Raw genomic sequence first — 144,179 nt, forward strand, 5'->3', positions numbered from 1 at the left:
GTGAGCTGTGAAGGGGAACTTAAAACTTGCAAAAAATGCAGAAGGCCCCAGAGTCTCATACAGGTCCAGTTTTGCAAACCCACAGTTATCTCAAAGTCAAATCCAGACCTGACAGGAAATGTGAATATAATTCATGTGATCCGACCCGCACCCATGATTAAACACGTATTACATATGTCTTTCAGCTGTTAACGTGTTTCCTCAGCAACAATAGCCTAAGCTTATAAAAGGGTATACATTTTGGCAACTTGTTTGAGCTCCAAAACCACTGACAGCGTTATTCTAATAGTCTCTGATGCTACCAAATTCCTCCCAGACGTCCAACCTGGTCATCGATGATGTTTTTTCCAGAATTTTCTGTCCTCCACTAGCTTTTGTCTTTATGTTATCCATTTTAACTATTAGCTTGCATACATCACTGTCAGATCAGACAGCGACATACCATTATTTTGTTGGATGTGGGGTCAACGGTTGTGTCATAGGATTTCAGAATAAAGTCCTAATGGGTGATTAGGCTTGATATTATTGAACTGTGTGTATAACATTGTCCTCACCCGATACCCGCCTGCAATTACTACATTTTTACCTGTGCCTGTACCCATGAATTTACATAATTATATTTTTTACACGTTACACAACTTTTTTGCAGTTTACAATGTTGGTACTTGACCTGGTGCAGGTTTCCAAAAAAGACCTATAGCCCGTGCTTGTTTTGCCGTTCTGGGCTGCAGAAATAAGGCAGTGAAACAGGACCTCTGCCCTTTATAAATATGAAGAGTTAGAAGGTAATGAAAACACAACTATTCTTGTTTCCAAGTGATTATATACCAAGGAAAACATGCTTATAAATATTGTATTCCATTTGTGCTATATTCTGCCAATCAAAACCCCTTTCGTCTTCAGCACTGGACCTTTAAGATCAGGTTTATTATTTCTGACATATAGGTGACATTGTCTGGTTCAGCTCTTTTGGCACATTAGAAGTCACAAGCCATAACATACTCTGAAAACTTTTCACAAATGCAGAGCTAACTTCGAAAAAATTACAGCTTTTTTTCTTTAGGCTGCTTTGTAATGCTCTAATTAGGAACCTCAGGCTACGGTGGTACTTTTATAGGCATAATTAGTTTTGAAACCTCAAAGAAGTCTTACTTTCTATCAGCCCAAATCCTTCCATGCATTCTATTTTATTCTATTTCCATACCAGCTTTTCTTAAAATATGTCCTAGCTACATGACACTCTGCAAAAATCTGAGGAAACATGAAGATGTAATTTTTTTTTTTTTCAATTCATTTGATAAATATAAGCTCTGTGTATATCAACACATGTACATTACTTATTAAAAAACGTACTTTGCAACCAAAAGCCACAGCTTAAAAAAAGGCATGTGGCACACAGATGTCCACGGAGCTCCTTATTAAAAAATTAAAGCCACACGGTAATGCACAGTGTGATGTTATATAAGCTGTCTTCAGCTCCTCAGTGCTGGTGATATTGTGACCTTGTGTGCTTAGTTCTCAAGTGTACACTGTATACTGTATTTCTGAAGCACATGGGCATCTTTACAACATCGGCTCAAAAGATTCGTAGTGTGTCTGAACCTGTGACTCATTACTCCTTTGAAATGCATTATTTTTCATTTTGTGGCTTCCTCCACATTCTTCACCTTCCTTTTAGCCTGAATCCCACTTGGAAAGTAAGAAATTAGGGCAGCAGCTCCCAGCAGAATTTTGGAATAAAACAAGGTTTCTGGAATAGTGCGTGTGCGCCGTGAGTGACGGGCGTGTTTGCAGTCGATGGTCTGCTGGTAATTGCATTTCAGTCGGTAATCATTGATTGTTTAAAAATGATTATGAACATGCTATTGTCTTCCCGTCTGTGAAACATATCCCACTGCAGCGGTAATATGATCACCAGAGGAACTGCAGACAGAGCAGATCATACACACTTGTGTTAATACTGTCAAACAACATTACTTTCCAGAAATGTCAACATCACCTTTTTAAAGCAGAACTCAAACACTTGTTTGACTCTGAGGATCCCTCTCAGACTAAGCCCTCTGTTATAGTCCCAAACAGATGTCAACAGGGACGGCTGCGGACCCTGCTGAGCACCTGTTAGTTCTCTTTATAATCGTTTCTGGAGTGCGCTTGGAGGATGCGCTCCACACATACGCAGTAGATCGGTGTGTGTAACAGCCGCATGGAAATCTCACAATAAATGGGCAGGTACATGGAGAACCCACACGCACACTCTCTGATGACGAAATGTGTGTCACCCAGACCCCAGTGGACCCAGAAAGCATAACACCATCTTAAATACAAAGCCTGAGATGGGCACAGATCTGAGGCTGGGTTTCACCAACAATGATTCATTTTTAAATCATGATTTAACTTCAAATTGTGTTGCACCAAACTTTTGAACCTGTTTGGAAATAGAAAATATTAAATTTAAATCTCTCTTTAAATCCCAGTTTAGTTTTTACTCTAAACCTGGATTAAATTGAGAAACTTCAAACTCCATTTTAAAACTTTTTAGCCTGCTAGCAAGTAATGTAGCATTTTGTTAACTTTTCGGCTAGCTAGCAAAAAAACATGAAGTTTATTTTTTTTTTAGAGTTTCAGCTAGGTAGCTCTTTTTTTTATCTAGATGGCAAACAGTGTAGTGTTTTGTTAATAAATACAAAGCAGCCAGAAGTTAATATTTACTCAAATTTATTTTTCCGTATTTATTTTATATTGGATAAGCCAGCAATTCCATATTAATTCAACACTATGTAATTTTGCTTTAAATCACTGAACTTTAATTTGCTTAACTGGGATTAGTTTTTAGTTGTGCAACAGAGAGCTCTGCTTAATTTTACATCTAGATGTAGTGATTTTAAATCTAGTTTAGCCTCTGATTAGAGCTAATCTTAGACCATATTATTCTTTGTTGTTGCAACCTAATCAGCTCCATAAGCTACACTTGCTATAAAAAAAAGACCATCTGAGGGAAATGATTCACTATCAAAGGTTACTCAGTGGCCAACAGGCAAGTGAGGAGAGGTACCACACAGACGAACTACACCACAACAGAAGGCAACAGTCTGATCCCACCACCTAAGCCAGCAGGTGGAGCTCAACAGGCTGCCAACAATGGGTTAGCAGCAGTTGAGTCATGAGAGCTGCGACCTTCTCAATGGGCCAATCAGATGGCAAGACTGTCGTCTGAAGCCATGACATCACTGTCCCAACACATAACTGTGAACATATCTGATATGTCCTCCCGTGGGACTTTTTGTTCATTCACTGTGATAATGTATGTTTCTTTTCACCTCTGTAAGAAAGTCACAGCGAATGACTGCTATTCAGGATAATCATTAGTGTTACTAGCCTGTTGACTTTCCTCTCCACCCCTTGGGTATTGCAGAGGAAGAGTGACGCCTACATTGCACCACACTCATTTCTAATCATATAGGTACAAGGTCTTGCTCGGGAAGGGAGAGCCTGCACAGATGACATCATGCGGCTCCATGGACAGCTGTCAAGATGAGTCAGGTGAATGTGGGCAGACTGAAAGTCGCTGTGTTCCTTATGTCAGGGAACAAAATCCTCCTGCAGTGAGGGACCTTCCAATTTAGTCAACGTCAAAGAATGAGTAACTGCTTTGACAGGAAGCTGCGATGTACAGTAACTTCCACGTCTGCAAAACAATAGATGATAACACAAGAGTGAGAGGAACTCACCTGTGGCTGCAATCATGAGTGTTTCTCTTATCAGCGTGGAGCAGTGCCAGGACTGCCATTTGATAAGACCTTTTGTGTTTCCTGAATAGAAATGTAAAACTAACATCACTGAGCGGAACGCTAAAAAAAGATTCATTTAATAACATAAATTCAATAACACTGAACATTATGATTACAAATGCAAAAACCCAACATATTCACCATCCTTTTTATTTCTTGATCCACACGCTACACATTTGCATGTGTTCAATTATACATTCAGTGTGTGACAAACATGTGCACCACCTCATAATGAGAAGGAATTATTTATAGCATGCTGTGCTCTTATCATTTGTCGGGCCCAACAGGTACAAAAAGATTGAAGGTCAAGGACTCCCCAAACTTGTCCTCCCCAGCAAGCTGTTACTTGGGACAAACATTCATCATTCAAGCGCACAATTGCACCACATCCGATCCCTCTGCACCACAGACTATTAAGTGGATAAACAAATCTCTGCCACACTGTGTTAAGTGGAAGTCCTCCTATTCTTGACTGAAATTAATAGCACGCAAAAGATAGCTCGCTGATACATCGCCGTTTGTGGGAATCTAATATGCCTATTTAATGCATGACCCTTCAGTTTTAGCATGGTCAAAACTCTGTAGAGAAAACAATTACTTTGCAGTTTATTAATGCACAAAAAAAAAAAATCAAAATGTCTTTTCAGACGATGATTATATTCTGAGGCCTTCATTAAGAGCTTCGTGAGTACATTTGTAAGCCCATTCTCTTCAGGACTGTAATTCATGCTGCACTGGTGGAGCTTCTTAATTAACACCTACTCCAGCCAACAAATAGAAGTGTGTTAGTTGTACTTGCCTGCAGAACAAAACACCATTGTTGTTTGTGATGTTCTCTGCAGCCACCTCCTTGAATTGCAGATGACTGTTTCTTTTTTTTTTCTTTTGTTTTTCCAGAATTTTTCTCTCTATATATAATTGGAATTATGATCTGTTTGCACTGCTTTGTCTTATTTGATTATGTTTTTTTTTTCTTTTGTAAATATATGAATCTTCAGCCAGTGAAGTTTACGGAACACACACACACACACACACACACACACACACGCACATACACAAACACACACCAATGGAAAGGTGCAAAAAAGATGCAAGCTGTAAAAAAAGTAATTACCAACTGTCAGACTCTTTCAAGTTACTTTACACAAGCATGAGACAAAATCTGTTTGCATGAAACACTCTTAGAAATAAAAGTGTTCTTCCTGAAGGGCTGAGGTTCTACATAGACCCAGCTGCTTCTGAAGAACCCTTTTTGAAGACAGAGTTCATCAAAGGTTCTTTGTAAGAATAAGGGTTCCATTTAGAATTCAGAAGTAAAAGTTGAAGGATTGTTGAAATCTTTGAATAAAGTTTTGTAGAGGTTTTGTACCATAATGTAAAAGGGCTCTTGGTAGAACCCCCTGAGTGGGTTCTAGATTAAACCCTTGGAATATAAAAGAGATTTTGGCAGAACCTCCTGGGTGGGTTCTCGGCAGAGCACTCTGGGTCCTTTCTGGATAAAATCCTTGGAATATTAAAGGGTTTTCAGCAGAACCCCATGAGTGAGTCCTACATGAAATCCTTGGAATATGAAAAGGTTCTTGGTAGAATCCCCCATGCGGGTTCTACATGAAATCTTTGGAGTATAAAGAGGTTCTTAGTAGAACACCCTGGGTGGGTTCTTGTTAGCGCTCTTTGAAGGTGGAAAAGTTTCGGACAGAAACATCAGAGAGCATTGTGGGTGGAACCATTGCACCATAGAAGGGTTCTCCTTTGGTGGGTTCTGGGTGAAACCTTTCACAGAACCCTTTATGTTGGGTTGTAGGTAGAATTCTTCGAAAGGGTTTCATGTGGAACTGCTATAAAAGGTTCTATCAGCAACCAGAAAGGGTTCACAGTGTATCCATTGTGTGTGTGTGTGTGTGTGTGTGTGTGTGTGTGTGTGTGTGCGTGTGCGTGTGAGGTGGAAAAGTGAGGCGGGACGGGTGGCACCTGGCCTCTTTAGATAATCTATTTATGGCTTTCACACTTCATTAGGCAGAAACTAAAAATACTTGGCTCTTGAATATGTTTATCAAATGTCTCAATGTTATCAGTCACAGCTGCAACAAACCATAAAACTCTGACTGCTGCATACTGATCACAGCTTATATGGTTTTGTCTTGACCTTGAAATTGTAAAATTTGTGACATCTGCAAGCCGTCTCTTGCTATCTGAATGAAAGTATTATCTGAAATGTCAGTCCTGCTGTTGTGGGATGTTTATTACGTATTAATAAAATATGAGAAACCAGAGCTACAAGCTGCTCATTGAGCGTGTGCACCTGATGCTGACTGTCTTTCTCTGCAGGTTTGCTGCTGAAGGTGTTTATCCAACGTTTGAACCCAGTGACTTAAAATCAAAACTTTTAATCTTAGCTGACGATAGCCACGGGATGAATGCAAAAGTATATCATTTTTGAGACAGTTTGAAACCAAGCTGCTCTAAATATTATTAAGAAAAGGAGAGAAAAGAACAAAAGTAAAGTAACTGTGGGAACAGAATGTGTCATATGGTAGTAAATTGTTTTAAAATCTGGACCACTGAGACAATGTCTGACACTCCAGTTAAAAAAGACTCTGTCTTGCACACTGAGAGCTCAAACTTTAAACAGACCAACTACAAAATAAAATAACTTCTAAAATGTTGTATATACACTTAACAAAATATGACACATTCTGCCAAATATCTGTAAGTAATAGACGGGATTATAGATAGATTTTCCCCAAGTCGATAGATGTTGCCTAAATCATTTTTTACCGTGGTAAACAAAAATTTTGCATATTAGGCTGGCATACAACCAAGGATAGAATAATGATGATGATTTTTATTAATTATGGTTCTGAGTTTCAACATGGTACAGCTGGACATTATTAGAAAACTGAAGAGAAGCTACAAAGGCACAATTAAACCCCCAACAACAGTAAGGAATTAAAATCCCTAACCCTGGAATGATTTACAAAGTGGCAATCTGGTGCTTTGTATGTTGCCTTGTTACCTGAGGTGAGATTTGGATCAAACACCAACGTTTTTTGGCAGTTTCCTCTGTAGTGACAGACACCAAGTGAGCTACTCCTATCAGGATTAAATGAGCTGTTCACTTCAAAGGGACAGTTCACCTGATATCAAAAAAATACTTTCTGTCATCCGGCCTGCGGTGCTATTTATCAGTATAGATTATTTTAGTTTATCAGCAATAGAGATGTCTGTCTTCTCTTGAATATAATGGAACTAGATGGCGCTCGGCTTGTGGCGAAACAAAAGGTCAAAAAATAAATTTGAAAAACTCTACAGCGATGTTTCTTTCCAGAAGTTATGACCCAGTTACTCAAGATAATCTACAGACCTTGTTGCGAGCTGATGTATGAACTATTTTCTCTCTACTGAATTACACCTGCCACCTGCAGAGAGAAGCAGGCATCTCCTCATGGCCAAGAGGCTTGCGTCGACCAAATCATTAGTTGGTGAGAGGAGTCTCAGTCGACCATGTTTCCATTTACTCATTAGTGAGGGATTGTTGCAGCATGGACCTTTTCTCTTGTAACACTACAGTCAAAGGTGCTGTGCTGCTAACACTAGTTAGCTCAGTTAGCAGTCCTATTAGACTGAGACACAGCCTCCGAGACCAACAGAGGCCAGTTTGATGACTAGGAATGCAGTAACAGAGTGACTTAAAGTTACAGCAGCTCTGATCAGGACTCTTACTCCCAGGATGATGAAGACACGTTGAGTTCAAGTGAGGTCAGGAGGCGTGAAGCGGTTGATGAGCGAGTTAGTGAGTTCATTACACATCACCCATTGTGTTGATAAATCTGTGAGTTTTCATATTTGATATTTATTTTAGACTTGTGTGAGAGTTGTGTGTGATGACTAGTCAACTACAGTAATGGCTTTAAATAACAATATGAGTTGACTAGTAAAATATTTAGTCGGGGGCAGCCATACACACAACAAAGACTGTGAATTATTTTTAGTAACCTGGCCATGATTTCTGGAGAGCAACATTGCTGTCAAGAATTTCGAATGTTTTTGTTTCTTTTTTTTTTGTTTCTTGAGGACAACAAGCCCAGTGACATCTATATCCACTATATTTGAAAGAAGGCAGAAAACTCAACAGCTGATATCTTGTATTGTATTATACCTGATATGTGATATTATGCAGCTCACACCAAAACAAAGGATAAAGACAGGATTTCTAGGGACCCACTTTTTAAGAATGACAAACCATCGTGATCCACTTCACAAGAGGCTTTATCAATAACTTCTTGGAAGAATCCATGCATAAATTAACGTTCCTGACCATTTTTACTGCCATTTCCGCATCACCTTATATTATCGTGGCACTTTATTGAAAACATATACACATGTTAAAACTTAAGAAATTAGATATAAATTCATTTAGGCTGAGTTAACAGCTCATCTCATATTTCTGGTTTCTCTTATCAGGAAAACAATATAGGACATTTTAGCCTACTTCATAAATGAAACAAAATAAGTGTATTTAGGCAAAAATTAGCTGCCTCTTGTTGTTTCCTCTCATCAGTAAAACAATATACACGTTTTAAAAATCTTTATAAAAGGTGTACTGCAGATATAAATCTTAAATTTCCCAACCCAGGGTTTGGGAATGACTGGGATAACTTGATGTCCTTTTGGAATAATCATTTCATGTTTAGCCATCAAAAATTTTAACCATCCAGTCCCACATGCCTGTGTCACTCCAGGATTTGTCATTTCATGTTTCTGCCTCTCTTCCTCAGACTAACTGAAATACAAAAAGAAGTAAAACTGGTATAAAGCCGGTATCCCACAGCTTGGCCTGGCTGTTTATGGAAGCAATAATTAATCCATATATGGACACGTACAGTGAGCGCCACGCCCCAAACACCTCCTCTTTTTACGGGCTTGCTGTGTCCTGTGGTCGCCCTGCCCCGCTGCCAGGAAGTTCAGGAACTCGGTCACCGCCCCAGCCCCCCTCCGCCTCATCATCCATTGTTGGGCAATAGTCTGCGACATCGAAACAATCTTGACCGAAACTTTTCAGGTAACCAACTGCTGGAAATATTTTGAAACTCAATTTACTTTCTCGCAGCTACGTTTTCTCGAGAGGACATACTTTACGGGCTCGCCAGTAGGGAGGACAGCTAAACAGACTCGGTAAGAGGAGGAAAACTTTTCAGGGAAGGAACTCCGTAATTCCCATTCCTCCATTTTGAACTTTTAAACTCCAGTTTTTCTAGTGGTTTGTTTTCGGTAAGTTCACAACGTTACGTTAATATTATAGTCAAGACAAATACTTAAGATGGTATTACACAGAATAGTTAACGTGACAGCCTGTTAACGCGACAGTTAAAAGTTTTTCGCAGTATTTACGCAGGCTAACGGAGCTAACGTTGATGTTTGTTGTGTCCGTTAGCATTAGCGTTAGCAAGGTGCCGAGTTTGGCACACTGTACGTTAGCAGGTAACATACCGTCCGTTGAGCTAAGTTGGCTCAAACGTTTAAGGGTGACTTGCTAAGAAGAAAATGCCTGTTAACTTTCTGAATATCGTTTTTAAAGCCTTCATAGTATCACAACGTCAGTTACTATTACTTCAGCTGGGTAAAACCAACGTTCATTTTCGTATCTTTAAAGTTAGGTAGCTAAACAACAGGTGCAGTGTAAGCTACTTAACGCTGATATTAGCATTTGTGGTTAAGCAGGTGTTAGTCCCACCCTGCCGACCCTTCACTAGTTACTAATTAGTATTAAGTATGTTGTTATTCTATTCTGGATGTTTCTTGCTTGGATAGGGAACTTAAGTTTGTTTTTTGTTTTTTTTTTTTGAAAAAGAAAAAGACAGTCTTACTTGCGTCTCCCAGGTTTTAATGGTTTAGTTTGCAACGAGTTTTTAGGGGTCAATTGTTTCACTCAAATCACTCGCAGGTACCCCCTGTGGTATCCAGCATTTTAGATTTGGTTTTGGTTTCTTTTAACCAGATTTATCTGTCCCAGACTTCTGCTGCCACACCCATACTGGCGGAATTCACAGCCGCTGCCTCAGGTAGCGTCACTCGGACTAACCCACAGACCAGGTTTAAATGCAACTTAAACAGAAGTGGGTTCAATAGAAATTACCCACGCTGAGGTCTGAGGATCACCACAAGTAACTTTAGTTTCTGTAAAAAGCTTTTCCTGCTGAGCTCTTCAGACATAGCTTTTGGATGCATTGCACACATTAGCACCAACAACCAGTCAAATGCTGGTAAAATATGAAAGCATTTGGTGGATTTCAGCCACAAAACAATGATTTGCTGTTGAGTGGCCGGTAGATGTTCACATAAAAACAGTAACTTCCCACCCTGATTGCACATCACAGACAGTTTCATTAATCTGTACTTAATCAGGGTGGCCCCCAAATGTTTCAGTAGCAGAGATCTGAAAACCTCAGTAAATGAAACCCAAACTATCTGCATGGTGAGATACCTCTAAGAAATATAGCTTTTGGTGATTTGTGTGAAGTGACCTTTTGATATTATAGTGGATGAGAAATCTTGCAGTGGTTGTTAAGTAATTGTAGATTAAAGCGTCTGTGAGCAGTAAGGAAGTGCCTTAAGATTTTAGCCCATGATAAAATGAGTTACGACTGTGCCAGATAGTCTGCATCCATCTATACCGGCTTGCTTTTTTGATTAAAAGTTAAAAGGGGCCATAGATCATAAGTATGCCCCATCCAAATGTAAACATTAGTCAGGATTTCTGAGGGCAAAATTGAAAGCACACCCACCCAACGAATAACAGTTCAATATAATATTAAGAAGTCATCACTCAAGTGTTCTTCTGGTGTTTTTAATATTTTAGCCTCTTTGTTGACAATGTAGGGTAATAGCCATCTTCACTATTGTTCTCATAACACAGCTGACCAACTTTTCAGTTGAAGCCCCTCAGCCCTTGGGGCTTGCTGATTATCCCTGCCCCTCCATGTTAGATAGTTAATCAATGGAGCTGCAGTCACTGCTTGAAAAGAGAAATCGAAATTGGGCCACAGCGTTACTGTGCTCTGCCTTTGTCATTCTGTTAGGGATGGAGCATTACTGGTTCAAACAAGGACCTTAATATTGTGACTGTCATACAGACTAACAGACTGACTATTTTGAAAATCATATAGGAAGCTTTAATTAGTTGGTGAACTTGTATTTTCTTTACTTACTCACTGCATCTTGTAGGATGATTGTTGTTTTTTTCTTGGCAAAGCAAAATGCTGTCGCAATATACAGTCGCTATCATATTTTAGAACAACAGATTATGTTTTATCTTTGCATATGATGAATGAAACAGATGTAGGCCTGGTCTTCAGTGTCATCCATTTTTCCTTGATTTTTCTCAATTTTTACCCCCAGAATTCCAGACACTATGACGTCAACCATCAACACAGCTAACATCAACTTTAAATGGGACCCAAAGAGTCTAGAGATCCGTACTTTGGCAGTGGAGAGGCTGCTGGAGCCCTTGGTCACCCAGGTAATGTAAACAAAGTGTGCATTTTTATTAACGGTAACAGGATAGGGTCAGAATGCTTATAGCTGGAATGTGAACAGGATCTTGTTACAAGAAATGCTCAAGCATTAGGTCTGGAACTAAGCATTATTTTCAGTATTGATTAATCTGAAGACTAATAATTTAATTGTCTATAAAATGTTCAAAATTGTGAAAAATGCTTATCACAGTTTCTTCGTACAATCCCCAAATCCAAAGAATCATAAGTTACAATCATAAATGACAAAGAAAAGCAGCTAATTCGACCGTTTAAGATGCTGAAACCAACAAATGTTTGACATTTTAGCTTAAAAAATGAAATAATTAATCTGTTATCAGATAGTTGGCAGTTATTTTTTTTTTTTGATTGACTGATGCATTAATGCATTAATTAATTGTCATTGCAGCTCTATTGAAAATACAGTTATTTCAGTTTGATGCTAAAGCAGAGTCAGTATTAATAGTATGAAAAGGAGCCTCTTACCAGCACTTACAAGAACAATACGAAGTGGCATATTATGTATGCCAATATAATTCCACTGTAGTCATCACATTACTATAGAAACCTGCCCTCACCCTTTTGTTTGAGTGGGGTCAAGTCTTTGATAAGCCCCCGTCAGGAACAGGAGCATATGGTCAGCTTGATTTACTTGTGATATCTTGATTAGGCTAGTGCTGCAATGGGCCCTTCCTGGATCTTTTTGTCAGTCTGTAAGATGTACCAAGTGGCATTTTATGTCAGATATATTAAATGAGATTTTTTTTTTTGAACATCTATTCAGGATTTTCATTCTGTCAATACATTCGACCAGTAGGTGGGTGTTAGTCCTGTGAAGAAAAAAACCTACTGGAAAGCTAAAACAGTAGTGCCACAGGTTTCATGTGTGAAAAGTTGGCATACCTGTAGTATGCCAAATACATCTAAGGTCCTGAAACTGCTATCTCTGTTCAGTGATTTTGTATCCCTGCCACAGGTCACCACTTTGGTAAACTCCAGCAACAAAGGCCCATCTAACAAAAAGAAAGGACGCTCCAAGAAGGCTCATGTTTTGGCCGCATCGGTGGAGACTGCTACCCAGAACTTCCTGGAGAAAGGAGAAAAGATTGCAAAGGAAAGTCAGTTCCTTAAGGATGAGCTGACTGCTGCTGTGGAAGATGTCCGCAAGCAAGGTATATTGAAAATACATATTGCAACACTGTGTGGTTTCTAGCTTGTACAGAGTGCTTCTTAAGATAGGAAGGATGATAAATAAATCATAAGCTATGTACATATCATCTGCCCCAGTGGAAGACCTTGAAATAAGAATATGTTTTGAGTCTGATAGATTTCCTTTTGCTATGGGGTTTTCAGGGAACCCATTAATAGAGACTTTTCATTTTAGTATGCAGACAGTCCACGCTCATATCAAGCTATACACCGCCTCTCTATCTGCCAGGACATGTTGGTCCAAAAAGAAAAATATAGCACAAATTAGTGCTGGGCACTAATTCAGTATTATAATATGCTATTTAAGTTATAATGATATATACGTGTAATTGTTTTTTACAAATGTGTTGTTTCATTAAGAAGTCCAAAGGATTGATTGCAAAATAAGATGAATAATGGTTTTTATTTTACATGTTTGAAGAGTTTTTTCTATTGTAATGTAATGGTAATCTATTGATTGGCTGGTATAATTTCAAACATTCACTAGCCATTTGGCCAGCAGACAGAAATGTTAATTTTAAACCCTGAGTACAGTTAACAACAAAGTTTGTGATTTGCATCTACAATACAAACACATTCACTCTAATATGTCTAACCCTGCCTTACATCCCTCAGCACTGCAATATAATTCCACTATAGTCGCCACATTATTATAGGAACCTGCCCTCATCATTTTGTTTGAGTGGGGTCAAGTCTTTGATGAGCCCCCTTCAGGAGCAGGAGCATATGGTCAGCTTGATTTACTAGTGATATCTTGTTCATGCTTGCGCTGAAATGGACCCTTACTGGATATTTTTGTCAGCCTGGAAGACACATTAGTTTGCATCAGCAGCTAAAGTTGTCTATATTGATGATGACAAATTCAAAAGTGAATCATCACACACCAGGGGGCTTGTCTTGTCTGTGTAGATTATTAAGCAACTGTGGCAGTGGTGTGGATGTGTCTGACATTCTGTGTAAAAGGTTATCTGCTGGTTTGCTTCGTGGAGTACCTGTTCATTGTGTGACAGAAGTGACACAGGTGTTACCACTAGCGTATCACCAGCCAATTTAATTGCCATTTGTCTTACGATAGCAGATTCTATCATTTAACGGCCACACTTTCAAGTCTCATTTAGTCCTTTTTGCGCTGGATAGCTGACTGTTTTTTGACACACTAGCAGACCATTGAGTCCGGGGAGCTATGACTTGAGGGTGGCTGTTATCACCTTGTGAGGCGACATCTGTGTCATGGTGTCTTTTCTCCCCAGATGCCCAGCGAGTTAGATGTCCCCTGCTCAAGCTCTGCTCTGAGTAGTTGGGAGGTAAATGACATGTCGCTAGATAGCCTGTGCAGTGCTCAGTGCCCTGGAATGTTACTGTAGTTGCGGTAAGCTGTCACTGGACTGGAATTCAGTGACTGTTGTTAGCTGGTGCCTAGGCCTGGCTGTCAGCTATGCCATGCTGCTCAGTGGAGCGTGCCTAGACTGATAATACGGCTATTGAGTAGGGTAACACCCCCCCCACACACACACACACACCCCACCCCCTGGATTCAGAAAGCATTTTCCACCCAGCTGTGGCTTACCAGCTGTTTTAAAAGGGGAGAAAAAATTGTGACATGATCATTAACGATGACTGCATACAATGCATGTTGAAGTGGCAAGTGGACAAAGTCTTTTTTTTTTTCTCCAATCATTTGAAATTTAGTGGCTGTTCATTTGCCAGATAACTCTCTTCCATGAGTATTTTAAGTGATATTTTATTTGCCATAGGCTTTACTAAAATCATTAGACATTTTCCTACCTTTTCAAAAGACTTTTTCTCTACCCTGCCATCTCTGTTTGATCTTGTTCTCGATCTCTCTGTCTTGCCCTTCCTTTTCTGTCTGAGTCTTTGTTGTCCTGCTGTTTCGGGGTCATATTGTGTGATATACATTTTAATCATTTCATCATGCACTTGGTGGGCCGCAGGTGAGCGTTAGATGGATGGAAGTTTATTAAAGGAGCACTGATCACTATCTGCCCCCTGAAAATGGCCTTATTGATTTTGTTCACAGGGGGGGATAACAGCCTGAAGGTGTGGACTGTGTTTGAGATCTGTGTTGTCGATCATTTGCACAAACTGCTTTAGCTCTCTGTTGGGGTAAAATGGTCTGTGTGAGACTTCTGTTCTACAGGTTTGATAGTGTAACTTTTTTCATTCTCATTCTGTCTTTCTTTTGAAGACGCTGCTTTATTGCATTTGATAATTGACCATCAGGAAATACAGTTTCTTTGCTTGAGCAGTGATTGAACAAATGGCTGATTTATTGATGAACAAAACAGTAACAGTAACAGTCAGAAAACGGAAAAGCAAAGACAACAGTCAGTGATGTAATTTATCAATAAAAGACCAAACAGTGTATGAATCTCAGTGTTTTAAACCACAGTCTCTTCTGCCTCACATTCCTTTGTATAGCTGTGGTTTTCATTTTGTCTGTCCAGTGGACTAGATTGGCTTCATTGTAACTGAATGAAGCCGTTTACAGTGACCCCATTACAAAGCATCTTTTTAAGCTTCAGGTCTGTTGTCTTTGAACTTAAGCTGGTAACTTCATTGATTTTTACACTGGGCTATGAACACTGTCAAAACTTGTAAGCGCTTCCTGCACAGCAGTTTTGTGGCTGATCAGAGCTACTGTAGACATGGGCAGAGAACTGCTGTATAGTTGTGTAGAGGTGTTTCAAGGGTGGCCTATAACAACCAGTGACATAGGCTGAAGGAGAGACATTCCATTCACCAAAAATAGCATATCAGTCTTTGCTTATCTTGTTTTTTTTTTGCATCATCATTTTATTTCAAGCGTTCAGTTCAACCCCAGAAAATGGTGCAATAATGGGGGGAAACTGGGAAAGTAGAGGAATACTGGGGTTTTTTTTGAAAAATTGTAGAGTACTGGGGTTTACTGGGAAAATAGTGAAATATTGAGGGGTGTTGGGTAAACGGTGGAATACTGGGAGGTACTGGGAAAATAGTTCACTTAGTTACGTGTGCAGATAAGTAGATGGTGGTAAGAAAAAAAATCTTTGCTTGCGGTAGCTGTGGCCAGAGGTTTTTGGGTTGGGGGGAAACGGCAACAACGATTTAGGAAGTGAGGAACATTTGATGTAACTAGAACATCTGCATGTAACGGAATCATTAAGTACTCATATCTAGGGATGCATGGGTTTAGTTGACTATACGAGTAAATGTCCCCACCCTCACCAGTCGGCACCACTATTATAAATCTATTTATCAATATTTCATTCATGCACGATGCGAGTTATCTGTTGCCCCTAAGATTTTTTGCAGCCACCCACCACTAGTCGGGGCTGCGGCACTGTGAGACGGCAGCCCCTCTCGCCCAGAGTCAGACAGATGACAGCTCGTAAAACCAGCGCAGTTTAGCTGCCAGTTTAGCTTTGGTGTTAGACTAGTTGACTAATATAAATTAAATTTTGTGTTCAATTGACAGGGAAATTAGTCACCAGGAACATCCCTACTCATATCAGTACTTCAGCAAATACGAAAATGTAAATACTCGTACTTGGCTGAAAAAAGTGACATCAATCATCTTTAGAGAACAGCATGTTTCTTATTGGAAACTAGAATCTTACATGTCAATAGAGTGATGTAGGTGGGACAGTAATAATGGTATAGAAAGTTTACAGGTATGAACTTGCACTGTGGTATGAATTTTGACTAAACTGTACTGACTGGTAGAGTTATGTTGCTTGACAAAGTTGTCCCAAGATTCGTTGTCATCAGCCTGCACCAGCTAATCGTCTGGAAAATGCGAGAGCCCATGCTGCTCTGTTTGGAAACAAATAAATGGCTGCTGAATTTGCTCTGTGTGTGTGTGTGTGTATACATAGATGTGTGTGTTTGTGGAGGACTTCAGCCCCAACATAGAGAGTAATGGAGAGGCTGCAGCGTGATAATAAATTAAAACAAAAATTAACGATAAAAGAACAGAAAACATTGAAACTTTGCCAAATTTTAAGATTTGTAGCAAACTAAGCCCCATAGAGACTCCACACAGACAGCTTCATTTTAGCTTGTTTGTAACAATTTGCCAAAGAGCTGGTAAAAAGACAGATGTAACTGCCATTTTATAGACATGTTTTGAGTTTAAATTGTCAGACAATGCCAGAAAACTGCCAATCTGCAAATTATGTTAGACAACAGTGGTTACAAGGGGTGAGAATACTTTTTATATTTTTTTCTATTTATTATTCCAGTTTTGTACATTAAATGTTCTTAAAATACCTCTACTATGTGAAATATGACCTAGTAATACAGTTAGAGTAACGCTATCGTTGCAGTTGTCATAGCAGTGATTTGCCACCTCAGGTATAATTATATTGAATATTTAAGAAAAACGAAAACCGTGATACTCGCATGTTACCGTCAGTGCTTCAAACTGTACCCCAATATAGGTTTTAGGCTGTAGGGCCCAGCAATATAATAGTAATAACAAAAAATACGCTTAAAACCTTTAATTTAATTCCTTCAATTTCCTCACTACATATGAGTTTGGACAGACATGAATGTTAAGTGCAACTCGACTGGTTGGTGTAGGCATTCAAACTTGAGGCGGGAATTCTAGGTCCTGTATGTGTCAATGACGTTAGATAGCTAATCACCAGCATCATTAGATCTTGGTACAAGCATGCTGCGTGTCTAATGCCTCACTGGTGCTGATGAGATTTACTCCTTGGCTATCGAAATTGCGTACCGAATGACAAGGCATTTTTCACTACTCGACTGGATTGAAGCAGTTTAGTCTATGCCATAGAAGTATCAAAGTTTGGCCCTACAGCAAGGGGAGATTTTTATACAGTGGCATCTATGGGGAATTAGAATGGCACCATGATACAGTATAAAAATGAATGAAAATGACTTTCCGCGAGAATGTTATAAAATGTCTATGAAAATGCAATTTTACTCTACAACTACTATGCGTGACCAAAGTCCAAGAGTTAATTGTTTTCCCAACATTGTGATGTCCCCCGAGTTTCAAAAGCTTGTCATCCATAGATAATCCGTGTTAATGTGTCTCTCTGTGGTTGGTAGCTGTGCTTGCACACTAAACCTCTGATTGTTGTAGTAAGTGGCAGCACAGTTTCAGCAAGTAATTGTTGAAGTGCGAAGATATTGAACTGAAAGCATGAGCGGGCATGTATGATGTGGGCAGTAGCAAAGGTTGGGGGATGTGTGTACTAGCACAACAAGCCGGGTTTCTCACAGATAGTCAGTTTACTTACCCCAAGGAGGGGGGTCTGTTGATGGCTTGTTATCGATGTAACCAAGACAGGCATGGATGCAAGTCATGTCAGCATTGTGCAGGCAGCATCAATCCAAGGCAGTGGATGGATTTGAACATCAACAAACAGAAGCTCTAGGTGAGGTAAATTTCATCTGCTCGAGTTGAAAATGTTTCAACTAGAGTGGAAATATGCAGTCTTTCTGAGTAGCATGACTCAATGAATGCAAATAGACAGGGACAGAGATGGTCTGGAGGAAAATAAGAGAAATTGGAGTTTCTGATAAATACGGAAAAAATCGTTCTGACTGAGCTTGTCACACACACAAACTCCTTTTCTTCTCACAGAGAACATAATTTGGGCAACTCATCCATTTGACTGTTTGTGGCCAGAACACACAGAAATCATCTCAGTGGTCAAAGCCAAGAAGTCACTTAACTTTGTGTCTAAATACAGCTTGCTCGTTATCTTGGAGTGAGAGCACACTGATGCTTTGACTTCAAACAAAAAAAGCACCACTCTGACACTCAGCTGTGACTCTGCCCCACTCACATAGCTAGTTTATAAGATTTAGTTGATATTGTGGTCCATTTTTCTGTCTTGCCTTTTCCTTTCATGAAATGTCATGCCACAACATTTTGTTACATCCCTACTTAGAACCTATTGTTGTCTTTGAAAGCATCCATAATTGTCCAAAGTGCTTACCCTGTTTAGTTTCTTGGTGGCTGGAATCAATCCCAGCACACATTGGGTAAAAGGGGAAGTACACCCTCTATCATAGCACGTCTTTGTAAGCAGCGTTGCCAAACGAATAGAGCTGAGCCTGCTCGCTATATACTGTCATAGAAAAACTATTTAACAAGATGGTAACAACTGATGAGCAAGAACAGCTGCTAAATTAGTTGTAATTCTTCCAGAGCTCATGCCCTTCCTGTAAGAAAATTTTTCATGTTGCTGCTTGTTACCCATTTTAGCTTCAGTCTACAGAGCTGCACCATCATAGAAAAGTGGATGAGATAAGTTCTGGTCTTTTTGTTAGCTTTGGAGCCTTTGAATTTGGCTTCGCCGCCACTGAAGTAAACTATTTACGGATTTACTGTCTTGTTCATAATGTGAGCCTACAAAGTCCATTTGTGTGCCCAGTCAACTGTGCAGACCCATCCAATGTAGGACAAAGCATGGTGCTGGACAAACCAGACAGTGAGCCCTTTGTCGTGGCTTTGACCTCTTTTTTTTTTTAGAGGGCTGTGTGTGCATGTCCGTGTCCAAGCAGACATTATTACTGGACATTGTAGAGGTGTGTGTGTCTTTTGTTACTCGGTGCGACACGTGCTGACCCTGAGCAGGCAGGGAAAATGCGTCAGACTGATTCGTCTACCCGACGCTCCTCTTTGTCTCAAATGAAGACTTCTGATGCAATTAACTTGTAGCACGGAACAGACTGTGACTACTCTCAGACATCTGCTGTCGGTTCCTGTAGACCGCTGCTACTACTGTAGTCCAGTACTACTAGAACTAGAACTACTACTTATAAAAATACAGGTTTTATACATGGATTTAGTCAGATTTAAGGGATAAGAGGAAAGCAATTTGTTGCATTGAAAAACAGTGTTTGAATTTTATTTTGCAATACATTGATATATAGCATAGATATTTCTATATCACAAAATATTGGTAAGGCATTAGCTGAGGTAATTAAAATGCTAACAGATTGATAGTAGTATATTTCTTCTTTATGGTTGCAAAAGACGGGACAATGCTGTTCACAGACAACCAGGTATTAAGTGTACATTCTAGCATCATGAAAGCTAGGTCATAGTGGTTCATAACTGTTAGTGGTTTCGAACAGTTGCAGGTTAAAAAGTCTGTTTTAAACCATTTTCACTCAGAGTTTCAGTTTAAACTTTGGAGTAACGGCAGTTGTTTTGTTTTGTCACTCATTCTCAGGGGAGTCGATGCGGCAGGCTTCTGGAGAATTTGCAGAAGACCCCTGCTCATCTGTGAAGAGGGGCAATATGGTTCGTGCTGCCAGAGCCCTCCTGTCTGCAGTCACACATCTGTTGGTGCTGGCAGACATGTCTGATGTCTACAAACTTTTACTGCAACTTAAACTGGTGAGATGGTTACATTATTCTGTGCATTATACATTACAAGCTTAATTGGAAATTAAATTATTCCACTCAATAAAAAAGCCTTACTGTATCTGCTCTATCATCAATGGTGTTGCCAACTGAGTACTTATTTTGAACTCTGAAATTGCCTGGCAGTTTATTTGCATATGCTACAACTTGAAAGTACCGATTACCAATACTACAAGTTGATACTATTGATTACCACATTAAGTATTAATTTGATGAAAGCATTTTCATGGGTTGCAGTTATCCAATTCACCCAGTCGTGCAAGTTTACATGATTTGTCAAAAAATATCCAGAAGGATCTGTGGTAATGTATTGAGTGTATTAAAGTGTTTGTTTAGGGCAGAGTAAGGGGATTGGTGTCAGGAACTCCTTTAAAACGATCCTAACTTAAAATGTACATTTTTCCCTGCTAAATTCACACTTACATGTATCAAAACAAAAAGATGAGTCCTTGGTGGTTCTATCTAATTTCATTCCAAATTGATATAATTTCAGCCAAGTAGAACTTTTAATTTCTTGAAACTTAAGATGACAGGCTACAGTTAATTAAAATCATGTCTTACTTGATTAGCTTGATTTGATTGCAGTTTTGGAAATTGCTCTTTGAGATCTCTCTGGGTTTAAATTTGCTAAAAAATAATGTACTGTCGTACTTTGTATTGTCTCACTGTTTCCATCTACCTGGCTTAGGTGGAGGACAATCTGGTGAAAGTGCGTAATGCAGGGACAGAGCAGGACCTTGGGATCCAATATAAGGCCTTGAAACCAGAGGTGGACAAACTGAACATCATGGCTGCCAAGAGACAGCAGGTAATGTACATTAAAAGAGAACCGTGGTCAGATCACATGAGGATCACAGGACTGAGGTGGATTTAATTGGTTTGAGAAGTTATCGAGTGCCTGAATGAGTGCTAGAGGTCTTGTTGCTCATAACCAATTATGCTCTCCAACCCACATAGCAAACTTAAAGTATAGCAATAGGAAACGAAAGAAGAAGAGTGCCTCATGCTTTAGCTGGACGATTAGATGCAGTAAGCATGAACAATCTTCTTATTACCAAATGCATTGAAGTGGGCTGGGAATACAAGAGAAGAGTGTAAAGGCTTGACTCTAAATGTGACAAAAACCCATTTCCTTGTGATGAGAAATGGCACATAGTTTTTTTTCCACTATGGTATAAGTGGTAGTCAACAGTGAAGTGCATTCCATGATGCATTTCCCTAATGAAACAACTTCATAAGGCTCTTGGTGCAGATCCAGGAGATACACACACCTGCTAATTACTGGAAATGAAGAAAGCTTATTGAATGCTGTTTTTTTTTTTTTTTTTTTTTTTTGGTGATTATATGCCTTTTCCTTTCCTCCTTATTTGTTACAATCTCCATCAAACTAATTACATAGGAGGTAGTATATGTTTTGATGTTTTACAGGTTTCCTTCATCTAGCCTGAGGTATACATCTTGTATGTTTTTCCTGAAATAGCGAATCACAGCTAAAATCAATGGTTGAGTGAAATCCACTAACATCATGGGCTTGGGTTATAAAGTTTCTAATATTTTGACTTTTCTCTATACTGTTCACACTGTCTAAACCATTAGAAACAAATATTAAAGCTACCACAAGGAGTTTTCAACTGGTTATCAAACAGTCTCATTACTGATGCCTCTATATGATCTACCATCAACAAGAAGATCGGCTATGTCTGTATAGCATTTTTTAATGTATGCTACCGGGTTGGATTCTCCTTGTAATCAGTGTTTTCTTGTAATCCTTTTACAAGAAAACAGGAAATCCTTTTCCTTGTAATCTTGTGTTTTCCTAAGCAAAGTTACAGTGAGAAGTCTCTAAAGTTAAAAAGGAGCATGAGGAGAGTTTTCTTCTGATAATTTGATTTTTGAGGTTATATTTTGTGGTTATGATGCCTGAAACAGCGCTACTTTTGTAAACAGGTGACTCAAAAATCAACAAAATATGAAAGTTACTGTAATAGGTGTAAATGTGTTAAGAAAAGTTTTGATTTAACCACATGGTATGTGGTTTTCAACTTTCCCTGCTGATGAACTACACCGGACATAGAATGTCTTAAATATATTAGGTCTAAAGATATAATCTTTACTGGAAAAATGTTTGAAAGATGCCATTGCATCACGGTCAAAAAGCTGAAGCAGTGATGAGTACCAGCTTCATGCTTCAGAAACACTTAAATAACATCTCTAAATCAACCCAAGACTAGCCGTGCTTGTTCCACATATTTCTCCCTTTTTAAATGGGAAACTTGCCAAAATGATCACTGATGATTTTGTGAAGAAATTACTTTTACTTGTAATTGCACTTTTTTATGGATAGCAAAATGTGTTTAACCAAAGTGAAAGCAGGAAGTAATGGGGCTTAAAGGCTGTTTTTTTTTTCTCAGAGCATGTCTCAAGCAATAGTGGGTAAAAGCCCTGGGAGCGTTCCATTTGGAGAGGAGGCTTTCGTTTTGTGTATGCAAGCTATTTTTTTTATGCCATAAATCTATGCCAGCGATCACTATCTCCTCTCCTCCCTCCTATGAAGATGTAATTGCAATATAATGCTGAGGTCTGAATAGCAACGCATTAAATTGCAAAGGCATATTATAATGGCCTGATTATGACTGTGTTGTGTTACCGCAGGGGACAGAAATAAATCTGGGTCATCCAGAACAAACTCTGTCACACTTAGTGTCTCCATAAGGGTATGACAGGCCCATTTTGAATCTAAAGTACATTACCACCCAGCCCCCCTGTAAGTATTCCATCTCCCAGTTTAACTCTTTATTTTTTTCAACCTTTTCTACGTTCCTTTTCATCCTCTTTCGCTAGGAGCTAAAGGACGTCCACCACAAGGACCAAATGGCTGCTGCTCGCGGGGTGCTACAGAGGAACATCCCCATGCTGTACACAGCGTCCCGTGCCTGCCTGCAGCACCCTGACGTGGCAGCCTACAAGGCTAACCGTGACCTGATCTACAAGCAGCTGCAGCATGCAGTCTCTGGCATCTCCAACGCTGCCCAGGCCACTGCCACTGAAGACTCAGCACTCAGCCAGCCAGCAGGGGGTGGAGAGCTCGCCTACGCCCTCAACAATTTTGATGTAAGTCAAACGAGTGGTTTACACATCGCAGTCCATTTGCCTTTTCTCATGTGTCCAGTCAGACATCCAGGTATCTTCCATGTTAATAAAAAATATAATTTTCCTATAAGAGAGCGGCTCAGTTCCAAAGGTATGATGCAACATATTTATTAACAGAGGCAGATGAGGCCGTGTTCAGAAAGGTTACAGTTAGGTTAGATTTTTAGTTTAAGGAACAAACCCAACTGAATCATTAAATGACCAAAGCCCTTGAAGGGCTTGGGTTCGAGGTGGAATTAGGACAAGATATGTGGACAAATTGGGACATGGCTTAGGGGAATATTTGAATATGTTCTTGAGTCACTACTACGTTGTTCCTTTATTTGCTTCTTTGTCAAATGAAGGAGTTTAACAGAACTGTAGCTTTCAGAAAGAGACATACATTAGGCTGTACTTGTAAATGCATTTCAATAAATAACGTGGGATGACATAAATAAATGTTAACCTCTGCTGGTAGCTCCTGGGTGTTGCTCCACTGTTGCTAGGTTGGTTGGTTCTAAAGAAGTATATTTTAGAGTTATGGTTATTAGAAAACCTTGGCTGAAATAATACCTTTTTTTTTATCTTTGAAGAAGAAATAATAATATGCAGGTACAGTCTTGATGTTGTAAATTGTTTAGTGCGGGAGAAACTGTAATCTAGCCATTTTTTTAATACAGTTTTTATTCCTCATTCTTTGGCTCTGGAAATCTCATTGTTCATATTGCTGGTACTGAGTTTCACTTCTTTCAAGTTCAACCTCAAACTGAATTTTTCAGACTTAAGTAAATAAAAGATTGCTTACATTAATTAAAAATATGAGACTAAAAAGGTACATGAAATGTGACATACTAGTCATCATAATATTGACAGGAAACAACATCGAGATAACAGCTGGATAAAACATTGAGCTCATCATCTTAATGCTGCCTGTGGTGATAAATGCAAAGATGATTAACCTGATTTTTTTATTTATTTTTTTCATGCCACTGACTTTCGTCAGAGTTGCAAAACCCCCTTTAATTTACAGATTTGTATATATTCAGACAGCTTCTCGAGATATCTAACAGATCCACAGTCACAAATTAAATCTTGTTCAGTGAGCTCTATAGATGTACAGGTTTCTATTGTATCCTCTCTTTCAATAGATGCATGACTCATCTTGTGTTGATCTGTTATTTAGTCATTTAACAAGTAGCAGTGTGTAACATGATGTGTTGCTTCTGCAGTGACATTGTTTACCCATGTGATTGATGCAATCTGCATGCTCATGCTTTACATGCCCATGGCCATATGACACAGTTTAATTACTCATGGCCTTTTGCAGGCATCTTAAGGGTGGTTATTGCAAACCAAAGTTTCTCTGTTGGAGCATAGGATGTGAGTGTTGGTGTAATATAGAGACGGTAATGATTATGGAATTATATGGGTGCCAATTCGATGTAATGCGATTCTGCAATTATTGCGATTCAGCTATCAGTTTGTTTCCACAGATCTGATGAAATGGCATGTGAAGTATATTTTTTTTGGACATTGACAACATGACTTCTGTGATAAGATCTTTGTGACTGTCACTTCCCAGCTAATGCTGCTCCTGCGGTTAGCATATAAGGAATCCTAAAATGTACTGGACAATTTAAAGTAAACTAATAAAAGTTAGAACATGTAATAGTAGTCAGAGTGTGATGCATTGACATCACCAAACACATGGTGCCTTTGCTGATGATAGTCTGACAGGCCTGTACTACAGCTAAATTCAAGTTTTGCTTGTTTCTGGCCTTTTTGTGAAGCACATGCTCACTTGGATTGGAGTCAGGTTGACTTGGCCAGTCAAGAACATTGAGCTGTTTGGCCTGAGGAAGCTCCTTGTTGCTTTGTCTGACTGCACTGTGGAGGTTTGTCAGGGTTATTTTTCAGTACCAGTGACTGATGACTTAAGGATTACTGCTGCAGGTGCTCTGTTCACCTGACCTGCTACTGTATTATTGTATACCTACTACTCAGTTTGTACAGTTAATTTACCTACAGGATTATGAAAAAAATAATATTTTATATCTTACATTTATTTACACTGGAAGTTTGTAGAGATACATCCTCTTTCAAGAGAGACCTGTCCAAAATCGAAGATGAGTATTGCATAGTTATGTGTTTTGGTCACATGGCAATATGCTTGGCCTTGTTTCTGTTTGCAGGAATGCTTAGCCCCACCTTTAGATGATCCATTTGAGTCAGTAGCTCTTAGCAAGACGAATGAAAAATTTACTTAAGCTGAGCTTTCTAAGTAGCAAATGTGGTACTAGGGCATTACTCTTCATCAAGTAAGCATTGCTTTGCAAAGTAGTCTCACAACCATGTGCATAAACCATGCAGTTTTTGCTTTGAACAAATTTGTATTTAGGGTGATGGTAACCTGGCAGCTAGAGAAGAGAAACTTTGTTCAACTGACACAGTTAGCTCCACTCACTAGATTTTTGTTTCAAGTGTTAAAACAGATCTGTAACTTCATGTGTCCAGGAATTGAGTGAAGGCTGGCTGCTCGGGGGGTGACTGGTGAACAGTCATTGAAATCTATGATTAATTGTTAGAAAGATGGCATCCCCAATGATTAATCTGCATAAAATAAGTGTCTAGATCTGTTGCATCAATGATTATTTTACAGGTAGCCATGCAGAAAGTCACTCCCCCCAAAAAACTGGTATGCAGGCCTTTTCCAGACTTAACTCCTCTCTGATGCCTAAATTCAAGTGCAAGGCAAAATTAGCAAATGAGTCAACCCCCCAATTCTCTCTCCCCCTCTTTCTCTCTGTCTGTGTCTCTCTCTCTCCGTTTCCTCCTCCATGTCTCTCTCGTGTGCCTGTTGCCATGGTGATATGACACGCAAGCAGAGGAGGTCAGATGAGACGGAATGGAGGGGGCTGGAGGTGGCTGTGATAGAGGGCGGGCTGCCTAATAAACCACAATCTAACAGCTGAATTGTTGAATATTTTGTAGCAGTAAGGCATCTGAGGAAGCGCAGAGTTCGTTTGTTATTAGGGAAGTTGGCTTTCTTTGTTTTGCCGTCACAAGCGTCATGGTGATACCTTAACCCTCTGCAGAGCCTCACCAGCATGTCAACTAGTTGCCTCTCTCAGCAGGCTTGCCCCTGTGAAATCAGACATTTAAGTTGTCTCTCTCATCCTGCAGGTATAAAAGACAGGAGAGTGGGTTACTATAGTGCTTCTGTGACTCAAATAAAAGGTAGTGAAATCAAATCCTTTCACAAAAGGGATTATATATTTATATATAATTACATATTTATAGGCTCATCTGTTGTCTGAAATGGATCTTGTAGTCTCCATTGCAGACAGGGTACTACGGTTCTCTCTCTCTCTTTTTTGCCTTACTGTTGTTTCATTCATCCGGGCGTCAGAAGAACTTTTCTGTTGCTGTGTTTGTATGATTCAGATGATTTGTTAAAATTTTGTGACTTGCTTTCTCTAGTCAGGGCAAGGCGAAAGTGCCTTTTTGAAACTGTATTTCTCTTCAGTAAGTCAAAAAACTATCAGCCCTGCAGAGGACCAGGCCTAGTCTTTAAAGAGGACACAGAAAAAATGTCTCCCATGGTGCTAACACTTTGGATAAGCCATTTTCTCTTTCTGTGTGTGACAGGTGAGAACAGGACAGATGTGAGCCCAATTTAAAAAAGCCAGTTCTTTACAAAAGCCAATCAAATAATTTGTCAGTATCGTATGTACACTATGCAATGCCTGGCATTAAATGAGAGTAATCTGGGAATCCTCAAGAGAACAGAACTTTAATCTTCATCGTTTTCTGACCTGGTTAGAACTTTTGGTTGGATGACATGTTATTATGATTTGTTTTTAATTGTTTAATTGTCCACTTTTTCCAATATTGTGGTGTAGTAAAGAAAAAATATATTATTAATTATTATTCCTCAACACGTTCTCAGACATGTTTAAATTTGAGTGTTTGTCTTTTTGAAAAATCTATTGTCTTAAGTTTTCTTTGTCTTAACTACTTTTGATCATTAAATGACAGACATTCAACTCTTACCTTTAAATCTTGTTTATTTCTTCATTACCCGTACTAAACGGATGACATCAATTTTTCATGTGCTCAGTTTGGGGCAATTTCATTGAATTGAGGACAAAAGTGACCGTACCTTAATTCCCTGGTCACCAGATCATTAATTAGTCAAGGAACAGCACATTGCTCATGTTCAGATCCTTTTAATTTTGTACAAGATAGGGCCACTATGAGACTGTAATACGAACTGTAGTCCAAGTGATGCGATAGACAAAAAAAAGATAGCTTAGCACAGTCTTCCCTTCAGGTTTTCCAGTCGTTCTGTCAGTCTGTCAAATCAGCCCTTCCTTTGCCTGCTGGATTTCTCTCTTTGGGCTCAGAGGAAGAGATCAGTGTAACATGATGACTTCTAACATTTTTTTTCCCTGTGTAATTCCCCTATGACCTTTTCCTTATAGAAACAAATCATCGTGGACCCCCTGGCGTTTAGTGAGGAGCGCTTCCGTCCCTCCCTGGAGGAACGCCTTGAGAGCATTATCAGTGGTGCTGCCCTCATGGCTGACTCTTCTTGCACGCGTGACGACCGCAGGGAGCGCATTGTGGCTGAATGCAATTCTGTGCGCCAGGCTCTTCAAGACCTTCTATCTGAGTATATGGGCAATGTAAGTGTCTTACCTTTCCATTTCTTTCTTGTTGCCACCACATCACCTCCCAGTCTATACCCACGGCACAATGGCTCTCTTCATTTATTTTTTATTTGCATTTTGTCTTTATTGAATAGCTGGACAGCAAAATTCTAAAAGTCAAAACACATACAAAAATCTAAAAATTCTAGCCTGTTTTTTTTAGTTAATTTACTTCTATGGCAATAAGCTCCCTGACTGAGATAAAGTTGCTTTACAAATACTGTCATGGCTCTTCAATCATAATATATAGATTTGTCAACTACTTAATTACCTTGCTTTATGTTATGAAGAAAAATATTAGTCACCCAATATTTACTTATGTGCTGAACAGTTACACTTAACACTTTTACTTAAACTGTGTTTAGAAGACAAATGAAAGTCCCTCTCTCCAGGCCAATGTCTTGATAATAGCACCATCCTACCCATTCCATGATTAATCTATGGAAATTAACGCCACCACTGTGCCTAGAAGTAAATTGAATATACAGGGCTGCAATCAGCAGTGTCTGTTGTTAATCAGGTCTTAGTAGTTAACATATAAATTGACTTGGTGAAATTGAACTTTTGTCATTGTTGAACAATGCTTGCACTTCTGTCTATTTCTCAGATTATGTGCTGCCCCCACCAAGCTCCACCTATTGAATGCTTTAGTCTATAGATTGTTGGTGAGGGCTGTAACTGGGGTTAGGCTCTGCAAATTCCCCACAAAAAGAAAAGGGGTTTGTACACAGAAGAACACAGAAGAAGGTCTCAGCCCATGGTCCCAAATTCCCCAGGGGAATCTGTAAGGGAAACGGAAGCCCCAGGCCCATGTCTTAATTGCCTCTGTGACTGGTAGGCTATGTGACGTGTTCTTTTTTTAACTGAATTTAGCAGTTTGGTGGTTTTGATATAGACTGGACTGGCTTTATATAGTCAATTAAGGACTGTCTGAAACTACATGGATAGCTGGATACTGCATTTTCAATGGCAAGTCAGTGGCTCTATTTACACTCGTCAAGTGTCTCTTATCTGGATAAAATCCAGATAAGATTTAAGGCACTTTAAGTTTTATTTATGCTTAAGCGCATACATATGTGTCTCTGTTGGGCAGATCACAAAGGTGATTACAATCCGACTTTGTTTTCCCGGGGTTACATGCAGATCAGGGTTGGCCCTCCTCCAATCCAGAAGGAGGTGGTAATGCACTTGAAGCTGTTTGGTTACTGCCAAAGTGCACTTGACGCTGTTTGGTAACTGCCAAACATGCAGGGGAAAGAAGAACTTCTGCACTTAGGCATTTTAGTTGCAACAATAACGGTTTAGCCTGCGGCCAACTGTCCATAACCTAACACAAACACATGAAGGAACTGTATTTATGAACTTAGAGCAACACTAAAGTTTAATTTTCACAGTTGTAGTTCACGTTGCTCTCACACCCACATGGATCATTCAGTGGTTGAATTGGTCATTGATCAGACAAACACTACAGCAGCTTGGTGCGCCTTGTATTTGATTGTGTATGGGGAAGTCAGTGGTGAGTGTTCCTCTAATAAAAGAGAGAACTATGGCTAATTTCAGTGCAATTGTAGTGTAGCTTTAACTTTCATTATCACAAGGGCAGAGGAGACAGACCATGGATGTATTGATAAAATCAGACAGTAAGTGGCTATTTCCACAGTCTGCTTACTGGCATGTTACACTGTGGGGGATAAAAGATGACACGAGCATCTTTGAGAGATGGACACATTTACACATTTTCAACATCTGGCTAGAATGTGTCCCATTACCTCAGATTTCAATCTGTCTTGAATGTTTTTTGGATACATATACACTTAGACTTTTTGAGACCAGCTAGCTGTCCAGTCTGCACTAGACAAATGAAGTGACTAAGTGTAAATGTGGTCTGATTCTGGGAAGCGCAGTCTATTACTTTTTGTTAACAAATGATAAGCCAGTATGTCATTGAAATCAGCATCACTTTCCTTCAATGTGCGTAGTAATTTGGCAAAAATCCAATAACATAAAATGCTTTCTTTTGAACATAATAAGTTGAACTTGGCTGCAGTCCTACCTGTCAGGGGTTTAATTTTCTAAGCATTCAGCCAATGAAAGTCTCTGTCTGACAGTAAATATCATAGGTATCATAGTTTTCCCTTGTGTACTACTCTAATAAACACAAAAAAGTATATATACTCTGGTGGCACAATAAATTATGGAAGACGTCAAAGTAAAGTAAGATATAGCTATTTTACACACTTTACCTATGTTACTTGTTACATAAACACTTAAAAAAGCTAATTATATCTGGTTGTTTTAGGAAGTACATTGTTGGCTTCACTTGTGTAAATTGTATAACAGAAAAATATTTGATCCAAAATTCACAAATGATGCTGTGTCTCAATCCATCCCACACTCTTAAATCCTTTTAGATTCCATCTAGATTTGTTATCAGCTGTTGCTGGCTGTGAAGGCAGTGCATAAGTGAAGTCTTTTCATTCTAATGATAGATCTACAAAGTCAATGTTTACTGTTTAATCAAAGGATCAGTGAGGTATCTGGATGTATTCTCATATCTTTTCAAAAATACATTCAGTTTTGCTTAACAACATAGATTCAGCAACTGAAAATCTTCTGTTTTGTTGTCACTGTGTCACTGTTTAATAGGGAACTCGCATACACTTTTCACGCCCCCCCAAAAGTAGCAACAGAAAGCACTGGGTTTTTTTCTGTATGTTCAGTATTAGGCCTTTTGTTTCCCTATAGCACAGCTGCCCTGTATTCTTTGTAAAAAAATAATATTTTATTCACGAGATGAATTCATCTTTAATTTAATCTTTTTGACATCCAGGGGCAGTGATAGGGCAGTGCATCATTTTTTATTTTCAATATTTAAATAATGACTTTTTGGACTGTGTCTGTCACTAGAACTTCCCAAAGAGATCATTGCAGTAGAGTACATCTTGTTTGTGACAAGTACTTCTGTTAAGGGAGGAACAATGAAACTGAAAAACATTTTTCCATTCTGTCCGTCAACTACTTTAATTTTCCTTAACACCGTGTTCCCCGTCAGATTTTTCTTTTCTCTGTTTGAAAACAGCTCTGTTTAACCACCCACCGAATATCCTCCGTGTAACAGCAGAATTTCAGTGTGAGCCAGTCATCCAGAGAAATTTCATTGCTGTGGTAATGCATTGTTTATTACCATCTATGAGTTTGAACCTTATCTGTTGTCTGCTGTTCTTGTTGGATTTAAGAGGTAAAATCATAAACTGCACAGCTTGCCCATTTCATTTGTGAGGTGTTACAGTGGTCCTGTGGTTGTAATGGATGTGTGGTCAGGCAGGGTGTGAGAGTGGTACAGATTCTCTTACCTACAAACACAGCAGTAGTTCTAGCAGAGCACACATCTCGTAACAATGCAGATGCAGCAAATTGATTTCCAATTTGTCCAAGTATCTGCTATAGGCGTAAAAGGTGGCTGCTTATTTTAGCATCCATGACTAACTAGCTTCCTACCTATAAAAATGACCTTCCTAAGCCAAGGCAACCTAACATTAAAATAAATACATTATTTTGTGGATCTTTAGGTTACATTATAAATATGCCAATGTAGGACTGACACATTCTGCCGCATGCTGGGCCAGGAATTTTGCACTGGCCCAAGCCTGCCTGGTTAATAAGTGAGCAAATGAGTGTTCTATCTGCACCCAAAAGCAATCTGTGTCTTCTTGGCCCTTGGCCTAATATAATTCTGCATGCAATGTCACTGAAATCATTTAAGTAGTTTTTGAGAGGAAAAACACAACCTCTTTGGCAGAAACGATAACTGCATATGAGGGTGGTGCTTGATACTTCAGGCAGTTGCAGTAACTTTGCAGTTTGGAGAAAGTGGTTTTGTTTCAGTATGGCTAAGTAGTGCTTTGTAGTAGTACAGCAGTTTGGCTCAGTTCTTTAGTCCTTGGAGGCAAGTATTTGATACTAAAAGGAGACATTCATGGCTAAATCCTTGGGTTTTGTTTTTACGCCAAATGTAAAATGTGTATCCTTTCCCTCAGTGATGTCTTGTGATTGGAATTCGTGGGATGCATTTGGCACGAGAAAAAGAATAATGTAGTTATACAGACTTTTGAATGTCTGTCTTCAATACTATGTTCTAAAAACGGTTGTGGAGACTTATCACATAAACCAGCTTGGGACTACAGTTTGTGAGCCATTTAGGAGGTGGGGGATATAACATTGGTAACCCGATAATTGTCAGAAAGTCAGAGTTGACGAAAATGTTTGATTTGTTTGCAGCTTAGTTACAGATCCCTTTTTGCGTTTTAAATTGTTTTCACTGGATATTGACAAAATAAAAAGCAGTCAGAAGTCATCTACATTTACATGTCATTTTCTCTTAGTACTGTCCTGTCCACGTCCAGACAGCAGCATGGACAGGACAGCTATGATTTGCTCTCATTGCTCATCCAGAAGGCTGCCAGTTTATTTTAAGGTTCAGGCCATTCATGCGGCATTTCTGTTTAGCTTCAAAACAAGTTTTCTCCTTCACTGGACTCCTCCATGCCACTCATGTAGCCCTGTATGACTTGAGAACTTAGGTTTCCAGAGGAAAACATCTCATCACTGCATCCAATGATGACTGGACATGACAGGGATTTGGCTACTCATTTGGCCAGATGAAGAAAATCAATGTGAAGCATAATATGTCATTGTCCTTCTTGTGCATTTAATGGCCTAGATAGCCTCTGAGCACTGTGGCTGACATGCAGTTAGTGTAGTAAGATAGCTGGTGCCTTTAGTCTGGTGCCTTAAACCAGTGGTAGACAGTGTGACAGGTACCCTGACTGTGTCCGTGATTAAGCTTGACAGACTAAACAAACCTCACATTGGCTTGATGAAGATATGTGTGCTGTCATTCTAAGGCAGAGCTGTAGAGGTGTGATGAAATATGTAATTCATGCATGAAAGTGAATACCCTCCTTGAGCAGACCAAACAATACAGGCCCATACTTACCACTGATTTTTGCTGTGGAATACTGGCTACTGTATGTGGCTTGATAGCCATGATTTTGCCCGCATATTATTCTGATTGTAGATGGGGCACTGCAAGTCATTTCACAGTATGTTGCCATTATAGCATATGGGTTTACACTCACAGCTGAGGCTGTTGGATGGACTCCTAACTCATTCTCTTTCTCTCTCCCATCCCTTCTGCTTCTTCATTCCCTCTAGCTACAAGTTGTGTTTATCCTCCTTCTCAGTTTTTCCTCCTCTCCTTCAGTCAAATTCTGTTGAACATTCTTACCTCACCATCGTTTTAGTAATAAATGTTAAGATTTAAATTTAACAAAAAAAAGTATATATATATGTACACACACACACACACACACACACACACACACACACATATATATATATATAATGTGTGTGTGTATATAAAATTTGTGCCATAGCAGAATCAAGGCTGTATCAAGACCATGATCAAAACAGATAAGACCACAGTTCTAAACTGAGAAAGAAATGCACAAAGGAGTTGAGAACAAAAGATGTCTTTTCCTTGTCATTCATGTCAACAAAATGCTTTCATTAATTCATTCTACTGACATATGTGTAGGTTTGTTTTATTTGCCCTACCACAAATGCCACAACTCTTACACCAGCAAACAAGTGATCTGTCAGGGAATAAGCAGATCTTAAGGCATGTATTGCATTGATTTTTGAAAGTGTACGTTTTGGTATGCTCTAAAATAAATGTTATATTATAAACCAAGGATGGAATAATAAAAGCAATTACAATAGTGGCTAAAAAGCTCAATTTCAGTCTAATAGACAGTGGAACAGTGTTCCGTTTTGTTTCAGAGATAAGATGTTGTGCTTTTTTATTTAACAACTTTTTTAAACATTACCTTTATTTTTATTTTTTTTATTTATGCATTCTTTTAAGCTCTAATTTTGGACCTCCCAAGCTGTATGTTAATGCATTTCCCAGCAGCAAATTTACTGCACAGTACGTTTGTGTCAGCATAGTCGTAACAGCTGTGGTGGAATGTATTAGTTAATTTAAAAAACAATAAATGCCTTTTATATATACTGCTTACAAAAGCAGGTGTTAAGAGTTTGCAATTTATGTCCATGCAAGTTAGGGTTAACAGCACCACTGCATGAACAGTAAATACATTTTTGGAAAACGTGTGCAGTTTATTGGAGTAATTTTCATGAGAGCAGCTGAAACTTTCATACAGCACATGCATTGGAAAAGCAGCAGTACCCTTGAGTTAAACTATTATCAGGGAAAGGAAGGCTGACTTTGATCTGGGAAACAGAATTGTGGCAGATTTCTAAATATACAGAATACATTATGTTGTAGGATTACTGGGACATGGACAAGTGTTTTCTCTCTGCTCCTGTAGTAGAAAGTGTGTACAGTGCAAGACTAGAGCTTGTCTTCTCAGCCAGTGAAGGGTAAAGGCGGGTGGGGGCATGTTGTCTCAACACCGCCACATAGTGTGACCTCAATTATTCCATATTGTCATGACAGTTTGGCATGGCACGTGTTGAGTGTAACTGTTTCTGTCACTTTTTATTAATAATGCATCCTTAGGTCCCAGCATCTGTCAGGGTTTTGTTTCACATAAGAGAGTGATGCTAGGTTGCTTTGCCATATTAAGCTAGTGACATTTAAATTCCTTCAACTTGAAGTGATACATTATCATTTGGACCAGGATTAAAAGGACATGCCTGGCCATTGCAGTGGGACCCCTGCCTCCTTCACTTTCTTCTGTGTATCTCAGTATAGTGTTCCAACTCTGTGCTTTTCTTACACTTTCTCCTTGCTGAATCCTCTTTTCTATTTTCTCCTTCTTTGCAATGCTTCTCTTCCCGTTTGTGTCCCTTTCTCTCTCGACAGCTCAGTCTTTCCTTGACTCGCTGTCTTTTTGCCTTGGGCATCTACAGTGAGTGGCAGAATTTTGCTTTATCCCCATTCCTCTGTGCTTGCATAGTTGTTTCATTTTAAACACTTTTTAGGTGGATCTTGAGCTATCTACTCTGCCTACCAGATCCTATTATTATCTAGGTGTAACCTAACAGAGAAAATGGTCATTAGTTTCACATTAAAAAACAACCCCCAAACAAATTAGCTCTAATGGGAATACCAGTGGGCATTTTACATGACGTTTTGCTCATACTGGTGCAAGTTTATAAAATGTCAAATATGATGTCATATCCAGAAGGTGAGAATGTTGTGTATGTCCAAGGCTAAGGAACTAAATGACAATAGAATGGGGCAAAGTGCTTTTTTCCCCCCCATTATCTTGGAAAAAAAGGAAGATGGTTCAAATGGACTAGGCTAGTGTGACAGCAGTTCAATTTATCTAGTTGTAATGTTATCTAAATGCATAATTAAAACAAATTACTCTCCATACAATGTAACAGGGAAAAGATTTAGTGATCCCAAGGCTTTTCGTATATTTACAACCACCATAAAACACTTGTCTGTCAGTAACAGCCTGTCAGGCAACGTTTCTGAGACCTGGCCCTTGATCTTCTGCTGGAGAGTTCTAGCCTTTTCGATTGGTTTTGCTGACAGGTAGATGAGATGTACCTTTTTTCCACAACGATTAAGCGATACCGATAAAGGTAAAGAATGCTGTGGCCTCACGAATGGACTTTAGTGATGCATGGACTGAGTTCCAGCTCAACCCCTTTTGTAGAGTTGCATTTGTGAATAACCCTAACCCATGGGAGAGATGCTTGCTGTTTTTACAAGCCACGCTGCAGCTTTTGATATTAGAAGATTTAATTGGCAAATATGGCAACCTTTGTCTCTACAAGTTTATACATATGTATTTCTTAAGATTAATATTTAATTGCTTGCCTGTCTGATCTCTTCTCCTTTTGTTGCACAGTCTAAGGCACAATGTATTGTTACCAAGAAAATCTGCTATACTGATTTAAGTATGCAATTTCTTTTCCACCCTGAAAAACTCTCTGTTGTAGCCCTTGGGATTACTTAATTCCTCCAAATATCCCTTTTTAGTGCATGCATGGCAAATGTGATGCTGCTCAAATTTATCTTGCATTCTTTTTTTGAGTTTTGTTGCTTCAAACATGAGGGAAAAGTAGCTAAGAAATCCAGGTTGAAAGAAAACCCTTTAATTATTATTGATATTTTTAGGCTGTTCTTTTCCAGCTTTTCTACAAGAGTTCAGGAACGTATCTTAGCTGTAGTTTACAATATTTTGTGAAGTAAACTCTTTATCTGGTGTCCTGTGAATCGTTTGAGTTACACAAAACTTTTTTATTCCTCTCTGTGTGTGTGTCAAAATAAAGCCCCAGACTTCAAATCTCTCTACCTGTCATCCTTGAATTTCATACTTGTGCATGTTTTTTTTGAGTTTCAGTCTATCCTATGCCCAGCACTCAGCTGAGCAGCATGCATTTTCATCTCTTCTTGTTTAGGCTGCTTCCCAATTACGGGTCGCCACAGCGGATCATCTGTACTCAGCAGATCATCTGTGTCTGTTGGCAAACTGGTCCCCACCCAATCCGGCATGGGAATCTGGTTTTTATGATCCCCATATTTGATTTGGCGTAGGCTTTTTACACCAGATGCCCTTCCTGACGTAACCCTCCCCATTTATCCTGGCTTGGGACTGGCAATTACGATTGCACTGGCTTTTGCGTCCCCAGTGGCTGGGGTGCTACCAGACTTCAGTGTCTTGCCCAGAGACACTTTGGCATGAGGATTGAACTGCCAACCCTATCATCAGTTGACGACCTGCTCTGCCTCCGGAGCCATGGCTGCCCCTGAGCATATATTTTGATCTATTTGTACCACATTTTTTTCATTGATGCCATAGAGCCTGATGACACAAGGGTGTATAAAATTTTCACACAATCTTCTGCATTTATTTGTTTTTTGGCACGCAAATAATTGCAGACTTTTTATCATAACAGTGGCTCTACAGGAAAAGTCTTAAGAATGCATTTTATTTTTATTTTAATTTTACAACTATATAAGACATGGTAGACCATAATCTTATCTGGTTTTATGTTAGCTATTTAGTGTTCTGTAAAAATCATTCTGATATAAAGCTGATTTAAAGCCAATTGGAGGAGCCCTAGCACAATAGCCCAAGATTACTGAAAATGCAGAAAACATATACTTTATAGTTAACACTTGTAAATTTTGTAATTTGTGACGTAAAGTGGTATGGTTTACTTACCGGTAGTCATATTGGTGCATTGACATTATTTCAGGCTATCGAACCAGTGGTTGAAAATAATAAATAAACAAGCTGATAACATATCAGACAGGAATGAACAGCAAGTAATGGAGTCAATTCAAAATTATAGAACATTACTCTTAAAATTTTAACCATCCAATAAAAAACACTGTCCTCAAATCTAAAATTTTATGCCCTCAACATGAGTCTGTTTTTCCCCTGCAGTCTACTAGCATACAGTACCACATTTGCTATGTGTGACTAGGGTACACATGTCACACAGAGGGTTTTTAGAGCTTTTTTTGATGGGGATGGTGAGAGTAAAGCTAAACCGTTGTGGACCAGAAAATAAAAACAAAGAGCTGGATGCTATAAAGCTCTGTAGAGCTGAGGGAGACTGCAAAATCAGGTGATAATTGTGTTTACTGGTTCATATACAAGTAGTCATGTGATTTATTGTTAATGTAGAAATATTAATTATGGTCACTTTAAATAAAGAGATAAGGTGCGCTTTTTGTTGCATCAACAGGTGTGTTATCTTACATTAATTTAATCATGTCATGCACATGTTGCACAGGTTTATATGCTGAATGCTGTCCTCTAACCAGTGGTTCCAACATTGGCTAAATACACCTGAAAAATAGCAGATTTCACTTCTGTTTTTCTTGTCATTTTTAACAGACAATCACATGGGCTCCAAGGTCAGATAGTCTGAATATAAGTGAACTGAGCTGTGGTGAATGTGTCTCAGTGGGAGGCATACTACATCTATGCATGTTTTAACATATGCATAAACAAATGCGTAGATACTCAACTGTCTTTTAGACATGGTACTGACCCTGGCAAAAACAAATTACTGTTCACATCTCTGATATTAAATTACAAAGGAGAATGGGGATCACTTTACTTTGCTGTCTTATTAAGAAAATGGCTTCCTTGAAATAGACATATTTGTGTGTGTTCAACATATTATACTCAACATGTTTAATATGTATTTGTTATAGCATTTAACAGTATCCATCCATCATAACCATTATCTTCACCTGTTATCCTGTTCAGGGCCTGGGGGACTGGAGCCTATCCAAGCACACATTCAGAGAGATGCAGTGTACACCATGGATAGGTCACCACTTTATCACAGGGCTAACATACACACAGACAAACACTTTTGCGCTCACGTTCACACCTGCGGGCAGTAGTTTCCAGTTCACTTGACCTGCATGCCTTGGAAATATGGTTGAGCTGAAGCACCTGGGGGGGGGGGGCCCAACAGACAAGGGGAGGACATTCAGTCTCCACACAGACGAGTCCCAGCCTGGACAAACAAATGACCTCCTAGCAGTCAGAAAACATTGCTAACCACTAGTGTTTGAAATCAGGCAGTTTGGAGAGGTATTTAGGGTAACACATTAATATTTGTATCGATAAATCAGGATTTTAATGCTTGTTTTTTTTTCTTTTGGAGAGAGGAAAGAGACATTGTGCTGGTGGCACCAAAAAGGGTGAGAGATGGACCTCTTCTGTGGAATTTTATTCAGCCTCAAAACCAGCACACATAAAAACCAGGTGAATGCACGTGATACGAGTGCACAAAAAAGCATCCTCACAAAGGAGCATTTCTGCTCCGTGTGCACACATGTGCAAGCTCAGCCGTCTACATACATTGTGGTTGATGTCTCCCCTCCTGTCCTTGTCTGTCATTAGATTCATAATTACAATAAAAGTAAAGTATACAAGTCAATAAGTTTGAGGACAGTATGATAACTGTTGTTACTCCAAAGCTTCTAAAATGTATGGGTAAATCTCACTGAAGCTGCATTGCCCCAAAAAGTATTTGGGACAGCCTTAATTTGTTGTCATCCCTATATAGTGTGCAGAAAACAGGGTTTATCTAGACTTGAAGTGAACTGTCAGAGCTATTGCTTAAAGCAAGAAATGATTTGTATTCAACTATGTAACACATTTTGAACCATTCTCTTATAACTTGAGAGAGAATTGCTTTCTGGTTAGGAGGCAGCAGTGGAGGACTTGCCATCTGGAGTGCCTGGTTTGTTCTTATTTGGCCGCTTTCTTTCTGAGCCAGTGCATTACAAAGAGGGAATCAAAAAATCGAATAAATCTAAATAAATTTGGGGTCTTTGGCTCTGACAGCTGACCTGAGTGAGTGAGCCGTTGGCTGATTCTGTCAGTCATGGATGCCTTCAGTGTGGACGCATTGCCTTTGGAGGTAGTAGTAGGTATAAGCAATACTTTTCTACAAGTTGCTCATGAGTTTTAGCTTTCAAATGTTTGTTGGCATAATATCTGCTTGCTTGCAATTTGTAGCATTAATCTTAAAAGTTGTGTCAATATGCTGCTTAAAAGACTGTGAGGTTTGCAAGTGTGACTTCTGTTGGTCCCCCACATGCATCAACACCTTTTGTATTGTTTTTTAATATAATCACAGTTGTATTTGTTATTAAATAGTTTTGTGTCCCGGTCTGTTGCTGACTGTGGTCCTGTCCTTGATATGAGGAAAGGTGAATTTAAAGAATGTAATGAAGATATAGATGACCCAAATGCTCTTTTTTTTCTGGGTACGATGCAAAGAAAAAGATCAGCAGGAAAGTTAAGTCTTGTCCACAGACACTAGAAGGACTTTTGACTTGCTCATCTCATTGTTGTTTTCACTTGGATCCCCAGTGATATGGTTGAGGAATGGCTCTAAATGTGATGTGCAATAAATATATTAGCAAGGTATTTGCTGATGAGAGTCTAGATCAATATGTCCTCCCCAGTAAGCGTTTTCTAGATTTATTGGAGGCCTCATAATGAATACCTGAAGTACACATGGGCTTGGAGTCCTTGAACCTGCAGACTAGTGAAGCCGAGCAGTCAGACTCATCAATTTAGTGCCTCCCCCACCTGGGTACACTCTGCAGGTTAATTACTGAGGCTTGCTTTCTGTCAGCCTCATCAAAAAAGAGCAGGTAAAATTGAAATGGCTCTTAAAGTCGGACAGGAATGTCAGCCTTTATTCTCCACAATGTTTACATCTTTTGAAACTCAGAACTTCTACAGCACAGTAAGTTGTCTTCAGATAAAGTACATATTGTGTTACTGAAACTGGGTGTCTGGAGCCTTAAATTAAAACAGTTTTCTTTTTCTTTAGCGCATTAAGCTTGGATTTAAGATTTGACATAGTTCTTTTGTTTTGGTCCCATATTCGATAAGTCCTAACATATTAAGTATCTGTCTCTGATATAATTCCTACATTACTGCATACATCTGCACATTATACAGCAAAATTAGTTAAGCCAGTCCAAATGGAAAAAACATATTCGACATAAGAATGGCTCTGCAATAACAACATAGCCTGGTTCACAATTTTTGAAGATTTCCTCCTCAGTTTTGTATCTTATATAGGGGTTGGGTGGGATGAAGTATTGCAGCATGATATTTCTTAATACAACATTGTGAGCTCCCAGGTACCAATTGTTATTGGTTTGCTATAAAAGTGGTGCAGTGTTTGTATACAGTACTACCAACACTGGGGGTAGCTTCAGGTACTGCAGCATCCTCTTCATCATCCATACTCCCATTTCTAAAAGTTCTTCCCTGGATTGTACATACTTCACTTCTAACTTCTGCATATAGCTTTGATTGTGGAACAGTTACTCTGATAGTCTCTGTTGTGCATTTGTTATGACTTCTTAAAAAATAAGTCATAACAAAAAACAGAAATAAAACTTCAAAAGATTTTCTTTGGTTAAATTGGGGGTTCACAGTAGTACATCAATTTGAAAGGTAATTTTAGTTCACTAATACTTGAAGATTGTTCACTGAGTATCATTAGACAGACTCATGGAAAAGAACTCAAACTGCTCTTGGTATCCATTAGATGTCATGTTGAGGAACTATTCATTTTAAAAATGTCTCCTTGCAAAAAATATGCTTGAAGTGTTACTTTGGCTTACCAGATAACAGCTTTGTGTGTCCATCACTGGCATATGAAGAGAAAATTCTGATCTTACATTGGAACAGACAGTTCAGATAATGGGTAAGATAAAATTCACACTGTGGTCAGGAATACATCCACACATATACCACAAAATATTAGGCCTCTACGACATTCCTGGTGGATATCATGCAGCTTCAGTTTGTAAAACTGCTACATTATAAAATCCTTAGACTTGTCTTTATTTACTTACATACAGTCTGCTGAGTTTTAAAACCCAAAGTTGCATCTGTGCAGGTAGTTTCAGCCATGTCCACTTTGCAAAACCTCAGAAAGATTTTTTAAAAAGCTAGCTTTATACACTATCTGACACCCAACGGGCAATGGCTATGTCATTTGTTGCTCTGGGTCATTTTTGGTATAACTGTGTTGCTGAGATTATTTGCTAATCTGAATTGTAACCGCACTAGCACTTGCCTGATGTAGTTAGAATTTGTTAATGTTTAAGTCTGTTAATTGACTAAAAAGTAAAAGTAAAATTGACCATTGTATCCCAGTGTAATGGTTCATTTAAGATTCTACAACCCTTGTCCCAGATTTTATACAAGGGGGAAATGCAGATTTCTTTATCATTGTTAATTTTGCCTTGATTGTTGTGTAAAAAAAAGACAGTGTTCTGACACTGCAGTGCACCAGAAACAATTGTACTGTAATATAGCACGAACTGATAACATTCAGCAAACACTCTGATGACTAATAATGAGCACCAAATTTGTTATCCAGAATGTTATCTGAAGGTTGACGTGTCAGTGGCATTACTCAGAATATTGTTTTTTCATTGCATGACAAACTCTTGAAGTAGTGCTGAAATGGAGAATCAGTTGATGTCAGTTAATGGTTATTCAGTATAGTCCTTTATCTAGCAAAAAAAATAAAAAAAATAGTTGTGCCCATCTTCTCAAATGTGAGGATTTAATGCTTTTCTCTTTTTCAAATATCATTATTAATTGAAAGCCTTTTGAGTTTTGGACTGTTGCTTGTGATTGGCATCTATAACTAATTTTATGACATGCAGTAGACTAAACAATTAATCAGTCAATTGAAACGAATAATTCAGAGAGAAATTGGTAATTAAAACTATTAACAGTTGCAGCCTTCTATTGAAGCTTCTTAGACTTTCTGCAAAATGCTTGACAGTAAAGCACAGATTTTTTTTGCATTATTCTGTATAAATGCCCACATTGAGAGCTGAAAAAAGCAATGCATCACATTGTGAACCCCAGAGACACGAGTTTTGCATAACAAAGTAATTAGAATCTTTATCTCATTAACTTGTAAACTGGATTATCTAATCATTATGTTGACATGCATTGATGGAAGGGAATTGGAATTGAATTAATCCCTCAACCTTTAGTGCTTAAACTCTGCCTTGCAAAAATTATATGTTATAACTGACACGTACTTGAGAGTTTTCTAAATATACTGATGCATATCAGCTTCATGAAGGGTAGGGTTTGATTTGACTATTTTATAAACTAAAGATTTGCACATTAAACCAAAATGTAATGAAAGACCAAACCACGTTGTGACCATCCATCAGTTAGCAAACACTGTAAATTATAACCATTTTATTTAAAAAATATATGTTTTGAGGGGAAAATGTTTTTTTTTTTCAGTTTGGCACATCTTATCCACTATACAGATATGAAATTGTACATATTACAATACAAAAGGAGAATGGGAAGAGAAAAGCATTCATTTTGCACAAAGAGGTTGGGTAAGAGAGAGGGGATTGGTTCACTTGTTTTTTCTTTTTTTTATTTTTAGGCAGGGTGGGGACCAGGGCTAGAGGATGACAAGAGGAAACAAAAACAGTTTACAAAGAGCCAGAGTGCAAAGGGATGCATATTTCTACAAATTCTGTGGATTTTCAGTCACTTAGTACAACTGTAGTCTTAAACAGTGAAATGTCAAATGATTGACAGAACTCAATAGGAATTCCACATACATCCCCATTCTTGGTGTTATCAAAAATGAGGTCTCTCCATAATGTTTGCTGAATGACATTAAGAAATATTCAACTCAATTTTGACTTTTGATCATGCAAGACAGATTAGAAGGGCAATAGTAAAGCAGTGCGAAGCTGGAAGAAAACAAAATTGGAAACAAAGTGGAGGTGCTTGGCTTCGGAAATTGGTATGATCAGTGTATGCAATGATTTTCATTGAATTAAAATGTGAAGTGTAACAATTTTTGGTTTACACAAACACTTTCTGAGAAGTTGTTGTAGACATCCTATGAGCATGTGCAGAGAGACATTGACACAAGCATTCATTTAGAAGTTTGAAGCCAAATTTTGACAGGCTCAATAGAGAGACAAAGCCACAAATGGTCCCTGCTGGCCACCTCTAGGGGGCACCAGCCAACGAACTGCATTCTAATTGCTCTAAACCAGACATCTCGCTTCAAGGTGCTGTAATGACAGGAGCATCTTGCCATCTTAATTGCTGATTTCATTAAACATAGCCTCAAGTTGAACTGTCGAGAAAATGCCATATTCTGATTTCCAGTGCTAAGAATCCAAGAAAATGACACATTCTGATTTCCAGTGTTACGGAATTTACTTAAATTATTCGCTGGTCCAACATCGAATAGCTCGTCAGTTGACATGCAGTGAAATAGTTGCTGCTTTGAGGTCAGTGTGCATTTCAAACCCAAGGTGCTGTCAGTCAGTATTTTTCTTTCCACTCTCTACCACCTCTACTTGACCAGAAAGATTGGTTAGTTTTAATAAACTAAGACATTATCCCATAGTTGCCCCTCTCCATCGTCCCATCAATTCCTCTCAATCCCTCTCTTTCACCCTGCCCCCACCACCAAACTGAACACAAAGAAGTGCGGAGCTGCGGCAGCAGCTTTAGTCTGATGCTAATGCACATCCTCTCCCTGCTGCATACAAATGGGTCCTGACCCAGCCTTGCTGTTTGCTTATCACTGGATCTCCATTTGCTTTCAGGGTATTGACCGCAGTTTAACTTGACACTTGCGACTGCTAACCAAGGGGCTGTTATAATATTCATTATGCACTGTAACCCCATTTTTAAGACTTTAAATGACAACTCTGTATCCATGACAAGAGCAATGTCTTAAAGTAAAATGTTCAATGATGTTTTTGTGTGATGCGGAGGATGATTCGACTAGAACTATTTTTGAGTGGCTGAACAAGCTAAATGTTGCTGGATCACTGGTGTGGGTGACAGAATATTAGATTCTTTTTGCCTTGCCTTAATTGGTTCAATCTTGAGCCTGTCAGTCCTGATTAGTGTGTAAGCAGTAAAGAGCCTGGGCTACTGGGAAAGGTTTTATTTTCAGAATGAAATGCTCTCCTGTCTGGCATTTGCGCTGTTCATTACCCTTTTACTTGCTACCCTCACACCTCACGCTAGCTCGTCTGTTTATTGATTCTGGTATATAAAAGCAAATCAGCAAACTGTACTTACTAGGTTAAGCTGTTTGAAATATTATGGTCACAGTGTGAATGGCATTTGGGAGCTAGAGAATCCATGTACAGGTCATTGTACATTTAAAGGTCTAATAATTTTGTTGTTGATGTCCAAGGTGAGAAAGACATCAATGTGTTTTTGCAAAGCAGTGCAGTATATTGAGATTAACCACAGATGAACAATGCGTAGTGTTTCCCACAGGTTGAGAATTTATTTGTGGCGGTTGGCCCTTGTGGGTGGGAGCTCAACATCCAACAACTTGAGAGTCAGCTGCAAAGCAGCATTCCATTTATGAGCTAAGGTCTGATTAAAGAGGTTGTTTTTTCCAATTTATATAAATGAACATAAATTAACCATTACAGCAGTCAGTACACACTCTTAGTTGTATTTCCTCAGAGAGGAAATTTTGGAAGAAATCCAAATTTTCAAAAACAAAAAAATATTCCCTTTTTGCTAAGTACAGCTGTTTTTTGGGGTGGGCCGCCCAAATAAATTCCATTAATAGAAAACACTGACAGCTTTTGGATCTGATGGAAGATTATAGACTTTACTAATTGACTAATGTCTGATTTGGTAAAAAATAATACCATTAGTGTATACTGAATAGAATTTTAGGGTTTTTCTCTCCTTAAGAGATGATTTATTTTTATTTGTAACATAACAGTGATGACATGTATTTTTCAGTTATAATTCAGAATTGGAATTTGGTCTCAGTGGCCTTTATTGTGTCATAGTTCTCCCAAAAGAATGAAACTATAAAAGAAAAAACATTCTGATAATTGATCCAATTAATATGCCCCAGTGATTGAGTGATTGGTTTACACTGCCTGTGGTGCATTTAGAAACATGATTTCAAATATTTACTTTTTAAAAGAAATAAGACATAAATCACATTTCTCCACTTAATGTATTCCGTTAGCAGAGGGCCATTTGGCTAAGTATTTTTCTCTGTGCTGCAGAATATAGAGACAATGTGGAGACAAATCTCACAGTTTACAATTTTCTTGTTTAAAATGATTGCCCCTGCCTGATATGAACAACCTTGCATTCATAGAAAAATAAATTTGTGACTATCTCTACATCATCCCTAAACGGTCATGTCCAACCTCTGTCATTGTAGCATTCATCATTTCTCACATATTCTCAAATCTCACTTGTAGAAATTATGCTTTTTACATAAACTGGAAAAAAAAAATCAAAAAAGCAAACCCTGTATCATCTGAAATGGTCAAATGGCAAACCATATGCTCTAGGAATAAATAAGAGTTCATACTTCACACTCTTTGTAAGGCAGTTGCTGACACTTGCACTGCCCATAGCCATTGATGATCACGAGTGCCCCCTCTTCATGGCTGGGCTCATACTCATTATAGGGTACCTGTGTAGCTAGATCTGCCATAGGCTGCCGCTGCTGGGTCCTCATCTGTCTGCGGTTCTGAATAGCCGAACAGTGGCGTATCCGGCGCAGGGTGGGAGGGCAGCACTTCCGTGAGATATACACAACGAAAATGATGAAAAAGAATGAAAATAGAAGGGCCATAGTTCCCATGATAACCCTATGAGTCATAACAGTGTTGTCCATTGCCGTGAAGTCATCTGTTACAGCTGCCTCTTCCAATGTAGCGGTGGTTGCTTGAGCAGTGCGTGGTGTTTGTGTTGTGGTTGTTGTGGTAGTGACTGTGGTAAAGCTCCCAAAATCCTCTGCATAGTCCTGTGTGGGGGTCGGCTGCATAATTCCAAACAAGGAGCTTGTGATCTCTGCAGCTACAGTAGCGTCTGTGGTTGTACTAATGGTCTGAACAACCGGCGCTGAAAAATTCTGGCAAAGCTGGAATCCATAAACAGCATCAAGTATCTCCTCACCTTGGGCATATTCAGGACTATGGCAGAGAATGGAATGTTCCCACCTTCCCTTAAAGGTGCTTAGCCAAGTGGCCAGAGAGCAAATCCTTTTGGTACATTCCCAAAGGTTGCTGGACAGCCCCACAGTACCCAGAGACTGCCACATATCCATGACTTGGGGGTCCAGACTGCTTAGTTTGTTGTTATCCAGCAGCAAAATCTTTAAATTTGGCAGCGTTTGAAACACGTCAGGTGTCAGCACACGAATTTCATTTCCTGTGAGGTCCAGCTTCTCTAAAGTGGTCCAGGTCCACTCCATGCCACAGGTTAGGTTGCTGATCTTATTCCATTGCAGATAGAGAAACTGGAGGGCAACAAGGCGAGGGAAATGGGCCAAGTTGATCTTGGTCAGCTGATTGTGCTCCAAGTGGAGCTCTTTAAGCTTAATGAGCCCAGCAAATCCATTCCGGGCCAGACTCCGGAGGCGGTTGCTGCTTAGGCCCAGATATTCCAGGCTGCGGCAGTCCCAGAATGCCCGAACAGGTGTGGTGCGAAGTAAATTGGAGCGGAGGTGGAGTATCTGGAGCTTCCTCAGTCCGTGAAACAGCTCTGGTTCCAATGCGGTCATCTGATTGAAGGACAGGTCCAGTATCTGGAGGTTGATGAGGTGGATGAAGGTTGTGTTGGGCAACTTGGTGATACGATTGGAACTCAGATTGAGGTCCTTCAGCTTGTAGAGCCCTTGGAAGGCATCCTCTTGTACCGTGGTAATCTGGTTGTGGTCTAGATGTAGCCAGGTAAGCTGGCCGAAGCCATAGAATTGATCAGGGCTGAGCTCGGTGATGCTGTTGTGGCGTAGTGACAACCCCAGGGCCCCCTTGTCCACGCCATCTGGGGGTGCCTGAAGCCCCTGGGTGTCGCAGTAGAACTGCAGGTCCTCACAGCGGCATTTTTGAGGGCAAGTTGTGCACGATGCAGGAGGCAGCAGGCACACTAGGAGCATGCTGATCACACACAGACACAGAGCCGCTGGTGCAGGTCCCACCAATGGCCACCTTGAATGGAAACCTGGGTGGGTTCAAAGATAAGAAAATGAACTGTGGGGCGGGAAAGCTTATCTCTGCAGAGCACTTATTACTAATTCATGGTGACGATTGTGCTTTTTGTATGTGCTGCCCTTCTCTCTCATGCATACCCAGTTTACATATTTTACATAGACAACTTTCAGTGTATGTAAACATGATTTCTTTGAGCTACGGTTACTGGAGGATGTCCTTTACGTAGGCATCTAATGACCAGTTACATACATGAGCTGGACTTATTTAGTGCTCTGTAATTAGGCTTGAATTCACATTTTTGCTGGTAACTGTCATTATTTATAAATTATTGCTGTATGTTTTTTTTTTTAATTTTCAGTAGCTCAAATATACTGTTGTCTTTATTTTTTTAACTGATTGAGTTTTTCTTAAGTCTTTTGCGTCACTCAAAAGGTCTACCATGCAATACAGATGGTCTTTAAAATGTCTATAATCCCGATGCGTGTGTCGCGTAGTGAAGAAGGAAAAATGAAGGACAATTGCAGTAAATAGTCTCGGCTGAAGAGCTTTTAGTCTTCAGCCTCCCTCGCTCTTACTTGTATTCCCTATTCATGCCCAGACCTACCATATAAAAGGGACTAACTTACCCATTCTTTTGTGCACATCGGAGGCTGCATTCAACTGTCCTTTTCCGCAGACTCTTGGAGCAACCAGATGGAAGAAAAATCCAAAGGGAAAAAACCCTTTTGAGTAAGCACAAAAGGAATCAGCCTCTTTGGATATAAAGCAATTCTGAGCCCACCCAATTGAAACAAAATAAGAAATTCCATGTCACAAGATGATGTTTATTCCTGTTATTTTGCTTAGTGTCCTTTAAAATCCAAGCTCAAAGAAAGGTTTGAAGCTTTTCCTTCATCCCACGAATCCTTGAAATAAATATTTATATATTTTTTTTTAAGTTGATCAGTTGCATCCAGAGCGACTCCGGTGAACAGACCCCCCCTCCTCTCCTTTTTTTCTTTTTCTTTTTTTTACCCTTTTGTTTCCCTTCCACCGCAATGATGTCAGCTCAGATGGTTAATTGAAGATCAAGCGTTCCCCTTTCATGGCTGTGGTCTTCCAACCCTAACTTGTTGATGGCAGCCAGAGATCCTGCTTCCGACGCCGGCTCAGTCTCAGCATAGCCTCTGCAGAGCTGTGAGCGGAGCCCTCGTCTGCTAGCTGAGACGCAGGGAGAGAGAAAAAAGCAGAGCAGGGAGTCAGGGATGTTATTCTGTGCTTTTTGTTGCAGCCACTCACTGCTACAGAGTGGTGGCAGCCTGGCGTCGATCATCACTACTGTTTCTCTCTCTCTTTTCCTCTCCCACACTCACAAACACCCTCTCACTCTCTTGCTCAGTCACTTGCTCTCTGCCTCATACACACTGCTTGTGCACCTCAGTCTTCCTCCACCTCCCTCTTGCACCCCCCCCTTTTCCCTCCCACTGGCTCGTCACCATCAGAATATTGATATCTTGAACGTGTTGCGGCAGCTTGCTGTTGAAATTAACCACAGCTGTAAATCTCAGCCTCGCCTTGCCGACGTTCTGCATGCGCTATATATGAATGTATACTGGAGACATAAACAAAATACCATAACAAAACAAAATATAGTTGGTAACATGTGGCTCTAGACAACATAAACATCAGCAGGGGTGAGCCAAGGTGTGCTGCATTGCCATATCTGTACAGGAGAAAGTATGCTGTAGCAATGCTAACATAGGTTGTCTGGCTTATATTCATAATTTACATATCCTGAGTGCAGTGCTTTAATTTTTGAGCACTGGCATGTGATGTATGGCCAGCTGCTCTGAAGTTAAATTAGGCTCACTTTGAACATGTAATTTAAAAGGCCGAGTACTTGCTTGATGGTGTGAACCACAAGGTGATATCAAAGTAACTAAAATGCTGTTTTTGGTGTTGGGGGGGGGGGGGGGGGGGGTTGAGCAAATGGATTTCATTTGTGGTTTTGTTGGAAGAAGAATAGGAGGGCGATATTTCAGCACCATTTAGAGTGCTAAACAGAATGTGATGTCTGTAGTTCAGAGCATGAAAATGCTGATTTTTCCTTAATTATTTAACGTGGGTGAAGATGGATGTGAGGGTAATAGCAATGAACTAGATCTGAAACAGCCAAAACAAAGTACTAGAGATGTGTGAAGCACAGATACTCTTGCCTTTAACTCTGGCATTCTACCCCCTGCCAACCTTTTATTTCACTCAAGGTTCTTTTACTTAAATATGACCTCAGCTTGCTGGAGCCCACAGCGCTCCTCCACTGCTTTATACTGATGTATTACTTTGATCACCTTGCTGTGATGCTATTTGATATGGATTTTTAACTCTTATTGCACCTTGTTATAAGCAAGAAATTGTGCTTAATAAAAACGAAGAATTTAATCTACATTGTGTGCTTTAGCAGTAGATGATGGTGTTAGAGTGACAGAAAAAAATCAATTCTTTTTATCGTTGAGATTTGAATTTGTTCAGAGCTTGAAATTTTATTGCGCAGCTCTCAACTCTTAAGACAAAACATGCATCTGGCTGAGTCTTTCCAGGTCACTTGACCAGCATACTGCTGTCATTCTCCAAATTTATTGTGGTAGACTACATCTCCCGCTGGGACTCTTCTGCAGAATGTGAGAGTGGAAAACATGGGGAAAAAAACGCTTAAATCTCAGAGGGCACGGTGGATATTCCCCATATTTGATGTGTGTCAGCTTTCCATATGGAATTCAAGATGTTTAAAGAAGCATTTTTAAAAGAAAAAAATGACATTGTAAATGGACGTCCAATGAAGTGAACTTGCTGAAATGTAAAAATAAAAAAAAAATCATAGAACTCTTGAGATCATTTGACACTTGGAGCATACTTTATTTCCATTGAATTTTTCCATAATCCAGCAGACTAGTGGTTTTGTAGAAAAGGGATGTTCCTAAATCTGTCCTAAAGGAGATGGATAGAGACTCACTTGAGTATCATAAAAGATGCCGCAGAGAAACTGCCTCCATAATAAGCACCTGAAGAAGTGCTTTAGAACCCTCTGGTGTGGAAATGAAATATAGGCTAGGCGTGAATGAAATAGGATTGAGAGAGTAGGGGCAGAGCAGACTAAAGCCCTACCACAGCACTGCATCCAACCGGCACAAAATCACAGGGGATTAGTGCCGTTGGAGCTCCCCGGCCCCTAACTATGTACACAACCCCCCAATGGGCAAAGGGCAGTGGGGGATGGGGCAGGTCAATGCCACCACCATCCATGGTGTTATGTCGCAGTTGATTTGAGCATTATAAGGGGAATGAACAGCCCAGAGTCCAACTGGTTCTTTGCCTTTCCTCTGTTGCCCTTTCCTGTTCATTTAATTTTGTTCTAATTTTATTATTCTCCAGTATCTGTCCTGCTATCTGTCTGCCTATCGCTCACTCTCTCTGTCTCTCCCTCTCCATCCTTCCTGAAAGTTTTAGATTTTCCACATTTTCGCTTGAGCAGTTTACAGAATGTGACTGAACATCTCCCCGCTCTCAGTGGGGACCGGTGGTTAGGGCTTTGACTACTGTGTAGCGCGTAGCTGTGTGACTACTGCCAGTGGTGTTGCAATATTAGGCTACATAATTTACACGGTTAGTCATGTGTAGTAAGTTGTAACCTTTTAATCAACACACATTCATGCTGAAGATGGGAAAAGGTGCACCTGTGGGGAAAAGATTATTTGCAGCGTTACTTTACAATATTAGTGCTCAGTGTTGTCAGAGCAGTTCTGTCTCTTTTTTTTTTTTTACTGCTTTTAAGTACAAATACACCATAGTAGTAGACTATAGAAACATGGTTTTCCACACATATTCCAAAATACAGCCAAATGAGGAGTTTCAAGACATCAGATTTCCAAAAAAAACCAATAGTTTTTGTCCACACTAATGTGGATACATTTGAATACTTTCTTTTTCCTCTTAGTTGTTCATTTCTATTCTCAAATGACTTCAAAGCTGCCATTTTCCACCCCAGAAATGGAGATCTGTGAAAATACCCGTCTCAGGGCGTAGTGTTGATGGGGAGAGCAGAGTCTTTTGAAATTGCTGACATGACTGTCAGCATGTCAACCTTTCCCAAACATGTTCACGGTGCTTTTTCTTTGGAACAGTGTTCGGAAACCAAATCTTTCACACAAGCCAATCCTTTCTTTGTCGAGAACAGTGTTTCCTGGGTTTCTACAATTAGAAGCCTTGACTGATGTTGGTCTATTAAGCCCAAAAAGACAATGTATGTGGTATTGAGCTATACAAATATCCTACAGTACAAAATGGATTAAGAATGAATTCTTTTTAAATCAAGTTTTATTTGTGCTTTATCCTCATCTGTTGTTAAAGATTTAAAATCTGCAATTGCCATGTCCAGTTCATTTGTTTATTTGACAGCTCAGTGGCTCTGCATTAAGAAACTAAAGCCTGCATCTCATGTTGTCTTTAGTGGTTTACTTTAACATATTGTACTGTGTTCAGTGCAATATCCATGAAGAGAACAGTAGAGGTGGGAACACAAAATTTGTAAAGCCTCTCTTTGAATAAAATATTATATTTAAATGCAGTTTGCAATGGCAGCACTTAAAGAGGGTGTGGTGCCCATGAATTCTAGCACTGATATAGATGCAAATCAGCTATTTTTTTTAACCCAAAGCAGCTGTTCCTTTTGTTGATGCATGCTTTCAGTGTGCGTATATTATTAATTGAAACTGTTGGCCACTGTTTGTTTGTGTGCTCCGTGATTCACTCGCAGTGCTATGAGAGTTAGGAAATGATTCCAGTGTTTTAACAGAGGGCAATGGGGCGCTTTTGACAGCTGGTCTATCCAGAGCTCAATGGTTTACAATAAATAAAAGGATCAGAAATGGATCAGGCTGGGTATCTGTAGAGCACCAGCTGCACTAAAATCTGAAGATCACTTTTACTGTCACTGGAATTATTACATAGAAATGAATGAATGAATGACTGTCTGGTCATTTATATGACGCATCCTTCTTGGGATCATCTGACACAATAATGAACCAACCAAACATTCTGATTCTGTGTACCCACCAGCATCTAACAGCATAATATATTGGCCTCATGCAGAAAGTTTTTGAAAAGTTAAAAAATTCTAGTTTTATTGCAGTTGCTTTCAAAATAACACAAAACTGGTCATGAATTGCAGCTCTTTCTCAAATGCTGTAATTTCAGACAGCAAACACAACAGAACTCATATCCTGGAGGGACTAGTTAATGACGATAAATCATAATTTTTAGGTTGTCCAAGTTTCCTATTAGTCTAACAAAAAAAAAAAAAAAAAAACAGCTGAAGAAAAATAGGCAAGAAAGCTGAACCAAAAAAGGAAACAAGTGAGAGATACACATGACTTGAAACTAAGAACATTCCTCTAAGCTGTAAATTCTGAAGCTAGAAGATTGATTTGAATTTAGCCTAATCCATAGGCTCATGACATGGCATGTTTTATGAGCATCCACAGCGGATATACTGGAAACATACTTGTCACTGCACCATACACTAATTCATCTCCCATGTTCATGTTGCAGGCTGGGAGAAAGGACAGGAGCGATGCTCTGAACACAGCCATCGACAGGATGACCAAGAAGACCAGAGACCTGCGCAGACAGGTATGTTTTTGTCAATTGTGTCTTCCCACATAATGTCTAAGGTTTTAATATAAAGAATTTGTTTAGTAATTTTTCCCCCCTAAAAATAGTTTATCTGTACTTTGGCTAGCTGTCCTCTGAGGAAGTTGTCGTTTGTCTAGAGTACGGAGGGGACAGGTCAACAAACATTACTGAAGATGTCGGTGCATAAACACAAGATTATATATTATTTTAACACTGCCTTTGCTTTTTTTTTCATTTCTTACTTCACAGCTGCGTAAAGCTGTAATGGACCATGTCTCCGACTCTTTCCTGGAGACCAATGTTCCCCTCCTGGTCCTGATCGAGGCTGCCAAGAATGGCAACGAGAAAGAAGTCAAGGAATATGCACAGGTGTTCCGTGAGCACGCCAACAAGCTGATCGAGGTAATGTAGATTTTCAAGGCTTTCACACTCAAACTGATGTGACCCAAATATAGAACATTTGTGTTTTTGTTTTTTTTCCCCTTTTCATCCCATCGGTTATGGACATTTTAGCTTAGCTCATAGTAAACATCAGTCTTCATCAAGTTTCTCTGTTCAATATCTGTGCTTCTGTTTTCAGAGATTCCCTTGTGATACAACTTTAGGATTACAGTGCCCCAGAAAACAGCAATCTGGGATCTTTTTTTCCCTAATGAAAACAAGGCTGTAAACATTGAAATTATTTTCTGTGGTTGCTGTCTTTGTCTCTCACTCTGTGTGCGTGTGTCTCTCTCACATGCACACACACATACACTTTCTAACAGCATTTTTAAAACTGAGGGCGATGCTGATTCTAATCTGATAGTGTGATGCTATAGAGAGCAGACAAACAGAACGTTGCTGCGTGTGGTTATAGCAACAGATCAAATTTTTAAGCAGAACCAAAGGAGTGAAACAACCACAACTCAAGGATAAGTGCTATCTCTGGGAAAATGTTGTCCTTGCCACAACAGATTGAAGTACTACTTCTCATTGGCCAAATCCACATGTGTGCTACAGTGATACTTACAAAGATAAATATCTTAAAAGGAGCCTAGTGCATCCTGCTTTTTACCCCTCTCTGCAGCTGGTGTCATGCCTTAACAGAGGAGCATGTTTTGGGAAGGATTTGTTTGTCTCCTGTGTTGTATACATGAATACAGATGCAAGAGGCTAGTGCTGGACTTGGGTGGATGGGCAACGAGCTAAAAGAAACATCAGCTGTCCTCATTAGTGGACTTTCCTGCTATTTCTTAAATGCCTGTGTCAGAGCATCATATTCTGACATTTGAAAGTGACTTCTCCCCATGGGCAGATGACCGTGAGTGTAGCTGGATCGGTTGGTCCAGTGAAAGCAGGGCAGCACAATCAGTCACTGGGGAAACTGCTGAAGCATCAGAGGGAAAAGGGGACCATGCTGAGGAATAGACCCTTAAGTAGCCCCTGGAGGCCTTAGTGTCAGAAGTGGCATTAGAGCATGACATTGGTGTAATGCTAAAGTATGACATCTGCTCATAACATTTAGATGGGATACACAAAGAAAACACAGGTTTGATTAGAAATTACCCGTATCACAGATGAATGTCATTAAAAAGTACTTATTTAGTGATACACAGTTGGATGTAATGGAGTTCCTTTCATAATGAATTTGAAGGCATTTCCATTGAAATAGGCAGTGTTGTTCTGGTGTCCAGCTAAGCTTAGTAGACTTAAGTGATTTCAGCTGCACAAGTGACAGGTAGAACAAACTGTCCTCCATAAACCAATTAAATATCAATAATGAAACCAAAGAAAAAATGTACGGCAAGAAAAACTAGCATTCACTCATAGTTACTGGGTGATAGTCAGAGTTTTTGACTGTCATATCTTTGAGGAAAAATGTTTTATCCAATCTTAGTCCAATCTTGGAGTTTGTAAAGTGGAACTAAATTGCTAGCTCAGTCTACTCTTACTGAAATATTCATCAGCAAAAATAGATTTTGTCACATTAATAAGCAATGGTAGTAACAGATCTGAATAGCGCGAGTGCTGACTTATGTCATTAGAACTGGTAAAAGTTGAATAGTGCTATTTAAATATAAAAACTACATTTTGGCAGACGTTGATGATAAAAAACCCCCCCAAAAAAACGATATTTCAGACAGTGTGTGTGTTGTTGTGCTCAATTTAAAATAGTCAAATTAGGATAACAGAACACAGAGGACGCACAAGGTTTACATAGATAATAAAGAACCTCCCCACATAATATAATAGTTGTGTTTTAAGCCCTGGGCAAACTCGGTCAAAATCTGCCTAGTAGCTCACTGTAGTTGTAACTACTGGGTTGTAAATAATGAAACTTGTAGTTATAGCTTTAAATACAAATTTCATGTCTGGGAACACACATTGTACAGTACACCATGTAATGCGGGTAGTTTAGAACCCTGCAGCAATCTGTAGTAGTTTTTAATTTGAATGTGTGTGCCCCTTTCACTAAAGCACAATCACATAATTTTGTGTTGCAGTAAGAGACCCCTAATATATATATGAAATTCATAAACACATTGTAATGACATTTGAAGGTAATGATAATGCACACACATGAAAGGACTTGAATGTAGACAGCTGACTTGGTGTTAAAGGTGTTTTCAGATGCTAAGTGATTTCTGGAGGCAGCATGATTGCATGCAAAAGCGATGTAGAGGCAGGAGGAGATGCAGCCAGGCATTCATTCTTGCTCCAGTACATTTAGGCCAAGATGCGTCTGTGTGAGTTAACAGTAGTGATGATTTTATCAATAAATTGACAAATGCATGTTTGTATTTTCAAGTAAAGTCAGTTCTCTTTTAGGGTTTTAAAATGCTCCTATCTGATAAAGTAGTATTAATTACTCATTTGTATTTCTTTGTTTGTCATGAAATATTCAGAAGTTGCATGCCATAATTCCTTTATTCTGGCAAAGAATTGCAACCTTTTTAGCAGCAACCAGTGTTTCATTTTATCATATCAGATTAGCTCTTGGCTTTTTTAGCGCAAGTATTGTGTAATTGTTCAGGCAAAACATTACTGTAGAGCAAGCCAACATCAGTGCAGCCAACTGAGCAAAGTAAGTCACAGTAGTACTCTAAGCTTTCACCTCTGAGTGAAAATGGTTGACATTTCTCTGCAAATGCATCGTGCAAAATGGGTATTAAACGGTGCTGTAAGTTACTCTGGAAAAGAGCCTCTTCCAACACAATAGATGTGAGTGAATGGAGTGTCCAAAGTGAGGAGTAACAAAATGTTTGGTTCCTTATCACATAAGGAATGAATATGTTGTAAATGTAATATGCCCCCTATTCAGAAGTCAAGAACAGCAAAGTGCCACCAATCTCAGGCTGTTTGTATGACATCATGAGTTGTGCAAGTGTAGGCTGCCTTAAGGCAAATGGTGCATTAGTTCACACACATTTGTTTGAAAGCAACATTATTACTGACCTACATTCATTTGTAGGCCCTTTTAAGCAGCCCCCTCTACCCTTGTTTGTCACAACATGATTCATTTGAAAGCTACTCTTTATATGATTAAATAAGCAAAATTAGAGTGTTTACTTTATGGGTTTCATTTACTTGAAGTGTCAAATCCCCTGGAGTTATCAAATGGCAGCATACTGTTATTATGTGATTACAAAATTCACCTAATGTTTAAATGAATTAAGTCAAGGTTATGACCTGACAACAGAGATTGCCACCATTGAAGCCCTTTTCTCTTGGGAGTGGGGCTGGAATATCCCACAACACATTCACATCTATCCACTATGCAACAACACCAATTCTAAAAAAAAAAGTATATAAATATACACATTTTAAATTTGCATTCTGTTTATAAATTATTTAATTTTACACTGTGTCCTAACTTAAAGGAACAGTTAACCACATAACCATGGTTTTGGTGTGAGTTAGCGGGTTTTGGAGATATTGAGATGTCTTACTGCTCTTGAATATTATGGAACCAGATGGCACTTCACTTGTGGTGCTCAGAATGCTAAAAAAAAAAATACATTTGAAAAACTCAACAGCAATTTTTCTTTCCAGAAACCATGACTCAAGATAATTCACAGGCTTTGTTGTGAGCAGTTTAATGTAGGCACTACTTCCTCTCTAGTAGAAAGACAGGGGTTCCATTAGATTTTACTGCAGAAAGAAAGTCATTCCAGTAGAATCTTCTGGTGAAAGAAAAAGAGTTCCTCTATGACACTTGCTGACAGGATGACACTACGGGTAAGAGGAAAAATGTATATTTTTGACTTGGGGGTACATTGTGTTAAAAAGTAGTCATATCTGTATGGAAACAATGCCCAAGTGGCAATAAACGTTCATATATTACTGATATTTGGTGCAAATCCAAGACATTCTATGGCAGCCATATTGGTGTGAAATAGTAGGGTAACCACAGGTTACCAATGATACTAATTAATGTCCTGTTCCATTTAGTTTAGCAGAGCCTTTCCAGTGATCCTTAATTATTATTGGTAACACCTATGTTTACCTTACTGTTTCATGTAAAAAAAGGCTGCTGTGGAAAGGTTCTATGGTTTAGCTGTTTTTCCTGTCTTACTAGGCTTTTTTAAGCAGTGAAACTCTGAAGAGCAGGGGGAGAAAGAGACTGTGCCTAGTGTTGTTGCCTCAAGGCCATGTTCTTAAAGGTTCCAGGGTGCTCAGGACGATGTAGAGATTTTAATAGGGGAAGAATGTAGCCATGCAGCTCATGCCACAAAAATTGCCTATTCATCCTAATGAGAAGATTGACAGCTAAGGAATGGGGGGAAGAGGGAAATTGATTCAATATGACATGCATCAGGCTTTGAGGCGCTCATCCAGGCAACGGGATGGTAGTGACATTAGATAGGGGATTAGTTCACATTATTTAGATAAGTTGATGTTTGTTTTGAGTGCACATTCTGTTTTCATTATGAGCTTTGGAGTGAAAAGCAGCTATCAGTGATCGAAATTTGCAACATGACAAGTCAAGATGCAGAGATGCCTCCATTGAAGTGTGAACAGTGTTCCAGTGGGTTAGTGCAATCAGTGGTGGAAATTGTCAGAATTTACTGGAAGATTTTTTATTTTTTAGTATTATCACACTGTGCTAAAAGCTTTTTTCATGAATTTAACACAGAAAAATACCCAAATATGATAAGATGTTTGTACATTTCTTTATTTAATTTTATGATGAATAATAATGTTCAAGTCCAATGCTTTCCTCGCATTAACAAAATCTTTGAAGAGATTTTTCTTTTTAAAAATAAGACAGGAAATTAGGATAATGTGAATGCTTGTCAGTTTTTAAGCATGGCCTCCCTTTTATCAAGTTTCCAACCTTGTTTTTATTAAGAGAGCTCCTAAAAAAAGAAATACAGCGACAGATTTTTACCTGATTTTATTTAATACATTGATGACATTGCATATTTAGCTTCCAAAACACATTCTCCTCTATCCCCCTCCTCTCCTCCTGTCCTCTCTCCTCTCCTGGCAGCCAAGGGGAAATATTTACGATCTGGTATCTGCCCTTGTTTGGCTATATTTCCTTGAGCTTTCAGGTCTGCATTTTCTTAGCATTTAAATGTCGGTTCATTAAGATGGATACATATTATTTTGTGTGATATTTGTGATGCAGAGGGATTCATTGAACATGCTGCCCTTGCATACTGTTGGAATAATGAAACGGTGGGTTCTGATCACAACAAGCTTGGCTTGTCATCTCATCAATTTAAGTCTACATAATATCCATTACATTATACATAGACTCACACACAGCATTTCTACCAAGTGTGTGTGCACTGAGTGTTAGTTAAGGAAATAGGAGGTGGTAAAAATGGTACACAGTGTTAAAGGCATAAGGATAAAGTTTATAGGATTGTCCTTCATACGTGTGTCTGCCTAGGTAGCATAATTGAATTACCGGTCCATGCTCATTTTAAGTGATTTGACATGTTCATTGTCATTGAATGAAATGCATATATGTTGGATGAGTCTGGATTTATGTGACTTAGTAGCCTGATGAAGCTGATGTTGTGCAAGAATCAAAACTGTGCATTTTTAGTATATGTTTGCGCAGACTTGGTTAACTCTGACTCCCCTGGCACTTTAAATAGTATGGTACAGCATGGCAAGTGGAACAGCGTTAGTTGACTTGAGGGTAGAATTTCCTTGTTTGGCTTTCCCCCCACAGTCACTTTATGCTGAAATGGCTGTTTTCCCAGTGGTATCATGGTGAGAGTGAGAGAAAGCTTATGTGAAAGATCATGAAAGTAAAAACACAGGTCTCTCCATAAAGTGCCAGTTTTTCTTCATGTACCGGCACACTCACCCCTCCTCTCGGGTTACTGAATGTTCTCCCCGTGGTCCCTGCATGTGTTTGCATAGTGATGTAGAATGTGTTTATATCAATGTTTCAGAGCTTCAGCAGCGCAGTGGAATAAGTGCTTCTCATCAGCAAAATTGCTCAGGAATTTTAAGGTGGGGGTGGGTATCTTCATGTAGAATTGAGACTGAGGAGGAGAGGATCTTTCACACTCTCATTCACTCTGCTCCTCCTGCAATCGTTGATGCATTCCACCACCCGTGCTTTAATGGATTTTTTTTTCTTTTTTCGTTTTTACAACCTGAGTCTTATTTTCATAGATTTGCTCCACATTTTTATGCTTACAGCATTTTATCTACCATCTTAGATCCCAGCACCTAGTAGAGTTCATTGGGGCAAACATGAGCAATCTAATCACACAGGTTGAAATTAAGCCTGTTTTTTTTTTTTTTTTTTTTTTAAAGAGATAGTTCAGATTATTTAATCTGGGGTTGTATGAGGATAGTCAGGGTATTAAGTACAGTAGATGGAGGTCAGCACAGCCCCCAGAGAGAGGCACCAGCACGGAAACTAAGCAATGTGCTGCTGTAAACAGGGTCGGCAGGGTCAGCTTCTCTTAACCTCTCTTCAAATAATCCAAACTATCCCTACAATTGTCTTATTCTGATGAGGATATAATTAAAAATACTAAAATGAACACCCAAGCTGTCCATTATTAACATTCATTTGATTTTCAAATACAGCTTTCTCCTTTGCATTCATCCATTCTGATGAATTCTGCTTGTAGTGTTTGAATGCAGTGTATGATGCTCAGTTTAAAATATTATAATAAATCTGTTTTTTTTAATAACCATGTGATTGTCTCACTGCTTATGGTGCTGCATGACCCAGATCTCAGCTGTTAAATTAGTGACCAAAATATAACAAATTGATGGCTGAAACTACAAAAATAAGACCCAGGTTCTTCACAAAACCCTTTGTCCTTGCCTTTGCTATAGAGCAATCATGAGTCTGTTTTTGCCTTTTTAATTGATTATGTTTCCGCACATTTTTCTGTCCATCGGATAATCCCACTTTGGCACACTTCCTCATATTCCAGGCGTTCTGTTTCTGCATTGTTGCCAGCACATCCCAACTAACAAATGGGAATCTTCAAAGTCTCTGACCTATATTTTTGTGAATATGAGTAGATGCATAATGTTGCTCTGGAAGCTGCAAGAATATTTAGAAATAATTGTGAGGGAGCTTGATTTGTTGGTCAATACCAGAAAATATACTCACAAACCATAAATGTTGGCAGCCTAGAGCAAGACCTGCTTAGCTCAGCACTCCAGTTCTCACTCGTTTCTGAAAGTGTCAGGAATATTTGCCTCCCTGATTCCTGTAGGGTAATGGCAATCTGGCAGCTTTGTGATATGTTCACTGAGAATAACCACATCCTCGAGTTGCCAGTTACAACTTACATTTGCATTTACTATTTTTTTGGGAAACAACTACAAAACTTTTATTTTATCTATTCACAGCTTAGCTTTTGTTTGCCCTCCTACTTCTCATTTTTTCCCTTCTGTGCCACCATATTGTATCGTTTTAGCAGCTTTATAAATTAATCCTCAGTACTGGGTTTGTATTCCACAGGGATTGCATGTATTACAGTGCTGCTCTATTTCTGATACCATAATGAACTTATCCAAGTTTAATTATGTATCTATGTATTGCTCTTTCTTTGTTTCTCTCAAAATAAAACTGTGTCACAGTCCCTGTCTCTTGCTAAAAATGAGATGTGTGTTTCTTGTTTAGGTGGCCAACCTAGCATGCTCCATCTCCAACAATGAAGAGGGAGTGAAGCTGGTCCGCATGGCAGCATCTCAACTGGAAAGTCTTTGCCCCCAGGTACCTGGCTGTTTTGCCCGCAACTTCCACAGAGCTCACTGATTGTGCACCTCTTTGAGAGGCTGCCACATTGTCTTTTAATACTAGCACTAGGAGTTGCCACTGTAAAAATGCTTAGTTCACACACACACAGTAGCTTCAGTAATTACACACTATAATTAATATTGCAGCTCTGATGTTTCAAGTTTTGATTTCAACTGTTCAGGCCTATTTACATGCAGGTATTTTATGATCAGATGAGGACAATATTCCATTTGTTTGCAGTCACCATGTACACACTGAAAAATGTTTATCAAATTAGTGTCAAGAGTCCAGAATATAATGCAAATTGTACAAATTACAGTCTTGGTTTTCTTGTCAATCTTCTGAATTAGCATGATATGGATACACTGCAGTCTAATTTCCTTCAGTGTTAAGTTTATCCACATTTGTGCTGGAAAGGTGGTGGAGTGAACTGGACACAGCACTGTGTGTGGGTGTTGTCTTTCTTCCCACAGTCTATTCATTTTAACAACAAAGAAATTAAATAAAATACTGAAGGTAGTTTCAAGCATGCCACACAGAAACTGACACAGCTATGGGTTATGACAAGGGGGGAAACCAACAAAATAATAGCTAGCTGGAGTTGCCAGTGCAGTGACAAGGACATGAGCCCCCACTGGTTTCTCACCTGCAAAACACTGTTTTTCGTTGTTTGTTGGAATATACAGCCATGCCAAAGGTAATGCTTCCTGGAATTGAATTCCAGGATACTGCTGCTGGCAAAGTAGAAATTTGCCCCTGTGCAGCCTGTGTGTACCCCCACCTCTGATATTGAAATGTTCTGTACACCAAAGAAGAATCAAATAATCTCTGAAAAGCTGACAGGGAATATCTCTCTATAAGCCATCTATTTTAACAAAAATGTATAAAAGCAAACAAACTGTGCTTGAAGCAGGTAGGGGTGCTCTATTTACATGGAGCAACACATTTTGCTTAACAGTAAATCAAACATATAAATGGAAATGGAAAATAGAAAAACCAAAAAGTACAGTTAAAAGATGGCAACTATTTTCTAAATGCTGACATTTACAGTTACAATGTTTTGTCTGCATGTGAGTGCATTGATTCACCTCTTTCACTTCTGCTGGATCCTGTGAAAACCATTGTGGCTGTAATTGCACATCCCCCACCCCTATTTCCAAAAATCCCTCCCATCCATACAAGATCCTGCTGCTCCAGATTTAGCAGTTTATATACATAATTTTTCACATCAAAACTGCAAATGGTTTGTCCACCATTGAGCCCATCTTTTCATCCTTTACCCTGCTAACTACCAGTCCCTCCTCTATACCTCTGAGCCTTGCCAGCTCTCTCCACTTTGCTGCCACTGCTCCTTTTAATCTCATCTAATGACTCCTATTCGCCCTGAGCTTTGATATCCACAGATGTTTCTTTCCCAAAAACAAGCAGCTATTAGTTTTATTTCATTCAATCCTTCAAAACACGCCGTGTCTATAATCACTCCCAGCAATGAATTGCCTGCATGCTGCAGTCCCAACACTGGGGTGGGAGAGTGGGGGGCTTCGCACAATCAACCTATGCTAATGTTGTGGCTGAGGGCTATGCTATAATGGAGCTTTAATGGCTGTAATTGGGTGATTACAGGTGATTAATGCAGCGTTGGCCCTTGCTGCCAAGCCCAACAGTAAGGTGGCCCAGGACAATATGGATTTGTTCAAGGAGCAGTGGGAGAAGCAGGTCCGCGTCCTCACTGATGCTGTTGATGACATAACATCCATTGACGACTTCCTCTGTGTGTCTGGTGAGTGTTCCTCATCTGCATTTCATAGCCATCCAGGGAGGAAATAAATTATTTATATTGTTGCAATGATCATTAATGATGTGTGTGTGTGTGTGTGTGTATTTTTTTTTAATGTGACAACAGACAGTGCACTGCCGATTAGCAGGCTGCACTTTTGGTCAGTAGTAAGACAGATTTGCACAAAGTACTTAAGGCCATTCTTAAGAGGAGGTACAACAGCTGTAAAGGATCTGTGGTATTAGTCTTTTGTGATGAGAGCCATACATATCAAGGCTGACTGGGCTCCACAGAGGAAACTACTGAAGCATCAGCAGCACTACGTCTGAAATTGACATCCTGTCACGTGTGTTAAAGCGCACAAATGGTTTGTCAGGCATACCCTTAAAGAGTTCTCGTTAAGCATTAAGCAGAGTGACTTCTCTCACCTCCAGCCAAGGACAGACTGTAATTTACACTGTGGACATTTGCATTTTACAGGCTCCCCATTAATAAGCAGTCTGAGAATTTGTCTTCAGCGCTCCCCATCCTATTCTCGAGCTTCCCAGTGGCCCTCTTAATTTGGGGACTATGCAAACACGAAATGAAGGCTGGGAATTTCCTAACTATGTGTGTTTTCTCATTATTACTCATATAATGTTCCATCTTTGATTAAAGCATGTCTTGAATGAAAAGAAAACTGAAAATACTGTTTTAATTTAAATATCTAGACTAACCTTTTTGCATCCAGACAGGCTGATGGCATATTTGAAGCTAAATGTTTGAGTTATACAAAGTATACACTACTAACTGCATCATTGTTTTATGTCTCCAGAGAACCACATCCTGGAGGATGTGAATAAGTGTGTCATCGCTCTGCAGGAGAAAGATGTTGATGGTTTGGATCGCACTGCCGGGGCCATTCGAGGCCGTGCCGCCAGAGTCGTCCATGTGGTGACTTCGGAAATGGACAATTATGAACCTGGAGTCTACACAGAGAAGGTCCTGGAGGCCACCAAGCTCCTCACTGACACAGGTAAACATGGAAAACATGATTCTGTAATGTGGAGAAGAATACTTATGTTAATTTCTGCCAACAGACTGCATTCATTTAAATGAGATTCAATAATTTGACAGTTGGTGGGAATCTGATACAATCCATCAGCCAAAACTATCATTTAAATGCTTTACTGAACTTTTGAGTGGAGTTATTTTAAGCTCAAGGAAGAAAAAAACATAGCCAGTTGCAATTTTTGTATTTATTAGAATTTCATTTTTGATGTTTGAATGGTGCTGACCAATCAAAAATGTTGCAAAAGGTTCTGTGTGTGAAAAGTTTAAATAAAATGAAGCAGCAGTATTGCATAACTGAGTCATGTTGTGGGCTATATATTCCTTCCTGTAGGGAAGTAGAATATTTGTTTCAGTTTTGAGTATGTTTTTAGATGGCTGTGGTTAAACAAAGTGCATCAGTACAAATGTATTATTAACAGCTTATTTGAGAGAGAAAAATCAGTGTCAGCAGATACTGATAGTGATATCGTATCAGATGTGAAAAAGTGGTTTAGTCATCCCTATTTTTTACTGCTCATTATGAATTTAGAATGTATTAGATTATCTGAACCCATCAATCTTAGTATGCCTATGGTACTGTGTCCATTTCGTGCCTGATAACAATGTTTTGTGTTGTATCCACAGCCACACTCAGATCTGTCTACTTGGTTTTTATCTCAGAATTCTGCTCTTGAAGAGCTTTTGAATGTCTTTACTGTGGATGCTGTTTCAAGTTTGAATGTCATTGGCATTTAAAAAAGCAAAACGTTTTTTCTAGACACCCAGAATCGGCTTGGAAAATGCAATTGTCTGTTTCTAGCCATTCCCATATTTATTATGAAATCAGCATTGTGGGATCCAACCACCTCCAACTCAGCTGACACCATTAATCTGCACAGCAGGCACTGTTCAGTTGTCAGATAGCCCTGAATATTTTAACCTAAGTTATAGAAGTTGTGTTTTTTTCCATACACTCTGCTATATCATTATCAGGCGGTATGTGTGAGCAGTGTTAGCTTCCATCACTAGCAAGTTAACAAGATGGCAGAACGATTTGTCGGTTGTCAGATTTAGAAACGGCTTGGCCCTCTCGAGGGTGGGCCTATTAAAAGTCAGGAAATGCATGCTGTGGTTCAAGCAGGATTTCTGCTGTAGCTCAGAGAGGTGGTGAGCTCTGGAGACGTGGGCTGTCATGAGAATATTTTGTCAGATTTTCTCGTGTCCTCTCGCCAGTAAACTGATGGGCTTCAGGTTAAAACGGAGTTGCTCATTAATAATAGAATATCTGCTCTGTCATCTGTATAGACTAGCATTAGTGCATTAAATGGGACAAGGGTTTTTTTCATAGGTGTGTTGAGCCAACTTTCAGAGATTTGTAGATTGTTAAAAGAATTTGAATTTCATCAGTCAGTATGGCATTTCATAGAGTTGAATACTGTCTGACTGAAAGTTCCTTTCATTTGTCATTAATCTAAAGATAAAAAAAAATGGTAATTGTATGTAAATGAGTATGTATTGTGCATTTATTAAGAGTTGGAGTTGCAAAAGGCTAATTACATTGACAAACCCAAATCATGACCATATTTCACAACACAGTTCAATAATAAAAAGAGCAGTTTTTGTCCTAATTAGAGGTTGAGTGATTGCTAAATGGTAAATGCAGTGAAAAAAATCACGTCTCTACATCAGCATCTATTTGAAAACTGTTATGCATGCTAATGTTCGCTGTATATTGTGATGGGTCTGGTACTGTAGTCGGATTGTGCCACTGAGACAAAAGATGTGATGTGACGTGTGGTTGCAGCGCTAGAGTTCATTAGCTGTGCATTAGACATGAATGACAATGCATTGTTGCAGCTTTTTGTCTTTTTAATGTGAAATGATTTGAAAGGCTCATCAGTAATAGGTGGAGGGAAGTGATTGCTGTGACTGTAACAGTCACAATACTACCAGATTTTCCATTTTCCTTTTGAACATAATTTTCATACAGAAGCCTGCAGGTTATAAATGGTCTCTAAGCACAAAACCAAATCTTATGTTTTTTACTCTCTCTCTCTCTTCTTGCTCCTGCTGCTCTCTGCCTCCACATCTGCTTCCCTGACATCCATGCCTCTCCAACGAAGGCCTAGCAGAATCCTAAATACTGAATTTGAAATATTATTAATGCAGATGTGCTGGAGAGCCCTCTGGAGCTGTTATTAAATCGTCAGTGGGGCACAATACATGCCCGCTGGGACAGCTTTGTGAGACCTTCTATTGGAAAACTCTGTTATGCCAAATCTGGAATCTACTCCCTTCAGCATTTTGTTCCCTATTTCTCATGAAACCATAGAAGACAGTTCAGTACGCAAATAGACCAACAGTGCAAAATTCCATCTGTCCAAGTTAAATGTGATGACTGCACTTTTTAATTAATCATTCAGAGGCGACTATCTTCACTGGCACAGAACAGAATTAGGCCTTACTGGTATTTTTGAGGGAGTCATTTATAATAATCTCAAAGATGATTTCTTCAGTACACTGACTGTATTGATGCTTTATGTCAAGTAGCTTTTATAACATGCAGTCATAGGAGGGATGTCATATGTGCAAAATAGTAAGGCATACTGCTCTGGTAAAATCTCACCTTTGTGCTAATGCTTTCACAAACCCATTGGCTCTGTGTTGGTTTTGTGTTGGAGGTGTTTGGACTATTGGTTTTAGCAACATTTAATTCTGTCGATGTACATTCTTTTTAAAGTATTCATGTGGTATAACACCTTCCATCCCTCACTGGTGTGTATTTGTTGTCTGTTCTTTTACGCTGTGCTTACTTTTATGTACCTTCCTTCTCTTTGTGTTTTGTGGAGTGAATCTTTTTCAAAATTGTTTTTCTCTCTCTTTTCCTTTTCCCTTCTTCCTCCCACCTTTTTCAGTTATGCCACGGTTCACAGAGCAAGTGGAGTCTGCAGTAGAGGCCTTGAGTGCAAACCCCTCGCAACCTGTGGATGAGAACGAGTTCATTGACGCGTCCCGTCTGGTATATGATGGCATTCGTGACATTCGCAAGGCTGTCCTCATGATCAGAGTAAGTTTGCGCTGTTTTTTTTTTTTTTCTTTTACTGTGGCTTGTAGTGCTCTGTACCCATTTAGATGGTTTTGTTGTGAGTTGCAGAGTTTTAGAGATGTCTGTCTTCTTGCCAATATAATGGGATTAAATGGCACTCAGCTTGTGTTGTTAAAAACTTAAAAAGTTTTTTGAAAAATTTAACACTTGTGTCCTCTTCCAGAAAGAGCAGTTTTATGTAGGAACTACTTTCTTTCTACTAGAAAAACAAGTAAATCTGCTGCTGGAAGAAAGAAGTCATGGTAGATTTTACCATAGAAAGAAAATAATCCATAGACCTTCGTGTGAGCAGTCTCATGTAGGACCTATCTTACATAACTGAGTAATTTCCGCGATTTCTGGAAAGACACTGCTGTTGAATTTTTCGGACGTATTTTTTGGTGGTTTCAGCCTCACAAGCCAACTGCTATATAGTCCCATTATATTCCCATTAGATAAGGCAGGCATCTCTACAGCCAATATCTTCAAAACGCTGCAACTCACAGTAAAACTATCTTGATGAATAAATAGCACTACAGGTCAGAGTAAAAATATTTGTAATGTTGGGGTGAACTGTCCCTTTAAAGGTTAACAGATTCTCCTCCCGGTTAGACTTGGACAGTGCGTGTGTGAGATATGTTTGCTACCTGTTCTGCCCTAGAAAATGGACAGAGCTGAACCTGTCAGGAGCAAATAAATGTTGCTTCACTTCAACATATTTTCCCATGCAAAGAAAGTTTTGCCTTTGGCCATATTAAGAAGCTGTAGATCATTGAAAACCACACAAGCCCTATGTAAAGGTTAAAATTAATTTACCATGGGCAGCATTAATTTGATGAATTTAATTTAAAACATTTCAGCAGACATAATCTAATCTACAACATTGTGGAGTCCTTGATTATTGTAGTGTAATGTAATTGTATATATATGGCCTTTGGTTTGTGCACCAGATGCTGTTTTTAATGATATGTGAGAATCTGTATATGCGTGAGGCCCTAGAAGCCAGTGATTAACTTGTCTCATGCAAGAGCAGACCTAATTGACCAGACTTGCAATCTAGCAGCCTTGGTTGTCTGTGGGTTAATGGCCTTTGCTTGAGTAGAACTATAACTGAGACAGATGGTAGTTGGGTACCTAATTGACTGACAATGTGCAGACAAGAAAACCCACCCCAGCTGTAAGAAGGTTTTATAGAATAACTTGTTTAACTACTTAATAATGCCAAATGTATTGTTTTGTGTATATTAAGAGAAAGGAGTGGATTTGTTCAAACTTCTTCTCATGTGTAACAGTACCTAATTATGTATTTTACACATTGAGTTGCAATGTGCTGGTTGGTTGTATTATGCCATCTTCCATTATTTTCAACACTTTAGTCCTTTGAATTGAAATCATTATTCTTGACAGCACATTTTGTGTTGACAGTGGTGCTCCAAAAACTGTGCCTGGGCTCCCATGAATAATGCTGCTCAGACATAGACAAAAAACAAACGAGAGGGGCACCATTATGCAGTATTTGCATTATAATAAGCAATTGATTTAAGATGGAGGTTTTAATTAGCATTCTTTGGTTGGACGGTGAGCCAGAGAACTACATTCAATTTCCATCTGCCCCAGCTCCACTCTTGTTATCCAGATTGATTAAGCTGTTAACATTGGGCCTGTGGGGCAGGCTGAACACTACCTGGTGGGTGGATGTGTGTAGGTGCGCACGTGTGTTAGAAATAACAGAGGATTTATGAAAAATCTCACTTGCTTATAATTAATCCGTCAGATTCATTCTGCCACTCTTAACTGTGAGCAGGAGATAGTGGCGAGACTCCACTCGAACGACACCCATTATCTTATGAGAGAATTATGTTGCTCCCCATGGGTTTGCCGAGATTTCTTGATCAGGTGTGTGAGGTAGTCATCACAGGTTTTCAGCTGCTTAGCAGGGAAGTTATGGAATTTCTAATAGCACCTATACAGCAGTCTCATCCAGCCTGCTCTTTAATTGCTGTTGTTTGTAATGAGATTAGACAAGTGTATCAAAAACATTAATTTCTATCTCGAGGAACCCTCTGCTTGGCTGAACTGTCCCTCAGTGGCACAGTTTACATGTGAAACCAGACATGTTCAGCTGAGTCCAAAGAAATATGAGACGACTGCTCTAGAGGGCATGTCCACACACACGCGCCTACATGCGTTCACTCTCCAGCCATCTCTCTGTAAACGCTCACACGCACGCGTCGCACAGTGGCCGACTCTTAAATCAGAACAGACAAGTGTGTGGTTGGGGCTACTTAAGATAGACAAGTCTTTAACCTCTGTAAGTGGTGCACAGGCAGCCTATGTTGGATGTCCCTTGGATATTTGACAGGCGAACAGAACCCTCTGCCCACCTGCAGTGACATCAGAGAATATGCCTCCCAGACATCAAACTGTCTCGAAGTCAGGGAGCTGCTGACAGGGAGATACAGGGGGCAGCTGTCGTTACCTTATGATTTGTGCAGTGCGCCATGGCCCAAGGTGATTTTGCTGGCTCTGTCCTTAAAAAAAAAAATAATAAAATAAAAATCTGCGGCTCACAGAGGCTTTGAGCAGAATGTTACGAAAAGAATAGCAAATTTACTGTGGGACTGCCCTGTCCGTATCTACAGCAGCAGACAAAAATGGGAGATAAGACTAAGGCCTATTTACTATACTGTAATTTCAGCACTCTCCTTGCCTTCTCTTAACTATCGCACTTTAGATACCATCTGGTCATATGTTCCACATAGAGTGATAACAAGCGGAACTGAATATTTCAGCTTCCAGACACACAGTGGAGATGCTGGACATTATAAAATTAAATATTGATTAACGTATTTTGCCACAGCATGAAATGTGGTATTAAAATTTAATTTACAGTGACAACCGTAATACCTTGACAAAACCTTTTTTTTAATTTAACTGCAGGCTATTGTTGTCACATCTCTACAGTAGTGTCCCGTTGGGTGCTCATCATGAGCTATCATTTCTGAGCCTCCCACATTCACAGGTTATCTGTTGCACAGGCCACAGCAGGTGATATCTCTGCCCCACTGAACAGCATTGTCTGGGCTGAAAGAGATGCCTATGAGTCACTACAGCTTTGTATCTGAAACCATACCCCTATTCCCTTGAGAACAAGAGCATCTCTACATTCCATAAAGCAGCGTAAGGTTGTTCAGAGACCTTCAGCTATTTTTAGATGTGAGGGCTCCAAATCCATTACAGAAGGGAGGTATTGAGACAGCTGGATAAGCACAAGTAGCGGCACAGGCGTGATAATGCACCTCTATCTGTCCACATCATCTTCCCTGTGCCCGTATCACTGCCAAATACATTTTCCTGTCAGTCAGTATTGTATTTTGCCTTAAGCATGACCTGTTGAGATAGAAATTCTTTTGAATATTAATATTTATAGAAGAATACTTGTAGCTTGTTTTGCATTCAGAACTCGGGAAGAGGTGAAGGATCAGAGATGAAGTAACAACACTCAAAAAGAACACAACTCATGCCTCACCCGCCTTTCTCCAGATAGCAGCGACAGATGGGACTGAAGCGTTTTGCTCCCAATATGTTTCATACCAGCTTGTACCTTCATTTTCCCTCTCAAAATGCACAGGCAGCACATTACACTTGATTTACAAATTCATTTAGAGTTCACAGTTTCTTGTACCAAGCTATGGGGAAGAAGACATTTATCTGATGCTGCCCTTGCTGGCAGCGCCAAGGCATTTCTCACAGATAGTAAGCAGGTTGGTTATTTAATAGTGCTCAGAAGGCTGTAGTATGCCAATATTATTTTATGTTCTCCACTTACAACTAACTGCTTTTCTCACCCTTTTCTCCTTTTTCCTCTTGTTTTTTCTCCCTATCCTATTTGTCTATTTCAATCTCTCCTCCTTTGCCCTCCACTCCCCCCCTTTTCCCTCTCTGTTGTCCTATTAGACTCCAGAGGAGTTGGACGACTCTGATTTTGAGACGGAAGACTTTGATGTTCGCAGCAGGACCAGCGTGCAGACAGAGGATGACCAGCTTATTGCCGGCCAAAGCGCACGGGTAAGTTCTCCATGGCTTCTCATAATATTCATTCACTCATTCCTGAGTCTGATCTCCTGCCAGTAAAATCTTCAGTTGTCAGATGGGATCATTAATACTTTTTTGAGAAATGAGAGATATATGCAAAGGAAGAACACACACAGTATTATTAATATTTTCCATTAAGGAGATTTCATTCATTAGTGGCCCACAGAATAGAGTTTTACCCAAAGATGGCTGAATATCGACTTGACAAACTTGTGTAGCATGCTTCAGTTATTGAGTTGAATATTATCATCCAACTGGAGTAAATTCCTGTGACATGTTTGTCAGTACATTAGAGATAAAACAATCAAATATAATTTTGAATACTATATAATCAAAAGAGCCATTTGATAACTTAATCACAAGGCTGTTGTTTTAGAAATTAGGAGTTCACTTTGTTTTCTATGAATTTGTAACAGTACAGATTTATTTCACATTATGCTCATGTTAATGTAACTATTGTTCTTTCAAACACTCCACCCCCAGACTGGCTGTTAATTGGTTACGCACAGTTGGCTTGACGCCACCATAACAAGTGTGACCCAAGTATTTGTGAGATGTTTGTACTCTTGTTTTATGAGTACAAACAGTTTTTCAACTGTATCTTATTTGTTGTTACCCACAACTCACAAACACTAAGAAAGACTGATGGCAGAAGTTTACGTCACTCTATTTCTATAACAGACTGTTGATCTTTCCATGGTGTCTTCTTTCAGTCCAATTCATACTTTGACAGGCTTCACTAAGAGGCTGAATGCGATGAATTAATAGTCCAGATCAATTATCTACCACACCATCTATCTTTCCCCCAAATATCATGTCCTAGTCTGAACCAGTCAGTTTTTGTTGGTGGTTGATGCGTTGAGTGTTCAGATTAGACTTTTCAAGCTCTCTATAGGCTTCCTGAAAAGGCTCTCAGCACATAATATGTCTGCTATCATTTGCCCTCTTCATAGAAGAGGTGAAATAAAGTGTGACTCCGAACTCACAAGAGCTTGGATTGCTCCTCTGTCTGTCCTTTTGTCTTGAGTGCTATACATTAGTCAATTTGAAAAGCCAGCATTATGGGCAAAAGTATGTGTCACTAGAAACTGAGTTTGAATCACATTAATCAAAATTCTTATCAACTTGAATAATTGTATTGAAAATCTGAATCGAATTTCATACTTCTGTAATTGAATTTATTAGTTTGGAACTGAAATCCTGCAAACTTGAAACTGAATGTAATATTATGAAATTGAATTAATTTGCACAGAAACTGTATTTGATCCTCACTGAAAATTCAATTTTTAATGTAATTATTCTAGTTGAGCTATTCAGATTCAAATATAAATTATTAAAATTCAGTTTCTAGTGACACATATTTCTGCCCATACCGTACTGCAGTTCTGTCTGTGTTGGTATCTGCCCCCTTACCAAACAGCTTTTGCCCATTTCAAACTCAAATTTAATTGTAACTTCAGAGGCCAACTGCATGAATAATAAATAAATAATATGGAGTCATAAATTAATATCATAAATCCCTAATGGCAGAGTGATCCGTCAGTACATTTCTGTGCTGTTTGTTTTGTTCACCTCAGATTATGTGACTGTTTTGTTAGGCTGGTGCTTCTCATCGTTGCACTGCTCTGAACAGCTCTGTTAAATCTTTGGTGACTCTAGAGACAAAGTCCTATTTACCAGTAATGGAATGAACGCTCTTGCGATGATATTCGATTTCCTGCTCTTAAGTGTCTGCCCACTTCGGCTTCACAAGCTCATTCATTGAATGTCTGATTGCCTGTTTGGAAGCTGCCCTTTAACCGTCTCAACCCAAGAGAATAGATAGAAATGGTGCTAAACACATTTGCACATGATATTAAGTACCGCTAAACAAATGCCCTTATATTGATCTTCTTCGATGGCCAGAGGCAGAGAGTTCAGTAAATGTATATTTTCCCACAAGATGTCACATAATATTACTTGGTAGCTGTGAACCCATTGTTGAACCCAGCTTTTGCAGTAAAAAAAAAAAAAAAAATTATAGTCCCCACTTAACCTGAGCCAATCAGTGAAATGTCCATCCCAGACACTGATGACATAGCAATTGATGTAGCCATTTTCAGACTTAGGACTTCACTCCTGCATGCCTATTAGTCATTTTGATGACTAAAATTCAGCACTAGAGTGAAAAAACAAGTGACTGTCCTAATAAAGATACTCTCAGTGGCCACTTTATTAAATTATAAAATCAAATGGAATACAATATAACAGCTCAGCCATAAATTCTGCTTTTACAAAGATAATAATGTTCAGAATTTAATTGTAGTTCAGTGTTTTTTAACTGGACTGCATTACATCGAGAGGTGTTTTACCCACACCATTTCAAATTATGAGGGAGGAAAAATATTACCTTGCGAGGCAGCTGGATTGCAAGATCATGCGAGAATCCATTTTGCTAGGCTCCGAGCTATCTGTTTGTGTCTGCACCTGAAGTGGTACAAGCCAGTCGGCGTCCTCGGAGGGACTACTGGCAGGTTTTCGGTGCGCTGGTAGTGAGCAGCATCCATTGAAACGTCTTGTCTCAAACAAACAATGGCAGCTCCTGAAGAGGTTGGTGTAGATACTGTGATAGCATCAGTTATATCAGAACTGGAGGGTATTTTTTCATTCAACGAAGAACAAAAAACAACACTGGCTTTTCTCAATGGAAAAGATGTTTTCGCTCTCCTTCCAGCTGGCTTTGGTTTGGTGAGTTCCGTGTCAGATGTGATAGATGGTTCATCCAATCACCTGCCAGGGATTTTCATGAAAGTGCCTGGCCTTTTCCAAACAGTTTCTGTGGACGGCTTCCCATATGGTTCTCTGTAACAAACCATCTGGTGTGTCAGGTTAGGAAGAATATTAGAAACAGATTTCAGTATAATGCAGTCCAGTACAAGAACAGCGCTAACTATAACCTTAGTAACAAATGAGTGCTTTTCAAAGTTTTAACAAAAAATGAAACATTTGTGGCTTGTTTGTTTGATACCAATTGTGTGTGTTTGCTTTCAGTGATGTAAATCTGAACATTCTTGCCAGACGTTTGTCCTGTTTTTCTGCTTTATGTAGTGGGTCATACCAAGAAGATAGTATTTAAAGGGATAGTTCAACAAAAATTTAAATTCAGTCATTATCTACTCATCCTAATGCCGATTCAAGGTCAGGTTTAGTTTTTTTTAGTCCACAAAACTCTGGAGTTTCACAGGAAAACCATCACTGCAGATTCTCCCAAACTGCTGCTTGCCTGGCATAATACAAGTATCCTAAAGTCCTGACATACCGTTCACTTGTGCATGCACACTGTCACACCACACACACCCAGTTTAGACAGTGTGCATGTGAGTGTGGCTCCAAGCAAAAGATCTACAGTGAAGACTTAAGCTAACAGCATGGTGTAAATGACGTCTTTCAAGTCGACTTGGCATGTCGGCTCTTTAGACTTGGATTACTCCAGACCAGCAGTATAAAAGCTTTATTATTGTTGTTGTTGTTTGTTCTTTGGTTGTTGTTTTACATTTGAAAACTGGTCACCATTCACTTACATTGTTTGGAAGATTCTGCAGCACTGTTTTCCTGTGAAAATCCAGCAGTGTTTTGTGGACTAAAACACTAAATCTGACCTTCAATCACCATGAGGGAGTAGATACTGACTGAATTTTCAGTTTTTGGTGAACTACTCCTTTAACTGGGAACGTCAAAATGATCTGAACTTGATTATGTATTACGTCCGAAAATGTTTTAAATAGTGGCCATGGGTATAATATATGAGAAAGATTTGCATTCTAGCCCTCACAGTTCCTCCAGCACTTTGACATAATCTTATTATCATGTTTAGCCTGTTGAATTGGTTTTATAAAGTAATGGAGAGAAGAATCCTCCAAGCACATGCTTGCCAAAAAATTGAATTTATTGTTTTATGAGTATTGATAATCATTTCCTTCCGTTCTTCCTTTGATATATCCATTTCTGATTCCTCCTTCCTCTTTTCTCTTGCCCCTGTTTCGTCTTAACTACATTGTACTCAGTTAGATTAGATTCTGTTTCGAGCATGTAAAGATAAATGCATGAAATATACATGAAAAAGAATATTAACAATAAATAATTAATGTCTGATTGCATTAGATGGTATTTGTGTACGTAATGAAGTGAGACAGTGAAGTGAGTATAGCTATCACATCACAGAACTGTATGAAAGAAGTTAAAGTAGGAATGCTGTAGTGTAGTGCACCATAACACCATAGTAGTTCTCTGCTTTGATCTCGAGCACCATGCTATTGCCTGGCAATCCATCCGTGCATCCATGGAAACCATAGGGGATGATGTAAAACAAAATACCCTGGAGACAGAAATGGCCTGCGTGACAGTGTGTTGAGGTCTAGCGTGCTAACCCTCTACGCTTTCCATAAATCCTCCTTTAGGCTATCATGGCCCAGTTGCCCCAGGAGCAGAAGGCGAAGATTGCAGAACAGGTGGCTAGCTTCCAGGAAGAGAAGAGCAAACTGGATGCGGAGGTATCCAAGTGGGATGACAGCGGCAATGACATCATTGTGTTGGCCAAGCAGATGTGCATGATCATGATGGAGATGACAGACTTCACCAGGTGAGTTTGGACTAACAGCTTGGCTCACAGCCGGGGCAATTTTTCTTCCCCAGCAAATGATGGCCCGTTTTGTAATTGTATATATTCTTCTGGCCTCAGAAGACACCTGAATGAATGGTTTGTAGCGTGGCTGCCCATTTTTAGTCAGTAGCCTGTGTATTTGTCTTTGAGTCTTTGTAGCTCTGTCTTCATTCCCATGCCGATGTGTATATGTCATCTTACAGTCCTCACATTAATATTCCAATAGTCATGCCATTCAACGAAATGCCCCAAGACAGAATGCATGTTTAAGTTAAGCCAAATACAATCACCCAATAAGCCTGCATTTGTTACCCAACATTTGCCCGTATCTGCACAATACTATGCACACAGTTTAACACTACTGTTCATGCATCAATGCTCTTCATTTTCCCTAAGCAGCACTGTAGGTGGGATTTTCTTCTTGATTATTTTTCCATCCTCCCTTAATCTTAATATGCACAACCATAAGCAGTATGTCAAATCTCTCCCTCTCTCTGGTACATGAATAAAGATGGGTGTGCACTGTAAATCTTAAATGGACAGTCTCACTCAGCAGAGCTGCTACAGGGTGGCCATATTCACCCTGTCAAGAAAATAAAGATGGTTGAGATATGGTTAGGAGTGAAAATTCTGTAGTAGAAAATAATAGAAAAGAATAGTATGAATCATCTCTCATGGCTTCAAAACATCCGTCTACTAAAAACAAGAAGTGTGAAAGTTTCTGTGGTTACAAACAGGGTGTTTTCTGAAAACTTAAAAACTTGGTTCATACTTAATGCATCAATAAGTATTGATTTCTGCAGAAAAGCTTGTTGTTGTTTGGCACATCTTACCAGTCTAACCGACAACTTTAGAGAGATGAAAAATGCATTTAATTTTAATCAACATCACACAGGCTTCATAACATCAGTGATCCAAATCTAACAAAGATTTTAAAACAGAGGATTGTTACCTATTTGCCACTCCCAAATCAACTGATACCCTTCCCCAGACAACATTAATGTAATGATTTCTGAAATTGTAAAATGTTTGTTTTTTTCCTAAGTAGTGTTCATAAACCCTTAAAACACAACAGAACAGACATACCTAGGATATACATTTTTTCAATTTAAATTTTTTTTTGAATGTGCAAGTACTGTGTTGATAGATAAGTATAATAAACCTTGAACTCTGGTGCTTAAACTAATGCACAGCGCTTCGAATCTACCAAGGTCTCACAGACCCTTTGACATGCATCTCTCTGTACTGTATGCTTGAATACCACAACACTTCAAGCCATCATAGTTGTATTCACCATAGTTAGACATCCCACCACCCCATGCAACAAAATTCTAATGTTTTTGTTTCCTCTGGCGGCCGTTTGCCAAGGGATGGGACACTGACAAACAAGGAATTTAGGGACTTTGAAGGAACTTTATTTTGAAAAAAATACAATTATGAAGATTGTGTTTTGTAAAGGAGTCCAGAAATGTGACAGAAGCTACTGTAGCCTCACTGACGGATCATCTGAGGATCACTCCCTGCTGTATTTTGTGTGTATGATAGTGTGAATGCATGCGTCTACATGACATCGGAATTTATGGCTATTTGTGGTAATATTGACACTTTGTGATTATTGTTGGACAGCATTTCCATCTCTGCATGATCGTCTAGCTCACACGGTGTGAGTGCGTTTGTGTGTTGGTGTGTGTGGAGGATGTGAGGAGACATTTTGAGTGGCTGACTCTATTTGCGCCTGACTGTATTTGTATGACTGTGCCTTTTTAAATTTTCAAGTGAATTACTCAGAGGACATTTTGTGCCTAACTCTGAGTCACATCCGTAATGACTATGAAATGCTGCCTCTCTATCTTCATGTTCTGAATGGGTCAAAGATCCCAACTCCTTGGCCAGAGAAGTACAATACTGGAGGCTGTAGCAGAGTTCAAAATACTAACACAGCCAGTGATCTGAGTGAGGCTGCATAGAACCCTGCAATTTACTGTTTGCTTCGCATTCATCCAAAGAAGCGGGAAAAAAATAATTGCTGTCTTTTGCATGTCATCCACTGTACACACATGTAAATGGAATGCAAATGATGCTGCTTCCATCTCAGGCTGCCACCCATGTTTCTTTATTAGATGGCGTCACTGGTGTGTATATATTTTAAGAGGTTATTGATTGCAGTAACATCTTTATATCAACATGCAGGCTGTCTCTCTCAGTTTTACAATATACAGCAGACCCAAGGAAAAAAATGAAATCTCTCCCATAAGTAAAACAGCCCAGTGGGGCTTTTAAAATACTGCGTTTACTGGAAAACATTTTCTGCATTTACACCATTACAGGCTTACAATCACTGGCTGGGAATTACTTAACTAAATGTTTTCATTTTGTATAATTCCAATGTAGTTTAAAAATCAGTTTCTGTGGATGCCTCCAATCAGAAACAACAAAACTAAACGGGCAGAGAAAAGCAATCGGACAAAAACCAAATATGAGCTCCGTTGTGAATAGGTTTTTGGGAAATGCTGCATAGATTCTCAACATTTTGAGTGTTGATGTGCCAGTATCAGACTCTCAAGCACTGAATAGTAGATGTGAATGTTTGATTAGATTTTTCTTGTTTATACCGAGTTATCATAAGCGTATACGCCTGACGAGGCATTTTATCATCAGTAGCTGGATTTTAACCCTTAAGTAAAGCAAACCTCTCATCCCCTGCATATTTCATTTAGAATTTAATAACAAATCACCACATTAAATTGTCTTGAAAAACAAGACGTTTTCAATTTGGAATGCCGTTCCATAGTTGCATTTTACCAACGGCTCAGGTGATGTATGACTAATCTGTGCCTGTCACTTAGCAACTGCAACCATGTGACCTCCTGAGCTTATGTGCTTTGTTCACACAGTTCTTCATATATCATGTGTAATATCAAATAGCCCAGCATCTGGATTTGCATCATTGCAATTTTAGAAGAATTAACTTTATTTGTTTTAAATGTTTGCATCATTTGTTAAATGTATATAAATATAGAATCCTGAAGGAGGCACATTTTTAGCTCAGGTTTTTAGTATTGTTGTGTAGTATCCATCCTGGGTTGTCTAGGTAGACAGCTGTTTCTGCTAGTTTGGAGCCAGTTTTGCATTCAGAGTATATTGGCTCAAGCTTTAATGTCTTTGACCTTAGTGATGGTCAGTATGGCCAGAATTCAGTGTTGATAAGTACAATATATTTTCTATGCTCTGTCATTGCCTTCAGAAACAGAGGTCATAAAAGAAAGCCATGGGAATGGATTTTGTGTCTGTGTTGTTAATATTGCAGTGACTCAGAGTTTGTTAATTTAAGAGCTAATACCACAAGTTAGTGTTGTGACTTGTCTTGTTCTGCACTCTGAGACTTTGCCTTGTATCCGCCTGTGTGTGTGTGTGTGTGTGTGTGTGTGTGTGTGTGTGTGTGTGTGTGTGTGTGTGTCTGTGTCTGTCTGATAGAACACACATGGGTGATTGTCAGGCTGAATATATATCTTCACATTATGCCTTGACTCTCGCATGCGGCAGTAGCACATGGAAGGTCAGTAGCTGGCTAATTCAGCCCGCACCCAAATTATTGCCCCCTCAACCTTGAGCTGGCACAAAGCCCTGCCAAGGTTAATGCTGTCTGAAGTAATTGTCGTGGACCTCTCTCCTGACAAATCTGCAGAGAGTGAGAGAGATTCTTGTTGACTCCTGCATCGCTTATGGCTGTATGGCAGCTCTCATGAATAAGGCATGTGTGGCAACATGCAACATATTTGGGAGCCACCTATCTCAGAGCATTCTTACAGCCACCTGGAGGCCTGCAGCTGTCACCAGACCCGAAGTCTTCAGTCCCTTCTCCATGTACATGAAAATCCTACAAGGGTGTCCTCTTGTCAGGAGGTCTCTTGTCTGTCTCTGTGGCCCCTTTGTGCTTTTCAGTATCATTGGTCACCTAGGCAGAGCTGGAGATGGTGAGGAAATGTAGTAGCTAGCCATTTATTTATTACAAGTTTGTATTTAATACCAATACCAAGCTTAGTATCTTAGTACCAAAAATACTTAAGATTGAAACAATACTGGTTGAAAACTTCATACCTAACAGCTCAGAAACAGACAGTACACAAGGGTTAACCCTGCACATACAGTACACGGGCACTGTTATGTTCAATAAATTTACACTGGGGGTCAGTGTGCCTTTTTTAAAACTGGTCTTTCTGACATGATAGAGCCACTGTAGTTTAGAAGCAACATGTTTCTGTTGTTAGTATTTCTATGCTCTTGAGCTATTGACCGTTTTAAAATAACTTGTGTGTAATACTGTCTTGCAGGTGATGCAGTATTAAGCACAAGTTGAAATATATTTGACTTGAGTGAAAAGATTGAGTATATTGCAGGGCTTTGCAGAGTGTTGTGTGGAGGGGACCAGGCAGAGTGGAGGTACAGAGCTGACACTCGCCAACAGACAACTGCTGAGCGCCAGTGAGTTCTGGGGAGAATGTTAGGGGCAGAGGAATAAACACCCTGACTCACATCATATTCTGTTCTGATCCACTGTACTTTACTTCCAGAATGTATAGAGAGGAGAGGGGAAAAAGAGACTGGAGGAAAATAACAGTAAGAACTGGAGTCTCTTGACTACGGAGCTTAGTCAGTGGCTGAACTGAACACAAACACACACCCTCGAGGGTGAGACGAAACTTTGCTTCACACAGTTCTGTGTCAACACACCAATTCTGACCCACAACAAAAAAGTATCAGTACCTACATTTCAGTAGACTATGCAGCACTATTTCTTAGGGCTAAAGCAAGGCATATTTTTCAGAAGGAAACTGGTGGTTGGGGAGAAATCAGTGTTTGCTGTATTTATGCATTATGATGGAATGTTTTTTATTGGGGCAAACTACATTATACTAGCAACGCTCTAATAAAAACACTCCATGCAAGCTTTTTTTCTCCCCACAGAACGCATCACAGTGCCTCCAGCGCCGTCTCCAGGGGTTGACATGTCCCCGGAGAGCTGCCAGTCTGTGCTCTGACGCGTGCCCCCCTCCCCCGCACTAGGACCCCGGCTTGCTTTACAGCAGAGCAGCAGAGGGAGAGCAAAAGAGGGGAAGGGTTGGAGATGGGAGCAGAGGGAAGAGGAAGCGAGAGAACAGAACACAAAATTCCATCTGTTCTGGGTTGGATAGCTCATTTTTTAGCCTGGAGAGAGCAGCTTTGAATCCAATTTGTGCCTCTTGCCAACTGTGTCCCAGAGTCCCTTGTGGGGGCAGGAAAAAAAAGGCAAATGGCTGACAAGCTTACAGTGGGTCAGGTCAGGGCTGGACTGTCCCATGTTGGGATGGGCTTCATTTGGCTCAAGAAGGGTCAAGAATGGATGTTTAGGACATTAGGATGATGACCAGAGCCTTTTTAAATTGGCTTGTTCTCTCATCCCTCTACTTTCTCCTTTTGTCTTTGGCTCCCCTTGTTTGTCCCACACCTGTGTGAAAATGACCACAAATTAAGAGCTTGTGCGTGCGTGTGTTGTGTGTTCGTGTGTGCGTTGTGTTTTTGAGGGCAGCCAATGTTTCTCTTCTTAGAAACACACAACCAGTCCGATTTGCTTCTCGGTCTTCTAATAAACCCCTGTAAAGCTGCTTAAATAAAAGGAGCCGGTTTGAACTGAGAATTTCTGTGGTGCCAGACAGCCATATGGCAAGGGTGACCGCTGTAACACGATGGCCTCTTGAATTTAGGATTTCTTCAGAATTAACAAGATAGTTTTTAAAGGAGAAATATACAATATATTTACTGTACTAAATCTGAAAATGATCATGATAGACCATGATTAGAGATTAAGGGAATATGCCAAGTTGAATCTGTCATAGGAATGTTGTTGCAGGTATGTGTTCCTTTGAAATATCCATTCTGCTGTAGAACAGCTATTTTTGTTTTGCCGCGTGTGATTCCACGCACAAATGTCTAACAAGTAAGTTAGTGTCTGTTTATGAGTCATAAGAAATCATCTATAGTCTTTTAGGAGTAGATGGAAATAACTGTTAAATTGAACAATATGTTAATGGAGTCTGGGACTGAAACTTAAACTCCAGAGTGTGTATTTTCAGAGCAGTGGGCTTTTGTTTTCAGGATAAAGAGCTTAGATTTACATTGACAGACAAATGACGGTTATAAACAACTGATCAACTTACAGTGTAGGTCTTGTCGTTGCTTGTCAGTGTCAAAATATAATGTTACGCAAGTCTTGCACTTGTTTGGGTTCAGTGTTCCAGCAACCTGCCTGAGCTTCAATCTGGGGAATATTCAACCTATTTAATGGACTGTCTATGGCTCCAGCTCTTTATTTGGACTGCTGTTTTCATCTGTGAATGCTAGGATGTTACATATTGTTCCTTTAAAAGCATGTTACCAGTATATGCTGTTTATCGTATGCTAAAAGTACAGTGATAAAATAGTTCAATACCCTGTTTGTAAGCTGGTGATGGTGTTACAAAAGAGTTTGATAGAACAGCATCACGGTCCCGTTCTTTAAGCACAGCCCTGAGAGCAAAGGCTGCCCTGCTGCATTTAATGGGTTATAAAATGTTCTGAGCTCTGGCTGAACAATATGATGCCAGAGTGTGTTCGTGTTTTGTGTGTCTGGAATCATCTGTGCACCAGCATACACATGTACTTGTTTAATGTTTTCCTGAACTATTCCCGTAAGTCACACTCCTCTATACATACTCGCCTTTGACCAATAAAATAAAAAAAAAAAAAAAAACCTTCCAAAACAAACAGCCGCTCCATGACTGAGATGCTGCTCCTGCATATTGAATGAAGCTGCAGGAGATCAGAAACAGTGACTGATCTTTCCACTTTTTTCTCTCCAGGGGGAAAGGGCCACTGAAGAATACGTCTGATGTCATCAGCGCGGCCAAGAAAATTGCAGAGGCAGGATCAAGAATGGACAAGCTGGGTCGCACCATCGCTGACAATGTGAGTCTGTTAATGAAGCTCCATCCCGAAGGGTTTGATCCAGACTACACCTTTGTTCTAACAACCCCAATACATAATTAGAATTGTATCAGTGTGCCACATCGACACTGTCGGGGCTCAGTAAATGAGCAACAGGAGCAGCAACACAAAGCACAAATAAAAGGAAAATTACTCACTTGCTTATGTAGAAAAATTGTGGCACAAACTTTGTGACATAAACGCTTATGTCATGTCTATTGTGAAATGAACCATGCTCCAGGATCATATTAAATAAGTATTACTTAATGCGATAATGGAGTTTAGGTATTTATCAATAGTCAGTGTATTTCCTGCAGCAGATGAGAGAGTGGCACCAGCATGGAAACTAAGCAATGCACTGCTGTGGACAGGGTCAACAACAAAAGAACTTGAGCCACTTATAAAAGGTCCACCTAAAAAAAAGTAATAGCACTGTTAGTGTACGATTTATTTAGAATAATTTTACTACTTTATTTTACCATCACAGAGCTTTTTCTGACAGGGAACCACCATTATATGAGCCAAACATCGCTCTCTCCAAACCAACCAAACTTTGGGTTATATCAATAATTTTACCTTGCAGAACACAGATTGAGGCAGCGGTAGACCAGCAACTCCTCCGTTCTGCAAGGTCAATGTACTGATTTCACACAGGGATTTTGGTTGGCTTGGACTGAGTAGTATTTGACTCATACAAGGGTGGTTTCCCATCGGAAAAGGCTGTCTGACATCTAAGTAAACCAGTGAAAATAATTTAAATATACTGTAAACTTAAAATCCGTTTTGTTGCTGACCCTGTCCAGAGTAGTGCATTGTTTAGCTCCTGTGCTGGTGCTCTCCTCTGATTCTCCAAGCTGGTGGTGAGCCAGCCCACATCTTCTGTAGGTAATAGCGAGTATCATTAAGTACCTCTTACATTCCCACTTCAGATAATACAAATTGTCCCATTATCTTTGCTTTCCTGTTGAAATGTTGATGTAAAATCTCAGAATGTGCTCAAGGAGTCCAACTTATGTGTAATTGCTGTGTAAAAAGAAAAGATCACATGCATCACTCATCCTACTCCTTCCACAATAAGGGGGCATTTCATCATTGTAATGCTCATTACTTTACCTCAAAAGTAAATTTACAATCTACTAAGTCTTGACTACACTACATAAGTTGACACCATGGTGTTAGAGTGGAGTAAAGTTTTTCATTACCCAAATGCACAACTTGTTCTCAGCCTCTTTGTCGCTGAAGGAACTGACATTTCTGTGCGCAGCTGCGCTCATGCTGAGTGTGAAAAAGCAAAGCTTTCATAGTGATTGCATGTTGTCGTGCCTTCCTTTAGTGTTTAAATGTTGTCCTGAACAGTGTCTGCATGTGAGCCAGATTTATAGACTCAGAACAGGAGGCAAACTTTCCTTTGGAAATATTTTATGCTCTTATTACTTGAAGACATGTCTGCTGAAAAAAACATCCAGTACACAAAATTTCTTTTTGCAGAGAGATGCAATTTATTTTATTATTTTATTTTTCCTCATTTGCACGTTTAGGAGCAAATCCAAGTAAAAAGCTGGCATGGCACATCCCTTCAGATGTGAACGACTGCTACGATTTGTGTTATTCATGAGACACCCCATACCAGTCTTTACCAATTTCTTTCAGGATCAAACACTCCCTCCCTCCAGTTTTTCCATCTCCCACTCCCCAATTCCCGATTCCATCATCTCTCCACGTCTATCCCTTACCCCAGAGACTATGGTCCTTGACATAGGGAAACACACATTCAATTATCCATGGCCTCATATTTCACTTAAATACTTGCACTGTACCACACCTCAGGGAGACACTATATGATTTATCCCCCAACTTATTCATGGGGCCATCTCTTAGGCAGAGACTTATTGCCTCTGTGACTGCAATATGTATACATTTTGTTGCTAAATCATGGAAGACTTTGGTTGTGATGTTTGCAACCAGACACGGTTGTCAGATTGAGGTTTTCTCCCATGAAGACATTGCTTGCTTCTGTGGTTTAGATGTACCAGCTGTGGGTTTCTTCCACTTCTATCCAAGAACACACACTCAGGAAGGCACACAATAGCTTTAGATGTTTACTGTAAGATTTCAATTTCGATAACATTGGAGGCGTTTGGCAGTCTCTGTTACTACAGTTTTGTTGACATCTCTGCTGATATGTTGGCAAAATGTTGCAACAGCCAGCAGAAAGCGTCTTTGTTAAATAATTAGATCATTCATATTGGATATTTCAGGGCTGACTCCAGCTCATGGATTTTAATGCTATGCATTGGTCATTAACAAATCTGTTTGAATCTATTTGGCCCCATAAGTAAATATTTGTCTCTAAACAGGCCAGGTTTCCCCATGCAAGGCAGTGGTTAATTATTGATTTAAGGATTATGTAGCTTCACGTCACAGCTTTTTTCTACAGGTTGTTTGTGTAATGAGAAGAGACGTGATGGGGCTACTGGGGCACTTGTAATGTATATTCCAAATGAACTGATACCGGCAAAAAAACAAAAAGTGGCTCACATTCAAATGAGATGTAAGAGGTAAGAGGAAGTACCTTTGTGTCAGTGGTGAAAGATCAGGAGTTTCAATTATGCCAACACATACTGGTAACATCTGCATTTAGCTTTCAGCGCAGATCATCTCCCTCATAGTTTGACATAATGAGCTGCTGGCCTCCGAGAGCCCTGCACATCTGATATTTTATTTAAGGTGCCCTCAGATCCTTAATATTACAGGCCCACGTCTATCACAAAGTAAAAGTCTGATCTGTTCTGACCTAATTGCATCCGAATCATCTGAACAGGGAATAAGCCGTTCTGGAAAGTGACTTTTTTTATGCCTCACTGCTGCTTTTGAAGATGCTTATTCACTTTAATGAAAACAGTGTTATCCCCCAAAGAAAACAGATGGGCAACTGTGCAGGTGTGTGAGTGTGTGAGCGTGCTTATATATGTGTGTTTGTGTGTATATGCCTCCATATGAACACGTCTGTTGACTGGCCCACCTCAGTACAAGCACATGTGTATGGATGTGTTAGATTAAGTGACTATTTCATTCTCCCATGCTCAATTATTTGTATGTTCTTGTTTCTTTATCTTTTCTTCTGTGTATGTTTGTGTGTGTACACTATTATGGGATTTTGGGGTTTGAAGCACTCAAAGTATGAATAAATGAAGAGCTTTGGCTGTTGGAACAGAAGTCTTTGCCAAGAGTGAGGACCCCTCCAGCCTCTGAACCCATCCAGCTGTCCCTCTTAGCCTTTCCCTCTCAGCAGAGACCAAAACACTAGCAGACCAGGCGACACTCACCCGTAACACATCAGCCGGTGCTCCCAGGGATGGACACAGGGTAGAGGGGAGGAGGATGATGGAGAGATAGGAGAGGTAGAGAGGAGGGGGTGCATTTGTGTGGAGAGAGGAACATCCCTCCTGAGAGATGAATCCATTAAGAGTGCTTCGCCTTTTAATTAGCAGTATAATTGCCAGGTGGCAGTTTTTTTAAAAAATTTATTTATTTACAGAGGCAGTTTATATTTAGGGCCATATCTCTAACAAAGCAGGAGATGCCACAGGCCCATTTGCAGCAAAAAGCATGGCATGGTGGGATGGTCTACAGACTCCAGCAGCAATAGTTAAGTGAATCACCACCAACATGCACACATACTGACAGAGTCAGAGGAGCAAAGGCAATGCTGGGACTGCTCATTAACCTAGGCATATTAATCACTTGTGCTCTGTGCCTCTGGCCTGCAGGGCCTATGAGGGTTTACTCCTCATATAAAACACATCGGCAGATGGTCCCCGACTGATAGCACAGCATCTCACCCTACATTTTCCTTCGCAAGACTGTGTCGGGACGTGTTTGAGTACGTGCATATTGTGCATTCACCGGAGACATGCAGGTGGACATGGTCTAGTTTGGGGTTTCTGGAAAACAGTTAAATATGTGTAATAGAGCCTTATTAAAGTTTAAAGAAATGAGTGTAGTGCAGAGATGAGCTGCAGGATTTAGGTCAGTGCCGTACAAAGGTCTGCACTGCAGTTTATTAAGAATTTATGACCCTCCTCTGCAGGGCACCTTATGAGAATTCCATCTGAGCAGGCTGGTAAACAAATAATGCTATGTAATTGAGATTTATAATGCAAATGTGTTAGCCACTATGTAGCCCATAAATTTCTGCTGCTTGCCTGCTCACCACATAAACACTTGCATGTACACATACAAACACATGCACATAAAATAAGGCTTGCATATTTAGAGAATGGGCATGTGCTAGCCGTGTGTGTGTGTGTTGTGCAAGCTTTATTCTCATGATGTATACTGACATACATAGTGTACTTTTCCAATTTGCATTCAATCAGTGGAGATTTATGGTGATCCATGGGCTCTGTTGCTGGTCACAGTCTAATCCCGGCTCTGGCCCTAGACGCTTTACAGCAGACAGGGTTGTAAATTACCTACTGCAGTGGTGGAGAAGCAGAATCACCCAGAGAGCCCACAAATTCTCAGCTCAGCAGTTCAAGGGTCAGCCCTCAGCCAACTGCAGTTCAGCCCAACCAAGTGAAGCCCACCTTATTTGCTGGTTGAGGAAATTTATCAACTCCCAATTGATTGTTTTGAAAGGCATTTACCCGTGAGAATTCGACATTTTAATGTTTTTTTTTTTTTGTCAATCCTGAATGCTCAGTAAAAAGAGGCTGGCCTTGAAAGAGCCCCTATAGGTAGAGAAATCAGCTTGGAATGAACATGGAAAGAACCGCCAAACATCCTCCTGAGATGGTTGTATAAAGTTTTTGGTTCCTTATCAGTGGACAGATGCTTGATACTTCAGGATGAATGAAGAATTAATGAATTTGGGCAGGATAAATAGTGCATAGCTATTGAATACATTTTAAAGCTTTGAAAGCCTTGGGTATGGTCTTTCTCTTTCTACTTGCAAATGTGAATCTCACTTTTGGAGAAGTCAGATTTTAAGTGAGCCAAAAAGGAGTTAAGGGTTTGGCCAAATAAAAGTTAAAGTCTGAATGTCAAAAAGTTAAAAGTATAAATGTTTTAACATGCCTGCTTGTAGTTACCTACTCTGTAGCAGCCGTGTTAAGTTATCAGTTTTGCTTACAAGTGCTACGGTGAAATGCCTGACTGACAGGTGCAGCCTGAACATTAAAAATTGATGAGGGCCATTTAATTGGTCCCTGTGGTTACCTCTAAAGGCGGCCTTTTTGGCTTGCCCCCAGCTTGATTTTCTCCTGTCATACCCAGACTCCCTGTCTGCTTCAATGTCACATTAACATTCCCAAGTGCCAGCGTGATTGAATTGGCCCCACGCAAATATGGAGCATCTTTTTAGCAGATGCAATGGGGAGAGCAGATCTGGCTATCATCACTCTGTTTGAAATTGATCTTGATTGATATTGGTAGACCATGGCAGATTTATATTTAGCCATTGACGGTAACAGAATCAGCACCAGACAGACGAAATCTAATGTGCAGCACATTAACAGTAAAGTCCATTAACTAGACTGTGCACAGAAAACACCAGTACACTCGTGTGAATGTGCCTATTGGATAGAAGTCCGGTCTGTTCTTTCTTTCTTCAGTGGTTTGAGGGCCACTCATATATCTTCACTTAGACCTTTCAGTTATATTCACCATCACCACCACTGTTTTCAAGTTTTAAATTCTGTTTAATATGTGAAACATTTTTTGTGTTGGGATTTATTCATCTTAAAGTGTCTATACACTACAGCTTGGAATCAATCATTTCCTGTCTCTGTGTAGCCCTATCTTCTACTTCAGTTTCCACCTAAAGTAACAGAGTGGTCTTTCCAGTGCTTTGTTTCCTGTATCTCCTTAAACTATGCTATGGATCTTAGTCGCTCTGTTTTTCCTCTGTGGCAGTCAGCACACTGTAAGAGAGAGAGAAATATATATATATATATATATGTATATCTGCATCCTTGCAAACCCCCTGTGGCAGTTTTGAGGTGTAATGGCAGATTAATTTTCCCGGTGGCGTCTTGTCCTGAAGGTCCTTTCTCAGTTTAGGCACAGTTAATTATCCACAACCCTCTACCACACACACAGGCACACACATGTCTTGATTTATTTTTCTTTTTTTTTTTCCCCCCTCCCACTGATAGATGTTTTTATATGTCGGTGCAGTAAAGCTGCATGGTGAAACATGCTGGCTGGTCCTTGGTTTTAGATTTGTTTTCTTCCCTTTGAGGTATGAAGATCCAGCGACAACGCCACACAGCGAAGCTCGCCGAACGAAGGTTTTTGTGTTTGTTTGAGCTTGTCTTTTAACTGTGGCAGGAGAACAAATTGGCCTGTCGGTATGTTGTGATATGGGATGATTTATAGGGTTGAGGCATAGTTATCTGTGTACTTTTGGAAATAAAAACATATTTTTTAGCTGTTAAGCTGTACTTTCTCTGGTTCTCTGGATAACTAGGCCAAAGTCTAGAGCAGGGGTTCCCAGCTTTTTTTTCTCAGTCGAGGATCCCTTACAAGATGGAAAATATACCAGGGACCCCTTCATGTATGTCCATAAGAATAATAAGAACAACACAGGAGAAATGGAAAGATATTAGTCATGTATTACAAATATCTCTACCACCAAAATACAATAATAGTCCTGCCCTGGCTTTTGAATATGAAATTGAATATAAAACTGGCTGTGGAAAGGAAATAGTTTGAGTCAATAAGTCATGATTGCTAAAAGTCAAATAACACAGGCTGTAATGAACCCTTTGGTAAAATGAATAAAGAAATTAAGGCTGGAGGGATTCGTCAAGGTAATCTGCACCACTGCTGTTAGTTTTACACCCTGTGTCATCTAGCAGTGTTATTCGAACAGTTTATCCTTTCTGTTCACTTAATCAGCCACGTATGAGTCAGAATTAAATATTAATAAGACAAGTTTTTAATATTTATTTTAGTGAAGTTATTGTTGGATTAATCGATACCTTAATTGATAACAAAAATACAAAAGCATCATTAGATTAATCGTTTAAAAATAATAATTGTTAGAGTAATAATTTTAAAAATAATCATTAGATGCAGCCCAAAGAGAAATACATGTTTATATTATGATAATTTAAATGACCTGACCTAAAAAGTTTAATTGACCTCTTGGCAGAATGCCATGGAGCCCTTCAGTGAAGATCAAGGAAAAACACTCGAAATTCCCTCTCTCAGATCAGATGACAGTGGGAGTGTCTATTTTCTCATGACAGTGAGTGACTGTAAAACAAAACATGACAGAAAACACCTTCTGTGTTCGCCGCCCTGTGGCACTCCCCAACAGTTTGCTGGCAGCGGCACATTAGAATGCTGCCGTGTCAGTAAATATTGGAAATTGGCATTTCCTCTGGGTGATGCGCGCTGAAAGGTCAGTGCTGGGCGGCAGCAGCACAGTGGCTCTGCCTCTGTCTCTTCTCTGTATAATGGAATTCAGTGGAACTGCATGGCATTTCCAATGATGGGACCTGACCTTCCTGATCATCATTTATATCATGGACATTACCCAACACGTAGCACAGTGAAATCCTTTTGTTCAACATCCTGCTCTGTCATTCTTATTGCCTCATTTCCTTTTTCTTATTGGGCTGTGTTTTGTTGTCGGGGGGAAAAGAAGATTTGTGCTTTTGTTTTAGACTGACCGAACTTACTGCAGCTTAAATGTTAAGGAATGCAAAATAAAGGAAGAGCTACCCACACATTTAGAAAATGAAACCCTCATGAATATGGAAATACTAAAAGTCATGTAAGCCATTGTTACTTAAGAGATTCAATTAGCAAGTTAGAATAATGATCCACTACCCCTTTGACCCAACTTTAATGTTTCGCCTTTATTTTTCTGAGGAGACACTTGCAGCCAGCAGTGACGAGACCAGAACAACTCCACAAGAATCACTGACATTTCTACATGTTCTGCAGGCTCCCTTTGAGAGATGGTGACTCACCTTTTCTATTAGTTTGCCTTGAAAAGATATCCAGAGTTGTATGATGAAGTCTCTAGTGCCGCTCTTTCTGCTTTGCCATCTCTCAATAGTAGCTGACAAAGCAAGGTTAACTGTCCCAGACCATAACTGGCCACACAGCATGTGGGGGAAAAAGCCAGAGGCTATATCATCAGGCTCGAAGAACATTTTACAGCAGCACGCAAAAGGAGATGGGACCAAAAAAAAAAAAAAAAGATTACACTGATGGGCTGTAATGGTTGAAGTCACTATTAGAGGAGAACATCAGTCAGTGAACACGAGTGATGATCCCTTTCTTTTCACACTAGAGCAAATTTTGTTTTGTGAAATGGAAATGGATTGTATAAATAGTAGGGCCGTACTGACTCCCTTTTATTCATTCTCATTCAAAGCTTCTGTTGAGTTTGATTATATTTTGAATTGGAACAAAGGGATTCATTTGATTAAAGAAGTAGTCTTTTTTTTTTTTTTTTTTTTTTAATTCAATCAACTAAAAATTATTGTCATTATCGATTAATCTGTCAGTCACTTTCTCAAGCAATCAATTAGTTGTTTGGTCTTTTAAATATCCTCAAATGACGTCCTCAAATGTCTTGTTTGGCCCACAAATCAAAGATACTCTGATTATCATCATAGAGGAGTAAAAAACAGAAAATATTCACTTTTAAGAAGCTGGAAAAAGAATTTTGACTTTTTTTCTTAAAAAATTACTCAAACCAATTAATTTATTATCAGAATAGTTGGTAAGTAATTTAATAATTGATTCATAATCCATTAACTGTTGCAGCTCTAGGTGTGTGCCTCTGTGTGCAGCGAGTGCTGATTTAGAATTCAAATGTCAACATTTTGAGCAAAGCTTTGAAGTTTCAAATTATTCTGTACAGCCCTGATAAAAAAGTAGTAAAGATAGATGCAACATTCAACATAACTGCTGGTTCATGATGTTTGCACAACATTAACATACAAGTCGAACAAATAAACCTTCATTCTGGGCCCCATTTATTAGTTGATATTAGCACTATTAATTATTCATGCCATAAATGTAAAAGCAGAGAGGATTTCTTGTTGAAATGTGAGTTACAGAAACATCTGGCTCCTGGAAACATAAATGCAGCACAGTGAAGGTTGTCTGCGAGGTACTTCAGCTTCTGAAACGATGATTAACTTGTGAATACCTCTCAAGTTAATCACACAGGGCTTCTATTTGCATTACCAAAACAATCCAAGGTGTTCTTGTCTCTTCTCTGTGCAACTTATGTATTCACATGTCACAGTCAGAGCAGCCTTGCAGAGTTTCCTGAGTGCTGAGTGAAGCCAGCAGCTGAGCTGAGTATGAGCACAAGTGATGCTTTCACAGTGCCCTGCTCTCAGCCGTCTGAATACTTCCCCAAGCCCTCATTAGCATGGCTGCTGCATTCAGCCTCATCCCAGGTCTTTGCTATAGCATGTGTGCGTTGGTGCGCACACACACGCACACACACTGTTCGTTCTTACTTACACCCCCCCACCTCCCTCCTCCCAACTACAGTTGAATCCTCCTGTCTACGTCCCGTTTCCCCAGTTGGATTTCTCCCCTCTTATTTACTCCTCCATACTGTTCCCCCTCTGGCTCACTCTTCATCCTCGTCTTTTCTCCAACTACTTATTTTTCTCCGGTTCTTTCCTCTGTCTCTTTCCTTTTTTTTTTTTTTTTAACCTTCCTCCCTCCCTCGCCCATTTTCTACAGTCTCTCAGCCATGTATTAACTCCTCTCCTGTATGATGATCATCCCCTCCAGCGCTCTTTCCCCTCATCTCCTCTTGCATACCTTTCTTTAATAGAATGTCAACTCTTACATTTCCCTCCTCTCTACTTAGCCCATCCTTCTATTAATCAGGAGTGGATGGTAACGATGGAGAACACTTTTATTAATATTTTTAAAGGACATCTATAGAGCTCTCAATAAGGAACTAAATCATTGTCATGACTTTAGTTGTATTGGTTTTGTGACCTTGTGTTTACATAGGACGGGTTTCTTTGAGTCCAGTGAAACAATGTGTCCTTATTTAACTACAACACCCCATCACTCTTGTGTATGCTGTGTATGAATGAGGACAGTTGTGTTGGATGCATGCATCTACATGTCTGGGAGCGAGGGCACCGTATTCAGCAGAGCGAACCACACTCACAACAGGGATACTGACACGCTCAGCAGGATTTGACGCATCACAAGTCCTGGTGTGTTGGAAGTGTCCAAAAACTTTTTGCATAGAGAAAAGAAAACTGGGATTTCCTGTTTGCTTTAATAACGGTAATGGCCATTATTGAGAGATGACTCTCAGAGATTACCTAAGACTTTTTTGTTATCCATCGTTTTGATGGATAGGGTATTAAAAAGTTCTGTCATTCTGTATTTTTACCTGTAGTTTTAGTTTTCATTTTTTTAATGACAGTGAGACATGGACTATTTAATGGAGCTGTCATGATGCCAGAATTTAAAACTTTGATGCAATGCTATTATATATATATATATATATATATATATATATATATATATATATATATATATATATATATATATATAAAAACTCAATTGGTCTTTCAATACCACAGCAAAAAGAAAAACATTCCAAGACAAACAAAATGTAATTTTTTTCCTTTGCATTTTTCTTAATTGACAACCTGCACACAGCGCTGGTACAGAAATTGTCTGAACTGAACTGAGGTTAAAGCCTCAGTACTTTCCATTCTATGAATTGCTCATATTGTATGTTTTTAACATATGGTATTAAAATTATTTCAGTACTTTGATACTTCTGACAACTGTTTGATAGCATTTAATTTTCAAAAACAACTCCATTAGTGAAATTTAATATACAGAACAAATTTGCATTTGTGAGAACACGGAGAGAGGAGATGAATAGAGACAGACTGGTCACTTTTCATGTCAACAGAGGAGGTCTGCTGACAACACAAGGCGCTGCTGCTGGCTGATAAACATAGTTTTAGCCATTTCCATGTCCTTCATCCTCAACCCTCTTAAATCCTCTTTTTCACCTCATTTATCAAAAACATCGTAATTATTGGGCTCGGTGTTGCCAACTTGGCGACTTTCTCTGTAGATTTAGAGACTTTTCAGACCCTCTCAGCGACTTTGTTTCTAAAAAGCGACTGGCGACAAATTTAGCGACTTATTTAGACCATCAGAGAAAAGAAAGAAAAATATTCAAATGTAGTATATTGAAACAAATTCAGCTTAATCAGTCCACAGCTTGTCTGCAGGCGCTGCCGGCGTCTCTGTCATGGTAGATGACCTTGAGAGTTTGAGTTGAAATCACAGCCTTCAGATTTTTCTCATTGTTAAAAAAAATTCCATGAATGAGAGAAAATATTTTGTTAATGTGACCTCTGAAGTCCACTGTAATTTGCTCACATATATCCAGACAAAATGCCTCTTCATTTTGTCTAGACACATGCGCTCTTTCTTGCTTGCGTTCTCCAGCACTGACCTCACAAGCACCGTTCTGCAGAGATCCCATCAATTAAAAGATTGGCTGCGATTATATCCTGTTCACCTTCTCCCTGAACCCAGAATCAACAGCTGCCAGAGGACTCCTCCTTCAGACAGCCAAGCACCTGCAAATACTGATGTTTTAGCCTGTATTTTCACTTGGCCTACTCGCTCACATGGCCACCCCGGTGCTTTTCACAGGTATACTTAGTTTAGCAGGTGATGTGAACAGCTGCCAGCTTCTGATTATCTGTAACGGACTCCGTCTCGCCATGTCAAGATTGTCGGCGTGTCGGGTCACTCAGCTGAGAATCTACCATCTGATGTAAAGAGTCAGAGCCCCATCAGGGTGTTTACATTTCTCATTTGATGAGCAGCTAAGAAGAGTACTGTGGCCTAATTACTATGCTGGCAGGGGGCTTGTTTAGCAAACTAGGAGAGGGATTGGAAATGGTGTTCCAAGGTAAAACCCGAGTCTAATTATGATGAGATGAAATAATTCAAAAAGATTGCCAATGCTAAATGAGATGCATTTGTGGGGCACTTCACATACTGACACTTTCAAGTGGGGTTTATGATAATTTATTGGATGTCTCGGAGTTGATGATTTTTTTATGGCTCCAATGTATTTTGCTTTGTGTCTGACTTCTGACAATATTGTTAATGCCTTGTTGGAAACGATACCACTGCAGCAGGAGAGGCTTTTCTAACTTGCTAGTGAATCTGTGGTCTCAAAATTGTTTTGCCAGATATTTTAAATTTACTCTCATTGATTGCATTTGTCCTTTGCATATGTGATCTCCCAACCCTGAGCAGTTTGTTCACCCTATCACACATTAAGTCATTGTTCACGTTGCAAAACTCAAACTTTTCTCATTAATTCCTCGATTACTGACAGCTGGGATGATGACTTAATTTAATTTTTAAAACATTTCTTATCTATGGACAGGGCTGCTGTTTACACTTTAGATCAAGTATTTTTGTTTCCAAAAATACTTCACACAAGATGATTACCAACACCTAAAAGCAAATGATTGACAGCCGTGTTTGCCTCCTAATAGAATTTGCATTCTGTGTGACTTGATCATACTTAACCCTGTGAAGATGAGTTATCAATCTACCAGGTTGTGGGCGGGCGTTTGTCATTTTGGCTCTGAGCACGTCTCTAATGTGGGTGTCTACCTTACCTGTCACACTGCTACTAACTCATCTTGATAAAGTGCGAGATCATGGTGTGTGTTGAATCACATAAATATTCAGATTGAGTAGTGCCAGCAAATGGCTAAAGTGACAAAAATTGATTCATCGTTCAACCTGCGAGCAGGTAGTATTAGAATCACAAAGCTGTTTGTGCTTATATACCAACTGATGTGCACATTATTTGACACTTCTCTCCTTCTGTCTCATAGTGCCCCGACTCCACCTGTAAGCAAGACCTGCTGGCCTACCTGCAGCGTATCGCCCTGTACTGCCACCAGCTCAACATCTGCAGCAAAGTCAAGGCTGAGGTGCAGAACCTGGGGGGAGAGCTGGTTGTCTCTGGGGTAAGTTCAACGTCATGTTAACCTTCAACACATTGTCTACGGCAGGGGTCTGAAAGGTTTTTCAGGCCATGGACCTCATAGCTGATAAAGAGGAGAGTGCAGGGGGCCCCGTACCACATCCAGAATAATTTATTGCATTGAATATTTTTGGGTCTTCTCTCATTTCCACTTACCCGTAACTGCTCAGCCAGCAGTGGTTGTAGCATTTCTAACGTTAGCTCACAGTCACACTTTGGCCAGTGATTTCTGAAGTGGAGGGTATGTCAGTCTCTTGTTGTGAAGTTACAACATGATCCATTGTGCCTCACAAGATTTTCTGTAAACTTGGGCTAATAATTGGCTAATATGTTTCAATAAAACGTAGCTAATTAGATTGCCATTTTGAATAGGTCTGCCATAATGATTTAATAGACTAGCATTAAGATCCAAGGGTATCGCTTATCTTTGCTAATGTGTCGTATTCATGTTGAAGCGTGTTTTCAGACATATTTTGGTTATATGGTTTACAATCTTCATTGTGCGCGAGGCCCTACAGTAACCAAAGTTGATAAGAACAGTGCAGGTTTCACAACATTGATAACAAAAAGATAAACATTTAAAGTGAGGCAGGAAATATATTCTTATTCTAAAGCCTCAAGGATACAAACAATGTATTTTGTTGAGAAACAATGAATATAAACAGAACTGTGTTCAAAATGAAATCCCCACAGGGTACCTTTAATTCCTCGCTAGAAAGATAATTAAATCAATAGAATGCATCGGCTACTTTCTAAAGTTTTATTATCTGGTGTTGCCCAAATAAATTAAAAATACTAAGACTTACTGGCATCAGCTGCTGGTTGTGATTAGTTCATGATTCATTGTCTGCACTGTTATTTGCAGCTTATAGTTTACATCGAATAAACAGATAACAGAAATAATGGGTTTCTCTGTGCTATAAAGGACTCATGTTGCCCAAATGTTTCCTAACCTTTTGCTACTTAAGATAACACCGCAGAACCAATGTTTACAGGCCCTTGTAAGCATTAATTAACCACTTAGTTGCCAGTCAAATTAATTAAAACGGTTACCTCTGTGTGCAGGAAGTAATGAATTCCTCCCTCCTTTTCTTTCGAGCTGAAATGAGCCCAGGCTTCCAACACTTCCAGTCAAGTGTCACCAGTGTCTCTGAGGCTATTAAATTGTGGAGATTAAATTAGTGTGACCTTTTTCCATATTCTCAAATTTCTCACATGTGTTTGTATGCCAGACAAACTCAGAAAGGTCGTTAATTCTTCCGTGCAAACACTCGAGTCTTGGTTTTCCCTCAGATAACTTGCAGTAAAAAACTGGAAGGTGTTAGAGAGGCAGGAACAGTTTACTGTCGCTCGACTTGAATTCAAAACGCTGGGTTCTTATGCTTTTTTCAAGCCCTTTGAAGGTGCATTTTGAAACTTTTCCAGCACCTTACAGCTGTGGTAAATTACATAGTAAAGTAGGTATGTATGGTCAGTGTTTCTTTAATCCTTCATCACAAGAAGTAAGATGTTACAATGCTGTTAACAACCAATATTATGTTTTATAGTGCAGTCTTACAGAAAGGTGACAGATTAAAGGAAAACAAATTTTCAAAATGCACCTGTGTGTAAGTAGATTTGGTATCTTATGTAACCTGGCTGAGCATTAGAAAGCAATCACTCCAACAACTACTAGACAAACTTCAATTTCAATCAGACCCTTTTAATTTGTTTAATTTTTTCATTTTTTAAGCCAGCGTTCAGTGAAACGGTAACCTCCCGGCATGTTGTCTTCTGTTAGTCTCCCAGTCATTGTTCCATCAGAGGGCACACATCAACAAAGACTGACAGATCACACTAAGTGTAGCTACACACACACACAGCAAGCGAGGCTCGAGCAGGGTCGTCTCCATTTTGTGTGAAAGGCAAAAGCAATTATGCTCTCACCATCTCAACTTATTTCTTTCTCTAAGAAGTGCACAATGCAGTCAAATGATTTCATAATAAATCACCATCAGTTTCAGGCACAGTATCCAAAATCCAAGCCCTTATCAAACCCTGAGAACATTATATTAATATTAAAATTAAGTGTTTTCAAGAAATTGCAGTACCTGTAAGAACTGTGAAAATGGGTTTAAAGCTATGATATGTAACATTTCTGCATTAAAATGTCTAAAACCACTCAACATGTTATATATTCAGTTGAGTTGTGTACTTATTCCAAATGGTTCCAGAGATGTTGAAATGCAGAGAAATCCTTTTTTCAAGGCAACAGTGAATTTCCTGCTAGTCGCTATAACTTCAGTGAACACATGCAATGTGTCAGATGCATCTGAGAGTGAAGAAGAAACTCGTGAATAATTAATACTTGTGCCTGAGTCATGTCAGGTGGTGCAGATGTAATGGTGGTTGTTTCCTAATGAAGAAAACAACTCCCACGATCCCACCTTGCTTCAGATGTCATCAAACTACATCTTTTGTTATTGTTTTAATATGAGGGACCCCATATTGTGCGTTCAGATTAGATTAACAGGCTTTGGTTTGACTATTTTGCAAGTCTAATGTTGTCTCCCGTCTCTTCCACCTCCTCAGTTGGACAGCGCCATGTCCCTCATTCAGGCCGCAAAGAACCTGATGAACACCGTGGTGTCCACCGTCAAGGCCTCCTACGTCGCATCTACTAAATACCAGAAGACCAAAGGCATGGAGGCCCTCAACATGCCAGCCATTTCCTGGAGGATGAAAGCTCCTGAGAAGAAGCCTCTGGTGAAGAGAGAGAAGCAAGACGACGGCCAGACCAACAGAGTCAAGAGATCCTCTCACAAGAAGCACATCAACCCTGTGCAGGCTCTGAGCGAGTTTAAAGCCATGGATAGCATCTAGACTCGCCCTGGTTTTGATTCAAGAGAACACAAAATATTGACCAATGAGTTTATATATAGATAGAGCTCGTCATTATGTCAAAAAGAAAAATGTTTTATCATATTTGTTCCACTTTTGCATAGACGACTTGTCTGTTTGACCCATTATATTCCTACACTGCCTCATTCCCTACTCCATAAGTTCACATTTGCTCTAGTCTGAAGCATTAACTGTCTCTTCTCTGGAAAACACAGTTAGAGGGAAATCAACTGGACAAAAGCTTTTTTGTAAGTTTCCCATTTTTTCTTTCCTTTGTACGGGAGGAAGAGGGTGGATTTCATAGATATTATAAGAACTAATTCCAAGAGGCTTTTGATTATTTTGTATTCTAACAAGTTTTATAGTAATACTGTGGTGTATCTGGTGTTTTCCACTATAATGTTTGATCATGGCTAAATACCTTCTCTACTGCAATTATCAACTATGCAAAATCTCAACTGCCTTGTTTTAACTTGAGCAATAACTGTAGTTCATTTGGATATGCTGGGCTAACTGGTAAGATTTTAAATATGTTTTGGTTCAGAACCAAAGTCAATATATTTCCATGTGTGCCTCCATTTTTATAACTTAAAACATATTTTGTTATGCCACTATACACAGTTCAAATAAGTTAAAAATGACCTTAAACACTATTTTCAGTGCTGATTTTGTACCCCTTTAACATTTAAATGTCATTTCTTTATAATTTAAGCATCTCAAGTTGTATTTTCTTGATGTTTTTTTCATGTTCACATCATGCAGCAAGCCAAAGCTGACAGCGAATTCTTCCCAGCCTTCTGTTTTGCTGCACAACTGGTCCATGTGCTCGATCCTACGGCACAGATCCACCCAGTTCAGTCAAACTTTTTGTAAATAAGCCTCGACTCTTCAGAGTCTGGGAGGACCCAGTGGGCTAAACAATGAGTAGACCCCATGTCGGCACTCTCCAAAGCCGACAAGCTTCATTAACTGTCAATGAGACCAAACACCTCCGCAATCTAAGATGTGTCCAAATTGAGGGATCAATATGTTTTCTCTCCACAGCTTAGAGGTGGGCGAGGAGAGGAGGGGATTTCACAGACTTTAAACTTACTGTTTGTATTCCTTGTCCTTAAGCTTGAACACTAATCAAGGTTTTATGTCATGCATGGTCTTTATAAGAAACTAGAAACAAGTTGCCAGGTGTTGGAGCTTTAAAATTAAACAGGAGATAGATTTTTTTTTTTTGACTTCAGGTAACAACTGTGGGATGTGGTTGCTCTGAACAGCTTGTTTTCCGGTCATACATAGTATACTCCTGCATAGCGCAGCATCGGTGTACAGCGAGGCTTTGAAATCCTGCTGCTTTGGTCTTGGGGCTCAACCTTTTTCTAGCTCGTCTGACATCTGTGAACTATAGCAGGATGAGTATGTATGGTTATTTGACAGGTGGATTCTTTTTTTTTTTTACTGTAGAACCAAGCATTTTTGAGTTTTTTTCAGTGCGTCTTTCACTCACAGTTTGTCTCTTGCTGTACTTGAGTTTGGATTTGAATCTTGAGTGATATCAAACTACATTTGCTGTGGATTTTTTTTGTTATTGAGAGCTGACTTATTAGTGCACACGTTTCTTGTATTCATGTGCCTGCTTTATATCTTAATAAACAATGGAAATTAAACCACCTTTTTTTTTCTTTCTTATTTGTACTGCAGACTGAAGTAATGTTTTTCTCACCTCTTATGAACCCTTATTTTCTGCATATGCTTTGTTTTGCCATTACACCATATTCAAGTTGTAGTAGCAAGGCTTAGTACTTTGAAAGTGCTAGCCCAAAAGAATAATTTTCACTCTCAGGGGTAAAATGAGTTTTAGCACACCCACAAATACACTGCTGTGCATAATTAAGCCATTATATCATGTATACATGCTGCCCATATAGTCTGCATTACTGACTTGAGGGCTATATACAGTGTGCTCTTGTAACTTCTTTAATTGGGTTGCTCTACTGTTATTTTCTCTTTAAAACCAAAGTAAGTGCAGCTTTTAACATCAAACACATTCTTCTGGTGGGGTTTCTTAAACAATAGCCTGTGAAGAAAATGCAGTTGGAGACCCAGGAAAGTGCACAGTGTGAGAAAAAAATATATATTTGAAGCAAGAAAGCGTTTGGAATGAACAGTCTTATTTTTCCCCAAAGTGCTGTCGTAATCGCACATCAGAGTCAGTCTGAGTCATCACTGAGAGAGACACTAAGACGACAAGTCCACTTTTTCATATTTTTACACATGCAGGTCATTCTAAGTATCACTGTGTTTTGGGGTTTTCTGATGATTGCTATTTAGTGAGTTGGTTGGGTAGACTCTTTACTTTCATCTAGTTCCACTTAAGATTCCTATTTGTGAAGTTTCTTAGATTAAATTTGAAAAGCCCACAGAAAATAGATGGAGAGAACCATAGTGGCAGTAGATTTAGAAGATTTTACTCTGTCTGATGACTTAAGCAACAGATGTAAATACATGCACACTAATAAATGATAAGTTTTACAAAGTGGAAGATAACAAAAAATGTTTTGCTCTGAACTGATGATATTACTGTATAACAGTGCCGGTCAGACACTCACACACTTGCGAGGTATGTAACTATAAATAGACCATACTTCACGCTTGTCAAACTGTATAAGATGGGTACATTTGATTTGATCTTTTATCGGTGCCTTTTTTCTGCATGGCTTGGGATTACGCAATAATAAAGGTCTTTTGGGAAAATGTTTCAAAATCCCCGGATGAGATTATGGGTCATGACATCCCTTGCGACCCAGTGTTGAACAAATAAGGCATTTATCTACCTTCAACAAACAATAACAACTGGGTGTATATCTGCAGGAAAAAAAAAACACATAAAAGTGGGCAGTGAATTGGAAGTATGCCGGGGGACCAAGTGAACATCATTGCACCATGTGTTTAAAGTAGATGGAAGGAGCTGTGGAATAACATGAAATAAACACTGCAGTTATATGAAAAAAATTATACCGCAATTATACTGGCCAAAATGATCACGGTTATCAGTAAAATCATGGTCACCAAGTTTTTTGGGTTTTTTTTATTAAAAACCTCTCACTGATTTAAAATAGCATCATGTCATGCAATGTCACTGTTATCACTGAGGCAAAACAAACCTACTTTGCAGCTGTGCCTGCATCTGGGAGTCTGTGCTAACTATGGTTGATACAGGACAGTATTTACCATTAGTTTTTCACAGCATGGTGATCAAACAGGTTTGGTGATAATTAAAATTTGATTTGGTAATACTAATTAGGAATTTTAGTGTGGTTCATAGTGCGACTGGTAATTGTTTTCATCCTTAGTTGGTAATGTGAATATACATATACATTTGAATATTTGTAACTATACTAAGTAAGACTATGCATTTAAATTTTAAGTCTTGACGTTCATATAGATCCTTTTTTCATAAATCAATGCTATTGGTCATGCTTTACATTTTGTCTCTGGGTTTTTCACATAAGGGATAATGTGTTGTTCAGGATGATTCAACTGCATCACCCTGTGGGGATTTATTTCACAACAATGACCTGCGCACTGTACATTATCCTGCTTGTAACATGTTTGTGTACCAAAAATCAATAATTTTACACAAAATAGTGATTTTTAAAATGATTTTACTGATTAAACAGTGACAGACTCCAGGGCAACAAATGACCAATCAGAATTGAGTATATAAAAAAAGCAATGTAATAATTAAATGCATAGGAGGAATTAGCTTTCAGGACTTTCTGTCAGAAATCTTTTCTGCGTCAATTATTTTATGTTTTTATTTGTTATTTTTTTTATTTATTTTTTTTTTGCATCTCCTGAAAAGTATCGGCTCTTAACGTCTCAGTACGTCAAACGAGCCACGAAAACCCGCAGAGTTCGAAGATAACGGTTAAGCTAACGTTAGCTTACATCCGTTTCGGTGGAGCTAACGCTAACGGCTAACGTTGGGCAGGTGCGGCCTCTCAACCATGGTCCTCCGCCCGCCCTCACCTCTTTCTGAAGCTGTGCGGGGAACATTTAGAGTGACGGACCAAACCAAGTCTGGTTACCTTGTCTGTTTTTTTTAAATACCAAGTTTAAAAGCGCTCCAGTTTGAGTGCATTTAAGAAGAACAGAGGCTGGTTGGAGTGGAGGAATGCTGCTGCTGCTGTGTTGTTTTCACTGCTTGGATATCCGTGGACACCATACGAAAGTTTCCAGACTGTCAACGCATCCAGTTCTCCCAATGAAATTTTCCTTTATACATGTAAAAACCTCTTCCCTGAGCATTAATAAGTCATGCTTTACCGACTGAAGGACCAGCTAGTTGCATAGCTGGGGGTCCAGCCGACCTTTGAGAGAAAAATTACCTACAAGTGCAGCGATGACTGGAAGGATTTTTCCCTCAGATGGATCAACACCTACACTCTCTGCCCTCAGCACTTTGACTGGTAAGTGAAACTTTATTTTCATGTTGCTTTTTTTTACCACTAGTATTATTGTGCTTCTGTTGTGTTGTAGATCATTATGCGCATTGCACATGTACTAAGGTCTGCTGTTGAGTGTTTTGTGCCAACATTGATGTTGCTGTCTGCTATTGATGGAGGTAAAGCGTAGATTGGTTTCACACATCTCACATTCTGCGGCGTGTTGGTACTTTGTGTAGTTTTGTGTGTGGATTTCTGATGTCATGGCCTTAAAGTCTATTTTTTGCCTTGTTCAGCAGCCTTTAAGTTTCTCTGTAAATCTTGTTTCTCGTGCAGTTGTGACACAGTGTGGGATGCTCATGTTTGCCTGTGCTAATGTGCAGTTTTTTAGTCGTCAGGTCATTTAGTCAAGATTTGTCTGAATGCAGCTTCAAGTGGAAAATGTGAATGCTTGTAATCCACAATTTTAAGATTGTTATGTTGCTACTTTCCAAACACTTCTTGCACCACTACACAAAGTTGAAACTATCCTCCTCACTGCAGAAATGTCACTGACACCAGGCCTTGACATCTTCACTGAACTTGTGCTTTATACAATGAATCAGTATGTGGTACCACGCACACACTGTTGACTGAAAGAAGAAAGAACGAGGGAAGGAAGAACACTTGGGCAGACTTATTCAGTGGGGCTGTACATGTCTCAGTGGTATTTGGGCCTGTACCCTAAATTCATTGTAGGACTGTAAGTCCCATAATGACCCATTCAATATTACACGTATTCATTATCATGAATAGAATTTTAAAATATAAATCTTCCACTTCATCTCTGTATAAAGTGGGCCCTCACTGACTATTAAGGTTGGCCACGTTAGGAGTAAATCTGCTCCCTACAATGTTAATATACCCATGGTGGTTTGAATTAGTCTGCCTGTGGAAAGAAGCCGTAAACTCTGAAACTGTAAAGGCCTCACACATGAGTTAATGATAATAAAACTCTGATGGATTGTCAGTGAGTCCTGTGTGTTAATGTTACCTTTGACAAAGTTTCAGTGTTGAAGTTCATGAAGAAAAATACATAAATCAGGCTGAAATTACTTTCACTCGACTATACACAGGTTGATCCTAGGTAGCAACCTTCATAGGACAAAGAAAATTGTAGGGCTGCAACTATTGATTTTTATTGGGCTGGATGTTTGTTATCAATACAGCTGCTTATTATTTTCATGATTAATCATTTGGTCTATAAAATTACTCTGAAAATAACTTTTGCAGTTCCTTGCAATAGTTTTTGTTTTCTCTCAAAAAACTTAACATTTTTGCAAATTATTTTCCAACCCACCATGTGCCAATCACAGTTTGATTATTGTGATAACCTTGTTTTATTGCCATGCTTTGGGAAACTAACGTTAACTACTGTCTAGCATCAACCACAGTCAGGAACAGTCTACTAGATGCAGATGTAGCATGTAACATGTTTTTCTGCTTCAATATCAACACTGACATTACATAAGGAGATGATGTCATTTCAAATCATTGAGAGGTGTTCAATGCAAAACTTGGTGAAATTATTTCAGTGTGTGTATCACCACATTTTGAACATTTTAAGCACATTACCACAATATAGTGACAACTGTGATACTTTTGGTTACAAACATTGTGATATTAAGTTTTCATAATATTTCATCTCTACCTGGGAAGCTGGTAGCTAAGATCTAAGCCATCATCATTAAGTAGCATTGTTTACAGTCATAATGGTTAACATCAGTGCCTTCCTAGTAAGAAAGAGAACAGAAAATATGCAACTTGGTAAGCATAAAAATATATAGTCACTGTAGTTGGGTAGTAGTTGGGTAGTATGATGATATATATCATGAGATGATATAAAATTGTCTGCCATCAAAGATTTTTCCACACTGCGTATACCTCAGTAGTTATCCCTTTAATGTCTCTGGTGTATTACTGTAGGCTATTGAGGACAGTGCTTAAAATCAATGAACGGCTGGTTTGTGATAGTGTTGGATTTTTATGTGATTTCTTTAGAGAATTTCATTCACTGGATTTGCCATAAACAGACATTCTTGTCAGATATTGTATCCATAAACAGATTCTCTATTGATTTTTCATAGAATTTGATATATCACATTGCATATTGATATTGTGAGACAAAGGTACATTAACTGTGATAGAGAATTTTATCCGTATGGCCCACCTCCAGCTGACTTATGCTTAGCCTGAATACTTTTGTGCAGCTGCAGCAAGCAGAATAGAACAAAAACCATCTCACTTCACTGATGCCATTGAGCAGGTGTGAAACCATACATTACAGTGCCCATTTAGTAGGAAGGGGAATACATATTGGCAAGACCTTGTGTTACAGTTATTACTTGAATCAGTTTATAACAACAGGACACATTTTCAGGTCATTGCCTCAAAATGGTTTAGTGCTTCATTTCTCCCATCACAACTGTTCAGAAAAATGCATGCTCTATTAGGCAAGACTTCCAGTCATGGCAGCAAAATGGTAGTCATACAAAACACGATTAGCGTTGAAGTTGTGTGAGGCATGTTAAAATTGTATGAATAGTTGTATGTGGCTATAGGCTTATACTGTAGATTTCACCTCATGTTTAAGCCAGAACCCACCGCAGTTGTCTCCAGACGATCACATCTCTGTAAATACTGCTGGTCTCCAGAGGGAGTCGAGTCTTGACAGATAATAAGAGGATGGTTCCTCTGTGACGTGACACAGGAGACCTAAATCTTCTGGAGCCTTGTAAATAAAACAATACAGTGTGGCTGTAAGAGGCGTCTGGATGCAGATATGATGCAAAGGTGACAGCACAGAACAGCCCCTCATGTCAACCCCCCCCCCCCCCCCCCCCCCCACTGCTAGTTTCCCTCCTCATTTCTGTTTTGCTGTGTCACTCAAACTGCTGTCATCGCATGACATGTTTGAATGAAGTTTTATCAATCAAAGTGGTCAAGTGTGACAGTTTAATCAATAAGCTAAGTTTTCTCAGAGATTCCCATTATTTTAAAATTAGAGGATGTGGACTGGGGGGTGGGGTAGAGGGAGAGCAGGTGGTTAAGGGGTGGGGTGGGCTTATAGCTGTCACCCTATGCTGTACACAAACACAAGAACAGAGAGGCTTCTGGAGTATTAGCTGTTAACCAATACTGGGTTGCACCAACAAAGGTTAATTTATTCTAAGATATGTTCAAATCAGAGTTTAGCAAAACAGGTTTAAAATCAATAAATCCAGATTTAAAATTAAGCATAGCCTTGTTGCACAATTCAAAACTATTCTCAGTTTAGTTAAACCAAAATTTGTTTAATCAGTTTGGAGATGATGAATAAAAAATAAATTTCAAAGCTACTGGTATCCAGTAACCATCAACTTTCGGCTACTTCATATTCCTTATCAAAACATTGTATTACTTGCTAGCTAAAGCTAGCTAAAATGTTAACCAGAAAAGTTGCATTGATCGCAACTATTTTGATAATTGATTACTTGGTTTGAGTCATTTTCTTTAAGAAGAAAAAAGTCAAAGCTTCTTGAATGTTAATATTTGACAGATTTTTGTCCTCGCTGACTGTTAACTGAATGTGTTTGGGTTGTGGATGAAACTAGACATTTGAGGAAGTTATCATAGGCTTTGGGAAACACTGATTGACATCTTTCACCATTTTCTGACATTTTAAAACAACAACAAATAAAACAACTATTAATCAATTAATCGAGAATATAATTGATTGATTAATCAACTATGAATATAATCATTAGTTGCAGCCCATCTTGGCAAACACGGGTTGCTGAACTGACAATCTGTCAGTGCCAGTGTGGACATAGACCTGACTCTGTTGGAGTGTAAATGTTAAACATGAAAGAAGGAAAGGACCAGTGAACCACACTAAACAGATGGTAGAGTGCTAAAAGTGCTATAATGCCAAACAAAATAGTTCTTACTAAAATGTCAATGGCTGTACACAGAATCCAGGAGTCCAGTAAATCCAGCAGGACACCCAGAGAGACTGTCATTCATTTGTTTTGGAAGTTTAAATGTTCTCTAGTGCCTACAGACACACCAGCGCGTCTTCTGTTAGTTGTGCTGAGCTCCTTTGTACTGGAATAATTTGACAGGTTTCAGAAGTACAATATCAAACCAAAGGAGGTATTGCATCATAGTCAGTTTATTCAGATGAGTTACCTACTATTCATAGCACAGACAATGAAATGTTTTCTCTCTGTGAAGCAAACACCAAAGCTAATGGGAATGGTAGAAACGTAGAAGTTAATGGGGATATTTCATCCAATATGAAGGTTTTCCATCAGTTTCCCTGACCTTATGAGTTTAACCTTTCCAGGGCCTCATTAATAATGACATCTTCACGTTAATATTTTTTTTTGCCATGGGCAGTCTGGAGGAGAAAGGTTCCATAAGTCCCCTAAAGCCACTGCTCCAGGCTGAGAGCTGGGAATTTGGGAGAACATTAATTACCGGAGGGCCAGCAGGAGAAATGGTAACTGTTGTAAGGTACTGAATTGTATATTGGCCTGCCCATGTCAGGTTTATAGTAGCACAGTAACCCACTTATCATGTTTAATGGAAGTATTGTCCTTTGGGGGATTTCATTTAGCTTTTCTTCTTAGAAGTGTAATTAGTGATGAGGTATGGGGCTTTCAATCTCCTCAGTGTTCATCTCATAAAGTATAAAATTCCTCCCCTGTTGGCTGGTCAGAGATTTTTATTGTGACTGCTGAGTCTTAGGGCCAGTCTTTTTATAGGCATGAATCTGCCAATGGCGAGCCATGTTAGTCCAAGACAAGATAAATTTCAGTAATACTTGCACCACAGCCACATGGCCTGTCAGGACTGGTTATGGTGGTAAACCAGTGACTAAATTGATTGAGAAATTAAATTAAAATTAAAATTTTAAAGGGACTGTTCACCCCAAAGTAATAATAAAAAACATATTTTATCCTCTGGTCTGTGGTGCTGTTTATCCATCTAGATTATTTTGGTGTGAGTTTGCCAAGTTTTGGAGATATCAGCTGTTGAGATGTCTGCCTTCTCTCAAATATAATGAAAGTAGATGGCATTCAGCTTCTTGTGCTGAAAGCACAAAAAAAAAAAATAAAAAAAAAAAAAATTGAAAAACTTAACAGCAATGCTGGGAGTTTCATGTAGGAACTATTTCTTTTATACACCTGCCAACAGTATCACTGTGCATTCAAGAGCACGAGCCTCTTGTCCATGAGTAAATGTAGGCCTGGGCAATATATCGATATTATGTTGCATCAGGTTATAAAACTAGTGTATATATTGCCTTAGATTTTGGATATTATTGTATCTTGATGTGGAATAAGCATTGTATTTTCCTGGTTTTAAAGGCTGCATTACAGTTAAGTAATGTAATTTTCTGAACTTCCCAGACTTTTACCCAATTAGTCATTATATCCACTTTAATGCTAATTATTTGCTTGTCAGAAACTCTCATTGTGGTAATTTTTTGGAAAAGCACCAATGGTTATAGCTACAATATTGTTGCAGTATACATAGATATCCATATCCCTGAAACCAAGCAAGTCACACCAAAACAGTTTAGACATAGAAATAGTACTAAATATGGATTTTTGATTTTGGGGTGGACTGTCCCGTTTAATGGTCTGTTGGTATTAATATTTGTAATGATTATAAAAATGAAACATTGATTCCAGGTTTAATATTATAGTTCTAAAATAAATTACACTTAATCTAGCCATAAAATCCATTGGTTTCCCCCTCATAAAGAGGCACCACACACACGGTTGCCTCACTAAAACAGAATTTCATACCTTCCTCTTTTCGCGGCATGGCTTCTGAGACCAGTTACATAAAATCTATATCCTAAAATCACCTCTTTCTAATGTGAGTGCAGGCACAGGGTACTTATCCCTGGGGTTGTGAGTCTGAAAACATTGTAGAGTTGGATGCTATGTAATCCGGTGAAATGGTGCCAGCATTAAAAAGAGCACTATCTTTTCATTTAAAGTCACTTTTATAATCAGCTCCCAAGGAATCACAAGAAAGGCAGTAAAAAGTAATGGAATCAGCAGTGGCACAGACATAGGTAATTATGTTAAAAACTCCTTTCACAACGCAAGCTTGGGCAAAAAAAAAAAAAAAAGCTTAATACTGTAAGCTACTTGCAGTGAGGGCCTCTGTCATTGTATTGGAAATAAATGGCTGTGGTGAACATGTGTGTGCTGTCCGAGACGATTTGTGTGATGTAATTAGATGTAAAATGCTTTTTAGCTGGCTCTTTAATTGACTTTTGGCTTGAGTGATTTGTGACTATCAGGTTTTCCCTCGTGGCACGGTGTTGTCTTCAGTCAAGGCCAGTGGATTATTTGCAAACACTTAAATCCAGTTTCTTGAGCTGGACCTGTTCGATCAGCCCTTGTGTGGAGATGATTTCTACAACCCTGAGGAAGAACTGCTTTAAATATATACATTCCTTATTCTAGGTGTTAAGATTCCCTCAATGATACTCTCAGTTGCTTTACTTGAAATACATCCTGACAGCTATTTAAACAGACTCAGATATTAAACATTCAGTTGAACACCTTTGCATAAGGTAATCCGGTAGTGTCATACAGCATTGCTGACTACCAATCATCTCATATGTATTCTGGGTACCCAGCACTGTATTTTAATGGCTGACATCTCAGGGCTGCATTTCAAGTGTGATTTATATCTTCTCAAGTCATCAGTTACAATCAGATCCAAGGATCTGACTTTGTGCTCGCAGGACAAGCATAGCTAATACAGTGGGGAGGAAAAAGAAAAAGAGCTGTGTCACATTCCCAATTTTTTTGTGAAAATTTGAATCAAAGGTACCGCAGTAGGGGTGGAGAAGGTTAGATAGAGAGAGTAAAAGAAGGGTGACAGGGCTCCGCATTGCTACGCGAGCCTGTGTCTCATCCTTAAACCAATTTCCTTCCTCAATACTCTGGGGAGTGGTCTGATTTGCACCGTTTCCTTTCTCCGAGTAAGTGTTTATCCTGCTTTTACAATTAGATCTAGCTCCCAGCTGCAGCATTAATCAAATAGCCAGACATATTCTCTGCATTTGAAGATTGAGGGAATGTGTCCTACATGTCTCCCTCTGTGGTAACAGGCTGTGAAGCAGCACAGTTATTTGTTAAGTAAGCGTCTCACACATACTGTACACAGATTTGATGGGTCAAGAGGATTTCAGAGAGCTCTGAAAGGGAGCCAGAGTGAGATATATGGTCCTGGGAAGCATCCTTTGTGACCTATTGATTTTATTGATATTGCTCTTATTTATCTTGGCTTTGGTATTTTACTGTGCATTCAGACTGTACCAAAAAGCACACAAATGATGTCCTGACATCATTCAAAAACACATTATAAAAATGATAATAATAGACTTTTGAATGGTATGTAGTCCTTAAAGGGGTAGTTCAGATTTTTTGAAGTGGGGTTGTATGAGGTAGTTATTCATTGTGTATTACCTACAGTAGGTGGAGGTCGGCACTCCCCCAGGGAGAAGCAGCAGCAGTACCAGTGTAGGAAGCTGAGCAACGTACTGCCCAGGACAGGGATTAACATGTCAAAAAAAAGCTGTTCAAACTGCAGTGCTTATAACCTACTTTGAGAACTCTGTCAGTTGATTAAATCTATTAAAAAGTGATGTCACAGTAATAAGCCCTGAATCATCACTGTACAAGATGTTTCCTGTTCATCCCCTCTCACTATTTAATATTTTTGTGTTGTGATATTTTCGTGGTTTCATTGCAGTTCATTGCTGTGCTACTGCTTCTCCAAACTTTGGGCATGCCGACCTCCATCTACTGTACTGTAGGTAATACAGTGACTTTGGATGAGTACCACATGCAACCCTACTTCAAAAATCCCTTTAAAGTTGTTGTTGGACCTTGACAAGTAAAAAGTAAAGCAAAAAAATACTTTGATAGAGATTTGTTTTTGAGAGGCAAAGAGCCTGGCACTACATAAAGGAGTAATTTAGCAAAGAAACCATGGACCTCATAGTTCATGGTTGCAGTATTGTGTGGGTGTGTGTGTGCATTTCTCTCTGTTCATAGCATAATGTCAATAGAAATCCAGTACAATCACTTAATGTACTCTACTGCCCCACTCTACATATGGGCTTTAAATGCTTTAATCGAAGAGCTGCTCATTTTTATTGGTGTTCTTTATAGGTTAGGTTAGTGATGATTTTCAAATGCACTCAGTGATTTGTGGCTAATTAGGGCGAGAGTTAGTTAGACCACAAAAATGTATGTTTGCTCGGGGGCACCGAGTTGGCCGGTGGTGAAACAAAGGCCACAATACACAACGGGACCAAACTCCTTTGTAGACATGGAGCGAAGGCTATCTAATACAGTACAGAGTGCAGATGAAAAGACCAGCATGTAGTGGAGTTATTACTATACCAGAGGGGGAGAGCAGTATTGTGGCATTTCTCAGAAAAGAGATGATTTACCAATCGAGCAGTTGCCTCTGTCACCATGGTTACCTGTGAAAGTTGTAACATTCAGCCAGGAACATGCATGACAACCAATTTATTTGTCTAGAATTATTTCTGATAGAGCCAGAATTAGGATTGTTGGGGCAGTGAAGATATAAATCACTAATTGGTCTTTTTCATTCCCAATGATGCAGTGTACTGCTGGTGTCACATGTTAATTATCATAAGCGAGACCTGCAACAATAACTCCAGCAGCAAAGCGTCCAGCTTATTATTCACTTAATAATCCCTCCTCAGTTCTCAACTTTTATCTGCTGTGAAACCTGTCCCTCTACACTGGTGGAATTGTTTATTCTGTATTTTTCCCCACTAAGACTGTTTCTCTGCCAACTATATAAGCAGCTATTTTGCTGTGTTGGCCTAAATGATTTGCATCCAAATGCAAGTGGCTAATGCAGCCCTCAGGTGGGGAGTTAACACGTTATGTGTATTTCAATATTTAATGAGCTAAATGCCAATGCTTCCAGAAGAGTCATAAAATCCTGTGAAATGAGCACAAACTCTGCAATGGAAATTAGTTCTCGTGGACAGGAATTATATGAAGATGATGTTCCTTCGCAAGTTGGATAATAGCAACAACACAAATTTGACAAGTTCTCTCAATCTGGGCATCATGTAAAAGCTTTAGCTCACGGTTAACTGTAAGGAACCGGAACAATTGTGGTTATGGTGACTGGTTTGTGCCATTAGATTTTGTTTAAAAGAATAATTCCCCTTTAAACTTTTTTAGTATAAATCCTTTCCTAATCCTAACAATGTAGTAGTTTAAGTTCCATTTGAAGATGAAAATCTGAATATACTGTATTTGGGACTGTTTTTTAAATGCTTAAATAATTTCTGTATACAGCTGGGTAATGAGTAATTAGTGCATTTGTTGGGGACTATTTTCAGATGCAGTTTTTATACAGTAGTGAGTATTTATGGCATCAGACCTGTGTATGTGGGTTCCACTCAGTAAAAAACTACTGTGCCCATGTTCACCATAATGTTACCTGCTGCAACAGTTCGTCTCACGGATGTGTTTTTGACATTTTTGGACAAAAATAGAGAACTATGGCAACAGGGAAAAGCTCTATCAGGCTTTGGCTTCACATGCAATACTTGTTAGTACAATCAACTGTTGTTGATTTTTGTCTTCATACAGGGACAAGAAAATATAATTTATGGATATGCATTATTATATTGAGCCTAGTGGCAAAATTATAACATTAACATATAACATTTTATCTAACGCTCAGGTTAGTGATATTCAGCATGATCCATGTTTTAGCATTTACAACAAACTGAGTTTAGTAAATGACAGGTTTTGGTTGGTGTTAAAAAAGTAAGTAAAAAAACTTAGCCTCAGGTATAATAAAATACTTACGGCACAAACTGGGAGTTGAACTCAGGATGTGAGGCTGAAGATAAAGGCATACAGTGAATCACATCTCCGACCACAACACCCTTGTTTTTGCACTTTTCCTCCAATGTCAAACTCCAGTACTAATCCCTTCATGCTGAGAAAAGTTTCTAACTTGTTGTGCATGGAGCACATATCATCCTTACCCAACAACATTTTGGAGGACCTGGCTGGTGCATAAACAGTGATTTAATTCCATGAAGGACAAGTTTAACCTTCAGAAAAACAAGGCATGCATAAGATGTTTATGCAGTGCAGCCTTTACTATCTCTTTGGAGGTCATTTAGACTAATGCAACACAAAAGACCAGTGCCATTCTTACTCTGCTGTCACATCCCTTATTACTGCTGTCATGTATGTTGTAATGTTCATAGGCCTGCAGTGACACCACCGAGCATGGGGGTGAGCCTGAATGGACACAGACAGGGGCATAAACGCCACTGAACTGAACTGAGCTCGAAATGCACTGAGTAAATCAACCTTCCATTGTAATGAGCTGCTGTGTAGGCTGACTTAATTAAAAGTGATGTTAAATAATTTCTCTGTGGTGATGGTACCATGAACTCAGCTCAGCCTCACAGCACGACCTGGTGCTCTTCTCCACGCCTGATTTCAGTCATCATGCACACTTGAGAAGCTGTATTTATCAGAATGGGAAATATTTATCTCTTCAAAGAAAACCACCAATAACATTACATTTGGATTTGTACATTTACCTCGCCTCCCCCTCAAGTACAGGGTGACTGAATCAGGGTGATTGTCCGTCTGTATATTTGATGAAGCAGGGCACAGAACAACAGACAAATGAGGCTCTGCTTTAGAACAGTGCCTCAGGAGTGTCTGCTTTCTTGCCTTGATTGCTCCGTGTTCCTCGAAGACTGTGTAATATGGACGACAGTTCAATATGAACGTAGAGGGAGCGAGTACTATTAAATTCGTCTAAGGGTTGAGTGAACTTGTCATGGCATCACTCATGCACATGCACACACACACACACACACAGCCACACACACACAGCCACACACACACAGCCACACACACACAGCCACACACACAGTCCTATCCTGTTTTTCCTGGAGATTGATTCTGTCGCACAGAAATAGGCTTAGGATGAAGTCATATATTACTAGATGATTCAGCCTCATTAGAGCTACTTCACACTGGTTCATGGACGGTGCTGCAGACATATCCTCAATTTCAAAGCAACCAATGGGATTTTTTTGAGCATGATATGACAGACACGATGATATCATGTCAGTCTGTCATGCAAGAGGATCAGTAATTTCATGCAGTGTTTCCATTGCAGCAACTTAGTCCTGTTGGAAATTGTTTTTATTTTGTCCATCAAAAGAAAAATAGCGAAAAAATGAAAATATTTAAAAAGATTTTTCCTATTTTTCCGATGTTGTAATTATCATGTCAGTATAGAGAAAAGTATAAGCTGTCCCAAGAGAATCATTAAAAATTAACCAATGTCCCTTAATACGTAGATTCTTAATTTGAAATGTAATTATTGTTGGAAGTGTGTAATTTAATATTCTTTATCTTGTCATATCCTCAGTCAGCCAGTTCTCAAACAGCCCCCAGCCCCCATCAGCCAGTAGAACAGCAGAGTGCTGACAATGCAGCCGCCGTCACACTGCTTTTATAATAGCATACATCAAGCCTTAAACGCTTTGGAGAAACACTCAAACATCTACGTGCGGGTAATTTTTGTTGCCCTATAGATTTTGCCCAGACAGACAGAGTGCAAAGTAATAGGTGTGCAGCAAAATGAGGAGCACACACTGTTTCTAGCAGCAGCAGGGGCAGCAGTGATTTTTGGACTTTGGTAATCAACGAGTCAGTGGCATCTGCAGAGGGCCTCCTGCTTCTGCTCTTGCCCCAGGCAGTGCAACTAACTTGAAGTGCTCCAGTATGTAGAATGCTTTACAAAGGGTCTTAATGTAAATACTTCATAGCATGCTGAGTGGCCCTATGAATATGTGATAAGGATAGAGGCACCAGTTTGAATTAAACGTTACATGAAGCGATCATTTGCATAAATATGTACTTTATTTTAGGCATAAAGTTACGCCCCTATGACAGTATGAAGACAGCAAACGGCTGTCTTCATCTTTGAATTTACTTTTATGCCATCTGATTTTATCTATTTTAAATTACCTTTCAGTGAGGTGTGATAGTGTCGTTTGTAAAATGTAATGTTTGGTAGCAGTCAGCCATGGACAGCCAGTGGCCACCTGAATTGCACTGGTGTTTAGGGTGACAGCTGCACTGGCAGCCGTCACTGCACATCATAACTGATGTTGTGCTGAACTCAGTGCCCATGACTGCAAAAAATCACTGGTTAATTGACCTGCAATAACTCTGGTCCCATCTTTGCCTCCCTGCATGGTCAAGTCCAGATATATTCTGAAAAGCTGGCATTGTATCTATTTATAAATAGACACACACGGATTATCCTGATCTTCTTTTTGTTTTCATCAGTCTTGTTCTAGGCAAAAAAGCCTTAGAAACAGTCCTCTACTGGGGAACAGTAACGCAGTACATCCCCACAGCTTATTAGTTTGTCCCTCAATAAGTGTCGGCCTGAAAAGTGAAATAGATGAGGTCTTTTGAGTTTCTGTTGGTTGACATGACAACCATGCCCTGAAATAAGACTACAACATCTGTTCAGTCAATAATTGGATCTGAACTCCTTGTTAGAATGTCTCACTATGCTGAAGGTTGGTTCTTCCATTACTGCAACCAATCCTGCACATTTTAAGAATCAGCTAATTCAAATTTTCCACAAGACTGGTCTATAAATAGATATTTAATCTGTACTTGTGCAGTTTTTGTACTGTCATTAAGCCCTAGCTCGATGACACTACAAAAATATTATCAGCCTGATATTGGGATATCACAGTTAAATTTACAGATGCACTGATTCCAATTTTTTAAGGGCCTGATCTGCCATTACCAATTTTGTCCGATTCTGATTTTCAGTCTTTCTAAGAACTATAATTGACAGCATTCACAAATATTTTTGCAACTTTTCTTGTAAAATTAAATTGGATGTTCATAATAAAACAATGACTATTAAATATTCATTAAATACTATTTCACATTTTCTCCAAATGTCCTCCAGGTTACAGCCAGCCCTTATTATATTATTATATTAAGATTATGTACTAGAGGGAACACAATCTTGCGAGATCTCATGGAATGTCTTGGGATGTTGAGGAGAAAATGTTGGGGATATGCATGAACACAGGCTGTTTATTCATCAGCCAGAACAGGAGGTGAGATTTTAACTGTTCCTCTGTGAACAATAGTCTGTTGGCTAACATCAGCATGATGGGCTAGAAAGTTTAGGGCTGTTCTGCAGCATCATCAGCTGTTCAGCTGTTGCGTCTCTTTGGTGACTGTCTGTCTTCTCTTTATCCTGGTCTTGGAATCTATCGCTAACACCAGCTTCATGCAAGCATGTGTCTGAGTGTGTGTGGCTTTTATGAGTGTTACGTTAGGTCAGTGTGCTCTGCGTGCATGATGAGCAGAGAATCGGACATATGACGCTGACTGGCCGGTCACTGATCAGGGCCGGTCACACTGAAAACCATCCGGTTCCGGTCTCTGGCCGGTTGATCAGTGCTTAGTTATATCAAAGGTTAGTTATATTGGCTAGGGATGGCTCAATACCTCTTTTTCATGTCTGATGTTGATACTGCAACCTTGAGTATCTGCTGATAGCAATACCGATCTGATACTGTTTATTTCCTCCCTTCAACAACTAAGCTGATAATAATAACTTTTAATGTATCAATACCTGTTAATTGGCACAATTTACTTAACCTAGTCATCTAAAAACATCACCCCCAAGCTGTGAAACAAACATTCTACTCATTCTGCAAGGAAGAAACACACAGCTCACAACATGACTCAGTCATCAATATAGCTGCTTTTTTTTTATTTAAACTTTTTCACACACCAGATTTTTAGCATAATTTTTGGCGACCATTTTTGACCATAAAAACATTGAAAATTTAGATAAATGTAATTGGTGTTACTTGTGACACATTTGTCTTCACAGCACATTGCTCAAGATTTAGCTAACCAATTTGTGTGATAGTTCCTAATGGATTATTTGCATTTGTTATGTTTTATGTATATTTTATACTTTTTCCCTAAGTCAAGTTTAATATACATATAGTATCCTGTATTTTGTTCTGTTTGTATTTTTTAATTTATAGTAGGGATGTTCCTGGCAACTATTTTCCCGGTTGATTAAACACAAAGTTTAATTTAGCCTAGTCGAGTAGTCTAACAGTAAAAGAAACACTCAGACAGCAGTTTAATTGAGCAAAATGTATTGATTGATAATGGTGAACAGTGGCCACAAAAATACTGTGTATATTAAGAGCCATTTGAAGCCGTTAATCACAGTCTACAATTGCCAAACTGTATTTTAAATACTGCTAAAATGTATGGCATTTTTTCTGGGGGTAAATGACATTGTTTACCCAGAACTGACGTTAGCTGCCACACATTATGGTGAATGTTAGCAGGGCTAGCAGCAGCAACCTGCTCTTCTTGCAGGTTAATGTGTCTGTTTGTGCTGAATGTGGTTACACATTGCTCTGGTTGAGTGGTTATATTCACTCTTCATTCTGACATTCTACTTTCAACCTTATTCCCATTTTCTACACCAAAATACAAACAAACTGTGCTGTTTATGAGCTGTCATCTGACCGACGTTGCTGATAACAACATCTGGGGTTGCTGAGCCATTAGGGCATTTATGCTGGGCGAGAGGGGATGTCGTCTGACGGTGCCACAGCCCTGACTAGTGGCAGGTAATTTATGTGTATATGGGTGCAAGAAAATATGGGTACACTTGAGTATCACAATATTATGTTTTGGGATACTGTATTGATTCTCATAAACACTGTATTGTCATATATTGACATGCATCTTGGATTGATTTTGTGTTGTGTTTAAACCCTCAGTTGTTAGATAAGTGTTTTTCACTGTTCTGAGTGAATAAAAAGTTAAATTTTAAATTCAGATGTATGTGGTGGTGTGCTCTTTATACTATAACAGTTTTCTTAAAATTAGATAAGATTAAAAAAATAGTAATATATCACTTTTCTTACAGTTTTGTAATTGAATCATAAGCCAGCCCAGAGATAAACTGGTGACTTCTCTGGTATCCTGCCTCTGGCCCAGTGTCAGCTGGGATAGGCCTCAGCAACCCCATGTGACTCTTCAAGGAATAAGGGGTTACGGATAATGAGTGAATAAACGAATTGTAACCCCTGTATTTTGATAAGTATTGTACTGCCAGAGTCATACACATCCCTAGTTATTTTTAAATATTGTAAATAAAAAGTTTACCATTTCAGTGACCTGATGTCATTTTGGACAATATAGTTTATTGCTGAACAGTAAAATATTCTGCCTCCAGTAAACGACTTTGTCATAAGTGTTAGATCACCACATTTAAGCGATCATTGCAAGATTCTGTATATAATATTCTGTATCAGCCGATATATCTAGTGCAGGTTTTTACTCCCTAATATTGGCATTAAGTGACAAAAATCCAGTATCGGGTGCACTCTGTGGTCATTGAATACACTCCTTTTAAAATGTACCAACACCCAACATGAAGTGTGTGTTGCTTAGAGGTCAGCGGTTGAGTTTGTGTCCTACTGCACACAATGCATTTAATCACTGAGTGTTTCATAAATGAGGTCCATTGTGGCTAAGTACATCATTCCCATAGACACTTTGATTTTGGTTTCTTATGACTGCACGGGCTACATATAAGCAAGTGCCAATTAATGAAGAAGTTAAATCATGAGGAGACTACACTTAAAACACAATACTGGCCAATTAGCTTCTCCACCAGGGTGTAATCCGAGGCTTTGCACCACTCCGCCTCTGGCAGTTCTTTCTCGTCCTGCTCAGAGAGTTTTGTGAAGTCCAGCGCTTCACCCCATGTGACCTGGAACTGGCTGAGTCTTACTCTTTTGTAGCCTTCCAGTTGCAGACTGACAGTGACACATTGGTTGCTGCTGGCAGAATTAGATAGATAAATAGAAAGAAATCCGTAACACCCCAACCTAGAGTCTGTGTCTCACTTATTGATCGGGTCACGCACCAGTAGATCTCCATTTGCCTCTACTAAAGTACATCGTACTTTTCTTGAGGATGACCCTGAAGATTTACAGATATGAACAAAACCACCTCAAACCTCAGAGTTAATATCATTTATATGACAGAATCGCAGAGGAAAGATGCAACAAAACTTCAAATATTATCTCCAGAAAAAACTGTCATGAAATGGTGTTTATATATTTACAGTGCTTATTCAGATTTATCCCTCTTGAGCTGAGCTCTCACAGAGAGAGACTATTGTAGGCAGGGAATCATGTGACAATGTACAATGTCAAGTTGCTTTTATTGCAGCTTTGCTGCCAAAGCCCAGTAGTGTTTAAACTGGATCATAGCAGAGCAGGGAATGATGGATGTTTGGAGCAGCTTTTTCAATGTGTGGTTATTACATAGCCCTAGCGTGAAAAAATCCTCAGGGACATAAATTCTCACATACCATTAAGTGAAATGTAATGTTAGAGAGGATTCATTCAAAAATGAAAAGGGTGAATTGCAGAGAATGTGGCTTGGGAAATGGGGGTCTGCCTTCATATACATGACATGTATTATGAGACAGTAATGTTCATCCTTTAGTGTGGAATACAAAAGCAGAGGGAAAAGGTAAGAGAGAACTTTGACATAGAAAAGTGCAGAATGAGTCATCTTTTAATGTGACCTGCTACTGTGTAGAATTGACTTGTCCTCGTTTAAATGAATTACAGAGTGAATCTTACAAAATCACAAAACAGAAAGTGCATCTTTCAACCATTTGTGTTGCTGTTGCATCACATGGTTCTTTAATCTCTGCTAAATATATCAACGCTGTGAACAGATCGCTGAATTCTCCCAGCTCAAAGCACAAACCCCTGCATCTTATCTGGAGGGTGTGCTCACTTTTTCACAGATTTAAGGACTCTGGACTCCTCATCTGCATTTATATAAGCATCCATAAAAGCTGGTTTCTGGTCTTTTTGCTTCCTTCTTCCTTGGACAGTCTTGAAGAACAGGAATAGAATTGAGATGCTGGCATAGGCTACTTACTCGACGGAGGCAGCAGCTGCATAAACAATGCTTTATTTCACATCCTCTTAATGTTTATTCACTGGCTCCCATTCGTACACTGATAGTGCTGAGTCACACGCTCATGTGCACGCTCTCTAATTATCCTGTACCATAGCAACCGTAACATAGCAATTGCTAAACCTCTTCCATTTGAGAGGTTTTGAAAAATGTCATTATTTTTCTCTATTTATCCTTTCAAATTCAGCAAAGTATGAAGTACAACCAGCAGTGGCTACATTATTATAAAATTTTATCTTGCCATCTCTCCATGAACCCTAACCCACAAGATCCCTTTTGTAATATGCTGATTTAAGGCCTTTAGAGATGAAGTTAAGTCATTAAAATTGACTTGACTGACTTGTAAATGACTTGTAATTTCATGTAAAATAGAGAAAGTACATTGTTTCATTAAGGTGTAGGCCATTAAAATGTAGTAAGTGACTTATATCTGATGTCCTTTCTGCACAAGCATGCAGCACTGTCTGGAGGAGAACAACTATGAATTCTGGGCTCTCTGACAACTAGTGACACTCTCTCAGTTGATGTGTCTTATACCACATTGACACACAAAACTGTGAATTGCACAGGGTATTGGATTCTCATTCATACCAAAATCATGGTAATAGGTAAATACAAAGATGTTGTTGTGACTCATATAAGATCCTAGTTTTAAATATATGTGTGTGTAACCTGTGATATCCCCAACAGTGCTGTCATATAAAGTAAACAAATCTATCTTGCATTTTGAGATAGAGTCATAATCTCCATAAAAAACAGTCACATTCTGAAAACTACAGCATAACCCAGTATATTTTCTATTTTGTTCATCAATAAAAATCCACCTAAAACAACATGTTACTGGCCAGAATAACCATATTATATTGTATTATGCATGAAAAAATTGAATTACATTTGATTTTTCTTTGTTTTGATATCAAGATTATATATTTGCCATCAGCTATCTTGTTATCTAATTATCAGCATTGGCCATTGAAAAAAAAAAAAAACATAATGGTCAACGGCTATTTAATATTGTGTACATGTCTGATGTATAACCACAGCCCACCTGGAGATGACAGAGGTCCAATACTGGATTTGTGGAGCAAAAAAAATTCTGATATGGATATACTGGCCAGTACTGACTATACTGACAAACTATACCTGGCTTGCTGCCTTGCTGTTATAGCAAACAGATGTGATTAGCATGATGTAGTGGCTGGAAGCTCCTTCAAACTTTGCAACTTTTCTCCTTTAATGTGTTATATTTTCAGCTTTACTACTGTAACAGGCATCACCTATGACAGATACACACTAGTAGGTATATTCCAAAAAAAAAAAGAAAAGGTACCACATCTTAAGACTTCAAGTCAAGTAGGCCAAAATACTCACATTTCATTTATTTATTTGGCTCAAATCACAATAAACAAATGCTTATGAGTTTTGGCACAAAGCTTTCATCTGAGCATTCTCGACCTTTTCCTTTTCAATTTTTTGGAATATGCTCACTGGATTTTGGGTCTAGCACTCCACTGAGAATCCCATTGTTGAAGCGCAGCCTCCTTTTCTAAATTCAGATACATGAGTAGGCATGGGAAAATGAAGATGTGCAGTTTGGATTAAAGAGCAGCAGACCCTGAGATTATCAACAAATGCAGTTGACATCCTTTGAACATGCAGCCAGATCAGTCAGATGGACTGCAGTGGGTGACTGTGGGTGACTACCCAAGGAGAAGAGAAGGTGAGCAGATAAGCTACAGCAGGCACTTAAGACTGCTCCTGGATAATGTCCGGTTAAGAAAATGAAACGAATGAAATAGGACTTGGGCTGACCAAACAATAGGAAACCAGAGAGCTGTGCCCAAGCAGAGAGGCCTCCTCCACAGCATTTTGGACTGGTCTTTTGCACTTGAGAGGGGGGGTTGCACTCAAGCTGACAGGAAGCGGCAAACAGGCTTAGTCCAGGACTACTGCAGGACAAAGGAGGACTCCAGGTTTTTTAGGGCTGAAATGATTCCTCGAGCAACTTGATTACTAAAAGGCTGAAACAAATTATTGCTTTGAGGCTTGGTTTAAATCTGGACAGCCACACAGCACACTGTGTTTTGCACACAGGGATGAGTACTGAAACTTGGTGCTAAATGGACCCCAGGACTGAATTATTAAAGATCAGAGTGTTGGTAAGATCTGATGTTTAATGTTTGGGGTAATAAATAAAGATTACTTGACTTGACAACAACTATGCTTGTAACTGTAAGTAAGTGCAATAAAACCACAGACATGCACCTGATCAACAATCACAAACATGTTAAGAGTAGGACTGTGAATTGTAGGCATTTTTTTTTAAACAGTCATTGGTTAAATTAACAATTGAGTAATCGTTATCAAAAAAGACCCTTAAAATTTTGCTTATACCACACAATACAAAATGTGTTTTTCCCCCTCAATCAAAACTTTGTTGTGTATATGATTCAACATGTTGCATATTCTCAGACAGCGTTATGAAACATATAAAGACTAGGGATGTTCCTGGAGACTAATTTCCGTGATGATTAAACACAAAATTTAATTTAGACTAATCGACTAGTCTAACACTAAGAAAACGCTCAGAAGGCAGTTAAAATTGAGCAGAATTTTTTCATTTATAATGTTAAGCACTGTTAATCACAGTCTACAATCGCCAAATTGTACTTTAAATGCTGCTGAAATGCACGCTATTTTGCCCTGTGCAATACAAACATTACACATTAACCTACAAAACATGACAATAACTCACTAAATCCTTCACCATTTCAGACCAAAAAGGATCACAGTGTCTGCAGGTAAATGACCCAGAGTTGATGTTAGCTCCTAGCCCGACACGTAGTGTTAGCAGTGCTAGCAGCAGCTGTGCTGCTTGCAGGTTAATGTTTGTGTCTGTTCTGAATGTGGTCACATGTTGTTCCAGTCAAGTGGTAATTTACCACTTTATTCTGTCACAGTCTACATTCAACATTATTTACTTTATCGATCAAATTCTTAACAACTGATTAATCAATCATCGGTTAATTGTTATCATACCTAGTAAAGAGTGATATTTTAGCCTGTTCTGACGACTGCACAGCGTGCTGGCTTGGCTAAAAGTGAACCAAAGCTGTCTGTTTGTTGTCTAACTGTGTAACTTAGTTTGCCATGTATGCTAAATTTTGTCAAACTTTTCTAAACTTACTGCTGGATGAGACAAAGAGCCCCTCCTCTCACTGCAGGCAGTGAATCACATCAGCATCAGAGGGAGGAGAACAGAGGACAGGATGAATGATAATGACTGATGTCTGTTTTCTTCATTATTTTTAGATGTCACTCAGTATTCTGATGTCAGGAGTATGAATTACTTTATTGAGATTGTAGATTTGTCTCCAGTGAGATATTAATGAGTTTATATAGTGACTTTGCTGTTGTACACATGACTGTACTCTCCTCTAGTTATTGTTAGCTATATAAATATTCAGTTCCAATTCTGTTCTGAATGTATTCCTTTTTTAAATATATCATATTTTTTAAAAAGTACTCATCTGTATTTTTTCATTTCTGTCCCAAGTGCACTGTTAAAGTACAATAAAGGAAAGCAATAAAAACAGCAATAAAAGCAATAAAAATATTGATTTTTCAAGAAAGGAAAAAAAATGTTCATTAAAGAGGCTTGTCTTATTTTCTCTTTTGTATATTACTGTTGCTCTTAAATGAAGCAATAGTAATTTAATGGGGAAAAAAAATGCAGTGGGTACAATATCTCATATCCAATTACTCAATTACTTGCCAGAATAATCAATGGAATACTAAATTAATGTGAATGGAGCAGAGCAATGATCAGCTCTAACAAATGAGAGCAGCTGATTGACACACACCGCAGCGTTCAACAACTTCAACCTGTGCTGTGGTGGAGACAGTAACTCTCTGTTCAGTCTGTTTCACCTCAGAAACTCTGTATCCGCTCTTCATTGTGGACAGTGATGGCTTTCCTCAGCGCAGAGATGCTGCTCTCCACTGCTGGAGACATTACATTAATACTGTAACACTCCTCCTCAGCTGTTTTGTACTCATACAGGAAGGAGACTATATGATGCTTTCAAATTGATTAATTAATTAATACAGTTAATGTTTTAAAATAAAAAGTTAGCAGAATATTTAATTGTTGGTTAGGTTTCATTTTGTGTTGCTCCAAGCTGGAGCAAGAAACTGAAAATTGTACTTGTTTCTGTTCATTCAGTTAAGTTGTATGAATTGTAGCCCTCTCAATTGGAATTGAATCGAACTGTGAGGTACCTAGAGATTCCCATCATAATTTTTTTAACAATACCCAGTCATAGTATTTGGAGTAGTGTATCTTGACTGCAGACCATCTATCCAGGTGTGATGCATACTCTGCCACGTGCTGCAGACAGTGCTGAGATGTGATGACACCATTTCTAAATTATCCAAAGCATCCTTTTTTGCATTATTTTCTGCAAGAAGAAGAAAAAAGTTTTGACATTGGTGCATATCAGACAATGTATATGCTGATGCAATGTGTCTCTGATAGACCAATATGGGGGGATAAAATTGGCTCACCAATAGAGCAAACAGATGTGGCTTTGTTTGGTTCCTTGCAGCTACTTACTAAAGCAAAATAAGTACAGAAGAACACTGAAGTATTGGGCACAGATAACACTAGTCCAGCTGCCATAGCAGGGGTTATTGATGGGCTGTCACTGCCACTGCACAAGCCAATCATTGCTAACGTGGACATGCCCCATTTACAAAGCTTTTTCTCTCTTCTCCTGTTCTTTTGTATTTGAAGTTGATTCTTAGGATGCCAACATTTTTAAATGACTTGGCAGTCGAAAGTTCCATCTATAATTTATAATACTAACTGCTATAATTTTTGAAATGCCCTGTTCATCCTTTTATTAATAATCCAGGTAGCGTCCTTTGACAGAAAACACAAAGGTGGATGGTTGACTATGTAGCAATTTTATATTTAGTTAATGTAGGTTCCTGTGATCCAGTACATGGTATCAGTAGTACTGGTGTAGCAGGTTCTTCTTGTTGTCAAAGGGGAGGTTATAGACCATATTTATCTATATCATTTTTTACTTTGAGATCCATGGCAGGAAAATCAATGCTTAATTATTTTTATTATTAATGTCATTTTTGTGTGGGCAGTTTGGTTTAGATTACATTCTGATTGGTAAGGAAATGCACCACAGGAGACACAGATTTTCAGGCGAAACTAGCACAGTTATTTTGTGCCAACTAAGTAATGACATTGTTGACACCTGCTCAATTAAAAGGAATAACCTCTCCACAATTCAAATAAGGAGTCATAAAAGTTCTCGATGGTTTGTGCCTTATGGCTTAGAGTATCACCTTGTCTGTCTCAAGAGTTTCCTCTTGTTGCAGATCGCCTGAAAATTTCTCCTCTTTTCCTTCACTGACTGTCTTATCTTGTTTGTTACTGCCCAGTCTTGGATTCGACTGTGCCAGATACATTCTACACATGCACAAACACACTTGCACGCATATAGACTCAGACTTGGAGCCAGTCACATAACACCACACACACACACACTTTTCCCTTCCTGCCCTCGCCTGAGGGTTTGGTTTGATTCATGCCCTTTGTCAGAGTTTGAGTGGGTCTCAAAGAAATAATGGTGTGACTTCCCTGGGAGTGTGGCGCCTTCCTTAATTGGTGCCTTTTCTCGCATGTACATCACATTCGCCCTTGTTCACTCGAAATCACACATCAAAGCATCTAAAAACTCCTCTCCTGCAGTGTCAACTTGAAGTTCATACCACTGAGGTCCTGGTTGGAGCAGCACATCAAAAATTTTGAGGAAAAAGAAAGAAAACAACAAACTGGAACCAGCCAGCATTGTGTCTACAGTGCTCATCTTAGTGTACACAGCATTTATTCGATCATTCCTTTGAAATTATCTCTCAAATATACAACATTAAACACACTTAGTGTTGTTAAAAATAACTGCAATTACTTCAGTGAAATAGTTACATGAAAACAATGATTTATGGTAAATGTTTTAATAGAAGGAGAAATTCCATGTTTAAAAGAGACTTGACATTCAGAGTTATTCAGGGCTTCTGTGTGAACAGGCTGTGCAACATCTCTGTGCCAGTTACTATTATTCCAATGAGACCTGACACATGCCCTTTATCTTAAAAGAACATGATTTTCCTGTATCACTTAAGGCAAATGTTGTATGGTACAGCAAACTGTTTATGTAGTCAAGCGTTGCCATAGCCCCTGAAGATCACAATAATTTCATTACTATTTTCTTAAAAATGCTTCTTATTTAATTCTATAGAAAAGAAAAGGAAAGAACCCCACACTTAACATACGGTATATTTTGTTTACAATTGCTGTTTGACCACAATAATGAATAAATGATTCCTCTGAAAGCTGTTGTTTTGTTTTTCACCAACCCACACATCAGACATGTCCAATTAGAGTTTGTCATACTGAAAATGATGTCATGTGATCATACTAATCTGTGAAATTACATCTAAACACAGAGGATCCTTGTAAGAAGAATAATTTGAGAAAATAATTGCACAGATGATTATAATGAAATAAATGTAATGTCTTCCACCAGCTGCTGTAAACGCTCTCTTGAATAATGGGAACATATGTCTCATACACCATGGTTGAATTTAAGCCGTGAGGTTTCCCCTGTCACCAGCAAAAATGAATGGTCATGTTTTTATCCACTCAGGTGTGAAATTGCTGCTGTATTTGGCAGATCGGTGCGGGTTAATGTACTCTCTGAGGTCCCACTTCCCATCCCTTTGCACCGCCCTGGCTAGCGCAAGCAGTCCGTATCACACATGGTGTAGTGGTTTCACAGCGGCCACTTTGGCGATAACAAAAGATTTGTGAGGGTGCTTGTGTGCAGGAACGTGTCCAAACGTGGAAACATGGCCACAAACTGCTCTGATGGATCTGCCCAAATGGCCGTAACTCCTCAATGGTCATGCTGGCTCATTTACTGGTTCTCCCAAATGAGGACAAGACTGGAGTTTTGCCCCCGCAGTCAGAATGATAGAAGTGGCCGCTTAATAGCTGGTTGTTTTAGGGGAAAGGGGGCAGGGAGCCATTAAAATAGCCCTGCACCTGCCTGTTCTGCAGCACACTCATCTCATTCTGCTGTACACTCAAATGTCCAGGTTAGAGTTGTTGGGTAGCCGGTCTCATCTGTGCATTGATCGCTCTGTTTTGGATCCTCTTTCATCTATAAATAATGTAGTCATCTGCAGAGTGTACTCCCTCTGAAACCCCCCTGTTACCAGCACCGGGGAGGCAATCAGCCCTACAAGGCATGTCACGCCTGTCTATGATAATTATTTTATGGATGCCGCTCTCTCTTTCTCTTTTCTCTGCCAGTGTTTAACTGGCTCTCTGTCTGTGGCAGATGATTGCATATTTCAGGTAGACCTACTGTTAAGGGTTCTTTTTCCCAGCGCTCCGGCATCTGAAATCCCCTCACACCTACCCCATAATGGTCATTCATAAGATCACTAACACTGCATCAAAGGGCTGAAGCACGCAGGCCACTGCTGATAGTCAACTCCACCAGGGGGGTGAATAAAAACAAGTTGACTCTCTCTTTGTATTTGCCTGTAAATATTGCCCAAGCAACACTTTCTCTCTCTCACTCTCTCCCTCATTATCAATGCTTGGTTGGGTGTCTTAACCAGTGTACTGTAAATGCTTTCAATAGCAATCTGGGAGGGCTGAGAGTGTTGTGATTTCCATTCTGTTGCACATTTCTCTCTGCTGGTCTCTAGAGAGAGTCGGGGGATTGCCAGGGCTCCCCTGAGGTTGGACACCAAGCCCCAGGCAGTGTGAACAGATTAAGTCCAAGATGGAAATTCAGATTTCTTCACTTTTTTTTATTTTTCAGCTAGATAAAATCCATACTGTTGTTTGTGCGCCATGGGGCAGGATGGGAGTTTGGTATGTCATCTTACAGCAAATTGTAAATAACTGTAAATAGAAATGCTGTCATTCATGATACATATTCACATGTGATATATTGTGAAGCTTTCTCAAGAAATGAGATGTTATAATTTACAAGTTGTAAAGCACCTTTTGTTTTTTCTCCTCACAGTGACACATTAGATGATATATAACGCAGATATATATATATATAACCAGTAACCAGATATAGAGATATATAACCCAGTGTCCAATATGGTGCAGCTTAATTAGTCTATTTATCTGAATATTTTAAAAATAATAAGTAATTGAAAAACTCAACGCTACAGTAGGACTGTATTTCACACAGTGACGGTTATGTTTAGTCTGCAGATCGCATCTGGACTGTGGGGCACGACCCGTATGTGCCACAGGCCAACTGCGATCTGTTGCACCCCTAATAATTATACACTGTACAGTATATTACACTCTTATTTATTCTTAAGCTACATGAACAAAATATAAAATTGCTACGATTTGAACCTTTTTTCCCCAGATGTTTTAGTTTGGCCACTGTGCTCTATATTAACACTGGAGGCAGAATGTATGACTTGTACAGCAGCCCTCCGCCAGGGGGTGACCAGGATACTGGCTTCACTTCTGGGGAGTTGTAATCCTGTCCATTCCTCATAGATGTCATTGGTTTACACTGGTGACTGCTGAAAAGCAGTTTTTTTTACTCTAGTCAACCAAAAAATGTGTTGATCAGCTCAGATCGCAGTATAATGGTTACTGAAAGACTGTGTATTGTATTTGCTGCCACAGAAAATAAGTTTGTTTAATACTACTACGGCGTCTTCCTGTACTCTTCAGTTATTTTCGTTTTCTCAGATGATTTTTTTCTGTTGTGGAAAAAAAAATCACATGAGAAAATGAGATTGATCATCTGATTGTGTTAGCTATGCTACCTGGAAGACCTCCAGTTTTAGACTATTTTCATTGTGTTTAGCCTGACTCGTGGTGAACCAGCCCCTCATGACATCTGTCACACACAGGTTACCCACAAGCCCACCTTCCTTAAAGGAGAAGGCCCAGCCGGTAACAGAGGTGCAGTGGGTGTGTGTCATTCAAGTCCATTACTTATTACTCATTGTGCAATGAAATGGTCAGCCCAGCCCTAAACACGACATGCTTTCAAGCTCTGATTGTAAGTGATGCTGGTGTTGGAGCTGACATGGCTGCTGAGAGATGTGGCAGCTTTACTTTGTTATACACGCTGGGCTGAGACTTTCCAAAGGACTTGGAAATTGTGGAATACAGTAACACAGTTCGTTTTATTCCATCAGAGAGCTAACACTTGTATTCCAGTTTAATCTGGTTCTTAGACTATTCACAAGCCAAAGAACTGTGTGAATATCACATCAAAAAGCAGGATTTATCCTTTAATCTTTTCCTTCATTGCAGCGCCACTTGACACGGGCCATTTCCCATTATGTAGCTTTGTTGTTAGGATTAGGGGCAGGGATCCTTTCTAATGAAATGTGATATCTGAAGTAAAAAAAAGAATAATGAATGAAATAAGAGAAAGAATAGCTTGGAATCACGTGTTGGTATCAGCAAATATGGACTGACTCTGTTACTATTTGACTTGCAGCCAGCTTACGTGTTATTGCCAGAACAGAAATAAGAATATTTTCCCACAAAAACTGGATGAGGTTGAATTCCCAGTGTTGCACACAGTATGACCAGACTAGATATCTCTAATCTCCTGACATTTGTCCTGCCAGTACCACAGTTTCTTTGCTCTGGAGCGCATCTCTGTGAGAGTACCGCTGCCTACTACAAACTGATAAATTATTCTGTCGAGGTTTTGAAGACACGCTTGGCTAAATGGCTGCCAATAAACAAGACTCTGTGGAACCAAATCACCCTCGCAATCATCCTGCTGCTGTCACAGTTCTTGAAGACAGGTACGAATCAGTGTAGCATTTGCTTCCCTGCTGAGCTGAATGGGAAAACTAGCAAGAAGAAACAACTGTAAATGCCAAGGGTACCTTTCTAACAACCAAATCTGTGGATGAAATGTGGTAATGTTGAATTTTAGGCAAGTGGCTTCATGTTGTTGTTGTTTTTTCTCTGAAATACATGAGACATGAAGATGAAAGCATGAGACAGGATAAATAAAATATATCCGATGTTAACATGCCTATATTCGCTGGCGGCAAATCAGTTTTTTCAAAGCTGGTTTTGATCTGCCACTTGCACATTGGTCCCTACTTTGAGGTCTGTAGCATTAAACTTTATAGACACCACTAATGGTTGTTGACACACAGCACCTGAACCTTCAAATGGGCTCATTTGCAGTATTCTGTTTCTAAAATGGTTTAATCAAAGGGTCACTGGTATCTGACCTTGCAGACAGTTTTAGTTTTATGTGCTGAGAGTTGGAGATATTTGCCTGTGAAAGTTCAATTCAGGACATTTTTCTATCTCAGCAGAAATTTGATGCAACACAAATATACACAATATGATGCCATTATTGGTTATCATTGGTCCATATGATTACTGATGATGGCCAACATCTGTATATGAAATAAACATAAACATTTATTGAAACAGTTGAAGTAGAAACGGCTTCAGATACCAGACCACTTATGACTACTGGTGAGAAAAAATAATATGACATTTGGTGAGGTTATAAATGAAAGAAGAAGCTTTTCTACATGTGCATGAAATTGCATTCTATTCGGTAGGTTCTACTGTGATCTCAATACAGTGTCATTTTTTAAGTGATCTGCGTCTGTAAGCACACACCTACCATTCAGGGAATATTTGTGCCAACGTCTTAAACCAAGATGGTGCACACCTTCTCACCAGTGAAAGAGGCCCAGTCTGTCCTGAGAGTGATCATTATTAGCTTGTCAGCCCCTGGGAATGAGCTAGCAGTGGACATTTTTCAGAAATCCTGTGAGTCATGGGATGCTTGTGAGAGTCTTGCGGGAATCAATTTCACTATTCATCACGTGACTGGGACGGGACAGTTAATGGAGGCAAGCGTTGGTTGCAGCTGCCTGACCAGTGCATGGTTGTGTGTGAACTGTGGATTGACAACTGTTGAAGAAAGATTCTTTCAGGTCCAAGATCTTTGGCTGGTTCTAGATTAGCTTTATTCAATGTGCAGCAGAAACAGCCTCACACCATGATGGTATGATACTGTCTGCTGGAGTCAGGTTGTTTGCTAGGTTATATACAATAATACAGGAAATCACAGGATGATCAGAATACAAATTCCACCAGAAGGTTCAGGAAACAAGCTTCCTGAACCCAAATGTGAATTAGGCGCTAAACCAGTGGGAGTGCGTCTGAGAAACCCAAAGTGAAAGTCTGTAATTATAATAGCAATGGGTTCTTGTGATAACGAAGGACACAGCTTATACTGTAGAGCCACAGACTAAAAAGGGGAGAGCAGTAGGTAAGGTGTGATTTCAGGGGACAACTGGGCTGTCCTCACAATACAAAAAAAGGTTTATTTACAGAGGTATGTTAATGAATGTAAAAAGGCTGGCTCTCAGCAGAGACACTCAAATTCAGAAAGAACCATGCAAACATAACAATAAAATAGAAAGAAATACAATATCTTCTTCCACACAATGCATAGTGCAGCCACCAAAACTCCAATGCCAACAGTCAGACAGATTTGGGGAAGTCAGCATTGCAATGCACAGTAAAGGGCAGTGATGTGTGTATCACACTGACAGAACTTTTGAGCAAGTCCAAGTTCCTAAGAGTTAAGAGTGACAGTGTTAAAATTCTGCATGCTCTTTGTAAGATATGTAAAGTAGTGGCAGGTGGCAGCCAAATGCAGCCAAAAATCACCTCTTTTTCAAAACGTAAGGTGCCAGTGGTTGTCAAGTCTCAACTAACCAACACAATTACTCGCATGTGCAGCCAAGATTTAAGACCCTTCACTGTTGTAGAGGGATACTGCTTCATCAGTGTTGCACAGAAGTTGCTTGATGGCACATACTCATGTTGTTCTCTCCTGACTAGATCCTTGCTTGTGTTGTATCAGCGCTCAGATGTGCATCACTTCGGATAAAAGCATCTGGTAAATGAAAGTGTAAGATTGTCAGTGTCCCTTCACATCGGTGCCAAATATAGAAGCAGCATCAAAGTCGGAGATGTCCTGCTGAGTGCATATAGAGTTTCTAACCACCATGCTAAAGATGAGTAAAGAAATATGTTATTGAAGAGCTCCAACAGGTAGGCCAGGCTGCACTACCCCTACATGTGTAATGTTAGTCTCATGCAGTAACTAGGCTTGGGTGGTATAGAGGTATTACAGTATACAGGATATTAAGAAATCCTGATGGTATGATTTTCAATACTGTCTTAAATGCAGACACACCTCTTTCTATCAAAATGGGTGAGAGATGCTGTAATGTAGTGCGCCACCAGGGGTTAGTCTCTGTGCTACAGCACAGCTGTGCTGAGAAACTTCTGGAGGATAAAGTTACAGGACTAATTAGTAAAATTAGAAAAAATTCCTCTGCACCTGTTTGGGAATATTTAATTCATATCATAAGGGTAAGTCAGCAGACACTAAACTAGCAACTGGTTAGGGTAGCATATCGTCATGAATATGTAACTTTAGTGAGCATGAGAGAGTGCAAAGGCAGTCTAATTACTGTCTGTGGTGGCAGAGAGTATTTGCGAATGAGCACTGAATGGAGGGAAAGGTAAGCAGAGAAGTGTCAACCTGCCAGTAAATGTACAGTGGCAGTGCTGTAAATGTAGAGTGTAGGTTTGAGTTTGTCGTTGAATAAAGGATGCAGCTTCTCAAAACTGCAACTGAGCTCTTGTGTGTGTTGTTCCCTAGCTGTGGGAATAGTGTTGTTATGACAGTCGACTCTGCCTATGTCAAGGTAGCCTACAATCCAATAATGTGTCCAGCTACAGCAAAAATGTCCTCTCTTTTGGGGGAAAAACATAGTAATGTATTAAAGTATTAGGCTTTCTACAGGGAACTCTACTTTTTATAGTTGAATGTATGACATGTTACAGAATATTTATCATTGGCTTTTGTTGTTTAATACTGATGACCTTCTTAAGCAAACAAGACCATCTGTGAAAAGATATGCTATTTCTATATGACTATTCTTAATGCCTGCCAGTGGATCATATTGTTCTTGAAATCAGACTATATTAGCCAGTGTTTACATTTTCCCCAATAAGTTACAGTGAGTAGAAGGTTGGCCAGTTAAAGAGAAGCAGGAGCTTTTTATTTGGATAATTTTGTTTTTGATGTTATGTTTTATGATTTTGGAGGAAGAACACTACCGCTTTGTCCACAGGGGACTCCAAAAATCATCTGAAAGTTCCTTGTAGTAGCTTCAGAGTTAACTTTCCAAACACTATTTTCTTTCTTTTTTTTTAAACTGCTAAATCTTTTTATAATCATCATTATTTTATAATCTGGGTACGATATTTTACAGTGTTGTCATACCTGCCTGGTAAGACTGCTTAATAAATAAAACAAAAAAGAAAACAAAATCAACTGCTGTAATTAATATTTTGCAAAGGCTGCATTTTTCATTAATCAGGCTCTTTTGACTAAAGTATTTCCACTGTAATTTTATTTTAAATGAAACATTTCAAAAGTCTTAGTCAACAAATTGAAATTTTTATCACTTAGCCCTACCCTGCTTAGTGTTCACTAGGGGTTTAAGAAAATATGGATACACTTTATTATTGCACTACTATGTTTTGTGATACTGTATTAATTCTCAGAACACAAAATCTTGGTATTGTGATCCATGCATATTAATGGCAGTGATTCATTTTGTGTTGTATTTGAATCCCGCTAGATAGCAGTATTGTTATCAACAGTGTTATATATTCACTTTCCATAAAAAAATGCATAAAAAAGTAAACTTTTTAACTTAGATTTTATGCATATGGTGCTGTGTTCTGTGTACTATGGTTTCCTAAAATTAGATAAAAAAAACAACAACAATATATCACCTTGCTTACAGTATCACAATATTTCATGATATATTGAATTCCAGCCCCTGTATTGTGATATGTATTGTATTGCTACATTGTTGTCAGTACACAGCCTAAGTGTGTACTGTCTTTACCTTGACTGTCAAATTACACAAAGTGCTGAACAGATAACTGAGGCAAGCAGTGGAGACGAAGTGGAATATGAAACTTGCAATCCTCCAATCTCTAAGAGGTGCTCTGCCATCTGAAACGAGCTCTGTTATGTCAGCAACATAGATCAAGAGCTTCTTGAAGACATCATCCACCTCCTGGAACCTTTTGATGAGGCTATCAGACACCTTCTCTCCACCTCATCCTCCGGTCCGAGGCAACCCTGCTGGGAGGTTTGTTGCTTCAGGATAGAGACGGTGTGATTGTGTAAGAGGTAATATACAGTGCTGATTTGAATTGTTTTGTTGGTGGGCCTTCAAGTAGATAACAGCAGCAGGGACCTATTCAATAATAATGTTGCATATATCATCAGTTTTTTTTCTCCCAGCTGAAAGGGAAATTAGCTGAGATGGTGGAGTTGAAATTCAAAATCCACCTTCACTGCAAGATAGCCCCAGCTCTCTCTCTTTGCCAGAGGTGTTTCTTAAGGAAAACTCTCAACGCTGAGGAGTATGAGGAGGTTATCAACACTCTGGCAGCAATCACAGAAAGAGCAGGGACAGAGGAGAGAGTCCGTGTCAGACAGGGTAATTCATAGCAATGGCATTAAGTACAGACAAAGCACTCGCAGAAAAATTTTAATGTAATTACAAAATGTTCTCTCTCACTTAAAGAGAGTTGTACAGTGTACACACACAATTTCCTGCAAGTTGTATCGTACCTCCATTAATATTAAGACAAACAGGTATTTTACGCTATACAAATAATTATATTGCAAAGTGCATTGTTCTATAAGTTCCCTCAAAAGATCCATTTCCAGTGGCCTTAGAGATGCACAACTTCTTTGCAAGTTGTGTGCAGGAGCTGTAGGAGGACAGTGGTGACACTAATATGGAGTCAAGGGGCCCCCAGTTGCTGCTTAAAATATATGAACGTGCCTCCAAAGACAACCAGCTCCCAGTCCCTTCTCAACTGCTGGCAGGAGACATCAGGTGGACGGGTGCCAGTTGCCAAGAGGCCGCAAGCAATCCCAGCAACAAGTACCCCGTGTGTTGCTGGGAGACTAATTGAGGTTAGGTGTATCATCCTCAGTCCACATCATGTGGAAAAAATGTGCTTCTGATAGATAGTGCTAGCCCTAGGTTTCCCAGCAGTGTTTTCAGTGTTGGACAAAATCTTCTATATTTGTCAGAAAAACCCTCTGGGGTATGCTGAGGGCACAGTCTTTTAACACTTCTTTAAAAAATATTTAGGAGGTTAAAAAGTTCCTTATATAAATATCTCCTTATTCTTCCATGTATGGTTAAAAAGAAAGGTGTTCTGGAGTCTGTATTGCACCGGCCCCTGATTTGCAGTCCTCAATGCTACTTTCTTGCTAGCTGCAATCTTTTGTCACCATACCCAGCAAGCATTTTTAGAGCATTTTTACAAACAACTGTGGTCCCAACTGAAGTTGTTCAGTGACTCTTTTAAGACATGGATTTAACGTTCACATTTAGACCACGTAGTAGTAATAGCCTATTGTCATTTTGGACCCTAAGAAGCCACATCTAGATTTCTCAATTGAAAGTCAGCATTGCAAATCTTGGTGAAATATGGTCTAAATGTTAATGTTTGTACCGGTTTCAAATCATTCTCACTGTTGACCGTAGCCATTTTTTAAACATTTTTTCAATGGGAAGATTTTTACTGAAAGAGCAGATTTGGCTATAGGTTGACAACTAACCAACCATCCACACATTATAAGTTAAATACATAGTCATCCAAACACTTTCATATTTTACACTTAAAACACAAAGAAAACCACATGTCACAGGCTGCAATAAATTTGTATTTATTAAGCAAAAATTCAAATCAATCATTCAATCAATCAATGTTGAAATCCTGAGTGGTGGTCACTGGGTACTATGTTTCTTAAGCTAACTGACTCTAGCCCTCCCAGAGAGCTAGAAACAGGAATCTAGCAGCTGGCCCTCATTAGAAAAAGTACAAGGACCCCTGGCCAGCGTGCTGTTTATGTTTTTGTGCCCTTTAGTGGAGGAATTTTTGGTCTTTGGAATAAGACACTGGTTCAGCTGTGGTAATTATACGGGAATGCCACATTGCTAGAGGTTAACCAGTGTTCTTGGTACCGTCATACTGGCTAAATGGTGGGAATAAAATACTGTGCAGTAGAACACAAAGTAATTTGAGAAAAGGAGGGTGAGGACATCAAATCCAAAATAATTGCATTGCATAAAGGCTATCTCCCAACACACAACACAGGGATGGAATGGGATGGCAGTCATTCTTCCAGGATTGGGACGGGACAAGATTTTTTTTTTTTAGTCTGTCATGGGATTAGGGCAGGACAGGATTAATTTTGTGGGAGTGGGTAGGGACAAGAGTGAAAATCCGTGTCACCCTCTTTAGGATGCCTGTTCTCTAGAATCAGCAGCATACTTGCCAGATACAGAAGGTAACTTGAATTACTAAGGTTGTCTTTTAGATGCAAGAGGCATCACTTGAGTTTATTTTCATTGTCCAAGGGGGGTATGGAGTATTTCTGTTTGCTTCCTAGGATCACAAAGAGGAGTGTCTCTTTGTTTTTTGAGCTCTGTGACTCTGGGTTTTGTATTGAGCACTGACGGTGTAAAACACACTGGTGAACTTCAGACTTTTGTGTTTTTTTGTTGTCTGCTGGTGCCTTTTGAAATACCTGGTTGTTAGTGATCGTTGAGGGGGCATGTACTGAAAGACATGGGTCATTTGTAGGTTTGACTGGTGCATAACTACAAATATTATCTTTGTCAGACTTTACGTCTGGCTGGCACCCCCCGGGTCCTAGTCAAACTGCTGTAGTTTGTGTTGCTGAAGCAGTGAAAAATTAATAGAATGCATTTGAAAGTCTATCCAGCATATTCTGAATATTTGATAATGTAACAAAAATAACGTAAATGATCCTCTTTAGAGCTTGTGTTCAACGTCTGTGTTCAATCTCTTCTTTAAAATCTCTTAAAATTGCCTAAAGTGTATTAAAGATAAAGCAACAAGAGAAAAAATAAACATTTAATTGTTGACATCACAATGTTTACACCCAGAAACACTGAGCAAAGTTCTTCAGTTTTTATCACTGAAATATGTTTATGATTACACTCATTATGATGATTATCATAATGATGAGGAGCTGTAGTGTTAGCAGCCGTGGTGGTGGTGCTTCCAGCCACAACATAAAAATGACAGGAAAATGCAGATTTGTTGGGCTGCAGACAGTCCGGTCTGACATTCTCAACCAGCATATTAATACAAAAGATTAAAATACAGGAATTTTGCTAGTGTAACAAAATATCAAAGAGAAACAAGAAAGAGAGGGGGAAGGATGTAATAGCTGCTGGATACATTGTGCTTAATAGTGTAAAAACCTTTAAAATTAATTGAGCAGCCAAATGTTACTTCATCCTTCTCATGCATGCTTGCAGCTATGGAGAAATCCTACTGCAAATGGAAATGGCTTTGTCCTTTGTCCCAGAGCTGAGCGAATGTGTGGACATCGTATTCATCACATGATTCTTTTTTATTATAGCCTATGATATTAATGTTGTGAAATGCGCTCGCTCCAGTATGTGATTGTGCAGAGGTGGTAGGTTATAGTAGACAATAAATGGAATGCTGAAGTATTTTACTGTGATCATGTTAAACACCAACAATCAGTAATAGCACAGCAATCAGCAGCTATTAACTGGATGTGGATTTGCATAAAGAGCAGATAATTTACATGATCAGACTATATCACAATTCATCACTGAAGGCAGGAGGTTCTGGCCCTTTTACTCCACGTGCTGTTAAAGCAATGCAAAGACTTGTGTGACAAAACATTTTTAAGTGGCAGTGCAGGTTCTTGTTTTTAAGAAAAAGTAATTGCAAAAGGAAATTTGACCTACATACACATACATTTAAAACAAATGCGAGGACAACTTGGGGGTCAGTTTGCTGGAGCATTTTGGAGTCACAGAAAGCTTCAGTCCAGTGTTTTCAATTATATCTCAGCTCAGTTTGCTGGACAGTAGGTGTGGGCCAATATGAAACTCGGGCTCTTGTATCTATGGGGTCTGAGATTGTTAGCTGACCCAGTATTCTGCCAGGGCTTCATGCTTCACAGAGTCTCCCTGCAATCTACTCCACTGTAGCACCCAAGAAATTAGGGATGGGAGGGAGACACAGTAGTGTTGATACATTTCTTCTTTGCTCAGAGGGCTGTCTTTCTCATGCTATAAAAAAGCTGGGGCCCAGCAGCCACAGTGTCCTGCAGAAAAGAGCTATGAATCGTTGCTAAGCCATTGGGGTTTTATAGGCTATTCCCTAGGAAGCAACAATTATTCCATTGTAATGAATGCATGCACAACTGTGGTGTGGCGCGCCACATGACCATCTTCCAGATTATGAACACATCTGATGCCGATGGCAAACATTTCAATCTCTCTAAAAATGATTGTACTCTGCTGCAGTCATCACCTTCCCTTATAATATCTGAGGGAAAAAAGGTAAATGATGTACCTGAAAGCCACAAATGACCTGAAATGGCACTGATAAAAAAAATCAGCCCTGATGAAACATCTTAGTCACAGAGTCATAAAGATGATGTGTACTTGCCAATGACAAGACAGCAGCGGTGTTGTGCAGTGACTATAGCCACAGCACATCTACATGCTCTGTCCCCAGAGGCTCCTGGGTTCTTCCTCTTCCATCTCCACTCAACGAGCGGGTTACGTGGATCCAGCCTAAGATAAATCATATTGGTTTAAATTGAGCAATGATCTAATTTTTGAAGTGCTGAGGGACAAGGAAGGAGGGGGAAACACTGATCCTACAAAATGCAATTTTATGACTTCTCCTGTCAGATCTACTTGCTTTGTCAATTTAGTGCCAACACTGCTGCCTTGGGGCCTCAGCATGGAGACGTGGTGTGTAGCTGCACCAGCCCTGGTTGCCTCAACCGCTGAGGCATGCAAGAGTCCGCTACACATCTCTATAGAGTAAGTTCAGAAGGTCAGGCATGAAGAAGAAAATCGGCGCATTTCTAAGCTGAACGGACCTTTGATTGATAACTCTGAATCCCTGAAAATATCATGTTTCTCAAAGTACTGTGTTAACAAACCTTCAGCAACTTCAATCTAAAACCAGGCAGGGGGTCTTCTTTTTGCCACAGTGAAGACGAAAGCCATTGCGGCCCAACATTTTCCAATCGAGGTCACTCAGTCGCTCACTCAGGGACATGTGCGTCGCTAACAGTGTGTGAGCATAGTGAGAACACTGTGTTTAACAACTGCCAGGCTGCACTTTGCTGCATCAGTTGCATCTCCTGGCAGAGCAGGCTCTTTACTTTGTATATGGCTGTTTTACTACATTGGTGCTGATATTGAAACTGTTGCCTGGTAACATAAAAATCTCAACCAGCTAGATCACAAACAGTATCCAAGCGTATAGAATTATGATCACCAAACTAGACATGTAAAAGAAGGAAAAAAAATAATAACTTGCATATTTGTGATGTCAGCTTAAATCACTGGGTAAAAAAAAAAAGTTTTGACAGAGAGGAGCCTTTTTTCTGTCCAAATATCCTCTGTTTCCACCATTTTTATGGCTGTTATAGAGTATGCAGTGTCTTCACACTAAACCTGATAAAATACAGTACACATGACTAGACAGACAGTGAGTATTTGTACTAAATTTGCTTTTCTTATTGAGTGTGCTTCTGATGGACACTATTGTCCCAGTCTGTTATTCACAGAAGAAATGGAGGTGCTACTTGCAGTTGGAAAAGAAAATAAAGTGAATAAATGACAGAGGTAGGATGGCTCCAAGAACATCTCTGAGGGGAAAAAAAGCTTTGCAAAAGCATTTTGCTTTCACCTTGTTAAGTTAAATTGGCGGTTGCATTTCATAGCGTCAGTGTGTTTTGCATTGGTGCTTCTCACTGGAAAATCTCAACACTTTAGTACTGTTTTATTCTCTGTTTGCCCTGTAAACCTGAAAAAGGTCTTTGACTGAAAGGTCATAACCCAGTGTGCAAAAGCTACCATTTTCATCACTGTAATGCTCTAAAATGGTTTGCAGCTATTTAAGAAGATACTGTGCAGCTTATCGACGAGCAACTTAACACCCTGTATTAGCCTGAACACACCCCCTTCACACATTCAGAAAAGTGCATGAACCTTGACACACACTCTTCAAACTACATGTGTACTCAACAAAAATAGAAATGCAACACTTTTGATTTTGCTCTTTTTTTCATGAGTTGAAGTTAAAGATCTAAAACTTGTGCAGACAAAATGTTTATTATTTATTTCTCTCAATTTTTGTTCACAAATTTGTTAAAATCTGTGTTTGCAGCACTTCTTTTTTGCCAAGATAATCCATCCACCTTACACATGGGGTGTATAGAAGTGCTGCAGCATGATTGTGTGTGTCTTGGACTAGTCACAATAAAAAGCCACTGTAAAGTGTGCAGTTTTATCTTGAAAAAAGACATTGATAAGGCAGTGAACCTTGGCTTATTCACACAGAGCTACCGATACCATTTTTTACCATTTTTTTCTTCAAAGTCATGATCGGCCTTACTCTGCCTCTGATTGACTTAGCCTGACATTCTTACCCTGACCCAAGGGTCTGCAACCTTTACTATCAAAAGAGATATTTTTTGCCAACAAAGTCTGTCTGGAGCCTCAGCTTTTAATTCTCTGAGACCTTTCTTTTTTTGGATTTGGCATCCATAAGGCTTTCCATAAACAACATTTAGAAATGAAGGCAGAGAGCCATAGACAAATGATATGAAGCACATTTTAATCGACGAATTATTGAGGGTGTAAATCATAAGTTTTGTCACAATGCGTTATTATTATATCAGTTCTTTGAACGACAATAAGGTTTGCTGATATCACAAAGTCTGCCACAATTTCATTTCGATTCAGTTCAGGAGTCTGCAATAGATAGACGATATCATATGTCCAATTAACACAATCAGTTAAGGTGGAAATACACTTGCTTTTAACTACGCGTTTGCATATGCACCCCTACGCTTCATGGCTCCATTTGGAGCGATGGTTGTGCACATCCTCAGAAATTAATGCTACGTATACGTGAATGCAAATGCATGGTTAAACAGCAAGTATATCTCTGGCCTTACATTTATGTCGGCTCACAAAAAAAAAATTATGATTCAACAATTTGGGACTTAGCTGAACTCTTACAGATATTTGTGACACAGAAATGCAATGAGAATTTCAAAATAAAGGCAAATTTTAAAAATGACGATGTAGAGCAATATCAATAAAACTTGAACACTGAATTGATATATTGATCCACCCCCGACTTATCCCTAACCAGTCACTCCTCATGCCTAAACCTAACTTACCAAACCAACAGAGGCAACGAGTACTAGCCCATCAGAGTATGGTGGGTCATGACTTTGCCCTCCTGTGAAAAAAATCCCAATCTATAGCCCCCAGTGCCTAATTAATATCTTTTTTCAAGATAAAACTGCACATTTTAGAGTGGCCTTGTATTGTGACCAATCCAAGGCACAACTGTGCAATAATCATGCTGCAGCATCTCTATATGCCACACCTGTCAGGTAGATAGGTAAACATGAGATAGATCAACATAATTGTGAACAAAATTTGAGAGAAATAAAAAAATTTTTGCGCACAGAAGAAGTGGAAGATCTTAAAATTCAACTGATGAAAAATGGCAACAAAAACAAAAGTGTTGTGTTTCTATGTTTGTTGAGTGTATTTAGAATGAAGTTACTCTTCAAGTCAGTATTGCCATTTTATCCCATTCTGTAATGGTACAGTTACATACCTTGTCCTTTGTGGTGAGTCAAGCAGTGTGCTTTCAGTTGTCTTTGTGTCTTTTTTTATGCCATCGCTGCGTGTCTTGTGTTGCTGTTACTTAATATGTGAAGTGAATAGGAGGTGCTGCTCCACATGGCCATAGCCGATTAACGTGATAAAGATGGTTACTGCGATAGACTAAACCTGTGGCGGTGTGATATCCAGTAATGCCTCAGTCTGCCTGAGCTCCAGGCTTGATGTCCCAAAGTTCCTCCGCAGGATTCGGCGGCAGGCTCTGAATAGGTTCTATTTAATATTGACTGTGACATTTTAACCTTTGTGATGAATTTTCCAGATTAGCATTACTTGCTATCTCTGTGCTGGTGGGGGCTCAACAAGCACACAGGAAGAGTTCAATGCAGAGGAGAAATAATCTGCTTAGAAATGGCGGGAGAGAAGCGTCAGCCTTCATCTTCTCTGCGCTCTCCATGCTCTGTGGAGGTGTCTGTGGCCTTGACAACAACATTACATGCTCACCAGGCGAGGTGTTTGACCCCCGCCACTACCACCTCCCTCTCCTTCCCCAAACACACACACACAAACACACATGCACGCACTGTACATATCCCGCCATGCAAAGGCTTATCCTCACAAGTGTTATCTTTACTGAAGCCCTTAGAGAATCTAATCATGAGAGCTGTGTGTAGAAACCTGAGTGCAGTTTATTCTGCTGAGCTGTACTCCTAGATAGCACTCCACAACACTCCTCTATGCACAGGCCACATGCCACACATGCCGACATTAAGCCCTCACTTCAAACAGACGATGCCCGTCAAATGGAGAACACAACATGCTGCTGCAGACACACACAGATAACATGGTATTGTCGAACTTTGTGTAATAGAATCACTGCTGTGGTGGCTCTGACTGTAAATGGGCTGTAGTCTGATTGCTGCCTCACAGAGCAGAGATTCTCCAGCGGATGACTATTCGTACAGCAGCAGGAGGGGCCCTGTATCCCCGGAGGAGAGGCAGAGCATAGCCATGCCTACAGATTGGAGCCCTCTGGGAGGCAGAGAGGCTGGGAAACCTCTCAGGGGAGGCATGTACAGGGGGTCACATCCCCTACAGACACTGTTTTTGACCGTGATTGTTTCTATCTACCTTCTCGAGAGTGATACTTGGCTATCGTGCCTGTCTCTTCTCCGCCTCTGTCCTCAATAGAAGGAGTACAAGACATGTCTGCATGCTAAATTGGTTGCTCGTTGGTGACGGTGACATTTGAGCTGCTAATTATTATGTTCTCTCATGCACTGTTCCTCCACCGGCTCTAAATCTCTCTTTGAACATCTCAGGTCAGGAGCGGGCCTTTTCTCAGGGTAAGAAAAAATTGGAGTCTATTATGAATCAGAATGCAGTCTAGTAATCCTGAACATGTTATTAACTGCCCATTGTATCGCCAGACATGTAATTTGGGAACTTGGATCTTTAATTTTCACTTTAGACTTTTTTATTTGAGTCTAAAAGTGTTGCCTTTTAATTTAGATATGACAATTTTGTCCCGGAAATTAAGTTTTCTTTATCTTTTAACCTGACAGTGCTCAACGCTATAGCTGAATAAAACTCGTAAGGGAAATTCAGATATTGTGAGCAGTAATATACCCACAGAAACTCTCCGTTCACTCTTACTTTGAGCGTCTCATCTTGCCTACCATAAAACATGAGAAGATAGAAGTCTGCGCATAACTGGACTGCTGTCCCTCAGATAGCTCTTTGCCTCATGTCAGAGGAGCAGGAAACAGGTGCTGCTCAGCTGTAAAAAAAAAAAAAAAAAATGTTTCTTTCATGGGGTGTCCAGTTGGTAGAGTCCTTGGCAGCTTTGCTGCATGTGTTTCCCCTCTC

The 144,179-nt window shown here is 39.3% G+C and overlaps 2 protein-coding genes across 4 annotated transcripts; one reads left to right on the forward strand and one right to left on the reverse strand.

The window, feature by feature from the left end:
- Positions 1–8,716: 8,716 nt before the first annotated feature.
- ctnna1 (catenin (cadherin-associated protein), alpha 1) lies at positions 8,717–100,428 on the forward strand. Of its 3 annotated transcripts, none has more exons than XM_084718610.1 (18): positions 8,717–8,850; positions 11,187–11,307; positions 12,297–12,492; positions 19,744–19,910; positions 20,626–20,745; positions 22,779–23,048; positions 27,551–27,754; positions 52,911–52,991; positions 53,244–53,396; positions 61,093–61,185; positions 62,833–62,989; positions 63,801–64,001; positions 66,934–67,085; positions 71,061–71,171; positions 75,635–75,816; positions 82,713–82,818; positions 95,739–95,873; positions 98,462–100,428. In XM_084718610.1, exons 2-18 carry the CDS (start codon positions 11,200–11,202, stop codon positions 98,750–98,752), a joined length of 2,727 nt encoding a protein of 908 aa, XP_084574736.1. In that variant the 5' UTR covers positions 8,717–8,850; positions 11,187–11,199; the 3' UTR covers positions 98,753–100,428. The 3 variants fall into 3 exon arrangements, with proteins under 3 accessions (XP_084574736.1, XP_084574737.1, XP_084574738.1); XM_084718611.1 differs by having other exon boundaries at positions 8,829–8,963; XM_084718612.1 differs by lacking the exon at positions 8,717–8,850 and adding an exon at positions 8,919–9,059.
- Positions 42,538–48,717, reverse strand: lrrtm2 (leucine rich repeat transmembrane neuronal 2). The gene is made up of 2 exons (XM_084718608.1): positions 47,954–48,717; positions 42,538–47,337 (listed from the first exon to the last, which is right to left on the reverse strand). Exons 1-2 carry the CDS (start codon positions 47,955–47,957, stop codon positions 45,695–45,697), a joined length of 1,647 nt encoding a protein of 548 aa, XP_084574734.1. The 5' UTR covers positions 47,958–48,717; the 3' UTR covers positions 42,538–45,694.
- Positions 100,429–144,179: the final 43,751 nt, after the last annotated feature.

This window comes from Lutjanus erythropterus, chromosome 5 (assembly GCF_056507025.1).
Source record: "Lutjanus erythropterus isolate fLutEry1 chromosome 5, fLutEry1.hap2, whole genome shotgun sequence".
NCBI lineage: Eukaryota > Metazoa > Chordata > Actinopteri > Lutjaniformes > Lutjanidae > Lutjanus > Lutjanus erythropterus.

Bases quoted from the DNA above. Each gene is read 5' to 3' on its own strand.
- ctnna1 (XM_084718610.1), top strand. From the start codon at position 11,200: ATGACGTCAACCATCAACACAGCTAACATCAACTTTAAATGGGACCCA. The intron at 27,755-52,910 runs GTAAGTGTCTTA...TTCATGTTGCAG, and splicing joins TATCTGAGTATATGGGCAAT to GCTGGGAGAAAGGACAGGAG. The intron at 67,086-71,060 runs GTAAGTTTGCGC...TTGTCCTATTAG, and splicing joins AGGCTGTCCTCATGATCAGA to ACTCCAGAGGAGTTGGACGA.